General features: G+C 47.7%; 4 protein-coding genes across 6 annotated transcripts; 2 read left to right on the plus strand and 2 right to left on the minus strand.

The window, feature by feature from the left end:
* Window positions 1-50,861: 50,861 nt before the first annotated feature.
* Window positions 50,862-81,065, minus strand: poldip2 (polymerase (DNA-directed), delta interacting protein 2). The gene is made up of 12 exons (XM_055657782.1): window positions 80,867-81,065; window positions 78,401-78,482; window positions 75,272-75,369; window positions 73,696-73,795; window positions 72,512-72,587; window positions 69,614-69,721; window positions 67,988-68,124; window positions 67,100-67,126; window positions 65,488-65,613; window positions 62,946-63,025; window positions 54,115-54,251; window positions 50,862-51,748 (listed from the first exon to the last, which is right to left on the minus strand). The coding sequence occupies exons 1-11, from the start codon at window positions 80,998-81,000 to the stop codon at window positions 54,122-54,124; spliced, it is 1,098 nt and encodes a 365-aa protein (XP_055513757.1). The 5' UTR covers window positions 81,001-81,065; the 3' UTR covers window positions 50,862-51,748; window positions 54,115-54,121.
* Window positions 81,027-94,108, plus strand: tmem199 (transmembrane protein 199). Of its 3 annotated transcripts, none has more exons than XM_055657785.1 (7): window positions 81,027-81,226; window positions 86,490-86,725; window positions 88,412-88,485; window positions 89,482-89,571; window positions 89,705-89,747; window positions 91,157-91,269; window positions 92,428-94,108. In XM_055657785.1, exons 2-7 carry the CDS (start codon window positions 86,542-86,544, stop codon window positions 92,521-92,523), a joined length of 600 nt encoding a protein of 199 aa, XP_055513760.1. In that variant the 5' UTR covers window positions 81,027-81,226; window positions 86,490-86,541; the 3' UTR covers window positions 92,524-94,108. The 3 variants fall into 3 exon arrangements, with proteins under 3 accessions (XP_055513760.1, XP_055513759.1, XP_055513758.1); XM_055657784.1 differs by lacking the exon at window positions 81,027-81,226 and adding an exon at window positions 82,107-82,482 and having other exon boundaries at window positions 89,708-89,747; XM_055657783.1 differs by lacking the exon at window positions 81,027-81,226 and adding an exon at window positions 82,119-82,482.
* A 3,615-nt stretch (window positions 94,109-97,723) lies between these two features.
* LOC129710458 (homeobox protein SEBOX-like) lies at window positions 97,724-101,182 on the minus strand. Its single transcript, XM_055657414.1, has 3 exons — window positions 101,122-101,182; window positions 99,309-99,505; window positions 97,724-98,182 (listed from the first exon to the last, which is right to left on the minus strand). The coding sequence occupies exons 1-3, from the start codon at window positions 101,180-101,182 to the stop codon at window positions 97,724-97,726; spliced, it is 717 nt and encodes a 238-aa protein (XP_055513389.1).
* A 4,060-nt stretch (window positions 101,183-105,242) lies between these two features.
* LOC129710640 (myosin regulatory light chain 2, ventricular/cardiac muscle isoform-like) lies at window positions 105,243-110,180 on the plus strand. The gene is made up of 7 exons (XM_055657786.1): window positions 105,243-105,357; window positions 105,470-105,559; window positions 105,829-105,904; window positions 105,991-106,095; window positions 106,657-106,735; window positions 107,658-107,706; window positions 109,821-110,180. The coding sequence occupies exons 1-7, from the start codon at window positions 105,355-105,357 to the stop codon at window positions 109,917-109,919; spliced, it is 501 nt and encodes a 166-aa protein (XP_055513761.1). The 5' UTR covers window positions 105,243-105,354; the 3' UTR covers window positions 109,920-110,180.
* Window positions 110,181-116,841: the final 6,661 nt, after the last annotated feature.

Genomic DNA, 116,841 nt, shown 5'->3' on the forward strand with positions numbered 1-116,841 from the left:
GTGACGTTTCGTGTCGGGACCCTTCTTCAGATTGTACAAGAGCAGAATGGGCTTTTTAATCAGTTATAGTTCAGAGTGAGATCTTACACTGGTCTCAGTACCTGGTGGGATCATCGTCATGGTGACACTGCAAGGTCTTTCCTTGGCTTACATGCTCCGGCTGTTGTATGGTCTCAGATGGGACTTTGCATCAATCACAGTGTTTAGGTTTAACTGTATTATTGTCACATGTACTAAGGCACAGTGAAACACTTATGATTATGTGCTATGCAAACAAATCAAATAATATATGAATACACTCGTCAAATTCTAGCACAATAGGCAGAGTGAGGAGGAAAGTACAATACAAGCTGAATATAATTCTCAGCATTGTAATGTAACAGTTACAGAATAAAACTCCAATGTCCACATTGAGGTAGAGGAGAACCGGGACTGTAGCATATGGAATAACTTTTCGGAAGTCTAACAACAAAGAGGATGAAACCGTTTCCAAATCTGCTGATGTACACTTTCAAGCTTCTGTACCTTCTGCCCAACAGGAGCGGGGGGGGGGGGGGGGGGGGGGGGGTGGAAGAAAGTAGAGATTCCGGTTGTTGCTTCAATGTGGTTGGGTATAGAGTCGTTGGTTTACCTGCCATGGAAACAGGGCCCTCAGCCCAAAGTCCATGGTGACCAAGATGCCCCATCAAACCTAATTCCATTTGCCCACATTTGCACCATGCCCCTCTAAGCTTTTCCTGTCCATATAGCTGTCCAAGTATCTTTTAAATGACAGAGTGTTGGGAACATTTACATCTAGGAACTTGAAGCTCTCAATCATTTCCACTTCGGCACCATTGATGTTGATTAGGACATGCACTCCCCCACACCTCCTGAAGTTGATGGCATCCATGTCAGTGTGGTATTATTCACTGCTTACAGTGTTCCTTGCTTTCCAACAAGATGCCACATTGCTTGCAGTGTAGAGTGTCTGGCGAGATGTTTCATTGATGAAACTGCCAGGATTAGATATCTCACTTGGTCATCTGTCAAGGTGAGATCTTTGAGTGGTGAGAGTGAGAAGCAACATTGGCTGCAGTGTCAGTGTGAGCATGTCTATTGGCTGTGGAGCCAGGCTGGTCCTACACTGGCAGGGAGGGTTTTTTTCTCTCACAGTGTTTGGGTTGCAATCAACCTCTAGTGACTGTGCATGACGAGATCCTTCATTCCACTGTTATTGGTTCATCCAACATGGAAACAGATCTTTCGATCCATCTAGTCCATGCTGACCATCAAGCATCTATTTACACTAATCATAACTATTCCCATTTTAGTAGAGTCAGAGAGTCATAGAGTCGTATAACATGGATGCTGTAGATGGGCACTTCAGCCCATGTTGACTGTACCAACCAAGTTGGTGTCCTAGACGTCCCATTTGCTGTACTTGGCTCATAGCCCTTTAAACCATCTCCATCCCCTGGAAGAGATGAGATTCCTCTTAGCAGGTAAAGCAGACCAATTCCAAAGAGACGTGGTCTATGTTTCTGGACCTATTACAAGTATGAGGTGCAATAGTAATTTTTAAAAATAAAGAAATAAATAGATGGTATCAGGACCTGGTAACGGGAGGTAAAACAACAAAAACAGACTTGGTTGGTAGTCCCCTTTCTGCAGAGTTTAATGTTATAATAGAGCGATTGTTCCTATTTTCTTTTTCTTTCTTTTCTAGGGTCTACTTTCTCACTTTACTTCCTTCTCTAACTTCTTTTCTAAGGGGCTTTCTTTTCCCAACACTCTTGCACTTCACAACTCTCGCGCACTTTCTTTACTTTCTTTACTTCTATCTTTTTCTTAAAGCTCAAAAAAAAATGAAGCGGTACAAAAAATGTATTAAGATATATGTGTTGTGTAGTATTGTAATTTACTGTACTTCTAATAAAAATAAAATTTAAAAAAAAACAAAAAACATCTCCATCCCTTCCCTGTTCCTCCCACCAGTCTTACTGTCTCTGACTACATTTTATCTCTGTACCATCCACTCCCCTGACATCAGTCTTAAGAAGGGTCTCGACCCGAAACGTCACCCATTCCTTCTCTCCAGAAGATGCTGCCTGCCCCGCTGAGTTACTCCACCTATTTTGTGCCCACCTATACATATATCTGTCCAAATGTGTTTTTTGTAATGTAATTATATTCACTTCTATAGCTTCCTCAGACAGATCATTCCAGATATGGACTTGCCTTGAAAATTGGAGTAAAAATTGTATCCTTCAGGTCCTTCTTAAACATCTTCTCACTCTCCTTAACCCTATACCCTCCAGTTTTAGATCCCTCTACTCTGGGAGAAAGGCTGACCATTCACTTCATTCTCTCCCCTCATGATATTGTACAGCTCAGTACGGTCACCTCTCTGCCTCCTACACTTGCAAAGAAAAAAGTCCCAACCTGTCCAATCTCTCCCTATCCCTCAAGCCCACATAACATCCGGGTGAATCTGTTGGTCCATAGCGCATCATGAATATCCTGATCTGTTCTACTCCAGTTGGCATGGTTGCTGTGCCACTCAATAATACAATGACCTAAGTGTGAAGATGGGGCTTTGTCTCTGCAAGTCAGTGTGTTTGAGGTACCTCTGCTGATATGATCATGGACAGGCAGGTTAAAAGGGTGACATTTCATGGCAATAACCTTTCACAGGTTCAGGATTAATGGAGGAATGATGAGGGGGGTAGTGGGAAAAGGTACTTTCAATCAATGCATTGGGGGTCTGGAACTTGGGGTTGTTCCCGTCCCCATGTTTACAAAGTGGATGGACACACAGATCTGTGACATGTGGGGAATCTGTCCAGCAGATGGGACACGGGATCCATCCAAACCCATTCGCAGCATCCTAGACACATCGACCTAATGGCCACTTTGCGTGTACATCAGCCCACAGTGAGATGTGGGCCCGGAGCCAGGCAGGAACCAGAGGCTGGGTCTATGGGGAGGGTTAGGTCAGGCACAGCCAAGCGGATGAGGATTGGGGAGCTTAATCTTGGATCTGCGGATTGCTGGATCAGGGAATCAGGGAATCAGGGAATCAGGGAATCAGCCTCAGACAGCAACTGAGGATCCAGGCCAAGGTGTAGGGATTGGAGATGATTGACTCAGAGGGTCATAGTCGGAGACTGGGAGGCTCTAAATGGGATTCAGATCGGGCTGGCGGGGTTGGGGGCTTGGAAAGCTTTGAGGAGAAAGATTGGGTCTGGGAGCAGGGATTTGACCGGGTGCCTGTAAATGGTCAGCACATCAGCCAGACAGCTAACATCGAGGACATACAGTCCATTTACCATATTGTTCAATTGCAGCGAATTGGGGATGCAGCCTAGACCATCACACAAACCAACCTCCTTTCCAATCACACTATTTACAACTCTCGCTGCCTCGGTGACTACCAGTATAACCAAGGACGTCACACCCTGGCCATTCCCTCTTCTCTCCTCTCCCATCAGGCAAAAGGTATAGTAGTTTGAAAACGGACACCACCAGATTCAGGGACAGTTTCTTCGTAAGCAACTGAACCATCCTACCAACAACTAGATCGCAGTCCTGAACTACTATCTACATCATTGGAGACCCTCGCATTATCTTTGATCGGACTTTACTGGCTTTATCTTGCATTAAACATCATTCACGTTATTCCCTTTATCATATATCTCGGTACATGTAAAAAGAAACTATACTATATGAGAAAACTCGAACTCAAACCCTTTGCCCAGTCTGTGTATTGCTGATTTACCTTTCTTCAGCCTATTGCAAAGAAAATAAAAATGCATGAGTCACATGGTGAACAATGTATTCGCCCCCGCCCCTCAACTCTCCCCCCCCCCCCCCCCCCCCCCCCCCCGCACCCACCCCCACCTGCAGACCTAGTACAGAACGTCTTGAATTCCCAGGAAGCTGCAGGAGCCCCGTGCAGCAGGTCTGCTTCGGATATGAGTAGCGCTGCAGGGTGAGTGTGTTCAGAGCTGCAGTACCAAGGCTGAGTCACACTGCCAGTAATTACCCACACCACTCACTTCATCACAGCAGCATCACCAGCCAGCACAACCTGCAACCTTACCTCCTCCTGTAATCCTCCATCTTATACCAACCTTTCAACAGATGACTATTCAACAGAACAGGAACACTTCAAATACCACTGTAAGTATCACATATACAGCATTGGGACAGGAGGGTTAAATATGGAGTTAATCTCCCTCTACACTGTCCCACCACACACTCCCGGGGTCAGGGACAGAGTGAGGCTCCCTCCACACTGCGCTCATGATGTGGGAACAGGTACATCCCTGAGCTGATTCATTGGTTTAGTGCACCAGACTCTGCAGTCAGTCGGCTCCAGGCCTAACCTCAGTGAGCTGGAGGAGGAAGAGAGGTGGTTCCAACATCTTGAGCTGGGGGAAAAGATAAGGAGTAAGAGCCCAGAAGGTTGTTGTGGAGGATCCACCACTCCACACAGTGGAAGGAGCTGTGCCTTTGCACATGCAGACTCCCACTCTGCCCCTCCCCAGCCCCAGTTGCCACGTCAAGGTTTAGTACAGCATGGAGGAGCCATGGGTCAGGCACATTAATGGGGAGTCAGGCACAGTGGGGAGAAGCCCCACTCCCTGCAAAGAGAGGACATCTCAAAGTCCAGGGCTGGAAAGCCTCACCTCCAGAACTGAGTGGAGAAGCTGAGAGCTAGGGATAGAGTGGGATACAAGAGGCAGAGTGGGGGGAGGTGATGACTAGGTAACTGTGGAAGTCAGTGGGTTTGTAGTAAATGTCAGTGGATAGTGTCCCCACAGTTGGAGACTGAGTGATCCAAAGGAGAGAGAGGTATCAGAAAGGGTCCATGTGAATTTGTGAGCAGGGTTGAAGTTAGTGGGAAAGTCGATAAAACTGATGAGCCCCTGCACGGGTGCAGGAGGCAGCACCGATGCAGTCGAGGCAGTGATGTAGTGGTGAAAGAATTCAATAGTGGTGCCAAGTTCGCACTGCATGTGAGCAATCTTTACAGTTACATTTTTTTGCGGGCTTGAAGGTTGTTGTTCAAGTTTCAGGCAAAGAGGTAAACGAGATGTGCTGAGACAGGATCTCCCTTGGAACGGGAACTGTGAGCTTTTCAACTGAGGCTGATCAGTTCCAGCAGCCAGGACCAGGGGTGTCTGAGAGGAGGGAGAGGATACACAGGGAGATTTGCACATTGGGTCTCAGAATGTGTGCATGGGTGAGTGGGATCTAGGGTTGGGCCTGATCTCCCATTGCACTTATTGCACTTCTGAAAATCTGCACTTACTGAAAAACCACAATGCGATAACACTGTGACACTATACTCTGCATTCTGGTATTTTTCTCTTTGCACTACCTATTGTACTTGTGTACGGGTTGATTGCACTCATACCTAGTACGATTTGACTGGATAGCAAGTAAACAAAGCTTTTCACTGCATCTCAATACAGGTGATAATAATAAACCTATATCAATACCGTATGATGTTGGTACAGTCAGATCATGGTCGGTGACTACCTTATCTTTTTGTCATTCATATTTCCATTTCCATTTCCATGGGCCTTTTCTAAATTGAAAGTACTGCAAGTGGCCTCAATCCCATGTGTTGTACCCTTGCAGCATGTGGGAATGTATTTTAGGAGAATTAACAATGCTAGGACCAACACAATGAATGGTAGGGCCATTGGGAGTGTTAGTGAACAGATGGACCTTGGTGTCAAGTCCAAGGAGGTTAGGTAGGGGAAGGATAGAAGGTGGTGAAGAAAGCATCATGGATTATTAGCCATCATTAGTCAGGGCATGGAATATAAGAGCACCAAGGCTATGGTTCAGCAGTCTTGGTTGGGCCACAGCTGAAGTGGTGTTCAGTTCTGGTCACCATGTTGAATGAAGAAAGTGGTTGCATTGGAGAGGGTGCAGAGGAGATTCACCAGGATGTTGCCTGGAAGTGAAGTATTTAAGCTATGAGGAGACACTGGACAGGTGAGTTTATTTCCTTGGAGTGGAGGAGGTTGAGGGGAGAGCTGGACAAGTGTACAATATTATCTGAAGCCACGTCTGAAACCAGGAGCAACTGAAACGAGAAGACATAATTCAGAGTAAGGGGTAAAAGTTTCATGGGACCCTGAAGAAGAACATTTCATCCCAGAGGGTGATTGGAATCTGGAATGCTCTGCCTGAGAGGGTGTGGAGGCAGAGACTCACAACATTCATGTATTTTCTACTCGCTTGAATCACTGAGGCAGAAAAGGCCTCGGATCCAGGGCTGGGAAATGGGATTAGCGTTGATGAGTACATGATGGTCAGTGTGGACATGCTGGGCCAATTTTGCCGTACGACCCTGTATAATTCAGTTTACCGTAGTTCTTTTTGTACGATATAATTCCATTAATTTATAATATTCCCGCAGATTGGAAGTGGAAATGTATAGGGTACAGGGAACATGGAACACAGAACAGTACAGCACAGGAACAGTAAAGCAGCAGTGTCATGGTCCACTGATACCATCTGTGTCAAATATGATACAACCACTTCTTTTTAGAAAGGAGTGAGTGAGAAAACAGGGAACATAGAGCAGATATAGAACATAAAACATAGAACATAGAACAGTAAAACACAGGAACAGGCCTTTCAGCCTACAATGTCTGTGCCAAACATAGTGCCAAGACCCGCCCTTATTTGTCTGCACATAATCCATATCCCTCCATTCCCTATATATCCATGTGCTAGCTAAAAGTCTCTTAAATGTCACTATCATATCTGCCTCCACCACCACCCCAGCAGTGGGTTTCGCCTTCAAACCATGCCATCTAGTGTTTGATATTTCCATCCTAGGAAATAGATTCTGACAGACAACACTATCAATACCCATCATTGTATAAACTACTACCAGGTCTCCTCACCATCTCCTTCCTTTCAGAGAAAACAATCCAAGTCTGTCTATCTTGTACCTGTGGCGAATTCCCTCAAATCCAGGCATCATTCTGGTAAATCTCCGCTGCACTCTTTCCATAGCCGTAACATTCTTCCTGTAATGGGTTGACCAGGAATGCACACAATACTCCAAATGCGGCCTAGCCAAAGTCCCATAAAGCTAGATCATGACTTCCTGACTCTTTTTGCTCAATGTCCTGATCAATGAAGGCAAGCATACCATTTGCCTTCTCCATCACTCTATCTATTTGCAGTGAGTTATGAACTTGAACCCCAAGATCCCTCTGTACATCAGTCATCCTAATGTCAGGATGACACGGAGAATATTAACGGGACTGGGCTGAGTGGGCGAGGATTCATCGATAGGAAACCGTGTTTTGTAACAAACAGAATAGAAAAGGGCTACCTCAGTGAATATACAAAGGATTATGACCCGAAATAGCACCTATCCATGTTCTCCAGGGATCATGCTTGACCCACTGTGTTACTCCAGCTCTTTGTGTCTGTTTTTCACCCAATGAATGTGGCGTGTGTGGTGTAGGAGATCTCCAATCAGGTGGCACACAAGGTGGCACTCAGGGTGATGTGGGCTGATGGAGAATCAGGAAGAGAATGGAGAGTAGGATTAGTGGGTCACGTTGGCAGGCAGCGGCTAGTGTGGCCATTGCTGGGATCCAACTACTCAACAGTTTGCCTCGGGCACCAAGAGCCGTATTTCTAACTTTACTGATGAGAGATGCAACTGTGAGCGGGGAGGAGGATGTGGAGAGACTGCATGGAGGCATGGTCAGCCTGTGTGAAAGGGGAGAACATGGCAGATGGAATATAATGATGGACAACGTGAGGCCGTCTGGTGAACAATACAGAAAAACTGAGTGATTGTGAGGTGATTGTGCAGCACAGTGGTGCAGTGGGTACTACTGCTGCCTCCCAGCTCCAGAGACCCGGGTTCACTCCTGGCCACAGATGCTGTCTGTGTGGAGTTTGCATGTTTACCCTATATCCACTAGGGCTTCCCCTGAGTGCCCCAGTTAGCTGCCCCTCACCCAGGTGAATGGTACGTCAACTGGAAGAGTTGATGGGCGTGTAGGAGAAGATGGTGGAAGCAGGTCAAGAATGAGATTGACGGCATTACTCTGGGGACTGGCATGAACTGAATGGGAAGAACAGCCTCGCATGTCACAGGGTAATACAACATGAAATGTCAGCCGTGGTTTTAATGAGTGAGACCAGGCTTGTGGATCTATTTCTACAACTTTGAAAATACCTTATGGGTCAGGCAGCATTTTAGTTTAGTTTAGTTTGGTTTAGTTTAGTTTAGTTTAGTTTAGTTTAGTTTAGATACAATGCGGAAATAGGCCCTTCGGCATATTGAGCCCATGCTGACCAGCTATCACTGCACACTAACACTATCCTGCACATATTAGGAACCATTTACAATTTCTACTGAAGCCAATTAAACTGCAAACCTGTACGTCTTTGTAGTGTGGGATAAAACCGGAAAATCCAGAAAAAAACCACGGGTCACAGAGAAAATCCATACAGACAGCACCTGTAGTCAGGATTGAACCCGTGTCTCTGGCGCTGTAAGGCAGCAACCCTAACGCTGCGCCACCATGCCATCTGTGGAGAGGGCTAAGTTGAGTTAACATACACAAAATGTGGTTGATATCAGGTTTAGTGAGTTGCTCACAAACCAGGCACAGTCAATGAGGAGATGGGTGAACAGCAGGAAGAGCGGTCGGAGAAGGCAGCCAGTGCAGGGATCCCCTGTGGGCATTCCCCTCTCGAATAGTCAAGAGAGTTTATTGTCATATGTTCCAGATAGGACAATGAAATTCTTGCTTTGCCTAGGTTCACCATGTTGGGCACTGTTGGGGGGATGCTCAGTAGACACAACCCAGTTTAAGCCACCATGGAGGCTGTAGATTGATGCACTGAAGGGGAGGGACAGTACTGGGAGAGCATCAGTGATATGGGACTATTCTAAAGAGAACAGATAGGTATTTATGATGGTTGGAAACAGACCCAGGATAGATACAAAGTGCTGGAGTAGCGGGTCAGGCAACATCTCTGGAGAACAATGGTCAGGACCCTTCTTCAGATTCTTATATTGCCTCACTGGTGCTAAGGTTAAGGATATCTCAGAGCTTCCCCTGTAAAGGGAAGAACAGTCGGAGTTGGACATGTAGGTACCAATAATGTAGGTCCGAGAAAGGATGAGGTGCTGCAACATAAGTTAAGGGAGCTAGGTAACTGTTTAAAGACAAGGGCATCAAAAGATTGTCATCTCTGGACTGCATCTGGTGGCACGGTGGTGCTGGTGAGAAGAATGGATCAAGATGAATGTGTGGCTGAAGAGATGGTGTGGGAGGTGGGCTTTGGATTCCTGGATCCTTTGGACAATTTCTGGGGAAGGTGAGAAAGGTACAAGAGGGACGGGACCAGAATTCTTATGGGACTGTTGTCAGTGCTGTTGGGGAACATTGAAATTGAAACTGAGAGCAAACTTTACTTTGGCTCCAGTTACCAGCAGCTGCAGTTTCCCGTGTGTCCTCAATGTCTAAACTGAGTTGGTGGGAGAAAGGACTTGGAGGAAATGTTTAGATGAAAATGTATAGCAGAAAAAATATCACTGAGTTCAAGGAGTAGAGCATTGGCAAACAAGGGAAGCCAAAGCTAAATTGCTTATGATCATAGAGTCATAGAGTCATACAGAGTGGAAACAGGCCCTTCAGCCCAACTTGCCCACACCAGCCAACATGACCCAGCTACACATGTCCGTGTTTGGTCCCTATCTCTCCAAACCTGTCTTATCCATGTATCTTATCCAGCTATTTCTTAAATGTTGGGATAGTCTCTGCCTCAACTACCATCTCTGGCAGTTTGTTCCATACACCCACCATCCTTTGTATGAAAAATTATCCCTCAGGCTCCTATTAAATCTTTTCCCCTTCAGCTTAAACCTATGTCCTCTGGTCCTCGATTCACCTCCTCTGGGAAGAGACTGCGCATCTACCCAATCTATTCCTCTCATGATTGTATACACCTCTATTTTAATGTAAGGAGGAAAGAAGGTACAAGTTATTTTCCTTCCATCACAGTGAGGAATGTCAGGTCGCTGAAAAAAACAAGATGGATGTGCTGCTTGCACTGGTGAGGACTCGGAGGGAGTTCCATGAGTGCAGTGTTCTCAGTGTTTGCGGGGACATCACTCCATGAGGACATCCTGTAGTCCAGTGCAAGTGTGGACGGTTTTCTGACTGTTTAGGCGAGCGGGGACTGTAGAGAGAGTGACATTGAACTGAGGGCTGTGGGTCTCCGCTTATGCTGTGTGCCCTGGGGATTCTCACAGGCCACTGTGGTGGCGTTTACAAAGCTCCCAGTGCCAACAGTGAGACAGAGCTGAAACATGGGCTGGACTAGTGACTCAGTATCCCGAGGGACAAGCTTTTCAAGTAGGCAAAAAAGGTTGAATAGCATTGTTACTTAAAGAATTACCAATATTGAGGGATAATTACTTACGTTTCTGAAATTAGTCCATATGGGTAGAGATCAGTAACAAAAAGTCCGTTCTCACTTTGCTGGGGTGTATTACAGAGATTCCACCAACACACAGGAGATAAAAGAATAGACAAGCAGGCAAATAATAGGGAGGTGGTTATAACACTGGGAGTTCCAATTTCATAAATATTAACTGAGATTGCCTCAGTGTAAAAGACACAGAGGAGGCAGAATGTTTGAAATATGCACAGGAGAGGATTTTGACTGTCTTTAGATAGATTTGTCAGGGAAAGAGCATTACATGACCTTGATGAATCTACCAAGTGATCAATGGAGAGCATTTTTACAGATGGTGAGCACACCAGATATTGCATTTCAAAGTGGTTCTTGATAAAGCCAGGTATAGATGAGAAATAAATATCTTATGGAGAACCTGGAAAAGTTAGATTGGGAGCATCCACAATCTACAAGTCTATATCACAGTGGGGATCATTCAAAGGAGAAATAGTGAGAGTTCAGGGGCTACGTGTTCCAGGAGTGCCAAATACATGGATCCCTGGCTGTCAACAGACAGAGGGTTGGATTAAGAGCAAAAATAAGCATATGGCAGGTGTTGGGAACCAATGATGAGGGAAGCCCATCATAAGGGTCATGTGATAGAAGCAGAATTATGCCATTCGGCCCATATGTCTACTCTGCCATTCAATCATGGCTGTTTTACCTCTCCCTCCAAACCCCATTCTCCTGCCTTCTCCCCATAACTGCTGACACCCATACTAATCAAGAATCTATCTGTCTCTGCCTTAAAAATATCCTTGGCCTCCATAGAATTCTGTGGCAATAAATTCCACGGATTCACCAACCTCTGACTAAAGAAATTCCTCCTAATCTCCTTCCTAAAGGATTGAACATTAATTCTGAGGCTATGACCTCTGGTCCTAGACTCTCTGACTAGTGGAAACATCTTCTCCACATCCACTCTGTCCATTCTGTAACTTTGAACGAGCCGGGAACGAGGGGAACTGAGGGCTGTCCCGGGTGAGTCTCGGGTGTGGGAGACGGGAATGTGCGGCGGTGCTGGAGTCTGAAGGCGGACCGGGAGTCTCCCAACTCTCTCGGGAACGACCTCGCCCTGTGATATTTCGCCGTTCCCTTCGTTGCTTTTCATACATTTATTTTGTAACCACCCCCCTGGAGACGTACAGTAAAGTTGTTCGGTGCACTCGATATATTTCTCCCGGGAACATTGCCAATCGCTGCCGGGGCCGGGACCGAGTTGTCTCGCCGTGGGAGGGACAGCCGCACAGTCACCTTGCGTTGCACTAGCGCCGGAGATGGGCACCAGAAGCCGGCGGCTGTGTCGGTGAAGCTGAGGGTGATGACCCGAGATTCTGGTGGAGAGGAGCCGGGAGACTCTGATCGGAGCCCTTCGGCCCAGCGGTGCTAACCCAGGTCTCCTACCCCCCGGAGCCGGTTCAGCCACTGCAGAGCGCGGGGGCAGCGCAGGCTGCAATATTGCACCTCAAACTCGCCGAACTTGGGCTGGTGATTTGAGGAGAGTTTAACATCTCCACGGGACCATCAGGGTTCCGATTGTCACCTCGGGAAGATAAATGAAGAGGACGTCAGCGCTCGGGGACTGAACCCAAACCCACGGCCGGACACCGGACATCCCCTACCGAGGGGCTGGTGTGTCGGGGCTCGGGGCTGGGCCCGCGAAGGGGGGCTCTGGTGGGTAGCGTCCTCCTGCGGTCGTGGTGCCGGGGGGGGGGGGGGGGTGTCGGGCTATGAGGGTCCGCCGGCTGCCCGGCACATACGCTCCTCTTCCAGAAGCCTAATCAACAACTTCTTCACGTCTTCTTGCACCAATCACCATGGCAACCAGCGCAGCCCCTCTGTGCGTGTGAGCGGGTGTGTGTGCGAGTGAGAGCCGGGGTGTGAGACTCCCCAATGAAGAAATGCCGGCCCCTGTCCGCCTCCGGTGTGGAGGTGGGACCAGGGCTCTCTCCCACCCAGGGACCTCACTCGCCCTGTGGTTGGACCTCTGTGGGAATGGGGGGGAACTCAATCGAGGGTTCTGGTGCCGGGGTTATCAGGATCAGGTGATGAGAGAGGAGTGGGAGAATCAGTGAGCGGGTGAGGTGTGTGTGATCATCGACAACTGAGTGCGAACACGGGCTCTCGCCGGCTGCTCGTCTACCCTGGGAATTCCGTTCAGCGGTGACTGGCTTTAGGTTGTGGTGGGATTTCCAAAGCGCTACGAACTGACTTGGCAACAGTTCAGAGAGTCAAGAGTGGTTTATTGTCATATGTCCCAGACAGAAACAAAACAATTCTTACATGCAGCAGCACAACACAATCTGTAATTAATATAATAAACAAAAAAAAGTTATATACATATATATCTATATCTATATATATATATATATATATGTTTAGAGATGCAGCGCGGAAACAGCACCGAGCAACGGTCCCCGCACATTTTACCTCAATGTCAGAGAGCCGAAAGATCATATTATTGACGTCAGGTCAGGCATGCCTCGATCAGCATTAGTGGTGCTAAAGTGGAGATGGTTGGGAGCTTTAAGTTCCTGGGCTTAACACCAGCAATTTGTCCTGGTCCAACCACAATAACACAACGGCCTAGAAAGCACCCCCGATGCCCCTCCTTCTTCTCTAGACTCAGGAGGTTTGGCATATCTCCAATAACTCTTACCAGCTTCTACGGATGTGCCAGAGAAACCATTCTGCCAGATGCATCACGACTTGGTTTGACAACTGCCAATGACCACAATAAATTGCAGCGAGTTGACGCAGCCCAGTCCATCACTGAACCCCCCCCCCCCCCCCCCCCCCTTCCCCATCCCCATCCCCATCCCCCTTCCCATCCCCCCCCGCTACCCATAACCCCCCATTCTACACTTAACATTGGTCTGGGGGGGGGGACTAATCAAGGACTACTCACACCACGGTTATTTCATCTTCTCCATTCTCCTATCTGGCAGAAAATACAAAAGCTTGTAAGCACATGGCACCAGATTCAGGGACAGCTTCTTCCCCGCTGTTATCAGACGACTGAATAGTACCTTGTTTTGTCTGGTACTCTATTTTGGATAGTACTCTCTGCATTTGAGCTAAGGATTTATCCCTGACTGGTTGTTGCACGTTTTTAACTGTCGGAACTTTCTCTGTAACTCTATCCGTAATTGAACCGCTATAACGCGGTAACTACATTCTGCATTCCGTTAGCACTACCTGACATACGCATGATTTGATGGGCATTTATTTTTCACTGTACCTCGGTACACATGACAATAATAAGCCAATAGGACACAGCCCCCCCCCCCCCCCCCCCCCCCCCCCCATGGAGGAGCATTCGCGGCTATGCCCCTCCCTCGGCGTGGGGCTCCCTCACTCACCCCCCCCCCTCCAACAGCATGGAGCATCTGTGTGGCAGCACTTATCTGATTCGGCAGCACCTTCTATTTGATGACCAAAAGTCTGAAAAGACAGCAGTTGCCGGAATCCCAAGCAAAAGACGAACTGGAGGCATGAGTCTAGATGTTGGATTATTGAACGGATGACAAACTGGACGCATGAGAATGCAGATGCGTGAATCCTGAGCAAAAGAGAAATTTGAGACTTGAAGAGTTGATCCAAGTCCCGGGACTCAGATATTGTCCCAGACACAACACCGTCTAAACCACGAATCACTGATACTTTAACCATCTCAAACACCTAACACTGAACGCGTGTTATCATTGGGCAAGTTGTTCCGAATCGAGTAGACCACTCAGAGGGGCGATCCCCCGCTCTGATTTTTTTACAAACTTGACTTGATCCAAACAGGACATGTTAGAGATCTGAGAATGGTTGGAAACTGAAGGCACATAGAGACTATCTCAACACTAAATACGTATCTAGTTGAACACTGGAATCGCCAAGGCTATGGTGGTAATTGGGACAAGTACAGAATCATAGGCATGGAGGTGCATCTCTCGGTCCAACTCTTCCATGCTAACTAAGTTGGCTACCTGAGCTAGTCCCACTGGCTTGTAGACACAAAGTGTTAGAGTAACACGGCGGGTCTCTGGAGAATATGGATACTTGACGTTTTGGGTCAGGACATCTTCCTCAGATTGAATGTGTAGGAAGTAACTGCTGGTTTTTACCAACGATAGACACGACATTCTGGAGTATTTCAGTGGATCAGGCAGCATCTCTGGAGAAAAGGATTACCTTTCGGGTTGGAACCCTGAAGACGGCTGAAGAAAGGTTCTGACCCAGAATGTCACATATTTCTTCACTCCAGTGATGCTGCCTGACCCACTGAGTTACTCCAGCACTTTGTGTCTTTCTTAAAATTAAAGAAGCATTTCAACCCAAAAATGTCACCCAACCCATGTTCTTCACCGATGCTGCCTGACCTGCTGAGTTACTCCTGCACTTTGTATCTTATTTTGTAAACCAGTATCTGCAGTTCCTTTTATTCCCACTTGCTGTGTTTGGTTCGTATTCCCCAATTATTCCTATCTATACATGCCTTTTAAACCACACAAGTGCATCCACCTCTACCACTTTATCTGGCAGCTACATCCACATATCCACCACCCCGTTTGTGAAAAATGATGACCCTCTGGCCCACATTTAAATTCTTTCCCCTCCCACCTTAAACCTATGCCCTCTAGTTTTATATTCTCCTATCATTTGGATAAACATTGTAACTATTTTCCTAATCTATGTCCCCTCATGATTTTACATAGCTTTATGAGGTCAGATGAGTCAGTGTAACGGTCAGCATGGGCGTAATGGGCCGAAGGGCATGTCTCTGTGCAGTACAACGCTATGCCTCGAACATCAAGCTTGAGTCAGACTCAGTCAGGTAGCGAACAGACAAACTCTTCTCACTTCATTATCTGCAAAACGGTCTTTAACAACATCCAAGACCACAAGAAATTGCAGAGAATTGAAGATGCAGCCCAGACCATCCCACCATCCAGCCTCCCTTTCATTGACTCCGTTTACACCTCACACCACCTTGGCAAGGCCACCGCCATAATCAAGGATGAGTCGCTCCACGGCCACTCCATCTTCTCCCCTCTCTCATCAGGCAAAGGGTGTAGGCCACTCCATCTTCTCCCCTCTCTCATCAGGCAAATTCAAGGACAGTTTCTTCCGAGCTGTTATCAGGAAACTGAACCACCCTGCCAACAAATAGAGAGCAGTCCTGAGCTAATATCTACTCATGGGAGACCCTCGGACTATCTTCGATTGGACTTTCCTGGACTTAATCTCGCACTAAACTTTATTCAAGTTATTCCTTTTATTATGTGTCTGTACACTGTGGATGGTTCGATTGTAATCATATATTGTCTTTCCACTGACACAAAGGTTCTCCACAGTACCTCGGTACAAGTGACAATAAACTAAAGTAAACTAACAAATGTTTTATTGATTGTTGTTGTACAGGGAACAACAGCCTCACAATTTGGACACTCGCCCATCCTAGCTGCCCCAGGTAAGAATGGACAACTCATTATGTTCTCCTTGTTTTTGGTGCAACATTATTGGGCAAAAACTCGAGTACGAGTGTTAGTGGGTGGAAATTGTTGATCGCTAAATTAATATTCCTGTGTGTTCGTGATATACTAAGCTGATGTATTTTTATATATATTTAACAAATCAGCCGAGATTAAAGGGCTTCTAGTTATTTTACAAGTTTACAAGCCAAGTATGCAAAAGGACACAAAGTGCTGGAGTAACTCAGCGGGTCAGGCAGCATAAATGGAGAATGTGGTTTGGTAACGTATTGGGTCCTTCTTTTGAAGAATGTCTGAAGAAGGATATCGACACGAAACGTCACCGATCCACATTCTCCAAAGATGCTGCCTGACTCGCTGAGTTACTCCAGCACTTTGTGCCCTTTTGTGTTTTAACCAGCATCTGCAGTTCTTTGTGTAGAAAGGAACTGCAGATGCTGGTTTATACCGAAGATAGACACAACTTGGTGGATTTACGCAGCATCTCTGAAGCAAAATGGTGGTGACGTTTCAGGTCAGGATCCTCCAGACTGAAAGTAAAGGGTCCCTCCAGTTCCCTCCTCTCCACCTTCGGCCTGAAGAAAGGTCCCGACCCGAAACGTCACCCATCCTTTTTCTCCAGAGATGCTGCCTAACCTGCTGAGTTACTGCAGCACTTTATCTCTATCAGTTCTTTGTTTCTACAAGCCGAGCGTGAGTGTGAACCTGAGTGTGAGCGTGAGTGTATATATATATATATATATATACTAGATGAAGTGGGACCCATTGGGTCCCAGCATCACACGGGAGGGCTGGTACCCCAACGCAATATTCCACCTCTCCACCAATTCCAATATTGGTAGCTAGTGGGGGGGAGGCTTTCTGGAGCGCTAGTCGGGGTGTTGTGGCTGAAGGGACTGGTTTCCAGAGGGCTAGTATGGACATTGTAGGCCGAATGGGTTATTGGGCTGGCGACTCAGTCACTCAAGCCTGTTGTGCTGGCAACTCACTCACACACGGATGGTGGGCTGGCAGTTGACTCACGCCTATTCCTTGAAATTCCATTTCAAGCAGGGTGCAAGGCCACCAAATTCAAGTGCAGTTTCTTACCACTTCAAGCAGGGTGCAAGGCCACTGAAGACAGCAAGTCGTGACCTCTCCCTCCTCCATCTTGCAGAGACTGAACCACGCCCACACTCCTGGGTTTTATAGTCCCTCCCCCCCTCCCACCAGAAGGGGCGTAGCCTTCATGGCGTGATTGACAGGAGAGAATCGCAACATTTTTTAAACACTAATAACTCTTTTATATTTCATCGATGGGAAAAATCCTCGGCACCTGATGAGCGGAGGGGGACTCTGAGTAAGATAGCCAAAAATCAGAGCAGTACGTGGTAGCGTTTTTCTAAAATCAATGTAAAGGGCAAACAGGAAGTGGTCAAGATTAGACTTTAAATTATATAGAAGGCAAGGCAACTTTAAATGGGCAAGGCAACTTTAATTGGGAAAGGCAACTTTAATTAGGAAAGGCAACTTTAATTAGGCAAGACAACTTTAATTAGGCAAGGTAACTTTAATTAGGCAACACAGCGTTAGCATTTCCAAACCAAAGGCAACACAGCTTTAGCATTTCCAAACTATATTTTCAAACCACATTAAGGGCACTGACAGGTCAGTAAAACCACTCACAGTTTAGTTGACATGTGTTCAGTGTTATTCACAGCTCAGACTCTCGCTCCCCCATCTTGCAGAGACTGACTGAGGCACTGAACACTTCCGGGTTTTAAAGTCCCTCCGGAAGGGGCGTGGCCTTCAGGAGAGAGAACCTTAACATTTTTTACACATTAATAACTATTTTATTTTTTATCGATGGGAAAAATCCTCTTGTCCTGCGCAGCGGAGGGGGACTCTGAGTAAGATGGCCAAAAATCACAGCCATAAGTGGCAGCGTTTTTTCTAAAATCAATATACAGAACACCAGGAAGTGGTCAAGATCAGACTTTTAGTAATATAGACACTGTATCTCGCTTGCCACAGTCTTAGAATACATGGGAGGTCATTTAAGACTGTGAGAAAAAACTTTTTCATCCAGGGAGTTATGAATTTATGGAATTCCCTGCCACAGAGGGCAGTGGAGGCCAAGTCACTGGATGGATTTAAGAGAGGTTAGATAGAGCTCTAGGGGTTTGTGGAGTCAAAGGATATGGGGAGAAGGCAGGCACGGGTTATTGATAGGGGGCGATCAGCCATGATCACAATGAATGGCGGTGCGGGCTCGAAGGGCCGAATGGCCTCCTCCTGCAACTATTTTCTATGTTTCTATGTATATATAATGCGCGAAGTATACGAAATAAAGTGGACGAGCTTGAGGCTCAGTTAGAAATTGGCAAGTATGATGTTGTCGGAATTACAGAGACATGGCTGCAAGAGGGCCAGAGCTGGGAACTGAATATTCAAGGGTATGCCTTCTATCGAAAAGACAGACAGGTGCGCAGAGGGGGTGGGGTAGCTCTGTTGGTGAGGAATGTAATTCAGTCCCTTGCAAGGGGTGACATTCAAACAGGAGATGTGGAGTCAGTGTACAGTATATACAGAGGAGATTTACTAGAATGTTGCCTGGGTTTCAGCAACTAAGTTACAGAGAAAGGTTGAACAAGTTAGGGCTTTATTCTTTGGAGCCCAGAAGGTTAAGGGGGGCTTGATAGAGGTCTTTAAAATGATGAGAGGGATAGACAGAGTTGACGTGGATAAGCTTTTCCCACTGAGAGTAGGGAAGATTCAAACAAGGGGACATGACTTGAGAAATAGGGGACAGAAGTTTAGGGGTAAAATGAGAGGGGAACCTCTTTACTCAGAGAGAGTGGTGGCTGTGTGGAATGAGCTTCCAGTGAAGGTGGTGGAGGCAGGTTCGTTTTTATCATTTAAAAATAAATTGGATAGTTATATGGACGGGAAAGGAATGGATGGTTATGGTCTGAGCGCAGGTATATGGGACTAGGGGAGAATACGTGTTCGGCACGGACTAGAAGGGTCGAGATGGCCTGTTTCCGTGCTCTAATTGTTATATGGTTATATGGTTATATAGTATGGATAGAACTAAGGAATTGTAAGGGTAAAAAGACCCTGATGGGACTTATCTACCGGCCCCCAAACAGTAGCCTGGACATAGGATGCAAGTTGAATCAGGAGTTAAAATTGGCATGTAGCAAAGGTAATGCTGTGGTTGTTATGGGAGATTTCAACATGCAGGTAGACTGGGAAAATCAGGTTGGTACTGGACCCCAAGAAAGGAACTTTGTAGAGTGCCATCGTGATGGATTCTTCGAGCAGCTTGTATTGGAGCCTACCAGGGAGAAGGCAATTCTGGATTTAGTGTTATGTAATGAACCGGATTTGATAAAGGAACTTGAGGTTAATGAGCCATTAGGAGGTAGTGACCACAATATGGTCAGGCTTAATCTACAATTGGCGAGGGAGAAGATAGATCGGAGGTGTCAGTGTTACAGTTGAACAAAGGAGACTATGGGGCCATGAGGGACGAGCTGGCCAAAGTTGACTGGAAAGATACACATAGCAGGGATGACAGTGGAACAACAATGGCAGGTATTTCTAGGAATAATACAGAAGGTGCAGGATCAGTTCATTCCTAGGAGGAGGAAAGATTCCAAGGGGAGTAAGGAGCAACCGTGGCTGACAAGGGACGTCATGGACAGTATAAAAATAAAACAGAAGCAGTACAGCGTAGCAAAGATGAGCGCATCCCGATAAAATGCGCATTCTGTACAGGTTGGTAAGAGTTTATCGGGGACATGCCGAACTTCCTAAGTCTTCGCAGGTAAGTAGAGGCATTGGTGTACTTTCTTGGCGATTCCTTTTGCATAGCATTTGGAGAAGTATAGTGGTAAAGGGGAAGAACCTTTCTCTTTCTGTGCTGTGGGCCTGCCTGCCAAAGGTGTGACCTTCTGTAAAATGAATCTGGCTCTCTCTAGATGAAAAGGTCCCTCTTGCATCCTCTCAAAATCTCTTGCCCATTGCCCAAAATCCCTGTGATTCAGTTTTAGCTAGCTCTAATACAGAGAAAGTGTCTGCAGTCTAATCTATATATCCACCTCCTTTATATATATATATATATATATATATATATATACCTTAGTCATAGTCGTAGAAGTCCTATAGCATGGATATAGGTCTTTCAGCCCAACTTGCCCACGCCGACCTACATGCCCCATCTACACTAGTCCCACGTGCCTGCATTTGGCCCATATCCCTCAAAAGTTGCACTATCACTGTACCGGTCAAAATGTTTCTTAAACGTTGCGATAGTAGAAGCTTCAACTACCCACTGTGGCAGCTTGTTCCATCCACCCACTACCCTTTGTGTGAAAAGGTTACCCCTCAAATTCCTATTAAGTCTTTCCCTCCTCACCCAAAAACCTCTGTCCTCTGGTACTCGATTCTCCTACTCTGGGTAAAAGACTGTGAATTACCCGAGCTATTCTTCTTATGATCTTGTGCACCTCAAGTCCGTAGATATTTTTAAGACAGAGATAGACCAATTACAACGGGTGTCAATGGTTATGGGGAGAAGGCTGAAAATAGGATTAGGAGGCGGAGATCGACCATGATTGAATGGCGCAGTAGACGCGATGGGCCGAATGGCCTAATTCTACTCAAATAACTTGTGAACGTGCATTCGTGAAATGAAACACCAAAAAAACACAGATAGAACAACCAATGGTTCAAATCTTTTGAAATCTGGCTGTTTCCAAAACGTTGAGAAACTTTTCAAAACTTAAAAGAAAGTATAAACAATAAATATTTAATAAACGTCTTCAAGCATCGTTTTAAACAATCAAACAACGAAGATAGACACAAAGTGCTGGAGTAACTCAGAGCGGGTCAGGCAACATCTCTGGGTAGAATGAATGGGTGACGTTTCGGGTCGAGACCCTTCTTCAGTCGAAATCAAAGCACGAAGTTTTAGAAAGTAATGGTTTGAGTATTTTGCAGTAAATATCTGAATGTTTCAGTTCGCAGTCCCTTGCGGTTTCCCTGTTTCACAAATCGCGAGAGAGACTCCCGTCTCCTGGCATCGGGTGAGTGATTCAATGCTCCGCCTGGACCTCTCCACACAGTTGATCCCAGCTCGGCGGCTCAGTCCCGGTCCGGCAGCGCAGACCCGGCCCAGCATCTCAGTCACGGCCCAGCGGCACATCACTGGACTGCCCGGTACCCCAGATTCTCACAGGTCGCCACACAGCCCCCCAGATCCCCTATCATTCCACTAAGGGAGGCACAGTGGCGCAGCCGCGAAGCGATAAAGTTGCTGCCTTCCAGCGCCAGAGACCCGGGTTCGATGTCTGGGTGGAGCTTGTACGTTCTCTCTGACTGCGTGGGTTTTCCCCGGGTGCTCCGATTTCCCCACACTCCAAAAAAGACTCCATGAGGAGCTGAGCTCAACAGCGCTCAAAGCCCGAGGATAACAGCAAGCTGGCTGGTAGATTCAGAGAAACCCGGTGTTATTTTTAGTGTATAAAGGGCAAATGGATTAAAGAGGAATAGAAGTGACCAGCAGAGCAAAGCGCAACCCGGGTATGGAGGCAAGACATGGGTGTGATCCTCAATACATTATTTGGGTCTGCTTTCTCAGCCCGTCCCGCATTCGCCCCCTGGTCCGCCGGTGTCCCCCGCCATCGCGGGGATCGATGTTGAGATAGAACCCCGCCACGTCCCGCAGATTCACGGAGTCAATGGGGAGGCGCTGCGGTCAAATCTCACACAGTGATAGTTCGGCGGGAAGCGCCGAACGGCTTACTCACCACGCTGGGCAGCGTCCGTAGAGAGAGAAACAGGAGCCACCGTGCGAAATGTCCTTGGAAATATCGGCCGTGGGTTTTCAAAAGTGAGTAAATCGCCAGACCCAGATAAAATGCAGCTCAAGCTGCCCAGAGGAGCAGGCGAGGACACGGCGCCAGCTCCGACCAACACTTCATTGTCATTTGACAACGGGACCGCAGGTTGGAGGTGGAGAGGAGGGTGAAGAGCTCACTACAGACTGGGAGAGAGAGGACTGTCTGTAGCCGGGAAGCGGGACTGTGCGTCTGACGAACGAACGGATCACTAACAGGGAACATTCATAGGGAATACCTCCTCTTCTCCTCAACATTTACTCTGTCAAACCTAAAACGCGCATGTTACAAGATCAGTCTGTTCCTTCTCAACCCGTGTGAGTGCAGGGACAATCCAATCCACCTTCTCCTCGCCAGCAACCAACGCAGCCCAACCTTCTCCCCATCAGCGCCCTGATATCAGCCCCACGTCGCACCTGTCCTTACCACCCAGAAGGAAGTCTGCTACAAGTCCCACCGGCTTTGAAAGGAGACGGGGAGCAGGGGCCTCACCAGGTGAGAGCGGGGCGGGCGGGGGTAGGGGCAGGGACTGAAGTCCAGCTCCCTGTGAACATGGTTTCAACGCATCCACGGAAGGCGGCGGATTGCCCGCCCGCCGGCCCGCACCCCAAACAAGACACCTGCAGCTGCCGATTTACAAAAAAATGACACAGAATGCGTGAGTAACTTAATGTGTCAGGCGACATCACGGGGGAATATAGATAGGCGACGTTTCGGGTCAGGACCTGCGGTTCAAGTCAATCTCTGAATATGTCCAACCTCGGATGCGGGAATGGCGATTCTGGAGAGATGAACGCATGGGGTGTTGCCGTCAGCTCCATGGCCCCAGGCCCGGGCGCGGGGAAACCGCGGGGCACCGTGTGTACTATGGCCGGGGTCGGGCTCGCGTGGTACAACACAGACCATTCTGACAACAGGGGAGGGGTGGAGTGGGGATTGATTCGGTCTGCGGCTGAATGACGCTGTTTCTCGCCTCACTTTCCTTTCCTTACGGAAGCAACCCTCGCCCCTACATGTCCTCTTCGATGCTCCAGAGCCCAGCTGAGAGCAGGGCGAGGCGCGGCTTCATGGGGACAAGATGCCCAGTGCCGGAGGCGAGGCTGCCGCAACCTTAGCGCTGGCTGCTCTACCCCGCCCCGCTATCGGCTCCTGGCCCGCCGGTTCCCATCCCGATCACATAGGTTTTATTCAATAATAGTCTGGCGAGAAGGGCCGAATAGTCTACTCACCATGTTAGGCAACATCTATGGACGGAGAAGCAGGGCGCCATTCCAAGTCGTATATCTGAAACAGTTCAGCTTGAATACCTCTTATTGGGTGGGCCTAGAGGCAAGTTATTGATGGAGTTAGTTGAATGGAGTCTCTGTGAGAGAGAACAAAACAAATGGGAATGCCAGAACTGGGAAATGCAGGGCTGCCGGAAATGCCCTACATGTCAGGCCCTGTTACTGGAACAATGGACAGTACAGCTCAGGGACAGGCCATTCATCCCACCATGTCCATGCTGACCATGATGTAAAGTGAAACTGCATGAGTAGCTACACTTGGTCTATTCCCTGTCTGCTCGTGTGTCTGCCTAAAAACATCTTAAACCATGCTATCGTATCTCCTTCCACCAGCTCGTCTGGTAGGATATTCCAGGCATCCGCCACTCTCTGTTAAATGCCTTATAAAATATTCTTTAAACTTTCGCCTTAAACCTACATCTTATAATAATTGTCATTTACACTCTGAGAAAAAAATGTTCGATCTTCCTTATCAATTCCTCTATTAATTGCACTGTATATGCTTCGACTAGATCATCCCTCAACTTCCGACTCGGCCTCCCAAGGAAACCATTAAAGTTTGTCCAGTCTCTCCTTATAGATAATACCCTCTAATCCAGGCAGCATTCTTGTAAACATCTTCCACGTCCTCTTCAAAGCCTCCACACAGTTCCTGTAATGGGACGACCAGAACTGATAGTGTTACAACATGACGTCCTTATACACTATACCTTCACCGATGGTCAAGCATGCCAAACGCATTCTTTAACACTCTATCTACTTGTGTCGCCATTTTCGGCGTGTAATGGACTTGCACCCAAGTCCTCTCTGTGGGACAGTGTCCCCACGTTGCTGTAATTTACTGCATACTTTCCTCTTACATTTGCATTCCAAAGTGCAACATCTCACACTTGTCCACACTCCAACTGTTGTTTCACTGTCTATATTTCCTAACTGCCTGGATGAGGTGGTCTGGTTGGGGTCGGTCTTGGTGGGCTTGTCTAGGTGGTGTTGGTTCCAGTGGGTTTGTAACACCTTTGGGTTGTCTAGGTGGGATTGGCTGGTTGATGTCCGTGTGCGGTTGTCTATGAGGGGTTATCAGTGTGAGGTGTCTGAGCGGGGTGGGTTCGGGTGGGTGGTCTGGATAGGGGTATTTGTGTAGGGTTGTTTCGGCGGTATCGTGAGGGGCTCGTCTAGCTGGGTGTGCCTGTGTGTGAGTGGTTGGCTGTGTGAGGTTGTCTAGGTGGGGGTATCTGTGTGGGGTTGACTGGGCGGGGTTGGAGTTTGGACTGGGCTGGGGTGGTCTGGGAGGGTGGGTTGGTCTGTGGTGGTCAGGGTTGGATATGTGTGTGTGTATGTGAAGTGGTCTTGGAGGGTTTGGCCGGGTGGGGTTGGCTCGGTGGATTTGGCTGGGTTGGGTGGCTGTGTGAGGTGATCAGTGTGGGGTGGTTTGGGTGGGGTTGGTTCAGGTGAGGTCGGTTCGGGTGGGCTACCTAGGTGGGGATATCTGTGTGGGGTTGTGTGTGTAACGTGATTTGGGTGGGTTGGTCGTGGCGGGCTGTCTGGGTGGGGATAGCTATGTTTGTCTGGACGGGGTTGGTGTCGCGAATGATGAGATGGTTGGTTTGGTGACGCGGGGAGGGGTGGTCGTCAGACAGGGGCGGTCTGGGTCGTGTTGGATTGGGTGGGATTGGTCCGGGTGTGGATCGGATTGGTTTGAAAAGAGATTGGTCCAGGTGGGATGTCATGGGAGGGGTGGTCCTGGTCCGGTTGGTTTGGGTTTGTTTGGTCCGGGTGGGATTGGTCTGGGTGGGTGATCCGGGTGGGATTGGTTTGGGTTGGTTTGGTCCGGGTGGGATGGGCCGGTCCGGATTGGACCGGGTTGGTTTGGGTGGGACTGATATAGGTGGGATAGGCCCGGGTGGGGTGGTCCGGATTGGTCCGGGTGTGGTGGTGTGGGTCGGGTTAGTTTTAAATGGGATTGGTCCAGGTGGGATACGTCGGGGGGGGGGGGGGGGGGGGGGTGGTGGTCTTGGTCCGGGTCCGGTTGGTTAGGTTGGTTTGGTCTTTGGTCCGGGTGGGATTGGCCCGGGTGGGGTGGGGTGGTCTGGGTCGGGTCGGTGGGATTGTACCGGGTGGGTTTGGTCCGGATTGGTCCGGGTTGGTTTTGGGTGGGACTGATATAGGTGGGATAGGCCCGGGTGGGGTTGGTCCGGATTGGTCCGGGTTGGTTTGGGTGGGATAGGCCCGGGTGGGGTTGGTCCGGATTGGGGTGAGGGGAGACGAGGCGCCCTATCGAGCGGATCTGTTTTGCGCGTTGCTGACGTATCTGGCCTTGGACAATTCAGTTTCGCAAAGATTAAAAACTTTCAAATTCAGTAGTTGGCCATCACGGCAAGACGGTTGCTCGTGGCAACAGATTTCCGAGGCTTCCTTCTTCTTGAGTTTGGCCTTGAGTGAACAACAGACCTCTGGATGAAAGTGACTGAGGATTTCACCGCTAACCCGCGACGCCGGCGTAGGCGGGCCCCTTTGTGAGAGGATAGTCCGCCTCCTCTCGCCGGTCCCGCCGCGCAAGGCCGCCCACTGTTCGCCCACCGTTCGCCCACCACAGCCCCTTGTGTTCCCGGCACGACCCCCATAGTTGGGCTGACTGTGCAGTGGAGACCGCCGCCCCCATCCCTGCACATAACGCGCTCCCAGCGCCCTCCCCTCGCTCGCTTTTCATTTACAATGAAGGTGTATTTACAGATTTACAATATCTATATACCAGAGTAAAATTCAAATTAAAACGTGACCATATCTGCCCTGGACCCACTCCAGTGCGTGCGGCGGCCACCCGTCCAGCGAGGCCTCCGGAGGGAGGTACGCACGCCGTGCTCCCTCTCTCGGGCCGCCCGGGCACGAACAAGTGGGCTCAGGGGGACAGCTCGGTTTTAATTTGCCAATGGCCTCCTTGGCCAGGCCCAGGAGCAGCCTGACCAAGCACCATGAGTTTCCCCCACCAATGACTGAACGGCTTCCTCGCTTGGGATACCTCCAACCCCACATGTACTCCGTGCCTCCTCTTGCCCCAGAAGAAGTACAGCAGCAAAAGCAAGGAGAGGGCCCGAATTGCCCAGCCAGACCACAGCATGGAGTCTCGGCTCCTGTTGCAGAGACTCACAACAGTCCTGTCTAACCCCTTGCTAAGGTGACCTGTGTCTCCAGGGCTGGCCAGTGAACGAAACCTGGCATGTGGTCTCCCAGCTGCCCATTTCTGAAGTCAATGATTAGTTCCTGAGACTTGTTAGAGTGTAGTGAAAGGCAGTCCTTGCAGCACTGAAACAAATGCCCCTCATATCTCCTGTATGCTGAACCAGCACCACCATAGTGAGTGAATGTATAGATGGCATTGGAGCAGCGCTGATTGAGGTCTGTCGATGAATTGGTCAAGGATTCGGTTGCAGAGGTACAGAGGCTCACGTCTCTTGGTGATGGATGTGCGTGTGCGTGTGTGTGCGTGTGTGCGCGTGTGCGTGTGCGCGTGTGCGTGCGTGTGCGCGCGCGTGTGTATGTCCAAGTGTATTTTAATAGTTCTAATTATATATATATAATGAAACTAGAAATAATATAGAAATAAAATTGAAAGTTCTAATATCTATATTATATATAAATATATATATTAGAACTTTATATTGTGTGTGTATGACGGGTTTAGAGAGCTCCGGGCCAGATCTAGACAATGGGAAGAATGCCAACTTGGGCGCCATGGACATGTTGACCGAAGAGCCTGTATCCATGCTGTGCAGCTCCGTGACTCTACGTCTCCATTAATGAGGGTAGCGAGAAAGAAATCAACAAATAACATTGTTTTTGTTTCCTCCCGTATCTAACTGTGCAGTAGGTGTGAAGTAAAGGTCAGAATTGTGGGGAATGTCCAGCAGATCGGGCAATGGCAGCCTGCAGACTGACTTCATGTCATAGATGGATGACCACAGCAGAGGCGGATGCTTCTAATATAAAAGAGATTCCCTGAAGTTCCCTGAATTGCCAAGTCTGGTCGGCTGCAACGTGCAAGGCCGAGAGATGAGGTGTTGTTCCACCCGCTGGTGTTACACCTCGTTGTACCAGTACAGGAGGTTACAGACTGAGATCAGGGTGGCGGTGAGGTGGGGAGATTAATGTACCGGGAGCTCCGTAAACGTAGTCACCAGATCTGACTTTAGACTCACCAATTCAGAAGAGACCACAGGTGAACACCGAATGGAGTCAAGGGACTGGAGGGCGGCGCAAGTGAATGCTACTCCACCAGATGTTGGCGTTTCGGGGATATACTGTAAGTGGTCGGCATTCATCGGGAGGAGGTGTCCTTCCCCGGGTCAACTGAATACTGCCCATGTCATTTGGGCAGCTCTCCAGTGGACCTGGGCCAAGCGATGGGCTGGGAGGCCGAACAACACCTGTGGTACTGGCAACTTCCCACCCCATAACCCTCCACCGTGAGTCTCATCTGCTTCTCCCGACACCATCCTTATAATCAGCACCAGACCTTTCAAGCAAACATTTTGTTCTTATTTTCCAAGAGTAAATGTCGTCCACCCCTCATTCCACCAGCAAAACCTGTTGGATAAACAACCTCAGTTTCTTCCTCTCACCTCAACCTGTAACACACCGACTGCAGCAGCTCGTCACTGCTCTATGAATCTGCGACGGGGCAGTATAGAGGAGACTTCCACCTGTTCCCCTGGGAGTGTGTGATGGGAGAGTATAGCGAGGACTTCATTCTGCTTCCGATCCTGGGATTGGGCGATAGAATGGTGTAGAGGGAGCTTCACTCAGTTTCTGACTCAGGGAGTATGTGATGGGACAAGTAGAGGGAGTTTCACTCTGTGTCTGAAGCGAAGTCCCTGCAGACGAGCCGAAAGAAGGGAGGGAGGGGGGGGGGGGGGGGGGTGATCGGGAGGGCTGTGGAAACAGGTTCATTGGGGCTTTTGGACTGGAATAATCAAAGTTGATGAGGTTCGATGCAAAAAGCATCCAAGGGTTCGAGGAGCTGTTTGGCTTGATTTCGCATCACCTTGAGGGACTGCCACACCAAGTCACATATCTCTCTCCCTTCCCTTTCTCCCCATCCTTTCACTCCATTACTTCACCCCGTCTCCCTCTACAGTGTGCACTGGGACTACTCTCACAGTGTGCACTGCAATCATTCTCACACCTGCCTTCCTACAATGGATACCAGCGCCAGACTTGCCCTGTGTGTGGTGTCAGTATCGTGCGCTTGGTATATGTGCCACGCACGCTGAGTATCCGTGCTGCCGACAGAGTCAGCGCTTAGATCGCTCCCTCTGGGACACTGAGACTCCCCTCGTGTACGTTGTGTCATTCTCGGTGGATATGTCACTGTCTCACGTGGCGGAACAACTCACGACGGGATCTGGCGCCGTCTTTTACCCGGGTATTTCCCAAACTCCACCGTTACTATCCAGCTCCCTGTCCGTCCGACCCACGCTGGCGGCCACAGTCTGTGTTCCTGACAGCACACACCCTACCCCCCCCCCCCATCCCCTTCACCCACACCCCACCCACCATTTCATCTCCCCGCACCCCGAGATTTCTGCTATATTTAATCCTGTCCCTCCCGCATTCCCCTCGCCCTCTCCATCCCGCCACTGGGACGGCGAATATCCCGGGTCCCCTTAGCCCACCCTCTCCGCCGCCCGAATGTAGAGAAGCGAGCCCGGCTGCGGCTCGACCGCCCGCCGCCCGCAGCTGAGGGGAGGGGGGTGGTTGTCAACACTATTTGCCGGCGTCTCGGTGCGATTGTGTTGGGCTCAGTGCCGTCAGTGATGCTGAGTGAGGCGGCGGGTCGGCGGGCGGCTGGTGTGGCTCCGAGCCGCTCTCCCACCCAGCGCAGCCTGTTTATTAATAACCCGCTAGCATTGCGGAGTGCGGTCGTGACGTAGAGCGTGCGCAGTGTGTCGGTGCTCGGGATTCGCTCGCCCGGGGATCTCACTCTCACCCCTCCGTATAAAAGCAGCCGCGGCAGCAACTCAGCCGCCTATGTAGCCACCAGCCACACCGGAGCGACCCGAACCACCGATGCACCGGCCCGCCTATCCACTGTCATCCCGTCTGTTTCGTGTTCCCTTCGGATGTAAGCGGTGTTGCAGCTCGGTGGACTACGGTAAGACTGCGGTTTGTTCTCCGCATCTCCCCCCCCCCCCCCCGAAAAAAAAAAACCCCGAGCTGGAGTCGCGGCATCACTACGTGGGCACCGCGGTGGGCACCACCGGACGGGCCGACCCCAATAGCTGTGCCCGAGGTGGAGCGAGGACTGAGGTGGGATTCGCTCAGAGTTGGGATGATTTGAACTGGGCTGAGATGTCAGCGAGTGGGCACGGATCTAGAGTCTGGGTTCAAGCCGGATGTGTCTGGGTCGAGACGTGGAATTCGGATTGGGTTGGTATTGGAACTCAACGTGTCGGCAGTGCCTTGGGTTGGGATGGCCAAGTGTGGATGGGGTTGAGGAATGGCATGGTTTAGTTTAGTCTGGGTTGGGTTGGGGTGAGTTGGGATTGCTCTGGTGTGGTTGGGGCTGAGCGAGACTGAGTGGGGATGAACCGCGTGAGTATCTCCCGGGCACGTTCTGCGGTCTCTGGTCTTCACTGTCTAAGGTTTGGGTCGGGTAACCGCGTGTTCCCACAGTGTCGGCACTTGCCTCGGGACTAAGCCTCCAACTCACCGACACACCCACCCGCCCGTACCCGCGCCGGGCTGTAACTCCACTCCGGTTTCAACTATTCCAACGGCGCCGTTATTTCCGGGAAGGGAACCCCGTGTACATGTGGGCTGCTGAGGTCCACGTACGTCCAGAGTTTGCAGAGACGGCCCGAATGATTGAAGGGGTGAGTGGAGAGCTGGGACTGCGGGTGGGAAGGGGATGTGGAGACGTCCCAAACTGGATAGCCATTGCGATGCACGGCGATTATCCGGGAAGCGAGCAGCGGATGTGAAGGTGCTTTTTCAGCGTGATGTTGTTGGACTAAGATAGCGGGGGGGGGTCGCTATGGGAGACCTCGGGGGGAGTGCAGCGCGCCCCCCGGACACCTCGCACACACCCACCCCGGGACAGAGCGGCGCGTCTCTGTGTGTTCCTCCGCACCTCAATGCCATACACCGACCGTCAAACTGTGAGACTCTTCCGGGCTAGGGGCACGACCACAGCCCGAGGACCCTGAAACCACGCGGACCTTTCAGCGAGCCTCCTCACACTCACATGGGCTGTGAAAACCTGTGGAAACACAGTCCCTGATAACGCACCCCCTTCCCACGGGACACCCCGTCCCTGCAACCTGCCCTCCCGCCCCGGACAGTGAGGACACCCACTCCGTGTGCAATCCCCGGGGGCCTGCAGTACAGCGCTCCCTCCCTCGGCGCTGCCTCGGTCTCCGGCGGTGTTTCGCGCTACCCCGGTGGGGACTGTGAGCGGCGGTGGGTACAGGGTTAATGCGGAGTCCGGGCGGGCAGGGCTGTGGGAAGCGAGGGGTTAAGCGGGGACTGACGGAGGCAGCGAGGCGCCGGTTGGCCGAGAGTCGCTGCGTCAGGCCGCGGATGTGCGAGCGGTTCACCCCCCGCCCCCGCCTGCGTCAGAGGGAGCGCGTCAGCCGCCGGGACCTTGGCTGTGGACTGATTACTGTGCGCTACCGGGTAACAGTCTACAGTCATGGCTACTGGAGCCTGACACAAGCCGCAGTAGGAGCCGCCGTGGGCACACCGACCCTGCAGAGCAGCGCCGGGAGCAGTCAAACACCCCTTCGGTCTGCCGCCCCCATCCCCACACGTGGGCGGCTAGACCGGCAGCTGAATGCAACGGGGGTGGGACGACTCGACCCGGCATCACCAAGACCCTCATACAGCTCCCGGGCCGTTCGCCCACCCGCCTCAGCGGGCCAGTTAGATGGAGGTTTAATACAGATAAACCCGCCTCCAGCGGTTACTGGGTAACGGGTCCCACACACACACTGGCCCCCACTGGGGGACGGGTCCCACACACACACTGGCCCCCAATGGGGGACGGGTCCCACACACACACTGGCCCCCACTGGGGAACGGGTCCCACACACACACTGGCCCTCACTAGGGGACGGGTCACACACACACACTGGCCCTCACTGGGGGACGGGTCCACACACACTGGCCCCCACTGGGGGACGGGTCCCACACACACACTGGCCCCCAATGGGGGACGGGTCCCACACACACACTGGCCCCCACTGGGGGACGGGTCCCACACACACACTAGGGGACGGGTCACACACACACACTGGCCCCCACTGGGGGACGGGTCACACACACACACAAACACACACTGAGATTTGGGACATTTGAGATGGATTGGTTATAGAGCGGTGAGATGAAAAGATAGCGCTGATCGAGCGACTGAGCCTCTGTGTGGCGGAGTCTTGCTGAATCGCAGATGGACCCGGTTTGCATGGCTTCACTCCACGGTGTCTCCGGCTGTGTAGTTCGGACCGAGGACTCGGCGGCCGTGAAACCTGGATCGATCTCCCGACCCGCAGCAACCTATATGGCTGTTTTAACACCATCGTTGCTCCCTGCCCTCCCGGCGTAGTAGTGCCTGACGCACTAGGGTTATTGCAATTCAAGTCGCATTCCCCCAGTGAGGGTCAGTGTGTGTGGGACCCGTCCCCCAGTGAGGGTCAGAGAGTCAGAGGGTCACAGACGAGTCCCGACCCCCTCCACCCACAACACAGCAGGTCCGGGGCCGCCGACGTTAGGGACCCGGGGAAGGGATGCGGCGACACCGTGAGCTGCCACTACCTTGGTTACCGTGTACTGTTGCCGTGGTTACCCCGGATGTTGCCATGGGTACGCCATGTTGTTTGGATGCGCCGTTCTGTCCATCGCTCAGTGCTACGGGAAGCATCAGCACCCACTGCCACCACCCTCACCTCTCCACCCCACCGCGTCCTCCACCCACCGTGCTCCCACCCCCTGTCCGCCCACCCTCCCCCCTCCCCCCTCCCCACCACGTCCACACATACACACCCTCATCATCCCCACGCCATCCCACTCTCACCTCCCCACCCCGTCGACACCTCGCGTCCCCCACCGACCCTGCTCCCTCACCAACCCTCATCCCACCCCTTGCACCGAACCCCCCTCTCACCATCCACACCCCATCCCACTCTCACATAGCCACTCCCAAGCTCACCACCTCTCTCCCTCACCCTTATCCCGGCCCATCTACCCAACCCCTCAGCACACACACACACCCTCACCATTCCCACCCTGTGCCATTCTCACCTAGTCAGTCTTATCCTCACCAGCCCTCTCCCTCATCCCGTCTTCCCCAACCTACCCCTGCCCACACCGCACCCATACACCCTCCCTCAATTTCTCCATCCACTCAATTCCTCCCCTCAACCTGCATCATCTCATCATTCACCCCTTCCCTGTTCCTGGCCCATTCCCACAACCCCTTACCTTGTTTGGAGGGGGTGTGTACGTGGCGAGAGGTTCGGTTGGTGAAATGGTGATGTGGGAGGTGCAGTCACTGTGCGGTTCAGGTGACCCGCCCTGGGCCAGGCAGTGGGAGACTTGACCAGCCCTGCCCACGGAGACCGTGGCTTTAGATCGTTACTGTGAGTCCGGGGTGGTAACAGTCTACAGCCATGGTCGCTGAGCCAGGGAGTCCATCCCGACCCCACCGGGCCTGGCCACGGAAACACAGCCTCCATTCTTGGGGAGAGTAAGTGGATGGGGTGGGAGGGGGGGATATGAAAGTGGAAGCATAGGAGCGATGGGTGAAGAGGGCGAGGAAAGGAGGGATGGCTGGAGGGGAGGGGAGAGGTAGGATGGATAGAGGGGGGAGAGGGGATAAGATTTACGCAGGAGGGGGGCTTGACGGAGATGGGGGGAAGAGGAGAGGAGGGACAAATGGAGGGGAAGGGGGGGGGAAACAGATTGATGGAGTGGGAGAGGAAAAGGGAAGGATGCAGGGGAGGGGAGAGAAGGTTTGGATGGAGGGGAAAAGAAAGGGAGGGGGGGATGGAACATAGAACGCTGAACAGTATTGCACAGGGACGGGTCCTTTGGCCCACAATGTCTATACCGAACACGATACCAATCTAATCTAAGACCATCTTCCAACGTTTGCATTATATCCCTCTATTCCCTTATGTATTTGTTCGTCTAGTTGCTTCTTAAACGTCACTTTCATATCTGCCTCCAATAGCAGCGCATTCCAGGCACCCACCACTCTGTCTGTCTGTGTGTAAAAACAAAACGTTGCCCCGCAGATCTTTAACCTATCTCTCTCACCCTAAAGCAGTGGCCTCTAGCTTTTGTGTAGGAAGGAATTGCAGATGCTGGTTTGAATGGAAGATAGACACAAAAAGCTGGAGTAACTCAGCGAGACAGGCAGCATTTCTGGAGGGAAGGAATGGGTGACGTTTCAGGTCGAGACATTTCTCAGTCAGAAGAAGGGTCTCGACCCGGAACGTCACCTATTCCTTCCCCCCAGAGATGCTGCCTGTCTCGCTGAGTTACTCCAGCGTTTTGTGTCTTTGGCTTCTGGCTTTTCAAGTTTTAGTCATGGGATAAAGGTTGTGAATGTTTGTGATGCCCTGATAATGTTATAAACTTCTATCAGCTCTCCCCTCAACCTCCAACGCTCCACAGGAAACAATCCATGTTTTTCCAACCTCCCATTATGGCTAATACCCTCTAATACAGGTAACATCCTGGCGAACTTCTTCTGCGACTTTTCCAAAGCCTTCACATCCTTCCTGTAATAGAGCAAGCAGTACTGCACACAATACTCCAAAAGTGGCCTAATCAAAATTGTATTCAACAATTCAACAACATTATGCCAAATGATTTGCTAACATTTCAACTCAATGACCCAACCGATGAAGGCAAGCATGCTGTAGTTTGTTCAAGTACAAGTTCAAATGAGTTTAATGTCATGTGTCCCTGTATAGCACAATTAAATTCTTGCTTTGCTTCAGCACACAGAACATAGTAGGCATTTACTACAAAACAGATAAGTGTGTCCATATACCATAATATAAATATATACACACATGAATAAATAAACTGATAAAGTGCAAATAACAGAAAATGGGTTATTAATAATCAGAGCCAGGTTTAATAGCCTGATGGCTGTGGGGGAGTAGCTATTGTATACCTTCTGTACCCCGGCCAACTGTGTTGCCACATTCAGGAACCCCAAGATCCCCCTGCACATCCCCCTGCTTCAGAGGGTCCTGTCATTAACTGTATTATTTCATCTCTTTGATCCTTGAATGAATCTGCTCTCTCCCTAGCTACCCTTTCACTTATAATATATGTATAAGATGCCTTGAGATATTGCTTAATTCCACTTGCCAAGCACATTTCATGTTCCATCCAGCTCTCATGATACCTTACTTCTTTCCTGCTTCCTTTATACACCTCAAGGGCCTTGTTCGATTTCAACTGCTCAACCTTATATACATTTCTCATTCCTTTTTGACTAAACATACAACGTCTTTTGTCATCCAAGCTTACTATCTCTATCTTTTATCTTCTCAGGAAAATGCTGGTCCTGAATGCCACCCACCTGATCTTTATGAGGATCCCACATGTCAAATGTGGATTTACACAATGGAAGTCTTCCGAACAACTTTCTCAGTAACTGTCTAATACCGTTGTAATTATCCTCCCACAATTTAGAACTTCCTCTGAGGTCCTCATCCGTAACCGTCATGCGGGGTTATGATCCCTGGGGATATGTTCCCCCATTGAATATCCGGTGGCTTGGCCAGCCTTATTGCCCAATATCAGGTACAGTATGAAGATATACACATAAGGCTGGAGTAACTCAGACAGGGTCAGACAGCTTCTCTGGAGAAAACGAAAATTTGCCATTTCTGGTCGAGACCCTTCTTCAGACAATGTATGTATCCAGACCATAGTATGGCCCCTTCCCCTTCCCCGCTTGGACGATCCACATATCGTTTCAACTACTCGACGCTCACTGCCGAGAACTGTGCAGTGGACCCGTCCTCCGTCACTGGCCACCAACCACACTGTCGGGTGAGAGCCCCTGTCGAGCCCAGCCGCCGCCACCACCGCCGGAATGAAGACAGGGGAATCCTCCCTGAGCTCCTCCAGGAACTCGGGCCCGCAGGAGTCTTGGCCGCTCCCACCCAGAGGCAGACCGAGGGGTGGTTCCACCACGAGAGGTAATCCTATCATACCGAGAGGGGGAAATTGATACAACGTGCGAGAGTACCTCAAGTAGCATCTCTGGAGAACATGGATATGTAACGTTTAGGGTCGGGACCTTTCTTCAGACACTTCTTCCGAGAGGTGGTCTCACCAAACCTAGAGGAGAGGTGGTCCCCTACACCTAGAGATGGTCCCATCACAGAATAGAGGTGGTTCCATCACTCGGAGAGGTGCCCCCACCCCCTTCCACCACACCGAGAGGCGGTTCTACCACACCCAGAGATGGCCTCACCACAAGGAGGGTGGTCCCTCCCACGATGAGGTGGTCTCCCCACACGAAGAGGAGGTCCCACCACATGGAGAGATGGTCTCACCGCACGGGGGAGTGGTCTCGCCACACTGAAAGGCGGTCACACGAAATCTAGATGTGGTCCCACCGAGGAGACCGCACCAGCTCTGATCATCGGGCGGGGATCGGGGGACGCGCGGGCAGGGGGGGGTGGCGGGGGGGGGGGGGGGGGGGGGGGCGGTCCGTATCATGATTCCGGCTGACTCTTTCAATCCGTCCGAAGAACGGTACCGAATGTCCGTGACCACCACAGATGCCGCCTGACCCGCTGAGTTGCTCCAGCACTTTGTATTCTGCTCTAGATCGCAGCCTCTGCAAACGCACAGCTCTCGCAGTCCCGCCCTGTGACCTCACAGCCTGTAATTCAAGAAAAATGTCCATAACGTTTCGAAAAGTAAAATCTCTTCCTCTCCCCGATCTCACCATTAGCGGAGGTTGAGGAGGAGGTGAGGGGACGGACCGTGTGGAGGGAGCTTCACCCTGCCCGACCCTGGGGCGTGGGATAGGACGGTGTAGAGGGGTCTTCGCCCTGTGTCCGCCCCTGGGGGGTGTGCGATGGTATCTCCTACCTGTGCCGTCGAACTGCGATCGTTTCCGGTGTCCGGAGCTGCAGCCGGGTCAGTGTCCAGGCTTCGGCCACACCCGTTGTCTGGGCAGCGGCCGTTTTTGGTGTCCGAGCCGGGTCCTCGCCTGTTGTCCGGCTCAGTGACTGTGTGACTTGCCTCTCTCAACTGTAAAAGTTTACGTGCTGACCCCATCTCACAGCACTTAAACTCTTACTGTTCTGTGAATCAAGTCTTTCCACCGGAGCAACGCGTGGACGGGCCCCGGCCCCTCCTCCTCGCTCCTCATGTACATGAAATCACCCAGAACCCTGCCCAGCAGAGACCCTCCTCCTTCCCACCAGAGACCACCCGCCCCATAGAGAGACCCCTCTCCCCCATGGGGAGATCCCTCTCCCCCGTGCAGAGACCCCTCTTCACCGTAGAGAGGGGGTGGAAGATTGCAACCTTCACCTGGTCCGCCCTGTTTCGACTAATGCAATCAACTCGACGTGCACAAACGGAAGATCAAATAGAACAAGTTGTCCAACAACTTTAGCCTGTGCACGCCACACGAAAGAAGAAGAAGACCGTAGAGAGACCTCCCTTCCCCTGTGGAGACCCCTCCCCTGTAAAAACCCCTTCCCACCAGAGACCCCCCTTCCCCCCTACAGGGACTCCCATCTCCACAAAATACAACAGCTGAATAAACACTGCCCACCCCCACCCTGCACTGTGAGCACCCAGACTACCAGTTGGGCCCAATCTCTCCTCAGATGCTACTCCCTCCAAGCTCAGCGATCATTGCTCATCCACCCTCACCTTACCCCACCAGAAAACTGACCCTACTCACTTTCCACTGAAATTGCCTACATCCCCACCCCTTGCCTCCAACACTGCCCCCCACAACCCCTTTCAAACTTGGTCACTATCCCATCCCCCCCCCCCCCCCCCCCCCCCAATCACTGGACTCATCTGCCAATCTAACCCCTCTTACTTTTACCCACCTGTTACTTGCCAAGTTTGTCACAGCCTTCACTCAGTGTGGAGCCCTGACCTGAAATACCATCTGTCCATTTCCTCCACAGATGCTGCCTGACCTGCTGAGTGCCTCCAGCACTTTGTTTTGTTCTAGATTCCAGCATCTGCAGACTCTGTGTCTCATTTGATGGAAGAGGTCAGAGTGATCCAGTTGACTCCGGGCTGATGACCTTAGGATGGTGATTCCGGAACATTGACCTCAGAAATGATGACGTCCAACTAGTGACCTCAGGCCGGTGACCCTGGGACATTGGGGGCCGAGCTGATGTCAGAGAGGGAGAACTCCCACCAACTGAGGAGGAGCAGATGATGAGGGGTCAGCCAGCAGCAGTAAACCGTTGGGCAAAGAATAAGGGGCTGATGGAATCATGACCGTAGGGCAAAGGTCAGAGTAGGGACATGCCTGTGCACTTTGGATACAGTTGGCACAATCACACGGCAAGTGTGACAGAGCCTGGTGCAAACACAGAGACACATCATGAAAGAGGAGGAGAGTGAACAAGGTGTGTACCGGGACACCACACATAGGCCAGTCTAGTGAACAGGGATCAGTATCAACACAGTCAGATTACACCAGCATAGAATCACATAACTGTACAGCACAGAAACAGGCTATTCGGCCCACCTTGTCTATGCTTGCTGCGATGCCTGTTTATGCTAGTCACATTTTGCTGCGCTTGGCCCATTTAGCTCTAAACATTTCATACCCGTGCATGTCCAAATGTCTTTTAAATGCTGTTTTTCTACCTGCTTCAACTACTTCCTCTGGCAGTGTTATATAAACGTAGAAAATAGAAGCAGGAGTAAGTCATTCGGTCCTTTGAGCCAGCAATATGATCATTGCTGATCTTCCAGAATCAGTTCCCCATTCCTGCTTTCTCCTCACATCCGTTATGATAACCACCACTATCTTTGTGAAAATGTTGCCCCTCGGATCTCCTTTAAAATTCTTCACTCTCACTTTCAACTTGTGCCCTCCAATTCTAGACTCACCTGCCCTTGGAAAATAATGAAATACACTCCAAAAAGTAATGGAACCAGGCAATTCAGCGCAACTAGTCCATGCTGACCAAGGTGTCTTATCTAAGCTAGTACCATGTGTATACGTTTGGCCCATATCCCTTTAAATCTTTCTAGCACACAGTGCACAGATCTGGTACCACATACCCACCAGCTAGTGTGACTGCATTCTCTATAATCGTCTTTTGAGTGTGTACAAGATCTATTGCAAACTCATCACAGACTTATCATAAAGAGTGAACAGGCACCTGTAGAAGCACAATGTGGATAGAGGCTGAAGGGAACAAGTGTTGCTGCTGGCTGACAAGACCTGTTCAAATACCCCCACAGACCCACTAGTGAGGGCAATCTAGTGGAAACAACCAGCACAGACAGCCATGTAGGCCTTGCATGAACACACGCCAAAATTCACTACCTAAAAGGAGAAATAGTGAGAGTTCAGGGCCAAAGTGTTCTGAGACTGAAAGTGTTCTGAGACATGTACACGGGAATCTGGATATCAAGGGATATTGTGGGTTAGATATAGAGAGAAGATGGAAGCATGTGCCAAGTGTTGGGAACTAGTCAGAAGAGCCCATTATAAAATAGTGTAGTGGGGCACTTAAAGACACACTTAGCGAAACAATGGGCACAAAAAAATTAGATATGTACAGGATTCATGTAAATTCAAAGGTGCGTTATCAGAATATTAAGAATAAAAGAATTACCAAGGAAAGAGTTAGGCCCATCATGGACACCAGTAACAATCGTGTACGTGGAGCCACATGGTAGAGGCAGGGTCGTAAATTAATACTTTTCAATTGTATTCATAAATGATTCAGCGCAGGTGAAATTCTTATGGAACTAATAAAAGAGGAGGTGCTCAACGCCTCAGTGGGCTTAAATCCCATGGCCAGATGAGATTTATCCTTAGCTGCTATGGGAGACAACAACGTGATTGCTGTGGCTATGGCTGAGATTTTCACAACTTGGCTGGACACACATGGGGTACCAGATTATAAGAGGATGATAAATGTGGTCCTTCTTGTCACGAAAAACACAGGAAAATGGTGAACCTAATATGATAGGAGGGATTTGGGAGGGAGGGACAGGATTAATGATTACATGGAAACAGGGAAAGCAGACCTAGCCAGATGTTGTCAGGCCAAGTTAATTGCATTTCCTGATGGGGGTAACAACGTGTATTGATGAGGATGGGGCATTAAATGTTATTGATATGGACCATGGCAAGGCTGGTCCATAATGTCAGGGATCTAGGATCCAGGGAAAGTTGGTAAATTAGATCCAGAATTGATTTGTTTGCATTAGGAAATGTAGGGTGATGTTAGAGGATTCTCCATGCGATTGCATGTTTATAACTAGTGGTCTTCTATTAGGATCAGTGCTGGAATCCTTGCAGTTTGTAATATATATATAAATGATGTGGATGGCATGATCAGCCAGTTCACAAACCTGCCGTGGTGCATTTTCTGGGAGCACTAGTGAGGCCAGGGCAGACTCCGTGGATGACAGGGTCTCAGGGCGTGGAGAGGAACAAGTTCAAGTGCAAAGGTCCTTAAAGGGGGCAGTGCAGGTTGATAACATGGTTAGGAAGGCATATGAGATGCTTGTCTTCGTTAGTTGAGGGTTGAATGCAAGAGCAGGGAGTTTATGCTCCAACTTTATAAAACTGACCAATGTTCCATTTCAGCTGACCAATGTTTCATCACACAACAGGAAAGATGAGATAGTGACAGAGAGGGCACAGAGGAGATTGACCAGGACGTTGCCAGGATGGAATGTTTCCATCATGGGGAGCCTGGAGAGGTTGGGTCTGTTCTCCCTGGAGCAGGGGTGGTTAGGAGGGGCATGACTATTCCATATAAAATATGAGAGATATAAATAGGGCAGAAGGCAGCAAACATTCCCATGTCAGAGACAGATAAAACTAGGGGATATAGATTTGGGGTAAAGGGTCAAAATTCAGAGGGGGTGTGAGGGGGACCTTCTTCGTCTAGAGAATGATGAGTACTTGGAACACACTGCTCGAGAGAGTCGCAAACATATCTGTGGAATTCTCTGCCTCAGAAGGCAGTGGAGACCGATTTACTGGATGCTTTCAAAAGAGAGTTCGAGCTCTTAGTGCCGAATCAAGGGGTATGGAGAGAAGGCAGAAACGGGGTACTGATTGTGGATGTTCAGCCATGGTCACATTGAATGGCTGTGCTGGCTCGAAGGGCCGAATAGCCTACTCCTGCACCTATTGTCTATGTATCTATGTAAAATGCCGGAGTAACTCAGCGGGACAGGTAGCATCTCTGGAGAGAATGAATGGGTGACGTTTCGGGTCGAGACGCTTCTTCAGACTGCTAGAGAGAGTGCTGGAAGCAGAGTCACTGACAGCATTTAGGTACATGGATACCAACTGAATCGCCCATGCATTCAAGGCGACGGGTCAAGTGCTGGGAGATTTCGGAGCCCACTGCTTGGCATTGACGTGGTGGGCCGAATGGTCTGTTTCCATACAGCTTAACTCGATAACAACACCATTGACACGTCAGCTGGCAAGGAGAGGATCAGGAACAAACACATCACACGCCTTAGAGTTGGTACGTACGGCTTGACACAAACACACCAGCTAATCTGAACAGGATTTTCTGCAAGCACTAACTATCCTGATGCACTGTTGGTGTAAACACGACAGAGGAGCAAGAGTGGTGCGTGTGTAGCAGAGGGTGTAACCAGTGACTGCAAACAGACAGCTGAAATCTCTCTGGAATGTGAAGTGGATTCGTCCAGCCAGAGACCTGATTTGCCAACAAGTCTTGAGCTAAAAGAACAGAGTGTTCTGCACAACAGGAAGTGTGAGAGTCATTCCAAACCTCAAGCCCACCGGAATACGAGTCAACACCCCAGGACTGGCTCCTCTTTGACTTTTCCAGCCTGTGCCAATGCTGGATAGACTAGACACACACACACACACACACACACAGGCTCCTGCAGGAGCATTCATCACCAACATCACATCTCAACCAACACTTCGCCCTGCAACTCAGCACCATAAAACATTCCTCGGGAGACATCCGAGAATGCAAGCCACCAGCTCCACACACATCCCAATACAAAACATAGACATGTCCCCCTCCCAGAGCCAGTATGTTGGGCTGCCTGCCCAGACGTGGTGGTGTTGGGGCAGAGAGCATCACGCAACTGGGGCCCGCCAGCCCGGGCTCTGTGTCCGTGGCCGGAGGCTGGTGGTGGAGTTAGATCATCACCTGCAACACTGTCTAGCACTAGTGCTGGGCACAACCTCGTGCCCAGCTGCACCCACCCCTCTCCGTTCGTTCAGGGCGAGGGTCACTGTGTAACTGTACAGATACATTGTTTGTTCAGGGTCAGGGTCATTGTCAGCGGGGAGGTTCCCTCGGTTGCAGCAACCTCGCTGCTATTGTTCCTGTTGTGATGGATGAGTGGGTGCAAATGTTGTGAAGATGGAGCATCGCCACCGCAGAGCGTGTCCCTGGGCGATCAATACCTGGTGTAAATCAGCAGCAGCACCGACTGTGAGCCGTCTGCTCCCCGCCGCCTTCTCGACATCACCTCTTGTCACATCTGCCAACCGCTTCCCATTGTCCCGCCTGAGATTAAACACTCTGCTTCCTCGTCTCACCCACCGCCCTGACCTGCACCGGGCTGGTCGCCGAGGCTATGCCAACACATTGAACCCCCCGCCCTCTCACGTTCCCACTGACCTCCGGCACCAGAGCCGCTGTTTCAGCTGCCCCTGCCCGCGGACTCCACGGCAGGTGCGGCCTTCCCGGGGCTGGGCGAACCGAGACCGCCGCTCTCACCCTCGCCGGGGCCGTTGCTCTGCCCACACCCCAGCCTCGCCGTAGGGTCTTGCGGATCAAACGCTGGGGTACACACCGCCCCGCCCAAAATAAAGGCACCTCGCCGGCTGTACACCATCTTTGGTGCCTTGTAGAGGACGTGAAAGTCGGGAGCCTCCCCCATGTCCCACTCCCACCGCCCTCCCTCCCCCCCCCCCCCCCCCCCCCCCCCCATACAAACACAGCCACTCCCCACTGAGCTGATTCACCCGCCTGAAACACGCTGGCGTCCGAAACAGGCTGAGACCCTTTGAAACCCAGCTTCGCACTAAATCCCATCGATTCAGCCCATCCACAACACATCGCACCAGTCATGCCTAAACCCCACGAGAGAAAAAAATCAGAGGTGGATAGAGAGAGAGACTAAGATAGAGGGAGAGAGAGAGACGGAGATAGAGAGAGAGAGAGAGAGAGAGAGAGAGAGAGAGAGAGAGAGAGATAGAGATAGAAATGCAGAGAGAAACAAACAGAGAGAGAGAGAGAGAGGCATAGAGACAGACAAACAGAGAGCGAAATAGTGAAGACAGAAAGACCGGGAGAGATGGAGAGAGAGATGGAGCAAGAGAGAGGGAGAAACACGGCGAGCCAGACAGACAGAGATGACTGGCAAGAAGAGGGCGAGACTGTTTGGGAAGTGGAGACAAAAACCTACCGAGATCCTGCTCCGGTCCCGCCGCGCTCTCACAGGCGGGAGTCTCTTTATATTAAGCCGCTATAAATAGCTGGGCTGTGGCTGAGAGGGAGAAGGGTTCCCGCCCACACGCTCCGGGCCAGGGGCGCCGCGCATCCCCCGGACACCGAACGGGAGGCGACGCCTCGGAGCGCGGCACCGGCCCGCTCCCCTCGTTCACCGGGGTTTGTGTGCAGGAGCAGTAGCTGATAACCGCCGATTTGTTTGAGTCAAAATCTGGGTACCGCCGAATTTAATTAGATCACAGTCAGGAGGCCGTTCAGCCCTTCGTACCGGGACAGCAGGAGGCCCTTCAGCCCTTTCACCCTGTTACACAGGGGCAGCAGGAGGCCGTTCAGCCCTTTCACCCTGTTACACAGGGACAGGCCGTTCAGCCCTTCTACCCTGGTAAACGGGATACAGCAGATAGACACAGAATGCTGAAGTATCACAACGGGACAGGCAGCATCTCTGGAGAGAAGGAATGGGTGACGTTTCGAGTCGAGACCCTACTTCACAGTTACTCCAGCATTTTGTGCCTATCTTCGGTTTAAATCAACATCTGCAGTTCCTTCCTAAACGAGGCCGCTCGGCCCACCGAGATCGGGCGGAGAGCTAACTGGGTTTTGCCAAAGATGAGCCGGCGCCTGTCTCCCCCGCACAGCAGCTGCCGTTTTGAACTCGGGTGGGGAAGGAGTGGGAGCTCGGGGTACCCGTCTTAGGACAGACCCCGGTACCTCACCCCCACCGGGCTGGCCAACCGCGGCCCGTCCCACCAGCTGCCTGGGATTCGCTCGGGCTCATGGACATCTGGCCGGGTTGAGGGAACATCTGGCCGGGTTGAGGGAACATCTGGCCGGGTTGAGGGAACATCTGGCCGGGTTGAGGGAACACCTGGCCGGGTTGAGGGAACACCTGGCCGGGTTGAGGGAACACCTGGCCGGGTTGAGGGAACACCTGGCCGGGTTGAGGGAACACCTGGCCGGGTTGAGGGAACATCTGGCCGGGTTGAGGGAACACCTGGCCGGGTTTGAGGAACATCTGCCCAGGTTTGATGCTTTGAAACGAGGGAACGTGATGCCATTTTGGTCAAAGTCAAAGAACCCTCCGGCTGGGCTGGATTTATAGGGGTTTAGGTCCGAGCTCGGGTTTCGGTGTGCGGTTCAGACCAGCGAGCGAAGCCGTGACTGAGGCCCGAGTCGAGAGCCTGCTTTGGTTTGTGGGCGGCGCGGGCTCGGAAGCTGGTACCCGAGTGAAGTGGGAAGCGGAGCGCCACAGTCGCACAGGCCCGGGTCATCGACCTACCTCACCAAAGCCGGGTCACCTGGTAAAAGGCCAGTCCGCTTCACGTAACCACAAAAAGCTTGAGTAACAGCGGGACAGGCAGCATCTCTGGAGAGAAGGAGTGGGTGACGTTTCTTCATAACCCCGGCATGGGCAGCCGCCACCCCATCATACGAGGCAGGTTCCCAGCAAAGTCTCGCCACTAGAGGACAGTGGGTGTAATTAATCCCTGGTTGGTTGGAGGGCGATCGAGTGTAGTTAGCCCCTGAGATAGACACAAAGGTTTGGCCAAAGGTAGACACAAAATGCTGGAGTAACTCAGAGATGGAGAGATCTCTGGAGCAGCATCTCCGGAGAGAAGGAATGGGTGACGTTTCGGGTCGAGACCCTTCTTCAGACTTCAGACTCTTCTTCAGTCAAACATTGGTTAGTTAGGGCGCTCGCGGGTGTAATTAGTCCCTGGTTAGTCGGAGAGCGGTTAGTTGTAGAGCGTTGGGATATAGTTAGCCCCTGGTTAGTTAGAGAGCACTCGGTGTAGTTCGTCGCTGGTTCGATTGGTTATGATCGGTTTGAATGTTAGAATCAGTTATTTATTCCCGGAGTTGTGTTAACAGCAGAAAATTCTTAAAACATGCAACAGGCCGGACAGCATCTGTGGAGAGCGAAATGTTTTAGTTGAAGACTTTTCATCGGAACGGGAAGATTTCTCTCCTCACAGGCGCTGCCCGGCCGGTTGAGAATTGAAGGCAGTTAGTTTCCATTTCAGATTTCCAGCGGTGTTATTTTTGCCCCGTGCTCCCTGGGATTGGTTCTTTAAAATGCGACAGGGTGTCGTTGTGAATGAGGAGTCTGGGTTGAGATCGTGTTGTGTTGTTCGGCTGGGCTGGGGCTGGGCTGGGGGAAGACGTCAGGCTCAGCTGCAGATGACTTTGTTTGTTGACGCTGTGAGCCGCCCCTCTCGGCTCGGCTCCGGGAACAACTGACAGTGAGTCAGAGGGAACACAGCCCAGAGGCATAATTCGCAGATGGAGGGTGTGGGCAGGAGGCCCAGGCAGTTAGGCAGGAGAGGGCTCTGCAGCTGAGAGGGCCCAAAATGAGGTGTTCCATACCAGGACATCCGAGATGTTCCTCATTCCTCGTAGGACGAGGCCCTCACAGGTGCCTTCTCGGTACCCCGCAGTTCCGCTCTTGCTCTCCCTCTCCCTAGTCGCAACTGGGTAGTTCTAACTTTTCACCCCATCAGCCATCGCATGCAACCACATTTTCTTCATTTCCAACGGGATCCCACCACGAGTCACAACTTCCCATCTTCTCCTCCGCAACTCCCTGGTTAACTTATCCCTTCCCACCCAAACCACCCCTTCCCCAGGTATCTTCCCCTGCAACCGCAGGAGATGCAACACACCTTACAGGTTAGGCAGATGTTCATTTGCACCTCCTCCAACCTCATCCACTGTATCAGTCGTTCAAGGTGTGGACTCTTGTACATCTGCTAGACCAAAACTAGGCGAGGCGATCATTTCGCTGAACCCCTTTGCCCAGACTGCCTGGGCCTGCCTTCCCATTCCCACGCTGACGTTTGTGTCCTGGGTCTCCCCCATTGTCAGAGTGAGGCCTAACACAGATTGGAGGAACAACACCTCATATTTTGCTTGGGCAGCTAACAACCTAATGGTGTGAATAGGGATTTCTCTAACTTCAGGTAACCCATGTATCCCTCTCTCCGTCCCTCCCCCACCCAAGTCGTTGTCCTAGTGTCAATTCTTATTGAGTTTTCACATAGGCCACAGCCAACAATGGCCTGTTCACTTTCTCATTGTTACTTTTATGCACATTTCATTCATTTGCTCTATATCTCTTTATAACTATCTATATCTCTCACTTTCCCCTGACTCGGTCTGAAGAAACGTTGCAACCCAAAACGTCACCAATTCATTTTCTCCAGAGATGCTATCTGACCCCCTAAGTTACTCCAGCTTTGCGTCTAAGGTTTTGAAGGATATGGGCCAAATGCGAGCAAATGGGACTAAGTAGGTGGGGTATCTTGGCCGTCATGGATGCGTTAGGCAGAAGAGCTGGTTTCAGTGCTGTAAATGGGTTAGTAAGATCCTACATTATCGCAGCAAGACATCTCTACTCATGTACTCCAAACCTTTCCAAATGTACCAGTTGCCTTCATCGCTTGCAGAAAATGCTGAAAAAAATCAGAAAATAAGGCAGCGCTTGTGAGAAAAATACACACCATTGTAGGTCTGACACTTCGTCCAGTTCTGAAGAAGGGGCAAAGCCTGGAATTTTGTTTGACTAATTCCCCGAGGGGACTTTATTGAAAAGCTTTCTAAAAATCCAATACACCCGATTCCTCCTCAACTATTCTACCAATCACATCCTCAAAGATTTCCATTGGAAAGGTCAAACATAATTTCAATGTCATCAAACCATGTTGACTCTGTTCAAACCTATTTTTCTTTGAGGTTTTCTACCCATTATAGAGTTCAGCATTTCCTGCACCTCTGTCATTATGGAACAGGTTGGTCATTCCCTGTATCTCTCCTTCCTTTCTTACAGTGGGATTACATTTGCTGCCTTCCAATCCACAAGAACAATCAGGGTGCTGGATGCTAATAACCAATTGTCCATCAATGCTGTAGCCACCTCCCTCAGCCTCAGTTTCACGAGTAACATTTTAAAATATTACATTTTCTTCAGTTGTTGAATCCCACTCAATCCTTCGTGTTTCGGCATTTCTGGCTGGTTTGCAGTAAGTACCTGCCCAGGTAAGCTAACAGCTGGGTAGATTCCCAGCTTTCTGGGCATTAAGAGGACATAAGGGATCCTACAGCACTAACAGAAAGTGAAAAACTAAACCCCATCCTGGCCAATATTTATCGATTTATATCATTTAACATACTTATGGAATTGTAGAGTTGTACAGCACAGACACAGGCCCCTCGGCCCGTCAGTTCTATGATGACTGTTATTTGCAGGAGAATCCTGTGTGCATACTGACTGAAAGATATCCTTATTTTATAGGATTGGCTGCCCGACACGGTCTTTGACCGTGGAAGTCTTCACAGGTCTCCCAGATATGTGATCAGGATTTTCTTAAGGACAGGGCCTTCACACTTACTGGAAGCCATTGTGCCCACAGACATGGTGCTGACCAGATACATGGTGGGTGTTCAGGTGTTGTGCAGACAGGGCAAGCTCTGGGCCAGCAGTCACTGGTGCAGCTCGCTCTGGCACTGGGGGAGGGAAGGAAAGAATGCCCTGCATGGGATCATTGTCCAGGCACCAGGCAGTCTCTGCCCCATAGCTCTGAAATGTCCCATCTTGTCCCACAAGCCTACACGTTGGAGTTGTCATCTGTCAGCCACCGGGACCACAGCGCATAAACCTGCAGACTGGGGTGGAGGTTGCTGAGGGGTTAAGTATAGACAGACTGAAACACTGTGGAACGAACCTCGCCCTGCACCATCTGGGAATGATTTTAAAGCAGATTAATAACAGAGTCAGTGCAGGAGTTGGGTGCCACATTCTCCGTGTGCAGCCCATTGGCTCATTGCAAGGACAGGGCTAAATTCCAGTTCCGGCGCTCCACAGTCGCTGAAGGGGAAGGCAGCACATTCCCCAGTGCTGGTCTCCTGCCAGGATCAGTGGAGCACATTCCTGCCATTCCCAGCAGGAAATTATTTATCCCAGTGAAATCCTACAACCTCCCCACAACCACTGGTCACTGAGTGGCACAGCCCTCTCAGGACAGGACAGGGACAGCACATCCATTGGAGCATTCAAACGGGCACTGCATACCATAGGAAGCAAATACATGGGTCGGGGGATCAGCTCGATGGGCTGAACGGCCTTGCCTCTGTTGGTACTAAAAATATTTTTAAGATTTCCCTCTTTAAATGCCTTCCCAGTTTCATATTTAAAGGGAAGCAGGAAGCACAAGGGAGAAAGCAGTATTCTCAGTTAAGGGATGGGAAGGGCAGCTGAATCTATCGTCTGTCCAAGGGCTGCTCAGGGACTTCAGCCATCCCCACCGCCCACTGTGTCAGACGTGCTCCTTTGCTCCTTAAGCTAATAGTGTGCATTTGGCTCCAGTCTGAGAAAGCAGGAATCAGACCTGGCCATACTGACAGCTCTCTGTCGATCTACCGACAGTGCACCCAACCAGGGCAGCACCCGGCGTGGAGCAGAAACCAACCGGCATTGTGGCCAAGAGTGGCAACAGCATACATACCAACAGCCTGCCAACCTGAGGCAAGGCCAGCCAAGGAGACATGCACTGGAGTCGGTGATGTAGCCCGCAGCCATGGGCTGCACCCATGCCCCTTACCTCCAATTGGCCCTCTCCAGACACCAGCTGGCTGACACACATTAAAGGAACCGCAGATGCTCATTTATACCAAAGATAGCTGGAGTAACTCAGTGGGTCATGCAGCATCTCTGGAGAAAAGGGATGAGTGGTGTTACAGGTCAGAATTCTTCTTCAGACTGGAAGTGGGGAGGTGGAGGGGAAGGGGAGCACTGGAGGCAGGAAAAGGCCAGAACAAACCAGGGCCGGCAACATTCATCCTGTGAACACACAGTATCAGCCACGGATTATCTGGAAATTCAGCCACCATGTGCAGGATGATGACAAGGACTCAGTGGAAGAATAGAGACACAGCAGACAGAAGATGCTGGAAATTCACCTTTGCTGCAGGTGGTGTTTCAATGTCTCCAGTGGGGACACTTTCAGCAGGTGAGACACCAATCAGACTGGGTTAGCTGGCTGGGGTCTGGCCACTGAGAGCCGCACTGCTCATGGACACCTCTTCCTGCGTTTATGCTGCTTTTTTCAAATATGCACGGGTAGGGTTGGGAGGGAAAGGGGTTGGATAGTTACTTGACAGGAAGGGCAGATGAGCAGAGAAACCCAACTCCATTCCACCTTCCAAGACTGACTACATCTGAATATGTGCAGCAAAGAATTTCCAGCTCCCATTCCACCTTTCCTTCATCCCAATCGCTCCCCGCCTTAACCCCTACAACCCATAACAATAATACATCAGTCCCAGAGTCCAATTTCAAAGGAGCTTTACAACAACGTGATCATGTTTTACACAGCAAACCCAGGACGTTTGCAACAGGCTGACTCGAAGACATTCTCCTTCGCTTCTCCCTAATCGTATCAGTTCCAGGCGGCAGCAGCAGCAGCAGCCCCTGTGAGGTCAGGGTTCAGCAGATGGCCATCTACCAGCTGTAGCCAGCAGGGGGAGCCTTGTCATCCTTATTGCTCTCCAAGGAGAAGGGTGGGATCCGCACATCGAGCTGTGAACCCTCGGGCCTCTCAAAGCGAAACGTCCCCCTGTAGACAGGATGAAAGGAGCAGATTAAATGATACAACTCTACTGCGCCTGAGGCCGCAGTCCCTGGCACAGGAACAAAGCGACTAGGGTCTGAGCTCTCCACTCAGATAGGTTGTGTCAGCTCTCCCAGTCACCCAGGTGGTTCCCCGAGGTGCAGCCTTTAATGATGCGCCCTATCATCGTGTAATAGATACTCCACAGGCTGCACCATCAGGTGCCTCCTCTTGGGCCACAAGCACTTGTTGGCCCACTTACTGCTCAGTCAATGCTGGAAACCTGTTCTAGTTCCTATTCACTCTTGTACCTCTCTCCACACACAATACCCAATCTCCCAAGTATCTCCAGCATTTGCATTGTTTTGCTTTGATTCATGAACGACTGAACGCCCCCAGTCAGGGGCGAGATGTTTATGGGTGAAGAGGTCCAATGCTGCAGGAAATGCAGCTGGTTTCTCTCCTTCACTGGGCCCTGCCACTATGTGCTAGGCTTTCCGTGGGGGTAGAAGATTTCACACTGGGATAACATATACTGACATTGAATAAGGGGGAAAACAGATAATCCAAACAAAAATCTTTATTTAAACTAGTCAAAAAACATCAGCAGCAGGAGCACACAGATATAGGCACAGCAAATAATGAAGCACAGTATGCACCATGGAACCAGGGACACCAGCAGTAACACACTACACCTGGTACATCCATTCCAAATGTAGATCTCCAAGGCAAGCGGAGGTTACAATCTGTGGCAAATTTCACTCAGGTGCTCTTTGGGTAGGTTTTCATACAGTGATCGCTGGTAACTGTGTGTGGCCTCACAACAAGGGTAGCCCTGGCCTTACCAAACTGCTGAAGAGCAGCACTCCTGACTCCTGGGTCCAGAACTGTCTAAATCCCAACTGTTTGCTAAACCCAGGCACTAAGGACCCACCTGGCAGATCATCTGCTGCATCCAATTGCTCTGTAGCTGAGCAAGACAACAGCAGCAATCACCAGGGTTGGATCCGAATCAGTATGGACGTTCAGACACAAGTAATGCCCGCTCCAGGGTATTTAATAATTCCATACTGCCAGTAAACAGTGGCAGAACCAATTAGAGTCACTGCTAAGCACAGAAATCAAACATTTCTGTGCTTGTTAATCCACCTGAATTATACCTATCACTTTCTGGTGTAGAGACAAGCCCAATATTGCCCCTGGTGCTACATAGGGAGACATGTACCAATCAAATTTAGACAGTAATAGACCAGCATCTACCACGACTGGACCCAGACTAAACAGACAATAGCCTAATGTTACTCAATGACAGAAGTCTCCACCAGTACTGTACCCCAGTGTTATACAGTGACAGACAGACCCCCCACCCCCTGTGACAGACTGCCCCCCCCCCCCACCAGTACTGCACCCCAGTGTTATACAGTGACAGACATGTCTCCACCAGTACTGTACCCCAGTGTTATAAGTGACAATGTCCTCACCAGTACTGTACCCGTGTTATAGTGACAGAGCCGTCCCTATCAGTACAGTACCCCAGTGCTTCACACAAAATGTTGCCATGGCAACAAGTTTGAAAGACAGAATCTGGAACTGTTTTGTAGCATTGGCAGAGGTCATCCATACCGTTAGACATATTGGGCTCCCAAGTACCGGGTGTACACTATTGCCCTGTCTCCAGTGAAGTTTGATTCCTATATAACTTCACAACACAGCACACTTCATAAAACCAAGTAACACGGAGAAAGCACACAGCACTGTTTCTCCAAAAAAGTGCTCCTGGACTACAAGACAATTAGCAAGAAGTAATCAATCTCCTAATAAATATGTTATTAATTAACCCCAACCTAAATTCAACACCAGCAAACTCCACATTTACCCTGCTTCCATGCACCTCATCCATCTCCATCCAAATCTACCTGCTTCCACTCACCTCATACAACTCCATCCAAATCTAACCCCCAACAGAAGCCTGAGTGAGTGCGAATATTATAGCGGAACTGGCCACATGTCCCTGTGCGTAGGCTGGTGATGTATGTGCCACATCTTTGTCCAGGCAGCACCACCCCTGGAGTTGGGTCCACTGGTGCTCTGGTTCGAGGAAAGATCCTGAGTGCAGACTGTGTTTAGTTACTCCATCATTTGCTGGAGGCAAATATTCAGACCGGGGAGAAGGGCCCGCCGTCCTCACTACTGCTCTCGAGAGAAAAGGATGGGATGGAAACATCGAAGGTGCTGCTGCCTGGCCTTCGGAAAGTGAACGAGCCCCTGTGGAAGGTGCAAACAGTAATAAGCAGCAGCAATCTGCTTTAGCACAGCTCCACAACACACCCAAAACACCAAGCAACCCTGCCCCTCCTAACACTTCTTCACATTTCCTTACAAGGTAACCTCTATAACCTCTTACCCCATCTCCCAAGCCAATCACATTTAACACAGGACATGAATCATATCAACACCCCCTTGTTTATTGAGAATTCACCCATGACTGTCGTAAATATATACAAACTCTGTTTTCACAAACCTTTGAGGTAGAAAGTTGCCGAGTCACAACCTTTTAAGAGAAAAAATTCTCCTTGCTTTTTAACAGTAGCCTCCAGTTCTATATTTTTCAACAAAAGGAAATATTTTATTTTTTTACCACATCCATCCTGTTGCGTCCACTGAAGATCTTTTCAGTCAAATTGCTTCACATTTCCAAATTCCAGGAAATACAAGTCCAACCTGTCCAACTATTCCTCTTTGCGTAACCAGCCTATTTCTGTACCAGCCCAGAACTGCTTTCAACTCATTAATATCCTTCCTTAAATAAGGTTGGTACTGTGCACAATATTCCAAGTGGTCTCAGCAACATCAATATAACACCTCCACTAATGTAAACAATTCCCAAAGCAATTAACAATAACATTGTTAGTTTACAGTGTTATTTGCCAAACCCCATTAATCCTCTAGCTTGTTGTTCAGAAATCCTGATACTTCGGCCACTGACTCACTACAGCCCGATTCCCACATTCCCTTTGACTCACAGGACCCAATTCCCTCACTTCCTTTGACTTACTGGGGCCCTGTTACACATTCCTTTGATTCACCGGGGCCCAATCCCTCACTCCCTTTATCGCAGCAAAGCCTCGATTCCCATGTTCCCTTGAAACTCACCTGGGCCCGATTTCCATGCTCCCTTGAAACACACTAGGGCCCCATTTTCCAGGTTCCCTTTAAACCTACCCGGTACACTAGAATCTTTATATTACTCTAACACCTTAACAAAGAAGTGAAATTGCCAATAGAAATAATGTCCAATAGTCCAGAAAAATTGCCAGTCTGACACCAAAGTCCTGAGAATGCTGGATTAATGGAGTTTTACGATACATTTGTAAATCATGCATTGGGAATCCTAAATCTCTCACCATTTGGAGATGGGAGGGAAATACTAATATTCTGGAGCATGTCCGTATCAGAAAGACAGAAGAAATATTGGAGCTGCATCAGAGTGGAAAATTCCCTAGAACATGATAAAATCTATCTCAGGATACAAAGGGAAGAAAAGGGGGGATGCGGGGGAAAGTGAGGTTGCTTGGGAACTGATGGAGAATTTTGAAACTTCATTTGCCATGGATCAAGTACCAGAGCAGTGCAGGGAAGCTCATGTTGTCTCTATTCAAGAGAGGCAGTGGAAATAAGCCTGGAAATTACAGGCTGGGAGTGATTATGAATTAGAATGACTTTCTGCAGAGAATATTGTCTCACAAATCCGTGATTTTGAGGAGGTAACTAAAAAAAAATCAAGAAAGGGAGAGCAATAGACATGTTTAAGGCTTTTGACAAAATCCTGCATAGTAGGCTCTCAGAAGGTTATGGCACAAGAGATCCAAGGTGTGTTGATGAAATTGATATATAATTGGTTTGGTGATATAACGCAGAGGGCAGTGCTGGATGGATGTCTTTCTGACTGGAAGCCCTTAATAAGAGGCCAACCCAACAGAACTGGCAGAATTTTCACCAGAAGAACAGCAACAGTTCGAGAAGGTGCTCACCATCACTTTCCTAAAGGTGACTAGGGATGAACATTAAATGGTGGGCTTGCTGGTGACATCTACATTGGGGAATAATTAAAGAAACAGTACCACTGCTTACAATATTCCTTCGAAGTAATAAGGCGACAACATTTTAATTCAGAGATCACCTACAACAATCCTAGATAATAGGCTGACATACTGCTTAGTACATTCAATATTGGTGGGAGGCAGTAAATGAGGCATGGTAATCGGTGCGATTATTTAAAATACGGACAAAGGAGAACAGAAAAAAAATCACACTCTTGCACTAACAAACTATATGGTATGCCCTTGTCCAATCATGTAATACATGTCCACAAACTGCTGCAGCAATGCCATAAATGTACCTATCATTACAGCATCATAGTATGAATTGGTGAAAGTCTCATCATTCTGCAGTGATAGTCAGTTCTATCCAACAGGAACAGATACCTCTCCTCCTGGTTATTGTGGAGCCTAACTGAACTTCTTTACCATGGAAGGCAGACCACAGAATGGGGGCAGCACAAACCTATTTCCCCAACGTCTATTGCTACCTTTACACTTGTTATCATTGTAGTGAGAGACTGCAGTAACTACCTCATACTTAGGTTAAGGAGGAGAATGGGCCTGGCAAGAACCCATTGGGAGAGTCGCCGTTCTTGCTTTCGAGGGAGAATGGTGGAATACGAACATCGAGGAGACTCCGGTTGGTGCTCTCAAAGCGATAGGAACCCCTGTGGAATGCAGAGACAAGATCAGTCTCCGGAAATGGCCCCCAACAACTGATTATATTATCTATGGAAGCAAGGCTAGTGAAGTGGGAAGGGAGGGGATTAGCTGGGATATAATCTAAAGGGAAGGTTTATTCATAGACTCTTGTGAGTACAGTACCCATGGACATGCTCTTATTAACACATTCCCATCCAAATCAGTCTTTCTCAGAACTAATGCACTGTTTGAAATAAAATACCCCAAGACAACTCTCAGAAGTTTGAGCAAACATGATTAGGACACTGATCCTAAGGAGATACCAGAGAACCACTAAATGTTTGTAGTCCCCACATATTGCACTTGAGACTCAAGAGAGGGTTCCCTGTCTGTCCTGAGCTCAGCCACGCTGGAAAGTGTGGGGCTGGAAGGGAAAGTCTAACACAGACCTCCAACTGCAGCAAGCCTCCTGGAAAGGAGAATCAAACTGAATGGGTGACCCTAGCACACACGAAGTATGTTTTTTTGACTTAGTAAAGCATAAGCAGGCAATCAGAGACCTAGACAACTCCCTACATGGGCTCCAGGAGTTGGGTAATGGGGGTGGGGGGGAGAGAAATCCAAAGGGCAGAAATTGCTGAGTCCCAAGACATAGGTCTCTAAAGCAATCCCCAGTGGACATCATAATTACTGAAGTGTACAGCTCTGGCAGAGGTCATTCAGCCCATTGTACCCACTGGATTTTGTGATGCATTTCCTAACTCTCGGTCAGTAACCCAGCAGGTTGTGACTATCATCAAGGAGTGTGGTCCCCCTCACCATTTCAGCAACTCACAACACTTCAATCAATAAACAAATCTCTGCCTGCAAAACACAAATTGCTGAAGTAACTCAGTAGGTCAGGCAGCATCTCTGGAGGGAATGGATAGGTAACATTTCCGGTCGGGAGCCCTTCTTCAGACTTTGCATGCCATTCTCCCTCCTCCAACTCCTCTCATGAACGTTGTCACTTACCTCCTGTAAAGGGACATGGGTAACTGCTACCTTTACTACCAAGAAAAACAAACAGTTTCTCATCAATCATAATTTCCATCTTGGTACCATCTTCTGCGCCCCTCTGGTGCCGTCACATCCTTCCCACTGACGCTGTTGGCCAATTGATGACAGTGCCAGTGAGATCGAGCTGCTCCAGCGTGCAGTATCTTGCACTGAATCCCATCTGCTAATCTGCACACCAGTCCCACTGATCTCCTCTACAGCCCAAAACGTTCCTCCTCAGCACCACTCATTCTGGTGCCTGAAGCGAACATCTTGATTATAGACCACTGTATCCAAGTCCAATGCACTACAAAAATACAAATGAGTGAACTCTATGGAAGCCCATTACATACAGCCCTCTGATCACTAAAACCCTTTATCATCTATTATCTTTGTTTTTGGCCACCAAATTCATTATTCAACCGACAATTTTTCAACCAGATCCCATCGACCTTCTCTTTGATGATCTCTGTCAACTCTGTGTCAACTCTACCAAACATCACGCTAAGATCCACACAAATGCAACCGTATCAATATTCAATTTATGCCATCCCTTGGAATTTTATCCATCTTTTACCCACCGCCATTGGCACCCAGTTACACAGATGCCCCGTCTCTTGTTAAACAATGGTATAGCATAACTACATTCCAGCCATTCAGTAAATCCTCTCCCTGCTCTTAATCCTCGTGCACATTCACCAGATTAATTTTGAGCAAGAGTTGGCGGAATCCCATGGACAGCTGGGAATAAATCCACCAGAGAGCACTGAAGTGGTTAGGAATAATTGGGTTGTGAAAGTTAGGCTGGATTATATGGGAAGCCTAATTCGCATATTGAAGATTACAAGGTCATGGGGGGAAATGCCAGAACATAACTAATATCTCATACATCTTGTATTCAAAGACTGAGCATGAAAATCTCAAATGAAATTTAGAGAGCAGAATTTTAAGAAATGCACAAAATCAGTCGAACAATTGAGAAAAAATAGATCTCATGAACTGAGAAAGATACCTAAAATGAGTAGGAGCCAGTCATGTACTGCAGAGGAAGCATCATCACTGCAAACATAAGCTCCTTATCACCTGGACAGGATATGTCCAGCAGCCTGTGGGCATGGTAGATTCATTCACTATCTGTGCATCTGCTTCCAATGCATTTGCATCATTGAAACCAGTGGCCACCACCCTCAACAGAAGACTCTACTAGGGGAAGGAAGGGTTGGATTTAGCAATATAACAAATGGCATGCTAGCCTGTGACCTAGCATAAAACTGGCATCAGCTCCATGGGAAGCCCATTAGAGCCATGAAGCAGGAACAATTTAGATTCACCATGGACTTGTAAGGCCAACACCAGCAGCAAGCTGAGCTTTGTAGTTTACTTCCGAGACACCAACTATGGACGGGTCTCCATTATGCTTTTGGTCTATTCCTATTGAGGAAAGTCTCCCTCGGGCTCAAACCCAAGGCTGCCAAAAAGTAGGGCAGAGAAATAGCACCAGCTAATGACATACCAGGCAATCTTCCAACTTCTAAACCAATTTGTTTCTATTTTTAAAAAGTCCTGCATATTAGCTTATGACAACACCAGTGTACCTTTTTAGTTTAGAGATACAGTGCGGAAACAGGCCCTTCGGCCAACCGGGTCTGCGCCGACCAGTGATCTCCGCATATTAACACTATTATTAACACTATCCAACACACACAAGGGATAATTTTTACATTTCCCAAGCCAATTAACCTACATACCTGTACGTCTGGAGTGTGAGAGGAAACCGAAGATCTCGGAGAAAACCTACGCAGGTCACGGGGAGAACGTACAAACTCCCTACAGACAGCACCTGTAAGCGGGATCGAACCCCGGGTCTCCGGCGTTGCAAGCGCTGTAAGGCAGCAACTCTACCGCTGCGCCAGCGTGCTGCCCTTCATGGAGCTTCTCAGCTCAACCTTCCAAGCTATCTTTATTTCCAGTCATCCAAAGCCTCCTGAGCATCCTCATCTTACACCACTCCACTGTTAGTGGCTGTCAATGTCTAAGTGAAGAGCCACCCATCAAATCTTTATATATCCTTTAAGATGCTTCATACAACTTTTTTTGTGAAGCTTTGTTCACTGGCTCATATCTGTCCCAATGACCAATATTATAATTCCCTGGTGAAATGTCACGATTTAAAAAAAATTAAGCTGAAGGATAAATAGAGAAATTATCAGATTGCCTGGTGTGGTGTGCTTAATCTCTCAAAGGAATGTCCTCTCAAACCGAGTACTCCATGTGAACCTTTGTTGCACCCCACTTGTCCCAAGGTAATGTGAAAAATGGGAAGTAATTTGCTTTAGTTAAAAAAATTGAAATGGAGGATATTCCAAACGTAGAGGAAATGAAATGCATGGGTGTTGTGAGGAGCCAGATGTCACTGAATATTAGTCACAGTCAACAAGTAGGTTCATCAAGCAATTACAAAGGCAAAATAAATGTTGGCCTTAATTGCTGGAGGATATGAATATGCTTTGCTTCAAGTATATAAAGCCCTGATGAGAGTGCACCTGGAATAATGTTTGGTCTCCCTAACCAAGGAAAGATATTTGCGAGAGACTGTAACAAAGGTTCCTGGGATCTCTCGACGACGTCAAACAAACGACATATATTCAGGACCAGGGCTCTTGGACTCAAGGAAATGAAGCGGATCAGTGGTTGTGTATATTCAAGCTGAGAGCTCAATAGATGTTCAGATATTTAGGGGTTCCAGGGATGAGAGGATATTGAGGGAAAAGATTAAGAGGGCTTTGGTGTCAGGACCTGTGTAATTTTCTAGTCATTGGCCCTTAGCTGGACATTGGTGCCAGTCTGGTAGGTAGTTGGTGAGTATTTTGTAGTTTATATGAAACTAGGTACATATTAGGCTACATTTTAAGGGGTCCTTTCTACACTAAAAACTATGGCAGCACCGTGTGTTGCATGACTTGAAACACATGGGAATTCCATGGCACTCCTTGTGGGCTGGATGACCACATCTGTGGGAAGTACCTCCCGTTGGGCCAGTTTAAGCACAGGGTTTTACGAAATGAATGACCATTGCAAAAACTACAGTGCATCTATACGGCTGATAGGTATTAGGAGGTAGCCACTCGGCAACTTAAGGAAAGACAGCCAAAAAATGAATGGGTGAGCACCAGGCAAAGGGAGAGAGGCAGGCCTGTAGTCAGGCAAACATCAGAGTGAATATAACTCCAAAACATTTCTGTGTTGGACAATGATGCTGATAGTAGTGGATGGAGTGGGGGAGGGGGGGGGGGGGGGGGGGGGGGGGGGGGGGGGGGGGGGGGGGGGGGGGGGGGGGGGGGGGGGGGGGGGGGGGGGGGGGGGGGGGGGGGGGGGGGGGGGGGGGGGGGGGGGATGGTCTCCGAAAAGTCCAACCTGGCACATGGGCAACTAAACTGCCGAGGAAGGAGCAAGCTGCAAGGGCAAAGGTGGTAGGATACTTGATAATAATGGAAGTTCAGGTATCTCTAAAGCCATAAACATGAATCTCGGATTGTATGTTGTCATTCTAGTGCCCCAGGGTCAAAGGTGTCAAAAGACTGTTGTGTGGAAATCTTAGGGGAGAGGGTGAACAAACAGAAGTTGTAGGCAACTTTTGTACCAACAACTTTAGAAAAATGTGATCATTCTTGCAACATAAATTTAAAAAGCTAGATCACAGATAAAAGAGCAGGACCTTAAGGTATTCAGGGATGGGGAAACAGAATATATGTACATGTTGGGAGGAAGAGGTGAGTGGTGCGGTGGGATGCAGTCAAAGGTACGAAAGTCAAGAATGCAGATCAGACATGGATGGATCAGGCATATGAGAGTTTAAATTGCATCTATGTTAAAGCATGGAGTCTGACTGGTAAAGAAGTTAAACTTAAGGAGCATTGCCCAACAACCGGAAGTATGATAGTTGCTATTACAGAGGCATGCATGGTTGAAATACAGGCAGGACTGGTAGCTCAACATTCCAAGCTGTAAAATCCTCACGCATGAAAGGGCAGCATGCAATGGAGGTAGTCGTGCAATGTTGATTAGGGAGTCCATTATTGAAAAAAAAAAAAAGAGGTAGGATATCTCAAGGCCAGGTAGATGGACCTTGTTGTGTGTTGTGATCATTGGCAGACCAATTTCCCTCCGGGGTTGAATAAAAATGGGAATGAATAATCCGCTGGGAGTAGACAACAGGCCTTGTAATAGACCCAGAAGATAGAGGAGTAGACATGTTGACAAATAAAATAGAACTGCAAGAGTAACAGTGCCATAATAATAGGGGATTTCAATATGCCCCAAATTAAATAGAATGGCTTTAGTGTGAAAGAAGTAGCAGGGGTGGAATTTTTAAGTGCATCCATGCAAGCTGTTTGAGGCAGTACTTAGATGGGAAAAGGGCAAAACCTGACCTAATATCAGTGTCTGTCGATGGCAGATGGTCAAAGTGTCAGTAAGAGAGCATTTTGGAGGTTGAGTCAATGTGTCTTTAAGTTTCAAAGTAGTTATGGAAAGGATCTTGGAAGAGGCTGGTTTGGGGGAAAAAAGGGGTCCTGAAATGGAAGAGTTCAATTTCAATAGCACACCACCTGACAAAAGTAGCTTGGGAACTGTTACATAAAGGCAGTTTTATATCTGACAAGTAGTTATTCAAAAGGGAAATTGTAGGAGAGTTCAGGGCCAGCATGTTGCTATCAGGGAAGTCATGGAACTCTGGATGGCTGGACAAAAAAACCCCATAAGGCAGGCACAGAGAACTGAAAATAGGGGCCGACATTCAGGAGTACAGAATTGTAGGGAGGTATTTAAAAGAGAAATTCGGAAAGAAAAGAGAGGGTGTGAATTATCACTGATGGACATGATAACAGAAGATCCCAAGGTTGATTTTAAGTAATATTTGGGGGGAACGAATCATCATAAATTTAGATATCAAAACAGCAATCTGTATGTGTTGAGCCAGAGAATGGAAGCAAGGAGTTAAATTAATGCTTCCCATGTATATTACCAATTGTAGCTGTGGGAGTCAGCAAGAGGGATGGTAACATTCTGGAAAATGTTATCATTAAAGAAGACAAGATGTGCCCCAGGTTGCTATGGGAGGTAGGGAGGAAGGGCCCAAACAGATATTTACATTCTTCATTGACCACAGGGGAGGTAACAAGATGCCTGGAGGTCAGGAAACTTGGTACCTATACACAAGAAGAGCAACAGGGATATATCTGGTAAATATAGATCTGCAAGTCCAATGGCAGGTTATTGGAAATAATTCAAATGAACATGATTAATCTGCAGTTAAATAGGCAGGGATCAATGATAGGTAGTAAGTATGGCTTTAGCAAAGGGAAAATCCCATCTGAACAATTTGACAGCAATTTTCAGAAATAACAAAATATATTGGTGGGCAATAACAAATGGAACTTCAGCAAGACCTTTTACAAGATCAAACATGGGAAACTGTCCCTAATGGTTAAAGCCCGTGGGATCCAAGATAAAATTGATCAAAACATTGGCTTTATAATATTAGGCAGAGGGTGGTAGAGACGGTCTGTGTCTGTATTTGGAAGCTTGAGACCCGTGGGATACCAAAAGGATCAGCACTGGGAACCTTACTGTATGTTGTATACATTTAATAATTTGAACGCAAATGCTGGAGTTAGCAAGTTTGCAGATGACAGGAAAATTAGCAAAGATTTTTATAATGAGAGGATGGTCATACAATACACGATAATACTGATCAACTGTTAAACTGTGCAAAACAATGGTATATGGAATTTTATTTGATTGATATAAACATTCATTCAGAATGGCACAGGCTCCTCACTCACTGAGACCAAGCTGATCATTGATTCCTCAATCACACTTGATTCGCGTTATTCCACTTTCACACCATTCCCTACACACCAGGGTCAATTTAGAGGCCAATTAACCTTCAACTCTCCAAGTCTTTGGGATGTGGGAGGAAACCCCAATGATCTCAGGGAAAACATGTAAACTCCAGGCAACACCCGAGGTCAGGATCGAACCACGTCTCTGGTGCTGTGACATGGATGCTCCAAACTGCTTTCTGAAATGGCCACAGCGGAAGGGCAAAAAGTGCCAGCTATGCAAGCTACACTCACATCCTGCAGAAGAATAAGGATTAAAAAACATACATCAGCCTGTACAATCACTGCAAGAGACAGAAGCCAGAACGGAAAAGCAGCAGTGAAGCAAGTCAGGCAGCAGACAAAAGTCCGCAAGTAACTTTAGTCAAAAAGCAACGAGTCAGCAGTCACGTAAACACCTCAAAACTAATGACCTCGTCCAGCCTGCAAGCATAGTTGAATTTGTGATCAGTGAATTAGACCACTAAATAAAAGACCGGCCTCCTTTGTGAGCAGTGCATGAATGTCCTTATACTTCAGTTAGTTTTGGCCTTCAAGCAACAAATTTATAATCAGCACATATGAACACATGAATAAAGAGCACAAGTAAGACGCTATCCCCCTCAGGCCAGCTCCATCATTCAACACGACAATGCTGTGATAGTAACCTCAGTACCACATTCCTGTCTACACTTGGCAACCTCTCACCCTCTTGCTTATTATCTATCTATCCACTTGGTCACAAAACGTGACCACATAATTAACAACTACAACAAATGCATACTAATTTTGCCCACTGAATATGTCTCTGGGATAGTTCCGTTTTGACACTGGGGCCCCCATGCCTTCCTGGCTGGACCTCTACTTCAGTAGTGACTAACGGTAAACCCTGGTGACAGATAGTGGGAGGAAGTTTGAAAATCTATTAAAAAAAAAAAGAAAAAAATAACAAAACAGAAAATGCTGAGGATCTTCAACCTGAAACATTACCTCTATTTTTCTAACCATAGATCAAAGCTGTATTGTTAAAGCAGAGATTTGAACCTCAAACTTTGGTTCACAGTAAACAAGCTTCAGCAGCTTTAAACAAAAGCACATGGCTTTCCATGCTGGTATGGGGTGGGTAGGGGAAGTAAAAATGCCTGACAAGATTGTCAATTATTACAATGTTAGATGTTGGTTGGTTTGAGCAGTAAGTAGTGGCGAAGAAACAACAGCATGACACCTGGTCAGGAAGCGATAAACATTTGTTTCAGGCTTCAGGATGCTAGCAGGCAGCAGGAAGCTAAAAATGGATATCTCTAAAGTCAAGTCAAAGCATTCCACTGCTGTTACAAACACCCAGAGCAATAGTATCCCTTATGTGTTTCTCTTGTGCCGAAAGTACACAGAAAAACATGAAATCAATCATGGGACAGGCCATAACCCTCTGATGGTGCTCCCTGGATATGCACAAATTTACACACAAATTTACACTTACACAAAAACACACACACACATGGCAATACCCCTTCAGTGATTAGTACAAGAACCTTGGCTGATTTTGCTGCTAGATAATCCGGCAATTGTATCAACCTTGCTCCAATCATCCTGGCAAATACAAGTGCTAGATAAAGCAGGGACCTTTGCATTTGTATGTCTGTAACACACAGATTACCTGCTGTGCCACACAGAGGGTCTATATTTGTGCAGATAGACCAACTCCATTCCAAATGGTTTCATTTCATAGAAACCAGGCAATGCAGCAAACAGTGAGGCAATCACAAAGCTGGATCTAACTGCAGCACCGGGCTTACTCACCACATGTGACCACTGGGTGCCTGCAGTGAGACGTGGCTGCTGTACTGAAATGCAGGCTGCTCCTTCGATAGAACCGGCTCCTAAACAGAGAGCAGAAAAGAAAATACATTTACCTTTTAATCAGAAAATACAAAGAAGAGGGAATAGAGTGGAGTATGTGTTTTATGAGCTGAAGTTAATGGACATGAATATTCAGCGTTCTGTTAGCACTTGCTCTCAGTTTAAATTAAGTTCTCAGTGCCTGAGGCCTAATAGCAGAGCAGTCAAGGTCACCCTAGGTACAATGTCATTGAGCTGGAAAGGGTGTAAAAGGGATTCACGTGATTGGGACTGGAGGGTATGAGTTATAAGGATAGGCTAGTGCTTTTCCCCCATGTGCATTGAAGCCAAGGGGTGACCTTATGGAGATACATAAAGTCACAAGAAGCATAGATGAGGTGAATAACAGCATTCTTGTTCCTAGGGTAGAGGACATTTTAAGGTGAGTGGTGAAAGATTTAAAGGGGATCTGAGTGACAACTTTTTCCACACAGAGGGTGGAGGGTATGGAGAATGAGCTACCAGAGGTAGTGGTAGAGGCGGGTACAATTACAAAGTTTGGACAGGTACATGGATGGTAAAGGTTGAGAGGGATATGAACCAAACATGGGCAAATGGGACTAGCTCAGGTAGACAACTTGGGCTGCATGGATTTCAACATACAGCAACACTGTCATCCGCATTAGAATTAACATGGAGAAAGCAAGATTGATCTCATCACAGGCAATGTGTCCTTGTCCATATTGGGGACATGAATCCCAATTTCCTGTAACAGTGAGATTACAATAATGAACTCTGTTCACCATTTGTTACCTCCGTCAGCCTGCTGTAAAGTAGGTCCTTGAGAAATGATTTGGGTTATTAAGCGTCAGCAAACATTTGTGAATGAAAGTATTTCATCTCATCTTCCCTTTGTGATTACCTTCCAATATAGTCATCAACACATCAATAACATTTCCTTATTTAACTTTTCCATTCATTTTTGAATTGGAAACTGATCAGATCTCCCTTTCAACTTCACTCCCGAGTGTTCTCCATCTTACAGCACAGCTCTAATATACTCTGGCAAGAGTTCCACTGAATCTGACCAGCAGTGTTTCTCCAGTCCTCAAGGCCATGCTTCGGGAGCACATACAGGAGCCCTGTATTAGCGGTAGAATAATTACACCATCTTACAAACTAAAATCCACCCACCCCTTCAGTCACCTACTGCCCCATCTTGAATGAGTTTGCCACCCCAGAATGCACAAAAGCACAGTGAAAATAAGTCATCCTTGATCCTAAAAATGATACCTTTATACAGATTATAATAAACTAATCAAAATTTTAGGAAGCCTCTTAAATCTCTCAAGAACAAATTAATTGCGTTATATCACATCAACTATTTGTATATTTTAATTTACTCATTTGCAGAAAGTTTGCGTACTGCTCATCTGCAATTGCCTCTGTAAAAGGTTATGGTGGGAGTTTGATGAGTTGATTTCCTGAACTGCTGCAGTATTTCTCCTGAAGGTGGAGGAAAAGGTATTCTGAACTGAACAAGCCACACCAGCAGATGCCTCCAAGCACAGCATGCCTGGGAGCAGATACACGGGAGCATTAGAGGTTAGCAAGATTTCATTTACTATACCATGCCAAATTTCTTGAAACTAGTCTGCATTATCCTTGCTGATGAAAATCTGGCAAATAAATAGCTGCACTATGAGGCCAAAAACACTAATTTGAAAGCAGATTTCAAATCCTCATCATCACCATATAGACATAGTAACTTTACCCAAGGCTTTACTTAAGACACTTTGCAATGATCTCCCCTGCAGGTAAAAATAAGTCCATGTCTTTGTTAGCAAATCAATTCACAACTTAGTTTGACTTGCTCATTTAAAAAAATAAATGGTTCCCTGTAAACATAGTTCTTGCAATACACATCTGTCAAGAGGATCATCAAGAACTGGGTTTAGGAGCTCTGATAGCTGAATCCTGACTGTACACCTGTGTACTGAGCACTATGTGATAACAATGCCACTGTCACTAGGCAGACAGTATATCTGCAATCTGCAACCATTGTCCAGTGATAGACTTGCTAAGTGTCACCCATTAACACATTAATTCCATTAATAAGTGCCCTAGACACTTTGTTTACATATTTACATTCCTCGGGATGCAGCAACATCAGATACACATTTCAAACTGCTAATTGCTCAAACCGAGCCCTTCTATTTTACCAGTCTTAACAAAATCCTTGGGCACACCTTGGTTAAATGGAATAGGGAGCTTAATATAATCAAATATTGTAAAGGTTGCTTAAAGAGTAAATCAAGCATGATTTTAAAGAACATCAGTCTGAAGAAGGCTCACAACATGAAATATTACCAATTCACATTCTCCGGAGATGCTGCCTGAAACACCGAGTTATTCTTGCACTTTATTTTTAAAGAGTAAATTCTTGGGAATACTGGGGTGGTGGGGAGTGAGATGGCATCAATCAGCATCACATGGTACTCACCCTGCCCACGACGCCTCTTCCTCGCACTGTCTCCAGCGTCCCAGACAGGCTAAAGATCCGCCAGTGCCTCTCCCGAAGCTGTACCACTTCAGTCCCAAGGTTCTCTAGTCGGATACAGTATCGCCACTGAGGAAGGAAACAGTGAGATACAGTCTGAGCCTCAAAATGAATCAGCACGTCTTCCTTGGAAAGAGCAAGACCTTTGTGTGCTCCTGTGTCAGCTGCGCTTTAAACATCTTGCATGTTATTCCTACACTGGTGCTCAGGATGTTTTCCCAGGCACAAAGTTAAGACTGGAATCAGCGCTAATGGGGGGGGGGGGGGGGTTTGTAGCATTGGCTGTCGAGTGTTTCAACAGAAAAATCTTCACCTGGGGGCAGCAATGCAATGAGAAATAAATTGAATTGAATTGAACTGAATGAGATGGGAAGCAGCAGCATCAATCACTTCCAACAGATGGGAGACCATAGGATTCAGCAACCCATGAAAAGTTACAGCATTGCTGCCCTTTCCAGGCTCACAGTCATTACATTGGTTTTGTGCAGTCTTGAGCCATGGATCTCAGGGCTGAGAAGCTACATCTTTTGTCCTGACTGCCCTACACCAGCCCTCATAGATGGCCTTCACGGCAACTCTGTGGATCAGCCACACAAAGAAGAACATGGATGAGATCAGTATTCCTGTGCTACCACCAGATTCAGGAACTGCTTCTTCCCCAGGATCATCAGACTACTGAAATGACTTCTCACAATATAAGGTGTAGCCCTGATCTCCCACCCTACCACCATGTGACCCTTGCACTTTTTATTTCTTTGTCTGCACTTCTCAGTAGCTATAACATTGTATTTTGTACTCGGTTTATTTCTTCTCTTTGCACTACCTATTGTACTTGTATAATTTTATTGTACTTGGGTACAGTATGATTTATTTGGATAGCACACAAAACAGTTTTTCACTGTATCTCAGTTCACATGACAATGAACGTATACCTACAAGAGCACAGGGCAGGAATTTGCACAAGCTTAGCACAGGATCAGATCTCCCTAACGTATAGGACCAATGTAGCAATCTACAGGATAGTGCCAGTCATGGTACCAGGACATTGAATTGCTGGATTCACCAAAGTACGAAAGTTTAGACTCAGGCTAGGTGACGGTAAAGCGGCAATATCAAATGTCAGCAATGTGGATAGGAACATTTGACAATTGAATTTTGAATGTGCACTTAACCACATGGACCTCCAACAATCCCTCCCTCGACGCTACTCCATGTCAGACCTCCCACCCCCTCCCAGCTCCAAAACCTCTCCTCAGTTAAATCCATCACCCTCTTCCAACCTGAAAACCTCTCTTCCACTACTCTTACTCAAGACTATCCCCATTAATCCCCCCCCCCCCCCCCCCCCCCCCCCCCCCCCCCCCCCCCCCCCCCCCCCCCCCCCCCCCCCCCCCCCCCCCCCCCCCCCTACCCCCTCATCAGATAGTACTGTTTCATTCATATTTCTTACTATGGCCGTGTTTGCAGCATTTAGCATGTGAATAGAATCTCTATCATGTGATCAGTAATACACATATTAATCAGAGAAATCAAGTGAAAACTGAGCAATACTTACCCAGTACACATGCGAATTCTGAGCTTCCTGCAATTAAATCAAACATCAGAAAATGAATGAAAAAATTTTAAAGCCAGTTTGTAACTTTTATTCAGGTAGCCCTGACCAGGAAAAATGCCTTTCACCCTGACAACCAGCCCCATTTCATGCTTCACCTCACACTCAAAGAACATTTGAGACACTTATCCAGGCCCTGTTACAATTTAGTAACACGCGTCACAAAGTTTTTAACTCATCTGTGAAAGCAGGTGGAGGTAGAGGTGGATGAAGGCCAGGCCACCAAGTCAGAGAAAACATTTTCACCATTTTTGTTTGAAGTAAACATACAGCCAACCCTCCTCCATAGTTCAGTTCACCCAATCCAACTCCTTAGTAAATAGACGGGAAGTTCCCCCTTCACACTACTGCCAGTCCCAGGGCAAGAGAGAAGCCAGTGGTACTGCTGGCCTCATCCACCCTCATCTCTTTCAATGGAAGAAATGCTCAATCTCAAATTCACTGGGAAAATGCAACCAGCAAAATAATACAACCAGATATTCTCCATTTAGAATATTTCTACATCGATATTCAATTGGCAAAGTGAGAAAAGCTATAAAAAGAGCTGGTATGATGGGCCTTCTATTCAATACCATCCTGATTTCAGAATAACTGAGCAGGCAGTGAACAAAGACACAGACCAATATTACAGTCAATGTCACATGAAGCAGTTGTTGAGATCAGTCACTTAATGCAATTACAGTGAAGCCCCTAGCTCACACTTCCAGCTACAAAATTTACATCAAAACTATGTACTGGAGCTATAGCAAAGCATAAACTGCAAAATTAAAGAACCAGTTTCACCAAACTTTGTGGGTGCCGGCTTAAGTAAACATCACATATCACCCTTACCCGCATGCCCATGTAGAAGGGTATTACTGTGACCCGAATATTCTCAGTTGTTTCCCGGTGCACATCAGACAGTTCTAACCAGGGATGGTTCTTCTCCTGCCAAGCACGCAAAGTGTCCCTGGCTACAAAAGGCAAAGCTAGGGGATGAAACAATGCAGTGTTTTAATCATGGATCTGTCTTCAGCAGGACAGACGAACTGCAAAAAGAAGCAATCAATACCATTTCAGCCAGAAGGTTTGCTCTCACCATTGTTCCTATAGAGTCAGAGGGATAGAATTATATAACACGGAAACGGGCCCTTCCACCCAACTCATCAAGATGCCTTCCTGAGCTCATCCCATTTGCCTGTGTTTGGCCCATATCACTTTAGACCTTCGCACCCACGTACCTGCCCAAAATATCTTTAAGATGTTGTAATAGTACATGCCTCAATCACTTTCTATATGGTAAGCCATTAGCATCCTATGCTCTAGGAAAAAAACAAATCAGCATAACCAATCTCTTCTTATAACTCAACTCTTCCCTCCCCCCCCCCCCCCCACCACCACCAGTCCTGGTAACATCTTGTGAATCTTTTCTGTACCCCTTCCAACTTGTGATATTCTTCCTATAACTAGGTGACCCCGACTACACAGAATTCTCCCAATGTAGTCACCAATGCCTTGCAGAGTTGTAAAATTTGATGTCTTACCTCTTGTGCTCTGTAAGAACTGCGTTCCCCAGAGCAGAGCTTCACATGTGCAACAACCTCCTGTCCTTCACACAAGTACCACCTTCACAAAAACCTTAACCAGCAATTCAAGGCTTCTTGGCTTTAGGAAACATCACAGCAAAGCCCTATCCACACCTACAACATTGTAAAAGCAACGAATAGTGTCCCGGTCTGTTTTTATCCCACTAGCTCACACTGCTGTTGCTAATTTGGGAAACATCTGTGATTGGAGCTTGCCCAAGAACAAATCCAAGGCCTTCTCACCAGTACCGGCTACAGTTAAATGCATCTGGGTGACGATTCCAAGGTTTGCACACATCCCAAAAACATACATCTGAATAAATCGTTCATAGAGTTTGGATGGCATGTGTGTGGGCTGTGGTGCTGAAGCTTGAGCCGAGCAGATATGGATCAATTACACTTTGCTACTCTTCCATTTTGTGCTGGACGGCGGTCAGTAACGTGCCGGTAGTGGGTGCCGAAGGTGGTCCGAGGACACACCACCAAGAATAAAGAGGGACTTGGGGACTACTTTGTTGGCATCCTTTTCATGGCAACTCTTTGCATATTTTGTGTATAATATGCAAAATAAATAATTTCACCGCGGCATGTCACATGTGATAATAAACTATCAATCATCTGAAGTCTGAAGAAGGGTCTCGACCCGAAACATTGCCTATTTCCTTCGCTCCATAGATGCTGCCTCACCCGCTGAGTTTCTCCAGCATTTTTGTCTACCACAAACTATCAATCAATCACTCATTATACAGCTCTTACTTTCTTCAATCCTTTGCTCACAGTATCACACGGTGAGTACAAATAAAACTCAGTCATCTTGAAAACATAAGAAACATGCTGCTTCAAACTAGAAGATAACATTGTAAATCTGCACACAGCACAAACTATAACAAACCTTTTGCTGAGTCATACGAGAGAAATCTATCAAACAGTTCATGCTGGATAGGACTCCTGTCTGATGAACTGTAAGGCAGGATATCTTCATGGCTCACGTAGTCCAAACCTAAGACAAGGCAAAAGATCATATCAAAAAGATCTAACAGCAAGCGATATTGCACTCAGTTGTCGGGAAAATTGATTCCATAGCTCTGGCCAGAATCATCCAACTGCCCCCCCCCACCCCCAAAGCATATCATATTCATGTACTTGTCCAGCTGTCCTTTCAATGTTATAATCTACCACTTCCTCTGGGAGTTCATTCCACATATTCACCACCCTCTGTGTGGAAAAGGTTGCCCATCAGGTCTCCATAGATTTCCTCTCACCTTAAGCTTGTACTCTCTATTTTCAGACTTCCCCATGTGACCATCCATCTTATCTACATCGTTATGCAAATTAATTGAATCAAGCACACACTCAGATATAATAAGTCAATTTACATGTCGCAGGGCTACCTTTTATTCATTATCGTTGCACTATTAGGTCTTTAGTATATTATATGTCCATCACGATTTTGAATTACCAGTCCTAGACACACTTATCCCCTTCTGCTGGAAAAACTGGTCACCATCTTTGATGTTTGGCACGGTGCAAGGTCTTGCTTGAATATCTCTTATCCATCTGGAAAAGTGTTTGCCATTTCTGGCTCACTCTTCTCTTCAATACATTGATAGATTGTGACATTCTCATCTTTCTGTCAACAGGATGCAGCAAACCAATACCATAGTAACTATAACAACCCAGAACATCATCTTTTCGGGATGCTTGACAAACTCGTCAATGTTGCATTTTCTCACCGGCTCTCCAACTGATCTCCAAACATGTTAACTCCTGAATCAGTAAATGGCTTTCTTCACTGAATAATACCTTTCTCCAGTCCTCATATGGCCACTCTTTTTTAAATATCAAATAATTATTTCTCCTTCTTATCATTTCTTTCTCATAGCAGGAAGAAGTTGTTTTTTTTCACATATCTTCTGGCTATACAGCCGACTAACTTATGCATGCTTATGGGACTTTATAAAGAAGTTTGCAAAGCATATGTAGGATAGTTATGTAGTCGACAGGGAGAAAGGAAGTTAGACTGCAGGAGTGCAGATGGTCTGGTCAGTTGGGCAGAAAGATGACAAAAGGAGCAGAGTCTGGAGATGTGAGAGTTAGGCATTGGAGAGGTGCTTCAAAGCAATATAGACTATAAATAAAAGCTACCGAGGGCTTGCAAAAACAGATTGTCTTGGACAATATATCCACAAGTCCTTAAAAGGAGCAGACGTGGCCAAAAAAAAAGCACGAAAATGATTTGGACGAGGCACAGAATATAGGAGCTAGGAGACCATGCAACAAGTATACATAATACAATATACACAATACTAGTTATGCCAGCTCAAACTGTGGTCACCACATTAGAAGTGAGATATAAATGCAGTTCAAGAGGTGCAGAGGAAGTTCAAAAATTTTGCCACGATTAGAATAATTGTGGCTGGGTGGGTAGATTATCAAGGTTTGGGGTTAAAGTCTTTGGAGCAGAAGGTGGTGAATGAAGATTCAGCTGAGGAACACAACATTATGAAGGATCTATACAGAGAAAAGCCCACTTCCATTAGCAGAAGAATCAAAAACTGGAGTGAAAACACAGATATGACATACAACAAATCAGAACATGCTCTTCAGCCTACAAATAGAACACAGAATATTCATAGTACAGCACAGGTATCAGTTCAGTTTTTGTCACGAGTACCGAGGTCAGTGAAAACATTTGTTAAAGTAAAAACCAATCAGCAGAAAGACAATACATAATTACAATCAAGACATTCACCGTGTGTAGATGTATGATAAGGGCATAGTTAAAGTAAGAAATCTTGCTGTAGGAGTAGAGATTTAAAAGTGTGGAGTGATTATAATGTGCGAATACAGATCAGCTTCTGTGATTAGCACACAAATAGTTGCCTCGGTTTGGCGCCATTTGGAAACTGCATAAACCCAGATTTAAAGTAATTAGTGAAAGGATTAGAAGGGAGACAATGTTAGGGGATCTGGAATACACCGACTGAAAGAGTAAGGGAGGTGTAAACCCTCATCACATTTAAATACTTGTATAATCAGTCAATTTACATATGGACTTGTTGGGTGGGATGATTAGGGTGGATAATTCTTTCCAAACATTACAGTCAAGATGGCCACCTTTGCTGTAAATTTTTGACTACTCAATGAAGTATTCAATTGCACGCCTGAAGTAGGAGGGCTGAGGCTCTGAGGAGTTATGAGGGAGTAATGCACCACAGAATAAACACCTGCAGATACAGCATTAAACAGTTGCTCCCGATAAGTTTTAGATGTTGAACTGATGCTACTTGTTGTTGATGTAACCCTTGATGTTGGCTTTTCAGGTCGAGCTGCATGCAAGCATGTATTCTTTCAATTCTAAGTGGAAGTGAATGGAACAACAACCATCATCCTCACTTTTTGACCTTGAGATGGAAAGATACTGATAAAGCAGCTGGAGGTGGTTGGGCTGCAGACACTGCCCTGATGTAATCCCACAACAATATCCTGGGGCTCAAACAACCAACTCCAACAAACACTGAATGGTGTTTCGTGGGTACTGCTCACCACCAGGACTCAATAATGGCCAGTGCTCAGGTAGAATCCTGGACAGCATGCACTGCCAGGGCTTTCAACTTGAAGACACCTCACAACCAACACAATACTCTCCTCGCATAATGTACATATGCACACATGGTCCACCTTTTAATTCCCCCACCCTTTCAGTACCCTGGGTATTTCAACCAATCACAGAATCTTGACTGACTGGCTGACGTCAACTAACAAAGAACGCAGCAATTAAACCGTTTACCTGGAATAGCATAAAGGGCTCTGCTGTCATCATGGTTAGCAAGGAAAGTCACGGCCTCTGTCTGTGACCGCTGAGACTGAAACAAAAACGCTACAGTTACATACAATAATACGTTGGGAAGTTACATTAAAAGGCATGACAGCAAACAAGCAATGGTCAACTTCTACAGAATTGATACGTGTTTGCAAGATTTAAACCACAAAACCCCTGCAAGAGAAGTGGTTCAGGTGTGACTATGAGGATAAAGGACCGTACTAAGCTAAAGGGAAAGTATAAGACTATGCCAATGATAAAGATAAAATCCAGACTGTATGAATTTCTACATACAAGTAATAAGGAAAAGATTACAAAAGTTAATGCGAAACACTTAAGACTGAGATGGGAGTGTTTCTATTGGGCATAACCCCAAAGACTGGGCAAAATTCAGATTCCAACAGAGAAATAAGCAATAAAGAAATAGCAGAAAAATTAACATATATTTTGTGCTTATCTTCGGAGGAGGAAACTTCCTGGAAATAACAGAACAGGCGAGCATGAATGAGGAAGAGATGTTAGCACAGTGAGACAGTTAGAAGACTGAAGTAATTACCAAAGTAAATTAATCACTGGTACCTTCAATGCCTTCAATAAGATATCCAACAAGCGTTTATTAAACAATATTACAGCATGTGATGTAGGCGCAGATTGGTTATTTGACAGAAAACAAAATCAGAATAAATGAGCCGTTTAAGTTGGGAGGCTATTTGGATCCTTGTGGAGTTTGTCTCAGTCCCTTCATCCACTTTGAAACTAATCAGCACACCATATTGAAGAGTTCAAGAAGGAACTGCAGATGCTGGAATATCGAAGGTACTTCGATCAGTCTGAAGAAGGGTTTCGGCCCGAAACGTCGCCTATTTCCTTCGCTCCATAGATGCTGCTGCACCCGCTGAGTTTCTCCAGCATTTTTGTGTACCACCATATTGAAGAAATGGTTTTGAAACCACATAGTTCTGCTCCACTAAATACAGGTGAAGCCCAGAGATCACCAGTGGACCTTTCTCCCACTTAAATCATTCTAGAAGCTTTGTGCGAGTCCATAGCATTGATCAGAAGGGGCAAAATGTTGCTGATATGGCTTTACACAAGTGGCCAAGAAATGCCAGCCAGAAGCACAATCCCATCCGTGCATTACTCACACTTACTATATGAGGGCAGTCCCTGGTGTCAATCAGCACTTGATAGTAGGTGTGTGTTTTGCCTTTCACCTCTTTGGAACCTTGAATGCCTGAACTTTCTGGTTTACTGTGAGCAAGAGAAAAAAAAAAGTGTTTATTAATTCATTGACTGCAGCCAGTGATGTATGTTTAAACAAAAAAGATGGTGGAAATCTGAAATAAAAATAGCAAATGCCAGAAATCCAAAGTTTAGATGAAGTAACTGATTAATTAACTCTTTCTCTCTCCACAGATAATGTGACCAACTGTAGATTGCCAGCACTTTCCATTTTTATTAAGGGCGACAGGTAACCCCTGCGTTTCTGGCCACATGTGCAAGTGACATGGCTTCAGGCTATGAAATTTGCGATCTGGGCCTTTCTAGGAACACAACCCCACTCACCCACCTCAGTAACACCACGATTGTCTGTACTAAATTCCAAGTACCATATTCACACCACAGAGATGCAGCAAACAACCCCACAGCCCTTGGTCGAGACTGGGAAAAGCCAAAAGCATTTTGATTTAATAAACAAGGCAAGGATAAAGAGAAATATGCTCCTTGAAGTTGCTGAATCAACTTTTCAAATTCACTGCAACTGGCAGGCATCGGGACTCCAATAGTGCAGTTCAGCTAGTAGAGGTGTGGCCTCAGTCCAGCAACCCAGGTTCAATCCCAGTTTGTAGTGCTGTCTGTATGGAGTTTGTGCATTCTCCGTCACTGCGCGAGTTCCCCTGGATAAACAATTGCCTCTCACATGCTAAAGACATGGGTTGGTACATTAATTGGCTGCCATAAATAGCCCTAAGTAAGCAGTAGAATCTCCAGGGAGAAGCTGATAGGAATGTGGGGAAGAAAAATTGCGATTACTGTAAAGTTAGAGTGGTGGCCCTTTGCTTAGGGTTGGCAGACTCCGTAGGGTGTAGGTTTTGTGTCTGCTGTGTGACTCAATGAAGGGACTCAACCATCAGACAGTATAGTTCTAGCAAGAACCTGGTGACACCATTCCAGACACTGGATCACACTGGCCACCTACAAGGGGGATACACAGTAATTGTTTATACTTTGATTATTACAACTTGAATTTAAGCATTTCAAGTCCCTGCTCCCAGCACATCAATCCCAAGAGTCCCTTTCCCTCCCTCCTTATTTATCACAATTAATTCTCCCTCACATCCTCAGCAACTCCCCTTCAATGCTTTTGCTATCTTATTCCAATAAGTGGTATTCTACAATAGCCAACTAAGCTACCCACACATCATTGGGATGTGGGTGGAAACCAGAGCACTGGGAAGAATCTCAGACGGTCCCAGGGAGAATAAGCAAAATCTGTATAGACAGAACCCGAGGTCAGGGTCAAGCGTGGGTTAGCACAGGTTCACACTGCATACCTTCCCAAGGGAAGAGTGCACATTGTGCTTCCCTCGATTGCCACGCTGCAATTTCAACCTATGCGCCTCACGCAACCAAAACATGTTCCCCACTAACTTCAATATTCTACCTTCACAAGCACCACGGGAAATTAGCTGGAGCAACGAGTGGCTTGCAAACAATCACTTGTACCTGTCAGGGGTGGATGAAGCCACATCACGATCGTAGAGCCTGGCATGCCAAGGGAACAGGACAATTCCTCGGTATCCAAACACACTGTGCAGAAATAGCTGCAGACAAAGCACATGAGAAGATCATTGTGTCTGATGAATCATGACCCAAAATGTCAGCTGTCCATTTCCACTCCAGATGCTGCCTGACCTACTGAGTACAGGTGCACAACCTTTTATCCGGTGTTCCAGAAACCGAAAAGCTCCGAAAACCGGCCATTTTTTCCAGATGTCGTCTGCGCACCAAAGCTCGCGTTTGGCGCCAAATTTGACCCAAAACGACCCACGGTCAACCCAGGTCTGTACTACTGTAGCGGCTGCCTCCTCCCTGGAGACGCTTAAACATCTGTAAATCATTGCTTAAATGTTAGTCAGTTAGTTTGGAGGGCTTTTATGTGAAGGGGGGTGAAGGGGTAAACTTTAATTCTTAGTCCCCTACCTGGTCGGAGAGGCGGGGAGCGGTCAATGCCTTACCGGGTCGCTGTGCAGTAAGCTCCGCAGCGCTGTGGCCGGTGGGGCCGCAGCGGCACCGGTTGTAGCTCCGACCCCGGCAACTCTACCCCTGGCTGCGAGGCGCTCCAAATCCAGCGGCCCGCGGCCGGACGCCCCAGCTCCGCGAATGTCGGGAGTCGGCGACGTCGCAGCGCTGGGATACCAGCGGGGTGCGGGCAATGCCTTACCGGGTCGCCGTGCGGCAAGCTCCGGAGCGCTGTGGCCGCCGACACACAACATCGCGGAGCGTCGCTGGATTTGGAGCCGCGCAGCCAGGGGTAGAGTTGCCGGGGTCGGAGCTCCAACCGGCGCCGCCCGCGGCCGGACGGAGCCCTCAGCTCCGCGGCTCCAAATCCAGCGACGCTCCGCGAATGTTGGAAGAAGGCGGCCACAGCGCTCCGGAGCTTGCCGCACGGCGACCCGGTAAGGCATTGCCCGCTCCCCGCTGGTATCCCAGCGCTGCGACGCTGCCGACTCCCGACATTCTCGGAGCTGGGACGTCCGGCCGCGGGCCGCGCTGGATTTGGAGCGCCTCGCAGCCAGGGGTAGAGTTGCCGGGGTCGGAGTTCCAACCGGCGCCGCCCGCGGCCGGACGGAGCCCTCAGCTCCGCGAGGTTGGGAGTCGCCGACCAGGTAGGTAGGGGACTAAGAATTAAAGTTTCCCCCTTCACCCCTACACCACCACCACCACATAAAATCCCTCCAAACTAACTGACTAACATTTATGCAATGATTCTCCCCGGTCTCCGGGGAGGAGGCAGCTGCTCCAGACTTTTCAAGCCGCCTGCGCTACCTACCTAATCTACGCTAAAAATCTTCCATTCTGAAATCCGAAAATGTCCGAAATCCGACAAGTGTCTGGTCCCAAGGCTTTCGGATAAAAGGTTGTGCACCTGTATCTGCAGCACATTTTATTTTGCTCAAGATTTACAAGTTACCGGGTTTCCGAGCTAGCACTCTGGCACTGCAGCCCGCCCAGGGTTTGCTCCAGAATTATTCAATCCTAAGTTTTCTAGCATATGGAATAAGTAGTAATCAGGACAATGGGAAGCTTTTGAGTTTAGTTTAGAAATACAGCATGGAAACAGGCCTTTTGTCCCACAGAGTCCATGCTGACCATTGGGCATTCGTACAGAAGTTCAATTCAATCCAATCCAATTCAATTCAATTCAATTCAACTTTAATGTAATTGCACAAATACAAGTATGGGTACAACGAAATGCAGTTTAGCGTCAGTCCGTAGTAATAGTGCAATATAGAAATAAAAATACAGAATAAGCAAACAATGTGGACGGAGAGACTGGAGAAATCTATCGGCGGGACTCCGAGTTCAGCAATGTGATAGTGTTGTTGTAGAAGCTGTTCCTCATCCTACTAGTACGAGACCCGAGGCTCCTGTACGGCCTCCCTGATGGGAGGAGGGCAAACAGTCCACGGTTGGGGTGGAGGGGTCTTTGATGATCTTCCCGGCCCGTCTCAGACACCGTTTTCGGTGGAGGGCATCCATCGAAAAGTTCTATGTTATGTCACTTTTGCATCCTACACACTCAGGGGAATTTACAGAAGCCAATTAACCTTCAAACCTGCACATCTTCGAATGTGGGAGGAGATTGGAACACCCCGAGAAACGGTTGCACGGTGTTGCAGCTGTAGAGTGCGGCCTTACAGCACTAGAGACCCAGGTTCGATCCTGAATACTGGGGCTGTCTGGACGGAGTTTGTATGTTCTCCTCCTGACCTGTGTTCGATTTCTCTGGGATCTCCAGTTTCCCCCCACACTCCAAAGATGTACATGTTTGTAGGCTAATTGGCTTTGTATAATTGTAAATTGTCCCTAGTGTGTGAAGGAGAGTGTTAGTGTGCGGGGATCGCTGGTCGGTATAGACTCAATGGGCCGAAAGGCCAGTTTTCACACTGTATTTCTAAACTAAACTAAAACCCACACAGTCACAGGGAGAATGTACAAACTCTGCACACAACACATGTAATTAGGACAAACCCAGGTCTCTGGCACTGTGATCTCTATCACAGTGCCACTGTATTCTCCTTGCAGTAGAAAGTAAGGCAAGCCATTCTACCTCATAGGTGATTAGGAAAGCTACCCACATATTAGCTTTTACTGTAAGAGGATTGATCTTAGAAAAGGGAGACTTGTTACAATTGAACAGGACATTTGTCTGGTTTGTAAAGTACGTCGCTCAGTTTTAGTCCCCTTTTGGAAATGATATATTGACATTGGGGGCAGTCCGAAAGAGATTCAATATGTTAATCCCAGGGATACGAGAGGTGACCTTTCACATGGCTTTACAAATCAGATGCATATTCTTTGGCGTTTAGAAGAATCAAGGGCGATCTTATTGAAACATAAGATTAGGTGTGGGGACAGAGAGGCACAGCAGCATAGATGAGATGTTTCTATGAGGGGGAGAATCTTGAACAAGGGGATATAGTTTCAAGATTAGGGAGTAGTCATTTAAATCAAGGTGCTGATAAATTTGTCTTTAGACAGAGAATGGTTGATTCCTGAAGGGAATTCTTGAGGGATATTTAAAGACAGGTCTGGTATTCCAGTTTTCAGGTCGAACCAGAGATCTCTTACCTGTCCTGTTTCGTATTTTCCCTGCAGTTTAGGTGCCTCAAACACTCCAACCGTCTCCAACACTTTGCCTTCAGGGCGATTTCTGGGGAGACAGAGATAACCATTGTAGACAAGACTGAATTCAATGGGGATGCAGGGGGCAGTGCAGTTGTCAGAGAGAAACAACTGGGTGTGGGGATGTAAGGTAAAGGGAAGGAAAAAGGAGCAGGGATAAGTGAGATAGTGGGAGTGGGTGGCGAGAAACGAGGATAAAGTTGGTCATTTTACACAAGTGAGGAGCGGGACCGGGTAGTGGGATGGGAAGCTGGAAGATCAGGTGGACAGTATGGCAGAGTAGGATGGATGGAGGAGTACCATCAGGGGTAAAGTCAAGTCAAGTCACATTTATTTATATAGCACATTTAAAATACAACTCTCGTTGGCCAAAGTGCTTTACATTTGTTATAAGAATAGCACAACAAAACAAACTACATACATATATACATGTAGCCCACACTCAGAGGACATCAGGAAAGGCTTGGGAGTATAGATAAGTCTTTAGTCTTGACTTAAAAGAGTCGATGGAGGGGGCAGTTCTGATGGGAAAGGGGATGCTGTTCCACAGTCTAGGGGCTGCAACCGCAAAGGCGCGGTCGCCCCTGAGCTTAGGCCTAGACCGTGGGATATTCAGCAACCCCAAGTCGGCCGATCTGAGGGGCCTGAAGGTGGAGTGGTGGGTGAGAAGACTTTTTATGTAGGTGGGGGCAAGCCCATTGAGGGCTTTGTAGACATGGAGGAGGATCTTGAAGTTTATACGGAACTGCACAGGGAGCCAGTGGAGAGAGGCCAGGATCGGGGTGATGTGGTCCTTTTTTCGGGTCCCGGTCAGGCGTCTCGATGCGGCGTTTTGGACCAGTTGCAGGCGGGACAGCGAAGATTGGCTGATGCCAGTGTAAAGGGAGTTGCAGTAATCTAGGCGGGAGGAGATGAATGTGTGGATGATCTTTTCCAGGTCATCAAACTGGAGGAATTGTTTTATTTTAGCTATCGTCCGAAGCTGAAAGAGGCTAGCTTTTACCACGGCATTGACTTGTTTGTCAAATTTCAGTGCCGAGTCAAATATCACGCCAAGGTTTTTGAAGTGAGGTTTGAGTAGTGGGGTAAGGCTTCCAAGGCTGCCTGCTATCATTTTGATTGAGTTCGAGGAGCCGAGAAGGATGACCTCAGACTTACTCTCGTTTGGTTGGAGGAAGTTTTGGGCCATCCAACACTTTATATCCTCGAGGCAGTGGGTAAGGTTAAACAGATTTGATTGGTTTTTGGGCTTCAGGGGGATAGAGTTGGGTATCGTCTGCGTAGCAATGGAAGGAAATGCCGTGCCTTTCAATGACTTGGCCTAAGGGGAGCATATACAGGGAGAAGAGAATGGGGCCAAGGATGGAACCTTGTGGAACCCCACAGCAGAGATTAGCTGGGGAGGAGAATGAGTTGCTTATGTTAGTCGAGAAACTCCTACCTTTGAGGTAGGAGATGAACCAGCTCAGGGCAGTGCCATCAATACCAACCCCATACCGGAGACGGTCAATTAGGATACTGTGGTCGACAGTATCAAATGCTGCACTGAGGTCAAGAAGGAGCAGAATTGCACAGTCGCCGGAGTCAACGGTGAGCAGTAGGTCATTGTGTACCTTCAACAAGGCAGACTCTGTGCTATGGTGAGCCCTGAAATCTGATTGGAAAGTTTCCAAGATAGTGTTTTGGTGAAGGTAAGGTATAAGTTGACTTAAAATTACCTTTTCAAAGGCTTTTGAGAGGAAAGGCAGTTTAGAAATGGGTCTGTAGTTGCTTGGCAAGGTGGGGTCGAGGTTAGGTTTTTTCAGGAGTGGTTGGACAACCGCATGCTTGAAGCAGGTAGGTACAATGTCAGTGGCCAGAGAGCTGTTGAAGATGGCGAGGATGCTGGGACCAGCTGTTGTAATGACGTCCTTTAGGACGCAGAGGGGACAGTGTCGAGAGGGCAGGTAGTAGGTTTCATGGTGGTGATCAGTTTTACAGAAGCATGGGGAGTGAGCTAGGACTGAAGGAGTGATGGGGATTGAGGAGGTAACTCAGGGTGGGAGGGGGCGCTAGGCTAAGGCCATGTTTAGTGGGGGGTGGGGGGTGGGGGGGGGGCACCGGGCCGGGATTGTGCCCAGGGCGGGGGACATCGAGCCAGAAGCATGCCTGGAGTGTGGGGCACTGGGCCTGAACCGTGCTCGCTGTGGGAGACACCGGGCCGGGGCCGGGACCGTGCCCGGGGTGGGGGGTCACCGAGTCGGGACGGTAGCCGGGGTGGGGAGGCGAGGGGAAGAGAGCGGACATTGGCTGAGCAGTGAGACACGAGTAATTCCAGCAAAAAATATTCCGCACTTGTACAGCCTGTTATCGGACTTCTCTCTGGCCGAGCCCGAGGCTTACGGCAGCGCTAACGCCGAACCGGGGCCTTACCTGGATGATAGGAGCCGGACTTGCTGATGGCGCTGGCCGATGCTGCAGGCGCGGCACACGGCGATAACCCGAAGTGCGGCGACGGAATGCCTGGCCAAGGCCGAAACGCAAAATCCTAGGGCCGGAGCCGCCATGACAGTGCGGGGCGGGGCCTGTGCGCCGTGCTGCGCGGCGAGACCAGGCCGGAACCGGCTCCCAGTTACCCCAACGCCAGGCCGTACCCGCGCTGCCCACAACCAAGATGGCGCAGGTTGTCATGCCGACGGGCCTTGCGAGGCTTGAAGCCTGAGTCTGAAGTAAGAGCAAGGTCAGAGCTCGTTGCGGAATTACCTCAGGTCGTGGCCGTTTCCATTCGCGCAGGTGAGATTTAACGTTGAAATCGGACCGAGGGCGGCGAATCTGCCAGTGGGATTTTACAAATTCCGTGCCGGGCCTTGAGATCCGCCGGGCCTGAAGTCAAAGTCCTGCTGTCTGGGACGATGAGTGGTGCATGATAGACGGTGGGAGTGCGATCATGTCATGGTGCAGCGGACGGCCTTGATGTGAATGTTTTACAGATTTCCTCCCTCTCCACAGATGTTGCCTGATTTGTTGAGTATTCAAAGGTTTCAAAGGTCTTTTATTAGTACAGTGATATGAGAATTATCAAACAGCCATAGAAAAAAAAGCAACAAGACACAAAACTACATAAAAGTTAACATAAACATCCACCACAGGGGATTCCCCACATTCCTCAATGTGATGGTAGGCAAAACAGACCAGGTTTTTCCTCTATTCTCCCGCAGTCGGGGCAGTCATATGTTGATAGAATGGAGTGGCTGGGCTTGTATACTCTGGAATTTAGAAGGATGAGAGGATATCTTATTGAAGCATATACGATTATTAAGGGATTGGACACGCTAGAGGCAGGAACATGTTCTTGATGTTGGGGGAGTCCAGAACCAGGGACCACAGTTTAAGAATAAGGGATAGGCCATTTAGAATGGAGATGAGGAAAAACTTTTTCACCCAGAGAGTTGTGAATCTGTGGAATTCTCTGCCTCAGAAGGCAGTGGAGGCCAATTCTCTGGATGTTTTCAAGAGAGAGTTAGATAGAGCTCTTAAAGGTAGTGGAGTCAGGAGATATGGTATGGTGAGAAGGCAGGAAATGGGGTACAGAATGTGGATGATCAGCCATGATCACAGTGAATGGCGGTGCTGGTTCGAAGGGCAAAATCAAAGATTATAGAGGAGCTCCTCTATAATCTGGGCAAAATGGCCGAATGGCCTACTCCTGCACCTATTGTCTATTGTCAGTCGAACCATTGTCGCTGCGATCAAAGCTCCCGCGTCGGGGTGATCGAAACTCACGGGGCTTGGAGTTCCCGAAGTTGGTCTCTCACCGGAGACCTCGGGCTCCATGATGTTAAAGTCTGCAGGCACCCACGGTTGGAGCTCCGAGGTCGATCCCTGGCGGGCTTTAACAAAGGGATTGCGGGCTCCGCGATCTTAAAGTCCCGTAGGCACCCGCAGTGGAGCTCTCGAAATCGGTCTCCAGCAAAGGCCGCCAACTTCTCGATGTTAGGCCGCAGTGCGGACAGAGATATGATACGGGAAATAACCGCATCTCCATCGAGGTAAGAGATTAGAAAATGTTTCCCACATTTCCCCCCCCCCCCCCCCATCCCCTTTCCTTCCCTCCCTTCCCTTCCACCTACCCCACCCCCACCCCCACATAAAACAAGCTGAAGAACACTAAAAACATACGTTTAACACATACTATTAGAACACAAAGAAGGAAAGGACAGACAGACTGTTGGCAAGGCAGCCATTGCTGGCGCCGCCCAGTGGTTAGTCGTGGTATTTCCTATGTTTACTGAAAAAAGGATTTTATTGTCATGTTTCCCAGATAGGACAATGATAGCAAGAATTTAATTGTCCTATCTGGGACACATGATGATAAACTCTGACTTCACTTGACAAAGTATTTCTATAATTCCTCTACAGTTCTTTATTTACTCATCTGTCCCTAATGGGGACCACATTCACCCTTGCCAGTCTTTTTCCATTTACATATTTGTAGTAGTTCTTGCAACCCAATTTGTCGTCTTCATGCCTGATATCTGCCAGTGCCCAGCTTCCTCTCCCTGCCCTTTTCACTCCCTCATTACCTTTTCCCATTGCCCTCTTACCCCCCCCAGCAACTGTTCCCCACTGTCTGTTGACAACCAACAATTGCAACTTGCCACTGTCCCTCCTAACCCCACTGTTTCTGCCCCCACCTGCCTCTATCATCCCTCACTTCCTGTCCTAACAATACAGTTCATGCCCTCCTTCACAGCCCTCTTCTACAAACCAATCCTCCACACCTCTCATGCCTCAGTGTCAGCCTGACTCCCAACCCACCCTACTGCCAATCCATCACTGCTCCTCTCATTCTTCACTCTGCCCCCTTTACCGGAGATGTAATGCTGAGGCTCTATAAGATGCTGGTCAGGTCGCATTTGTAGTATAGTGAACAAATTGGGGCCCAGAGGAGGTTTATAAGAATGATTCCAGGATTGAGCGGGTTAGCATATAATGAGTGCTTGACAGCACTGGCCTGAACTTGCTGGAGTTTAGTAAGTTGAGGGGGGACCTCATTGAAGTGGATGTGGAAAAGATGTTTCCTCTGGTGGGAGAGACTAGGACCAGAGGTCATAGTACTTACTTACTTACTGCCTATTATGCCTTCTGGCATGTAGGGCAGCAACAAAGGTCCTCCACTCCTGTCTGTTCTGGGCTAGCTTCTGGACACTACCCCAGGTCAGGTTCATTGTTTTCATTTCCTCCTCTACAGTTCGACGCCAGGTAGTTTTGGGTCTCCCTCTTTCCCTTTTCCCTACCGGTGTCCAGTGCAGGGCTATTCTTAGGATGCTGTCTGGTTCTCTTCTCAGTATATGGCCAATCCAGTTCCAGCGCCTTCTCATGATGCCTAGTCTTATGTTTGGCATTTAGAATTTCCACCTTCCTGCCAGTGGCTTCAATTCGGCTTTCACCATTGACATTCATCCTAGCATCTGTCGATAGCCCTGGAAGTCCATCACGCCCAGTAGTGTTGATTCCTTCAGTTGCTGTTTCTGCAACATATTTGTTTTACAAGACAGGGTTGTTAGCCCTATGCTCAACCTCCAACCTGGAGGACCAGTGGATCGCTCTTCGTCTCGCCTCTACCCTTTGACCTGTCCAGTATGGGAGACCCTAACAGGAGGCAAATCTCCCGCTGGCTTAGCTCTAGGGGTCACTTCGACACACAAGCTCCCCGACCACGACAAGGTTGCAATCCAACGGGGAGCAGAGGTCATAGCCTCAGCATTAAAGGGCGCTCTTTTAGAAAGGAGGTGAGGAACTTCTTAAGTCAGAGGGTAGTTAATCTGTGGAACTCATTGCCACAGAGGGCAGTCAAGGCCAAGCCATGGATATTTTTAAGGCAGATTCTTGATTAAAACGGGTGGCAAAGGTTATGGAGAGAAGGCAGGAAAATGGGATTAGGAGGTAGAGATCAGCCATGATTGAATGGCGGAGTAGACTCAAAGGGCCGAATTGCCTAATTCTACTCCTATAACTTGTGAACCCCACACCCCTTCCTGTCCCTTACTGCCTGTCATAATTGTTTAAGCATCACTACTCAAGCCCCCATGACTCACCTACTATGGATGTTTATGTAAAATGTACTATTTTCTATTTCCCCCAACCATCCTTGTATTGCTCCTACCACCCTATCAGTCCCTCATATCTCTACTATATGCTGGCCTTGCTTGCTTGTGAGCTAGTATCGAGACTTGCTAGTATCCAGACTTGCTAGTATCTAGACTTTCAGAAAGCCTTTGATAAGGTCCCGCACGGAAGACTGGTGACTAAAATTAGAGCACATGGAATTGGGGGTAAGGTGTTGACGTGGATAGTAAATTGGTTGGCAGACAGGAAGCAAAGAGTAGGAGTGAACGGGTCCTTTTCAGAATGTCAGGCAGTGGCGAGTGGAGTGCCGCAAGGCTCGGTGTTGGGGCCGCAACTGTTTACCATATATATTAATGATTTGGAAGAGGGAACTAGGAGTAATATTAACACGTTTGCGGATGACACAAAGCTGGGTGGCAGTGTAAACTGTGAAGAGGATGTTAGGAGGTTGCAGGGTGACCTGGACAGGTTGAGTGAGTGGGCAGATGAATGGCAGATGCAGTATAACATAGATAAATGTGAGGTTATCCACTTTGGTGGCAAAAACAAAGGGACAGACTATTATCTCAAACGGGGTTAGGTTAGGTAAGGGGGAGGTGCAGCGAGACCTGGGCATCCTTGTACAGCGGTCATTGAAAGTTGTCGTACAGGTACAGCAGGCAGTGAAGAAAGCTAATGGAATGTTGGCCTTCATAACAAGAGGATTTCAGTATAGGAGTAAAGAGGTTCTTCTGCAGTTTTATAGGGCTCTGGTGAGACCACATCTGGAGTATTGTGTACAGTTTTGATCTCTTAATTTGAGGATCGACATCCTTGTGATTGAGGCCGTGCAGCGTAGGTTCACGAGAGTGACCCCTGGGATGGCGGGACTGTCATATGAGGAAAGATTGAAAAGACTAGGCTTGTATTCACTGGAGTTTAGAAGGATGAGGGGAACATCTTATAGAAACATATAAAATTATAAAAGGACTGGACAAGCTAGATGCAGGAAAAATGTTTTCAATGTGTGGCAAGTCCAGAACCAGGGCCCACATTCTTAGAATAAAGGGGAGGCCATTTAAGACTGAGGTGAGAAAAACTTTTTCACCCAGAGAGTTGTGAATTTGTGGAATTCCCTGCCTAGGGGCTAGTGGAGTCAAGGGATATGGGGAGAAGGCAGGAGTGGGTTATTGATAGGGGACAATCAGCCATGATCACAATGAATGGCGGTGCTGGCTTGAAGAGCCGAATGGCCTCCTCCTGCACCTATTTTCTATGTTTCTATGAGCTCATATACTAAAAATGAATTAAAAGATCAGGCCAGATTGATAAGGGATGGTGGAATTCCTTCCCTTATAGAACAAGTGAACCCATGAGTTTCATGATTAATGTTACTGTTGTTGACTTGTTAGTTCAGATGTATTAAATAAATTGAATAACTTTCCAATTGTCACAGTGGAGCCTCTGGATTGCCAGTACAATAACATTGTTATTGTGTTATGTATTCTAAACATACTTTCACTTCATGCTGTTTAATGCCATGTGTATTAGAAATTTACCTATTCTTCCTGTAAAAGCAGATTAAAGAATAAAGAGTGAAGAAGATTAGACTTTATTACCTTCTATCACAGTGAGGAATGTGGGGAATCCGCTGCAGTGGATGTTTATATTAACTTTTATGTAGTTGTGTGTCTTGTTGCTTTTTCGAGTATGACTGTATAGTAAATCGAGTTTCACTGGACCTTAATTGGCACACGTGACAATAAAATACCTTTGAACCTTTGAAATTAATTGTATATTGATTTCTTTAACTCAAGGACTCTTGGCAATTATAGATTCTAGGGAGATTATAGGTAGGAATTTTATTTAAAATCTTCTGTTTTTATACTGGTCCGACTATCTGTTTTGTTTGGTGGTAATATGTTTGTTGTGACCCCCCCTCCCCCAGACTGCTACTTTGGAGCCCTGCTGCTCCATTTGGGGTTTCTAACAGTTCACCGATGGCACATTCCCTACGAGTGAGTGATGGCTTCCTACAACAGCTTGACCTTGTACTCAAAGATGATCATTCTTTGCCCATGGATCTGCATGCTGAACTCAAATCCTGCTTCACAGGAACGAAACCCACCCCCACGATTCCTTTCACCCTCCTGAGAAAACTCCACATATTCTTGGAAACAAAAGGTGAGTAAATCAGACAAAAATGGCTGGTTTTTAATCTCATTATTCTTTATGAATTTATGCTGGGACGTAGGATTTAACAACCACAAAAAACCCTTGCGTCATTTATCTATATTAAAAGCAACAGGGTAACTAGAGAAAGCATATGTCCCCTTAAGGATCAGTGCAGTTGTCTATGTGTGGAGCCACAGGAGGTGGACAATGTCTTAAATGAATATTTCTAATTTGTATTTATTGTGGAGGAGGTTATGGAAGCTAGGCACAAAATGCTGGAATAACTCAGTGGGACTGGGAACATCTCTGGAGAGAAGGAATGGGTCACGTTTCGGGTCAAGACCGTTCATCAGACAGTCTCGACCAGAAACGTCTCTCCAGAGATGCTGCCTGTCCCACTGAGATACTCCACCATTTTATGTCTACCTTCGATTTAAACCAGCATCTGCAGTTATTTCCTACACAGGTTATGGAAGCTATGGAAATCATGGGAGGAAAATAGAGATGTTTTGAAAAATATTCACGTAAGAGGATAGAGATACAAGGAATTGCAGATGTTGGTTTAAATAAAAGGACACAATGTGGTGGAGTGAGTCAGCTGGTCAGGCAGCATCTCTGGAGAACACAATGACGATTTGGGTCGGGATTTGGACCTGACCCGAAACTTCACCAATGCATGTTCTCCAAAGATGCTGCTGACCCCCTGAAATCAACTGGAAAAGTGGGACAAAGAATAGCAGATGGAATTTAACTTGGACAAGTGAAAACACAGAACTGTACAGCACAAGAGGCTGCCATTCTGAAGAAGGTCCCAACTTTAAACATTGTTTATTCATTTCTTCCTTACATGCTGCCTGGCCCACAGAATTCTTCCAGCATTTTGATTTTTGTTCAGCCATTTAAAAGGGACCTAACTGTCAACTTTTTCACACAGTGGGTAGTGGATATGTGGTAAAGGTGGGTACAAATACAACATTTAAATTATATATGGATAGATACACCGGCAGGAAATGATGAGAGAAATATGGGCCAAACGCAGACAAATAGGACTACCCCAGGAAGATGTCTTGGTCACCATGACTAGTTGGGCTGAAGGCCCTGTTTCTGTGCTGCAGAAATCTATCACTCTATGATTATAATTCTGCAGGCAGTAGACTGTTCGGTGAACTTATGTAACTTTGTGGCCCCAAACCATGGCGAGGCTTGTGTATTGTCTAGGTGAGGTCTGCTACATGCAAAAACAAAGCATTTCACTGTACTTTCAAATGTATCTATTTGACAATAAAGTATAATTGAATCATTCTTTACATCCTGCCAAGCAGAAGCAGCTCATGTGTGCTGTTAACAGGGTGCAGGCTCCCCTTCCTTCCCCTCCCCAGCATCATCCATTCCGCCTCAGCTGCCCCCTGTCCCCTCTTGACTGTCCCCCTCCCTACCAAGCTGCCCCTTCCGTCGTGGATGAGATGTCACTCCTACAGGTGTGAAATAGAGGAGCTCCTCCTGTCGTTCTCCCACCTGGAGTGCTGGCTTAGTAAAGCTGGAATAAATTAAGTGACCTGATAACCATTTAAAGATGGGTAGCGAGTCAATTGAGTGGGGCCCTCACCTGTCGTTCTGGGCCCCTGTATAATCTTGGCTGAGATGTGATGGTTTGTGTGATTTTACTTACTGTAGTTCGATGTTCTTTGTTTGCAGGGTTCCCTGTGTATCTTCACGAACTTCTGGAGGGTGCAGAAATATTTACACCAGAAGTGAAGCTGCCTGAGAGGGTCAGTATAGAAGATGGGAGGAGGTGACTGAGGTGGGGGGTGGTATGGAATACTGCCCTTAATCTGGCACTGGCTCTGCACTGGACTCTGCTGGTTTCTGGTTTCTCCTAGACACTGGTTTCTCCTGGACATTGGACTCTGCTGGGCACTGATCTCCATTGGAAAGTGATCTCCACCAGACACTGGTCTCCACAGGACACTGGTCTCCACTTGATACAGGACACTGGTTCTCACTGGGTGCACCACCATTCATTCTGGCTGATCTTTTAACCCCAATACTACTTCCCCCACCCATAATCCCTCGATTCCATTAATATCCAAACGTTCGGGATCTTTCCGTGAATATAGTCAGTGACTGAGCCACTGCCCTCCTGTGCAGAGAGTTTCAAAGATTTGGTATGTTCTGGGAACGTAAATTACTTAACTCCGCCCTGAATGTCTGATTCCTTATTTCGAGACTGTACTGGCTGGTTCCAGGCACGCTGGCCAGGAGAAAAGGCATCCCTGTATCTGCCCATCAAACCCAGCAAGAATTTATACTTCCTTTCTTACTCATTAGGATTCAGAATGCTCATTGAGTCAATACCAGTTCCAGCACTCCTGCAACTTAGTCTATCTCCTGTGCCCATCAAATCATTGATTCTATTGTCACATATCTACATTAGGGAGTAAATTACAGCAGTAGTTGGGATGTGGGAGGAAATCAGATCACAAGGGGGAAAGCCACACAGTCACAGGGAAAATGTGCAAGACAGTGCACGGATTGAGCCTGTGTTACTGGAACTGTGAAGCGGCAGCTCTACCAATGAGGCGATGTATTTTAGGAAGTCAAAAGTGCAAATATCTCCGTTGGTGTCTGTGGTGGGTCACCATCTCTGATCCTTGTGAGTGTGTGTGCTGAGGACAGGAGATCAGACTTAATCTGGTAAATCTGTTACTGGTTATCAGTTATGAAATGTTAATGACCTTCTCATGTCACGTCCCTGTCCCTTTCAGAACCCGCAGCTGGTGGCCAGATTGGACAAGATCAAAGCAAAGATGGCAAATGAAGAGTACAGACGGATCACCAAAAATGTCAACTGCCAGGTGGTGTGATCTTCTCCAGGGGTTCTGGCGTGCTTGCTCTATATTGGTGTAGCCCTGTGTCCAGGAGCAGGACAGCCTGGCTGGGGATAAAGCCACAGCTTGGTGCTAACTTCCCTTTATCTTTTGTTCCTAGCAGATAAACCGATACGGCACAATTGGAGATGTGGGAAAGCAAGGTGAGTGGCTGAAGATTTTCCATTGGATTTGTTTCAAATCATATCTATTCAAAATGAAGTTCAAGACGAGCAGGACCGAATGTAGAATTAAATGACTAGGGAAATGATGGAGGATTTCAGCCAGTCAGGCAGTCACTTGTGGAAAAAATATTTATTTAACATTTCTGGCCAGGGAGCCTTCCTGAGAACCTCTTTCCACAGGACCTGCGTTCTGGCTGAGTTCTTCCAGCAGTTGGTTTTGATTCAGATTCTGGTCTCTGCAGTTTTAGTTGATTCCACTGTAGAATGAGTTGGTCACTCTGGCAACAATCTGGCATTTGTGTACCAAAGTCTCAGAGTGACTTTGTCATCTGAGAGATTCTGTTCAGCTGGGAAGTGTTAAAAAATAATGTTGAGACTGCAGCAGGTATTATTGAGGTTGGGGTAGTGGAAGGGGAGCCTGCATAACCATCTGTTTATGAAAGAACTGCAGATGCTGGAAAAATCAACGGTAGACAAAAATGCCGGAGAAACTCAGCGGGTGAGGCAGCATCTATGGAGAGAAGAAATAGGTGACGTTTCAGGTTGAGACCCTTATTTAGACGCTGCTCGACCCGAAATGTCACCTATTCCTTCGCTCCATAGATGCTGCCTCACCCGCTGAGTTTCTCCGGCATTTTGTCTACCTTCATGACCACCTCGTCATCTCCACCTCGCCCAGGAACTCCGGATGGAACATCCTGTCAAGTCAGGCGAAGCACGTCTGAAGAAGGGTTCCAACCCAAAATGTCATCTGGCCATTCTCTCCAAAGATGTTACCCACTGAGTTCCTCTCACACTTTTGCTCAAGGTTCCAGCATCTGCAGTCTCTTGTGTCTCCATTAAACAGGTAAGGTATATATTCTTTAGAGTTCAGAGGATGAGAGGTGATCTGATGGAAATATAGAGCATCCCAATGGGGCACAGTAGATAGATGATTGAGATGTTTCCATATGGACTGTTAGCTAGGAACACACCCACATGAGGATTCTGGTACATCACTCTGCAACTCGCCTGTGTTTTTCCCAATCTCCAAGTGTTCTGGTATGAACCTGGAAGGTTCCATCTCCTTGATGTAGAAAACCTGAAACACAATGTTAAAGCAAAGTCTCTGCGCCTCACAGCAGGGATGTGGTAACCACAGTGTCTGTGGGTGATCAGGAGAGCTCCTGGTTGCTGCATCCAGTGGGCAAGGCTGGTCTAAATTAACTTCTGCTCTTCGTTTTGCATCAGCATCGCTTTAGAAATGCTGCTCCTATTTCCAGAACACAGAGCAGTTTCCTCTGGTTCTGGGATTTTGGTTGCCTAGCTGCGACCAGCACTGTCAATCTCCTGTGTCAGATCGGCTTTTAACCCTTGCTGATGTCTACCTCTTTCTGTCGGTGTTGCAGTGCGATCCGCTAAGGCCGTGGTGGTAACCATCTTTAACTTCATGGTGACGGTGGTGGCAGCGTTTGCCTGCGCCTACCTCGGTAGTCAGTACTTGTTCACGGAGCCGGCTGCGGTGAGTGTGGGTATCGCATGGGACGAAGATAATTGATGGGAGGTGTTTAACAGAACATAGATCAATACAGCATGGTAACAGGCCCCTTCAGACAACAATGTTTGTGCCAAACATGATGCCAAGTAAAACCAATCTCTGCCTGCACATTACCAATATCCCACATACCCTGCATATCCATGTGCCCATTTAAAAGCCTCTTAAATGCCACCATAGTATTTGTCTCCACCATCACTCCTGCAGCAAGTTCCAGGAACCCACAACCCACTTTGTAAAACAAAACACACCTTGCACATCTCCTTTAAACTTTGCCCCTTCTCACCTTAAAGCCACGACTTCTGGTGTCTGACGTTTCCACTCTGGAAAATGCGTCTGACTGTCCACCCTATCTATGCCTTTCAGAATTTTATCTACTTCTATCAGGCCTCTCCTCAACCTCTGATGTTCCAGGGAAATTCAAGTTTGTTCAACCTCTCTTTATATGTAATACCCTCTAATCCAGGCAGCATTCTGGTAAACCTCTTCTGCACCACGTTCAAAACCTCCACATCATTGCTGTGACCAGAACTACACACAGTACTTCAATTGCTGCCTAAGCAAAGTGTTACAAAGCCACAACATGACCCTTATACTCAATGCCCTGACCAATGAAGGCAAGCATACCATATGCCTTCTTTACCACTCATGTACTTGCGTTGCCACTTTCAGGAGCTATGGATTGATGAAGAATAGAGATGGGAGGGAGAGCTTTGATGAAGAGGGATTTGTGAGGGAGTGTTTGGGCTTGGGAAGGTCCGATGCCGGGGTTTGGGATTTGATGGGGGATGTTTGTCAGCTGGGGTAATGTTAATGAGGAACTTGGCCAGTGTATATGGGCCAACACTTCATTATTGGAGTGAATGGAATGTGGGGCCTGTACTCCTGTGAGATGTGGTTTCTGGCATGTGGTCAGGGGTCAGACTGAACAATGAACATCTGTAGTGGCCCTGGGCGACATGCTGTTGGCTTCCTTCAGTCTCCCTGCGCTGGAGAACGCTGGAGTACGCTGGTCTGCTCTGGATGTCTGGCAGGAATGAATACACAAGAATGGATGATGTGATTGCACAAGCCTATGGCAGACCTTGTTCTCTGACATTGCCTCTGCCTTTCCTTCTGCTGCAGTGTGTTCTCAGTGGACTCATTGTTGCCTCAGTGGTGGGGTTGGCTGAGCTGTACGTGCTCGTGCGCACCATGGAAGGAGAACTGGGGGAGATGTAGCGGGCACGGATCCCCCGGCTATGGTCTCGTCGGACCAGCTACATGTTTCACCACAAGGTCTGGCTGGAATCTGCTTTGTGCGGCTCTCACCCTGCGGGAATGCTGGAAGCTCTCTACCTACAAATATTGACTCTGCAAACACCTTTGTTGTACATTATCTGTACATGTTCTTGTGCTGTGACCAAGGTTTATTTGTTGTTCATGTGTTACTTTATGAGTATGTAAGGAATAATTAAGTTGATGTGTGCCTGTCCAGTCCAGGTATGAACCACTCTCCCACAAAGAACATTGATGAGCAAGTTGTGTCTTCTGACAATCGGCTTGCTTTGTTCTCAATATCCTTCAGCTGAATTTAATTTCACAATGTGTATAACCCTCTATCTGTTGATTACATAACTAGTGCCACAATCATGACAAAATGCCCCAAAGCACTGCTCAGATCTGAAACAAAACCAGAGAATGCAGGAGATACTCAGCAGGTCAGTCAGCATCTGTGGAAAGAGGCTTATTATGATTTCACTTCAAAGTCTTTTTGACTGACTGATGGGAAAGCGCGGGTATATCTGTGAAGGGAGTGCGCAATCTGTTGGCGTAAGGGGGAGGCAAGTGGGGTGCTGGTAATTATCTCCTCTTTGTATCTTTCCTGGAGAAGCAATGATCAGGAACCCAGGAGAAACTAGAGTCGCCAAATCTTCCTGCCCTCTCTCAGCGCACCCAAAGACCTATTGTCTATAGATACCTTGAGTTAGTCACAGTGTTTCATTCTTGCGAAGCAACCCGTGTGTGATGGAGTGTGGTGATTCTGACTGAGATTGTATACCTGTAACTGAGTTTGCTGTTGCGTATGTGTCCACTTATGTTAAAGAACATCTCGTGCTTGGTTGGGAAGCTGGCTTCGTGAGAGGAAGGTGTCTCCCAGTGTGAACAACTCCATTCACTGCACCCTGAGAAGGGTGATGCAGAGTTACTGGCCTTGGGAACCTCAGCCTGAAGTACACACTGGTGGTTGACAGGTTCCAGCTGAAGCAATAACTTTACACATCGCACTTTACACACAGCTAAACATTCAAAGGTTATTCACAGGAGCAAATGTAAGCTGACATAGGGAGGATGACCAAAAGCTTGGTAAGAGAAACATCTTGAAGGGGGAAGAGGGATAGAAACTGAGAGGTTTAGGAAGGAAATCCCAGAGTTTAGGGCCTTGGCAACAGAACATTGAAGGATGGAATTAGTGAAGGCTGCAGGGCCAGAGGGGGCTGGAGGGTGTATGGACTTTGAAAATGGAGACATTGCTTCATTGGGAGCAAGTGATCTCAGAGCTAAGCAGTGTCCACCATACATTTGTATGCAGAGTCGAATGTGAGAATGCCACTCCCCTGAGAGGGAACACCTTGCATGAAATGGGCCCTGCAAAAAGAGTTGTCCCACTTCCTGGTTAGATTGGTCTCATGCTAAGATCTGGCCCTGGAGTTAGAGTGGACACCAGATAAGGCTTCCCTGTCAACTTGAATATTTGGAATTGAATATTTCAGTCCAAAGACTTTATTAAAAACGAAATAAATCTCAGTCAAACTTTGTAACTTGTGCCTTGTGTTGAGTGGAGTGATTGACATGCAAAACGCATTGCCTGACACTCCCACAGATGCATGTATGAGGAGTCTTGCGTCTGCGCAGTAAAACGCTCAGTCCACTTCTCCATGAGAATGGAGTTCCTGTAATTGTTTCACTTGAACAATGTTGGCATTTGATGGGACCCAGCAATGTAACATTGACCTCTGTCAGTCCTGCATTTTAATAATGACCACACTTAAACATTTGGAATGAAGTTCATTGAATTTGCTTGAACAGATGCAACCTGTATCCTGGGAGTGTGTGATGGAATGGTGTAGAGGGAGCTTCACTGTATCTGATCCTTTTTCTGGCCTTTGTACTCCTTTGTACATGTGTTCTTTTTGTTGATATATTTTTTAGTTTTTAAATATCTTTACCATGATTTCAAACATTACTAAAAAAAACGTAATATAGCAATGCACACAAGTCCCAGACATTCCAGCATTCACCACCCTTGCCCTCTCCAGGAGCACTCTAGAACCAAGTCACCGTGGCAGGGGCAAGCCAACGGTTACATGGAAACAAAATACGCCGTTAAAGTTATTACTGAGTAAAGCTGTTCCTTGATCTGTCCCAGTGCAGGGAGAGCAGGGTGGATTTTTCATACGCAAGGAAAACACAGCTCTCAGCTCGGAGGGAGTTGCCTGTCCTTCATTGGAGTCTGGTTAGTAATTAGGGAGTAGGGAGCCTGCACGCAGAGGGGGGGGGGGGTCTCTGTCAGAGTGGCAGCCCGTGAGGCAGGCTCAGCACCGGTGGATCTGAACACCACCAAGGCTCTTGGCCCAAACTCCCCGCAGACCTATCGAGGAGTGGCTCAAGTGGGACCGTTCTGACTGAGCTGATTCCCTCAGCTGCATTCGCCCATTGGATCTCCTTGGGAGCTTTGATCAATTGTTTTTGATCAACTCTTAAAAAAGCTCGACAGCATAGCACAATGGTCTTTCTGTAGGCATTGCTCTTGAACTATCTCTCAGCTTCTTCACCTATTGCAGGGCGAGTCCCCAGTGGTGGTCACTCAACACAAGGGTCTTCCCCCCTTCATATCAGGGACCTGAGCTGGAAAGTGTGCACTGAGCAGTAACACAGGTTTCTCAGCTGGTTCACTAACTCCCAGGCTGCCTGCAGTTGCTGCGTCCTGGAGTGTTGCCCTTGAGTGTAAGGTTGCAGCCCCAATTTGAATGTTTGACGATGCTGCTCCTCAAGTTCTGGTTGAACTTCAGCCTGTGGAGGAGGTTGAGGGTATGTGGGTTGGGGAACCTCTCATTGACCTGCTCCTGAGCCTGGCTAATGTAGCCATTCACAGGTCCACACAGCGGGTTTTACATTAACAATTATGTGAATATTGTAACAATTGCAAATAAATATTTTCTTTTTTTTTTTAAATGGCCCCCTCTATTCTATTTTCTCTCTCATGTCCAGGGAATGAACAGCACAGAACTGATTGCTAATTGACAGCATCTGAATGTAATTGGTGTGAGCTGTTGCAGCCTAGAGAAGTATGTGGAGAGGGGAGGGGAGGGGGAGAGAAAGAGAGAGACTGATGAGAGAGAGATACAAAAAGTTAAGGGGAGATACTGGCAAATGAGGGGAAATAGAAGGGCAGTGAGGTAGACAGCCCCTCTATCACCCGATCCTGAAGCTCACTGACATCCACTTTTGCTGGGACTCGGTATCCTCTCCCCAAGGAAACCTGTGGCAATGTGCTGACAATACCCCAGTCCCACAGGCAGCTTTCTAATCAGTGGGTGCACTGATGCTGCTGTCGGGTCTGCAGTTTCCAGAGATGTAGTAATAATGTCCTTGCCTTGAGTAAATATTATCTGCCAACCAATTCACCAGAATCTCTGCTCTGCAGAGTGCACAGGGAATTGATGGAATTGTGCCTTGTCCAGGCTGACAGTGCGCTGTGCGGCACAACATGTAACCAGCAGACTAATTCCACATGGGGGGTGTGGATTAATCTGATTGCCAACCAAAATGCGGATGTGGTATTGTCACTCAGCAAAGGGTGGGACTCTGTGTTTACCTCGCATTTAATTTGAGATTGAAATCAGGATTAAGAGATTGTTAGAGATCACTGTCTCTGAGGGATCCCACTCAAAGGGCAGGTGGGGAGCAGGTTTGTAACTGGAACGACGATGAGGCTTTGAAGCAGAGTAATAGTCGATGATATTCAGATATAGAAAAATCCTCCTGTAATTAAAAGATCATCTGAGAGGCTCATCAGTATAGAACAATCTGATTGTTGTAAATCGAAGGGTTTTAGATATAAAATAATGAAAAAAGTTATCATTGCCTTGTCCTTTGCTATACAATTGTGTTACAGTCTGGATTAGTAAAAGGATCAGAAGGTCTTGCAGCAAAAGGTTCAGGAGCCAGAGCTTAGGCAATCTTTATTTCATTTAATCTGCACAGGTTTAGTCACTACAGGGGGTGGGGGTGGGAAGAGCGATAGAGAGGGAAAACTTTGCATCTGGACACTGCACAGGAACAGAATGGTGACACAGAGGCTCTCTTTACTTAAAGGAACCGCGCTGTTTCTATTGCATCCATTTTATAAATGTGTTTCTGTCTTTTTGCTTTACCAAAAATGTTCCTGCCACCCAACACTGCCCCCATCTGCCTTCCTTGTGCCATCGGAACATGGGCCATTCCACTGGGCTATCCGCTCCCTGTCCATATAAGTGAGCAGGAAACCACCACATACTGTGGGCGGTGGGCAGATACAGGAGGAGCACTAGCGACACAAGCCTGCTCCCTTGCTTCTCGTTAGACCTGCATGGAATTTCCACCACCCAAGGAAAACATTTTTTTCTGTCTGAAGATGGGTCTCGACCCGAAACGTCACCCATTCCTTGTCTCCAGAGATGCTGCCTGTCCCATTGAGTTACTCCAGCTTTTTGTGTCTATCTGTGGTTTAAACCAGCATCTGCAGTTCCTTCCTAAACATTTTCTGTAACACATAAACAAGTAGTAACTCCCCAAAGCAGAATATTAGACCCCTGCCACCCTCCCCAATTTATGTACCAAAATGTTGTTGCTATCAGGCAGAGGTTGATCACACTCTCATCATTGATCACCCAAGTACCACAAAGTGACGCTCATCACACTAGATTAGTCTCTATGCCCATTGGTCTCATGGCTGCACCCATCTCTAATCCCCAGCCTTTCCCCAATACCCATCCCTTCACCTACAGCCACAGGGTGTAATGGGAGAGGCTGGCTCCAGCAGAACAAAGCTCCCCACCTTGTTACAGTTATAGCACAATCACCTCTGGAGATGGGCAAGCTTAGGTCAACAGTTGCCGAGAACCAGTTGGAAAAAGAGCTCAAGTATGGTTGGTGTGAGATTGGCTCACGGTCACAACATTCTCAGACACTGTCAACTCTGCAACCCACTCTGCTGTTAAGAGGGCTTTTCAGTATCTACCTGATTTCAGTTAAGGCAGGTGCTCCTGGCTGGCATTTGAGGAGGAGTGCAGTGATCTCTGGAAGGGACAAGAGACTCCAGGCTGACAGAGGAGTTTGCTTTTGGTATGAGCTGCTCCAGGGAAAAGATCCATCCAGGTCCAATACTGAGGTGGAAATGCTACTCGTTGGTGACGATGGCGGCGTTGTAGATGAGGTATGAGGTGTGGCGGAGGGATGTGTGTGCTTCAGGTGTGGCCTGGTCCTCAGGCAGTGGTTCCAGATGTGGCACGACCTGGTCACTGTGCTTCATACAGGGAGTCATCCTGGCCCCTTTACTCCCAGATCCGAGTGTGTCTCTCTCTCCAGGAACCGTGCGAGCCGGGAAACCAAAGGCCAAGGGCTTGTCCCTGGTGACCTGCTGCACGCAGTGGGGAGCATGGTGATACTGCGTTAGGGGTCCATGCCCCGCTGCCGGGGTGCTGCAGAAACCGGCCGTACAGTACATACACCTTCTGCCCACTCCGCTATTTGACGGAGCCTGGGCTGAGCGGGATGCAGGGGGGCTCCATCCCCGCGGGCACCTCTTCACCATCCTGCCCTGTCTAGTGCATCGCGCCCGGCGGTTCTGGAACCAAACCTGGAAAACCACAAAGGAGAAGTAAGTGGATATCAGAGTACAGACACTGGCATCTGGAGCGAAATACACAGTGCTGGAGGAACTCAGCAGCAAAGATCATAGATTGCTCAGCAGGTCTGGGAGCATCTGCGGAAGGAATGGACGGGGAACGTTTCAGCTCGGGACTCTTCAGACTGAATCTTCAGTTTCAACATTTAGTCTGAAAAAGGGCATTATTAATACACTTCTGGACCCTGACCCGAAACGTCGCCTGTCCATTCCCCAAAACCAAGATGCTCCTTGACCTGCTGAGTTCCTCCATCGCCAAGATTCCAGCATCTCAAGTTTGCTGTGTCTCCATCTCATCTCTTGAGCTGGAGGAGAATGGAAAACCTCTAAATGCAATCTGATTTTAACCAGGGGTCACATTGCAATTAAGAAGAACGATAAAATGTTTATTCGTACGATAATATATTAAAACATTTGAAATACGTAGTGGATAGCGGATCCCACAGCTAAGCCAACATTCAGTTCCTCGACCAGCAAAGGAGATAATTTAGCCATGATCACATTGCTTTTGTTGAATCAAGCCGTGTACAAGTTGGCCGCTCCCGCTCCCGCTTTACAACAGCAAGTTTATTTGAAGAGTGGGACATGTCCGCCATCCCAGGACCTCCTCACTTGCACTTTCACTGCACTCCTTCTGTGGCAATCACGGCCTTTGCTTGGATAGGGAGATCGAACTGTACACTGTGAAGGTTATGAGAGATTTGCTCTTGTATTCAAATCAGGGAATGAAGTCCAGGATGTTTCTCGCCCTCCTGACTCTTGCCACTTGATCCCTCATGCCTGCCCTACCATTCAATGCTATCACGACTGGTCTGCCCCAGGCCCCGTCTCCTGTCTTCCCCACTTGCCCCTTGTCCCTAATTCCTCAATGAATACCCCCCAAACATCCCATGGATTCGCCGCGGGTGCAGGAAGTGCCTCAGTTTAAAGTAACTGCCCCTTAACGTGGGATTGTCTCCTCTCCAAGACTCTCTCGCCGGCAGAAACATCACCACGTCTCCCCGTCACGTCCCCTTGGGACCCCCCTCATTCCGCGGGACTCAGAGCCGATGGAGAGCCTCGGACAGCGGGAACCCACCTGGATCTTGGCCTCGGCAATTCCGGTGATCTCGGCCAGCCTCTCCCTCAGGCTGATGCCCGGGTAGGGAGTCACCACGAAGGCCTCCTCCAACTCTCCCAGTTGCCACTTGCTGAAGATGGTTCTTTTCCTCTTGCGCTGCCCCCCACTCCCGCATCCCAGGCCCACCGCCCGGGGCAAACATAGGGGTCTGGTGTCTAGAGGAGTGAGATGAGGGCGAAGGGGGAGTCAGGCGGAATCATCTATCACCCTGGTCTGACCCACCACCATCCACAGATTCCCCCCACTCAGACCAACATCCCACCCACACCTCCCTGCACCCTCTCGCACAACTCTAGCTCACCATCATCCTTCCCACGCCCTCCCCCCACCCTCTGCCCCCCGCCCTCCTTCCACCGTTTCTCTTGATCACTCCTCTTCGACCATGTCTGACCTAGACTCGCACCCCCGACTCCCATCTCTCTTTCCGCACTCAATACTCTTGCAGGTCACCACCCGGAATATGGACTATATCCCTCTGCCTCCACAGACGCTGCTTGACCGCGGGCTCCTGCAGCGAGCGGATCAATGTGTGTTCCTCTAGATTCCAGCCTCTGCCGTCTTTTGAGTCTCCCTCAGCCAAAGGTTTCACATCCTCCTCTCACCCTCCCCTCCTCACCCTGCCCCCTATTCTCCCCATCACCCTCGACCACATTCACACCCCTCCTTCCCTTTCTTCGCCCCCTGCTCTCACATTTCTCAATTCCTTCCCCCTCCACCCTCGCACGACAACCTCACCATCGTCCATCGGGTACTGCTAGTCGGCCCCTCCGGTGGATTGCTCCAGTTCGAGTGTCTGCCCGCTCTCCAGTCCGCTTTGAAGCGGCCGCCGGGACCTCCCCCACCCGCCCCGCCCGGGGGACGTCCCCGAGACGCCAGACAAATTCACACCTCCCGGGCTCAGGGCAATAAACAGTCCCGGGACAAGAACTGACTCCACACACACAATGGGACACACGCACACAGTCAGTGGCACCCAGCGTCAGATAGACACACACACACACACACTGTCACACACATAGAGAGGCAGTCACACTCACTGTCAGAGACTCACAGAGTCAGGCATAGACACAGTCAGAGACAAACACAGTCCAATACATTTTGTTTAAGAAGGAACTGCAGATGTTGGAAAATCGAATGTTGCCTATTTCCTTCGCTCCATAGATGCTGCTGCACCCGCTGAGTTGATCCAGCATTTCTGTCTACCTTCGATTTTCCAGCATCTGCAGTTCCTTCTTAAACACACACACGCCGAGTCAGTCACACATAGACGCGGGATCTTACACACAGAGTCATTGAGAAACAAGAGCATTCAGGCGTCCTGAGCAAAAAAATAACTTTCTGCTGGAGGAACTCTGCAGGTCAGGCAGCACCCGTGGCGGGAATTGGACGATTGACATTTGCGGTTGGGCTGCAATTGTGGGTTGCAGCAGTCAGGGGGGGAGGGGGGGGGGGGGGGGGGGGGGAGCTGAATACAGAGGTGTGTCAACTACTTTGTTGAGTGGTGTGGGCTGAATCCCCTACAGCTCCACAGTCGATAGGTGTTCAGGTGCTTATAATAGGACTCAGGTTTGTCCGTAATTGCCTCTTGGCATTCCTGATGACCCGCAAGATTTATTTGACCACTCGGGATCGTTTCTTCGGCATTCGAGAAGATTTGACAAGTCCACGAGGAATATCTCAAACTTCTATAGATGCGCTACAGAAATGAATCTTGCGGGAACATCTCGATTTGGTAATGGAAACTGCTCTGCTCTTAACTGCCTGAACCTACAGTGAGTGGTGAACACAGTCCAGTCTATCACAGGCTCGTCACTTACTTCGATCCAGTCCATCTTCGTGGTGCGTTGCATCGGGAAGGACAGAAGTATTGTCGAGGTGCCTGCTGCTCTGGCCATTCCTTTTTCTCTCTTCGATAAGTAGGTACAGCAGATTGAAAGTTCTGGCATCCAGACTGAAGCACAGCTTCTTCCTCGCTGTTATCAGTCACCCAAAACATCTATTTTACACCCCCCCCCCCCCCCCCCGTTCCTGGGTGTGATGCCACGTATTCCTGCTCTTTACCTCATTCAGTTATTGTACCTTTTTTTTGCACTACCTCAGAGTGCACCTGTTCAGCTGTTTTGCGCTTGTCATTGTATTAAACGTGTATTTTTCATTACTGTGTGTATACTGTTTACTCTGTGAACTTCGTGTGAACAAGGAATTTTATTGCACCCTGATGCATCTGACAATCGGGTAATCTGAACCTGGATCTGAGGGAACTAACAAATCCAGACTTCCCTCAATAATGAATGAGATGCAGCAGACAATTAAAGAACAATAACCTGCTTACAACCAAGTAGTTGGCTGCAAATACCAACGAAGACCATGGCTGATTACATCAGCATCAGAGAGGAAGTGAAAACTAAAATAAGAGAACAAAGAGAGTGAGGGAAGATGTGTTGGCAATGTGAAGAAAAGGGCAGGACAAGGCGAATTGTGTCTTCAACCGGAACTTGCACAGAGACGGCATTAGTGAAGAGTTAACATCCAACTTCACCAAGAGGGCGCTCACACACTAAAGTACTAACATACAACAGTGCTGCATAGGAACAAACTCTTCGGCCCACAATGTCCATGTCAAACATGATGGCAAGATAAACTAATTTCATCTGCTTGCACATGATCCACATCCCTTCTTACTCTACATATTCACGTGGTTATCTAAAGCCTCTGTAGGGCAACTATCTTATGTACTTCCACCACCGCTCCTGGTAGTGTGTTCCAGACATCCACCACTCTCTATGTAAAAAACCTGCCCCGCATATCTATATTACTAAAAGTCTGATCTTGACCGCTTTTGGCCCACTGTGCTTCGATTTCCGACAGAATGCCGCCACCTACGGCCGTCATTTTTGGCCACCTCGCTCAGAGTCCCCCTCCGCCTTTCGGGACCGGAGGATTTTTCCCATCAATGAAAAATCAGAGAGATATTAATGGGTTTTTTTAAATTGCCATTCTCTCTGCTGCCCCTTCTGGATGGAGGGGGAGGGACTATAAAACCCGGAAGTGGTGTTCCTCACTCAGTCTCTGCAAGATGGAGAAAGCCTGAGGGTCATGTCTGTCTGAGCTGTGAATAACACTGAACACATGTCTACTTAAATGTGAGTACCCTTAATGTGGTTCTAAAATGCTTGCAAAAAGTGTCTACTGTTTCTAAAATGGTTGCAAAAGGTGTATCTATTGGTTTGAAAATGCTTGCAAAAAGTGTCTCTATTGGTTCTAAAATGCTTTCAAAAAGTGTCTCTACTGGTTCTAAAATGGTTGCAAAAAGTGCTATATTTGGTTCTAAAATGGTTGCAAAATGTGTCTCTATTTGGTTCTAAAATGCTTGCAAAAAGTGTATTGGTTCTAAAATGCTTGCAAAGCGTGTCTATTGCCTGTTGTGAGTGAGAGAGAGAGAGAGAGAGAGAGAGAGAGAAAAAGAGAGAGAGAGAGAGAGAGATCACGACTGTCTGAGCTGTGAATCAACTAAACACACTGAATGTCTACTGAACTGTGAGTGTGGTGTTTTGTGTGGTTTTATGGTGGTTTCACCCTGATTGAAATGGTATGCATTTGGTGGTGGCCTTGCACCCTGCTTGAAATGGCAGGAAACAGCACGAGTTTGGTGGCCCTGCACCCTGCTTGAAGTGATATGAAACTGCACTTGAATCGGTGGCCTTGCAGCCTGCTTGAAGTGGCAAGAAACTGGACTTGAATTTGGTGGCTTGGTACCCTGCTTGAAATGGTAGGAAACTGCATTTGAATTTGGTTGCCTTACACCCTGCTTGAAGTGGAATTTCAAAGAATGGCCATGAGTCAACTGTTAGTCCACCAGCCGTTAGTGAGCTGCCAGCACATCAGGCTTGAGTGACTGAGCTGCCACCTCAAGAATCCATTTGGCCCACAATGTCCATACTAACCAGTCCCTTCAGCCCACTGCATCGGAGGACCAGCCCTCCCGTGTGAACATGGGACCCAACGGGTCCCACTTAGTCTAGTTTATTTTCAATTTTGCCCCTTTCACCTTAAAGCAATGTCCTCTTGTCTTTGACAATTTCCACCCTGGTAAACCTCCCGCACCCTCTCCAAAGCCTTCACACCACATCCTTCCTATAGTGGGGCATCCTGTACTGCGCACAAAACTCCACATGCAGCTTAACCAATGTTTAATAAAGTTGCAACATGATTTCCTGACCCTTGTTCTCTATGCCTTGACCAAAGAAGACAAGTACATCAAAAGCCATCATTACGATTCCATCTACTTGTGTTGCCATTTTATTAAACTGTTCTGTGTTCGTTGTATGAGGCATTGAAAAAGGGAAGGAATCCCCATGACAGAGATGTGGCAAACTCTTTTCTCTCAGAGGGAACTGCGTTCTCTCAGAGGTATCATGCAAAAGCCAGGGTGGGAGGAGATGCAGTCGCTGCAGCTATGTGAGTCAGTGAGTTTATAATAGATAGACACAAAAAGCTGGAGTAACGCAATGGGACAGGCAGCATCCCTGGAGAGAAGGAATGGGTGCCGTCATCCATTCCTTCTCGCAAGAGATGCTGCCTGTCCTGCTAAGTTACTCCAGCTTTCTGTGTCTATCTTTTGTTTAAACCAGCATCTGCAGTTTTTTCCCTAAACAGTTTATAATAGACGTCTGTCCTGTGTGATGGAGGGAGAGAGATCAAGAAAAGGGAGAGTGTTGTCGGAGATGGTGTTCAACGTAAAGGGCCTGTCCCACTATGAGGACCTAATTTGCGAAGTGTTTGCGCTCGCCACAAACTCGCAGCATGGTCTACACGTGACCAACAAGAAGACAGGCATAGTTGGAGGCCCTGCGGGTACCCATGGCTACACCTTAGACGAACGCGTTGAGAGAAGTCTAAAGCAAAAATGTTAATAGTTCAGGAAGAGAGTTGGTTGAGGGGGACGGACGAGTTCTCTGTTCAAGGAAGAACCAGAGGGCCCAGAGATGTTCCTGGTGGGAAATGGAGGTGTAAAGGGCCTGGACATCTATGGTAAAGATTAAGTGAAGGAGACCTATAATTTGGATGTTGATGAGGTGGAATAGAATTGGGGTATTTAGAGATGGGGCAGAAACAGCACGTTTGTCAAGGCAGACCTGCTTGTAGATTTCGGAAACGAATAAAAAATGGGCAGCGCAGGGTTGGCGAACCAAAAGGTTGGAAGCTGTCGAGGGAAGATTGCAAGAGACGATAAGATCAGTGATGGTTCATTGGACGTAGAAACAAGGAACCGCAGATGTTAGTTTACAAAAAATATATACAAATTGCTGGAGTAACTCCAGAAGATGGGTCCGACCGGAAATGTCACGTATCCATGTTCTCCAGAGATGCTGCCTGACTCGCTGAGTTACTCCAGCACTTCGTGCCTGATGTTCATGATGTGTATGGGTTGTGGGCAATGGTGGTCAAGGTATGATATGTCCGAGACCTGACGCCTGGCCACTGCAAGGGAAAGGTCAGCCTGCCAGACTACAATAGCACCTCCCTGGCCAACGGGTTCGGTGACAATATTGGGAGAGGTCCCTTCCTCTCCCCACCCTCCCCGGCCAGCTCTCTCCCCATAGAAACCCCACGCCCACCTCGCGGTAGAGCCTTTCCCTCTCATTGTACCTGGTCTCTCCGCGTTTCCCCCCCCCCCCCCAGAACCGGACTTGACCCTCACCACGATCTCCCTCCCTGTTGCCCTCTCCCCTGCTCTCCTCCCTACCTCCTCCCCGTGGAATACCGGTCCCCGGGAACCTGGATCCCCCACCCCCCCCCCCACCCCCCCCTCCCCCTCCCTCCCTCCCTCGTTCTCTGCAGAAGATCCGGCTCGTTCGGGTGAAGGTCGCTGAGCTCCCGGTGGGCGCCGACCACTTAGCTGGAGGAACGGCGGCTCCAAACTTGGAGCGCGGTATTTTTACCCTCGGCGCAGCCTATATAAGCTAGGGTCTGCCCACAATCTGCCCGACACAGGATCAGAGTCATGGTGAGCGGCGGACGCCCCATGGACTTTCGTTTGCCCGCTCTCTCCCTCTCCCTCTCCCACCACCTTCACCTTCTCCCAGGTTTGATGCTGATTGTCACCTCATCTGTTTCAGGCCCCGAAAAAGGCGAAGAAGAGGACGGAGAAGGGAAGTTCCAATGTCTTCTCCAATTTCGACCAGATTCAGATCCAGGAGTTCAAGGAGGTGAGTGGGGGGGAGTGAGATCAGGAGAGGTCCAGCCCCACACGCCAGCCAGGTTAACCCAGCAGAACCATTCCAGTGCCTAGCCCTGGCGGCTTGAGCGCGCACGGTTCTGCCGTTGGAAACCAGGTGGAACACCTGAGCTGGGAGTTGGTTTGATAAAAACCGGCAGTGGGAGACCTGTCCAGAGTATAACATTAAGTTGTAAATTGTTGGCTGGGGGCGGTCACCCACTGAAAGCTCGCGTTGCATTTCAATCCTCTCTCCCGCAGGCTTTCACTATTATGGACCAAAACAGAGATGGTGTCATCAATAGGGAAGATTTGAGAGGCACCTTCGCTGCTCTGGGTAGGGTCACTCTTTACAAAATCTTCAGAGATTTCACAAAGTGTAGGAGACACACGATGTGAACGTATGCGCTTCTCTTCCACCAGGGCGCGTGAATGTTAAGAACGAGGAGCTGGATGCGATGTTGAAGGAGGCCGCGGCACCGATCAACTTCACCATCTTCCTCACAATGTTCGGGGAGAAGCTGAAAGGTAAAGTGAACAAGAAATGATGTGAGATGACGAAGGTTACATTAGGTGATTGCCATCACCTTCCCTGGCCTTCCCACGGCATATAATGATGCCCCTGTCCCACTTAGGAAACCTGAACGGAAACCTCTGGAGACTTTGCGCCCCACCAAAGGTTTCGGTGCGGTTGCCGGAGGTTGCAGGTAGTTGCCGGAGGTTGCAGGTGGTTGCCGGAGGTTGCAGGTAATGGAAGCAGGTAGGGAGACTGACAAAAAAAAACCTCCGGTAACCGCATGGAAACCTTGGGTGGGGCGCAAAGTCTCGAGAGGTTTCTGTTCAGGTTTCCTAAGTGGGACAGGGGCATAATTGTATCCAGCCTCCTCAGCCCACCAATGCGAACTCAGTGTCTCAAGCAGCATCTCAGTCTGAAGAAGGATCCCGACCCAAAATATCACCCATCCGTTTTCTCTAGAGATGCTGCTTGACCCGCCGAGTTCTCCAGCACTTTGTGTCTTTTTACCAAAAAATAACGATTGGATTATAAGTGTGTGTTAATGATCTTTTTCTTCCTGTGCATTTGAACAGGTGCTGATCCAGAAGAAACAATTCTCAATGCTTTTAAGATTTTTGACCCAGAAGGCAAAGGACATATCAAAGCAGATTAGTAAGTGTAAAACAGTCAGAAACCGTCCACACTTGAATCCACTGTAGATTGTTGAAAAAACATCTTCCAGGGCATGCAATCAATGTGTACAGACATTTATATTCCTCCTGTCTTCACACGCACCTCAGTGAAAATTATATTTCACAATGAAGAACAATATAACTGTATGAGGAAGTTTTAATCCATGAATGCCCCAATTCGTTGGGAGCTTCTTTTTCCTTTTTGTATGCCTGTGCCTTTATTGAACGCTTATGCCTCTATGGCATCAATAGCAACACCTGTGTCCCTCTGTTAAACCAACATTCCTCTATTAATGTATATTCCTCTTACAGCAAATGGTTACCTTTAAAGTCCAGTGTTTCACTGAACGAAGTTCCTTCTTGAAGTTTTGTTTAACTCTGTCTTCCTGTTAAGTCCACTTTGAAATTCTGTGTCTCCCTGTGAAATATTAGCACTTCCTTATCGTCCTTATTTCTGAAGTCCATTACTCGTCTGTAAGATCCTGCAGGGCTCAGGTGTGTTACAGCTGCACAAGAAGCAGGAGAGATCTGGACAGGAACTGATGCAGTATACTTGTTTCCTCTCTCAGCCCTTGGGCATGCTGGCACTTTACTCCTAATTACACATAGTGTAAGTAGGTGGCAAATTAATCAAATGAAAAAGGTGAGAGGAAAAAGTAAATTGCAGGGCTGCAGGGAATAAAACAAAGCGGAATGAGACCACAGGGTTTGCTCTGGAGTGAAGCCGGCATTGGATTTTCTGGCCATGTGGGCTCTTCTGTCATATGTATGTGATGATGGTTCTTGTTCTTTGTTAATAACGAACACTTCTAACATTACTGCAATAGATATTGCAATTCTATACTCGCTTATCTAACCAGTTGGCGAACTGTGCACTGTAAATTTTCTTCTCTCTATTGCAGCTTCAAACAAATGCTGCAGACCCAAGCAGACCGATTTAATGATGAGGAGGTAATGAATGAAAGCTGCTAATATTAGATATCAGATTTTCACTTGATGATAGTATTAACATTAAAATTCTCCAGAGATCCAGCCAATTCATGTTCCGAGTTACAATCGGGTATGATTTCTCTGGGAATGGTTTACTGACATTAATAGTTATTAATTTGGCCAGAATTTTTCCCACAAACTCTATGACCTAGTTGCCCTTCACTAGCAGATGTATGAGATTTGAAATTCCAATTGCCTGTTAAAGCAGTTTAATGACTAATGCGATAGGCAGGTGGTGAATCTTTAAGCATCTCTGGGCAACAATTGTGCATTCCTCATCCAGCTGGAACGTTGACTACTCCCCTCTCGTGCCCAGAGCCTGTGTGATACTTGATTATACCCCTTCTGTGTGACTTCTCCAAGGGGAATCAATTCGGAGAATTATAACAAATCTAGAGCACTGGTTTTGGCCACACTATAGTTTCATGATGACCACGCTTAGGGGCTCTGCTTGTCACCCTTTGAGCGAATACACTTGTCATCCCAGTCACCTACCTTTATTCTCAAAATGTGCCTTCTGGCACTGAACTCCTCAGCCAGTTTGACAAAGGGTCCTGAACCAAAATGTCACCTGTCCACGTCCTCCTAAAGATGCTGCCTGATCCTCTGAGTTACTCCAGCACTGTGTGTTTTTTGTAAACAAGCATCTGAGGTTCCTTGTTTACCTGAAACCTACTACATGCCCTTGCCTGAAAGTCTTGTAAGTTTCAGTCACATTTCCTGTCACTCTTATTAACTCTAGAGGGTCTGGTACCATTTTGGGTACTGGGCTTTGGCAATTTCAGTCCATGAGGACCATAATAATATTTAAATAGTGGGTGCTGGTGCCATCTGCTGGACTATGACAGGACTGCAGAGATAACATCCAGCGCCAGGGTAGGTTGGCCTGTGAATCGGAGCCAGTTCAGCATTTTAAATAATACTCACCCAGATTTTCTTGTGGGGTCCTTTCACATTCCCAGACTGAAACTACAGACAAACCTCCCTCCACCATCCCCACACTACTATACTTTTAGTTACAGTCACCTCCAGGTCCTGCCTCATCATGATATATTTCAGGCCAGAGATTCCCTGGGGTTCTTGCAGGTACATTATTTCCAAGGTCATAGACTCGGTTCCATTGCTGGTTTTAGACAAGCACCTGAGAAAGTACACTGACGAGCTCTGCCGCCTCTTCCTTTGAATCCTGCAAACCCATCTTATCACCCAATGCAGCAAAAACATTGTCGAGGGAAATGGACAGATGACATTTCAGGTTGGGACCTTTCCTCAGACCAGACTGACCTGCTGAGTTCTTCCAGCATAGTCTGAAGAAGGGTCTCGACCCGAAACGTCACCCATTCCTTCTATCCAGAGATGCTGCTTGTCCCACTGAGTTACTCTAGCATTTTGTGTCTATCTTCGGTTTAAACCAGCATCTGCAGTTCCTTCCTACAGAGTTCTTCCAGCACTTTGTTTTCTGCTCAAGATGACAGTATCTGCAGTCTCTTGTGTCTTCATGGCACATTCTGGTCACTACTGCTCACCATTTGAACTTGCAACTGATCCTTTCCTTTCCCAGACCTTTAATTAAATGGAAAAGTGAGATTGTTTTACCTGAACCATGGTACAAAATGAGTATGTGCACAAAAATGCATACACAGTCATAGACGCAGACATTCAGTCTTACATGTAGGTATACACACTCATGTATGTACATACACACCCATTCATACAGATTGTGTATTCATTGAAGATTTAGAGACACAATTATGACAATTTTTGTGTTGTTCCTGAGCTGCCATGATCCTGCTTTGTGTCAACTGTTATAAAACCACTTGCGATCTCATGAGAAATGAATGAACTGATATGTAATGAGCCCATTTGCTGCCACAACCTGCTGTTACGTCTGAAGTATCCCAGACAAAAAGGTACAGCATTTCCTGACTGGGGCTCCATTGTTACAAGTCAGGGCCAGTGTTAGGGAAACTCTCCGTGAAGTTCCACATCTGGAACTGAAAAAGTTAAAGTTACTTCAGTCAGCTGAGCCGTGCTTCTGTGACCAGCATCTTTTCTTTTTCACTCTCTCCCTCCAGTGTAAGCAGATGTTTGGTGCCTTCCCTCCTGATGTTTTGGGGAATCTTGACTACAAAAGTCTCTGCTATGTCATCACTCATGGTGAAGAGAAGGACTAAGAGCAAAGGAACTCTCCTTGCAAGATGAAGAATGGAGTTGGGGACCAAATAACTTTCCTTCCTAGCAATTAATGATTAGAAACTATCTCATTAAACCCTGGAATTCACCAATGACTTGTGGAACCATTGTGTTTTATATGTTGACTTCCAATATTCTGATGTTGACTTGTGGTTCTGGCTATGTAATTTTTTTGTAACTTGGTTTACACTTTGGTCATAACTCCAGCTCCATTGTAATAAATTTCTTCTGCTTGCACCATTCTTACCGTTGATTTATTCATGCTGGTGTCCTAACTACTTTAGGCTCATGTGTACATGTATTACGTGCTAATTTACTGTAAGGAGTAATCTGCATGATCTATGGATAGGGTTGGTGTAGACCAGGTGCCAGAACACACTTAGGATCCCAAGGCTGAAATTGAGGTACAATGGGCAGTGCGAAGGCTGTTGAACTGGGCTACAAACCAGATAGAGCTATAAAGCGTGAAAACAGGCTGTTTGGCCCAACCTTGTCCATGTCTACCAAGTTGTCATTCTGAGCTGGTCCCATTTACCTGCATTTGGCCCATCTATAGAATAATAGATGCTATGTTTAAATTCCACCAGGTCAGGTTATAAAGTTGAGGGCGAATAAATTTGGAAATTTGGAGTTTAGCATCAGGAAGGTAAATCATAATCAGTGGAAAATTGGGAAGAGTGCTGGCAAAGGGAACTTAGCTTTGGCAAGTGGGAAGTAATGTTTCCTTGAAGGTCAAACATGGGTAGGACATACAGAGTCAATGGAAGGGGCACGGGGAGTATACAAGCCCATGGAATTCCTGACAGTGACAACACAAGTAAATAGAGTGATGAAGAATCTTTTATCATCCAAGGCATCAGATGTAAGAGCAGGAATTTCTTGGTATAGCGTGTTAAAAACATTGGATAGGGCATGCTTGGAGAATTGTGTGCAGTTCTGTTTACCACGCAGAATGTAGGGAGGATATGATTACACTAGGCAGGGTGTGGAGGAGATTCCCATGATGTTGCTTAGGATGGAGTATTAAATTCTACGGAGAGACTGGATAGGCCGGGCTTGTTTTCCCTGGAGTAGAGGCTATCACCTGATAGAGGTGTGCAAAATTAAGAGGATAATTGACATGGTAGATTATAAGAATCTTTTTCCATTGGTGGGGGTGTCTAAACCAAAATAGCATAGAAATAAGGTGAGAGAGAAGAGATTTAGAGGGTTCTGAGGAGAATCTTTTCACACAGAGTGGTTGGAGTCTGGAACTCGTTGCCTGAGGAGATGGTAAAGGCAGATATTCTCATGACATTTAAGAAGCATCTAAACAAGCGCTTGAGGGCTGCAGACCAAATGTGGGTAAATAGGATCAGTATGTTTAAGTACAATGGTCAACATGGGCAGGTGGAAACACCTGTTTGTTGGTGCTGTACAACCCTAGGACAAACATACCCAGTAGACAAAATTTATCTGAGACACTCAGCTATTCCACAGTATTCCTTGGATGAGTGGGATGTATCCAAGAGCGAGGATAGTTCCCAGAGAGTGCGGTGCGAGGCAGCCCCCTCCTCCATCCTGCACTTACCCATCTATCATCCTGCACTTACCCATCCTCCATTAGTGGTCCAGTGCCTCCCAACTGCCAAATTTAAGACTGAAGTCCCACCGTATACTATGTGTCACATGTTTACTGAGACATTAGCTGGGTTCCAGTTAGCTCTGTGAAATTGTTGAGTGCCATGCTAACAGCAATTTAAAACATCACTAAATATTTGCTAGATTGGGTGGAAAATTATTTGTAAGCGTGTGATTGTACTTCCTACTCTAAAAGGATCAGCGAGTTTCAGTACAGTTCCCAACATTCCTTTGCACCAGCTTGAACAATCCCTGCTGTGTAGAGCTTGCTGATCCAGCATCAAGCATTGCTCTTGTCCACAAGCTGTATAAATGTTGTACCTGTCTGTCATTCTGTTCCATGTAGGACAATTGGGGAAAAATAAAGTTTGGGGCGCATAACCTGTTCTTTACAGCTGTGAGCACGAGGTTGTGTGGCTTGTATAATGACAGAGTTCTGGACCTTTCTGTGGATAACAAGGAACTTGGAGAAGGTGAGGGAAGATCTGGACATTGTCCACCAATATCCATCAATAAAGACAGAACAAAGATGGAGATTTGTTGAAAGATAGTAGTAGAAAGGGTTCAAATTAAAAAGCTGAAACACAAAGGTAATAATTTACCACTGAGCCACGTGACACAGAATTAATAAGAATTGAGGTAAATGCATGGTTCGTAGGTTGGTGTAGGCGAACTAGATTTCAATATCTGGCCCACTGGGACTTGTACAGGGCACAGTTTGGTGGCGGTGGGCTTTAGTTAGATCCCAGTGAGAGCACTGTTTAGGCAAATTCAATCTCTGAGGCTGTAGTTAAGCCTTTAAAATAAATAGCTGGAGTTGGGACGGACAGTTAATTAAAGAAAAAGCTCAAGTCTACAGAGAGGTTTAGTGAAATGATTCATGATAACCAGTGTGGCCGGATGGCACAGAGCAAACAAATATATGAAAATACCTTCAGTTAGAGGTAAAAGTGAATCAAAGCGTAAATATGGAAAGAAACACCATTTCCCATAAACAAGAGCCATTGCTCGATGACGGTTGGCACTTATTCTTTTCAATTACTATGCCAAAATTTCTAAACACCTGTTTTCGCTTCTTCATTCTGGAGTATTGTGTGTAGATTGATGATTTAAAAAAATGAATTTAAACCATTTAAAAATAAGACTGTAACGTAACAAAATGTAGAAAAACTGAAGGGGTCTGAATACTTCCTGAAAGCACTGTATTTGGTCACACAGGCATAGCATTTCCTTGGAGACCCTCTCAGTAGAATCTCTTTGAAGCCTTTCTTCAGTCAGAAGGTGGTGAATCTGTGAAATTCTGTGGAGGCCAAGTCAGTGGATATACAGTATTTAATGCAGAGATAGATAGATTCTTGATTAGTAAACATGTCAGAGGTTATAGGGAGAAGGCTGGAAAAAGGGGTTGGGAGGGAGAGATAGATCATCCATGATGAATAGCGGATTACATTTTGTGGGCCAAATGGCCTAATTCTTCTCCTATCACTTCTGATCTTATGAAGTCAAAGGATATCAAGTTTGATGTTCTCAAGAACAAAATAACAGCAAGTAATTCAATAAAATTACAGTGGCCACAATAACATCAATTACTTCAATATTTTAAGTCTGACAAATGGTTCTATTGAATTTAATGTTTCCATTGGGAGTGCACTGTAACTGATATGACACCTCTGAATGTTTAAACACCTTTGTTGGGCCAAAAGTAATTCATGTGGATAGTTGGAAAACATTTGAGGACAGTGAATCTAGAGTGTTGTGATGGCTGACTCTCTTGAATCTTAATAATCACAATTATTGATAGACAGCGCAAAGATGCTCTGGGCATATTTGATGTGCCAATAACAAAATAAATCTGGTTCTCACTTTATGTAATGCCTGCTATTCACATAATTCCGGAAAGATGTCCCATCTTTAATAATCCCTGTCAAACCTATGGAATTCTCTACCCAAGAGGACAGCAAAAGCCCAGTCTATGAGCATATTGAAGGCATAGATCGATCGATTTTATGACAATGTAATATGGGATTATAATTTAGTAAAGGAATCTGGCATTGAAGTAAAAGTTCAGCCAGGATCTTCCTGAATGGCAAAGCAGATGAAAAGGACAAATGGGCTTCTCCTGCTTCTGTACCTTCTGTTGATAAGCTGGTTTTAACGGAAGACAACGGTGAGGCCACAGTGCTGACTTGCAATGTAATTGAATGCAGTCTTATGTTGGCTGCCTGTCCAAATGAATGACATTTGCCATTTCACACAGAAATGAGCACAGTCTACTCTGGGCAAATTTCTATTTTGCACATGATCTACCTAGAACATAGATACTTTTTCTAGGCTTCTGATCATCCGGACCAGCCGCCAAAGGAGCCATGGACACATTCCTCTGCCTCCACCGCACATTTCTATGAACAGCAACCAGAGCAATGAGTCTAAGTCTCAGGAATTCTGGCCGGATGAGTAAGAGTCATATTTCTTTACTAACACCTGACTGAAAATAAATCACATCAGTCACCCCAGCTTTATTGTATTGCAATGGCCATAAACAGTGGGTTTGAATTGGCTCTCCCTGGGAGTAGACCTCTCCCAGTACCAGAAGGCATTATTTTTGGAAGACTAAATGCAAATAGAAGGATTGTTAGGATTTCAGTTGCCAGCAGTCTCATATCTCAAGAGATCATTGGGAACCAACAATTCGGCCTGTTGAAATGCAGCCTAGATCAAGATTTTCAAGATCTGTTGCACATGATTAGGTCCCAGATCTTGCTCAGACTGATTCCCAACTGGAATTTCTCATGGGGCTGCCAAGAGACAACAAGGGCATGGACTTGCCAGTTGGCAACAAAACAAATGGAACCATCACTGAGAGCAATCTAAATGCAGAACGAGACAAGTCGTGGGTTGGGGATTGATTAACAGATGGACATGGAGAGTAGGAATAGTTGGGGTATGTTTGGATTGGGAAGCTGTCATAGTGAGCAGTTCACATCAAAGATTTGGGTTACTGTGATCTGTGGGGTGCCGGGTCCCACCGATCACTATATCTGATCGAGGCAGAATGTGTGAAGTTTGGTATCTTACAGGGCAAGCCCATCCTGACTTTTCTCTCCACCAACCTTTATGGGTATTGTGGTGTTTTGCCTGGCAGATTCATGGATCCATAGAAAATAGGTGCGGTAGGAGGACATTTGGCCCTTCGAGCCTGCACCGCCATTCATTGTGATCATGGCTGCTCATTCACAATCAGTAACACTGTGCCGGCCTCCCCATATCCATTGATGTGACTGCAGCAGTGTGCTGTCAGAGCAACATCTTGTGTGCCAATCCAGTCCCCCCTGGAACTCACTATTCCCGACCAGTGGTGGATTGCAGCAGTGTACAATCCCAAATGTTCTGCCGAGGAAGAGGACCGAGAGAACGCTCCCATTCTCCCCAACATCTTGTGTGTAAGTACCATGCAGCCAGGTATGTTCAGTAACTCCTGCCACTCCCTTGCCTCAACAGAGAGATTTCTGAGTTGGAGCAAAGGTAGACACAAAATGCTGGAGTAACTCAGCGGATCAGGCAGCATCTCTGGAGAAAAGGAGTGGGTGGCGTTTCAGGTCAAGACCCTTCTTCAGGCTGATATCAGGGGAGTGGGCAGGCCAAAGATAGAATGTAGTCAGAATAAGATTGGTGGGAGAACTGCGGAGGGGGAGAGAGGGAAAACTAGGGCTATTTGAAGTTAGAGAAGCCAATATTCATACTGCTGGGGTGTAAGCTCTCCAAACAAAATATGAGGTGCGGTTCCTCCAATTTGCGCTCTGCCTCAATCTGACAATGGAGGAGGCCCAGAACAGAAAGGTCAGATTGGGAATGGGAGGGGGAGTTGAAGTGCTGAGCAACTGGGAGATCAGGTAGGTTAAGGCGAACTGAGCGGAGGTATTCCGCGAAACGATCGCCGAGCCTGCTCTTGGTCTCGCTGATGTACAGAAGTTGACACCCGGAACAGCAGATACAGTAAATGAGGTTGGAGGAGGTGCAAGTGAACCTCTGCCTCACCTGGAAAGACTGTACATCGGCGATACCAAGCGCAGGCTCGGCGAACATTTCGCTGAACACCTCCACTCAGTCCGCCTTAACCTTTTGCAAACAAACGGCTGCATTTCTTACATTCTACCAGCCTGAGTCAGAGACCAAAAACTGCCAGCTGGGCAGGGAATCCAATGGGTACATTGGCAGATAATCCACCAATGGCTGCTGGGTGCATGGTACAAAGACAACAGCCAAAATATGTGAAATAACTTCCAGGAAATGTACAACACATTGTTTGGACATTTAATTCATGTTGACACTCTGCTCAATAATGTCCATCTAAAAGGGGAACAATTAGTTCGAAGCTCATCCAATAGTGCTCCACTCCACCTTTTCCCAAACCGATGTTTTAAAATTAACGTGAGTTTTTGTTTCCCACACAGTGACATGTCTGACTGTATGAGGAGTGGGTCAGCTGCTGTGGAGAATCCCCCACTGATCCCTGGTTTAACTAAAAAAAGCTGTTGAAGTCAGTGCAGAGTGCTGAAAACCACACTGGTCTAAATACAATGCAGTTGACCCAGTTGCTAGACAAAAGCAATATTGTTAGTACATTACTCATAACAGCTGCATTAAACTATTGTCTCCATCAAAGATCAACAGGTTTAGATGAGATCGCCGACTGGAAACAATACAAAGGAATGCGATTCTGCTTCCATCCCCATCAATCATGTATGATGTCTTCCACACGTCCCCTCTGCAAAAGACTCTGAATGCTGTTAATACTGCTCTCAGGCTGATGAATTATACCATTGTGTAACAGAAGGGTGTTTGGCCCTGAGGGCCTATGCTGTCAGAAAGGCACTACCCAACCTAATCCTATGTCTCAGTGTGAGACACATAGCTCTACAGCATCCACGTGAGGAAGATATCTACCTCCACCTTGTCAGACCCTGAGTTCTAGACCCCACCACCCTTTGATTGGCTTTTCTTCATCTCTCCAACCATTCTTCCACTAAAAGTCCATAATAAAACAAAATATTCTACATACTCTTATACTCAGCAGTTCATACAACTTCTGTATAAAAGGCTGAGGGAAGATCATCCACTTTAATAATATTATATCTGTTTATCCTTCTACAGTTGCTGCCCGATCTGTTGAGCTTTTCCAGAATTTTTGTTTATATTTCAGTGTGCGCAGGTATCATCACTATACTGGGGTGATCATGTACGCATCCCCAGTGTTCTGGGTGAATGTGTGAGTATGTATCATGA

This window comes from Leucoraja erinacea, chromosome 28, assembly GCF_028641065.1.
Source record: "Leucoraja erinacea ecotype New England chromosome 28, Leri_hhj_1, whole genome shotgun sequence".
NCBI classification, from domain to species: Eukaryota; Metazoa; Chordata; class Chondrichthyes; order Rajiformes; family Rajidae; genus Leucoraja; species Leucoraja erinaceus.

What these genes read in the sequence shown, in the direction of transcription:
- poldip2 (XM_055657782.1), bottom strand. Translation starts at nt 81,000, where the DNA reads ATGGCGGCTCCGGCCCTAGGATTTTGCGTTTCGGCCTTGGCCAGGCAT. An exon ending in CCAGGGACTGCCCTCATATA is followed by an intron (nt 72,588 to 73,695) that starts GTAAGTGTGAGT and finishes TTTTTGTTTCAG; the next exon opens with TCTCAGCGGTCACAGACAGA. An exon ending in AGAATTCGCATGTGTACTGG is followed by an intron (nt 65,614 to 67,099) that starts GTAAGTATTGCT and finishes TTCCTTCCTCAG; the next exon opens with TGGCGATACTGTATCCGACT.
- LOC129710458 (XM_055657414.1), bottom strand. Translation starts at nt 101,182, where the DNA reads ATGGACTGGATCGAAGTAAGTGACGAGCCTGTGATAGACTGGACTGTG. An exon ending in GACTGTGTTCACCACTCACT is followed by an intron (nt 99,506 to 101,121) that starts GTAGGTTCAGGC and finishes TCACTCCTCTAG; the next exon opens with ACACCAGACCCCTATGTTTG. An exon ending in TTGCCGAGGCCAAGATCCAG is followed by an intron (nt 98,183 to 99,308) that starts GTGGGTTCCCGC and finishes GTGGTTTTCCAG; the next exon opens with GTTTGGTTCCAGAACCGCCG.
- tmem199 (XM_055657783.1), top strand. Translation starts at nt 82,121, where the DNA reads ATGGCCGAATGGCCTACTCCTGCACCTATTGTCTATTGTCAGTCGAAC. An exon ending in CATATTCTTGGAAACAAAAG is followed by an intron (nt 86,726 to 88,411) that starts GTGAGTAAATCA and finishes CTTTGTTTGCAG; the next exon opens with GGTTCCCTGTGTATCTTCAC. An exon ending in TGGAGATGTGGGAAAGCAAG is followed by an intron (nt 89,748 to 91,156) that starts GTGAGTGGCTGA and finishes TCGGTGTTGCAG; the next exon opens with TGCGATCCGCTAAGGCCGTG.
- LOC129710640 (XM_055657786.1), top strand. An exon ending in AGGCACCTTCGCTGCTCTGG is followed by an intron (nt 105,905 to 105,990) that starts GTAGGGTCACTC and finishes CTCTTCCACCAG; the next exon opens with GGCGCGTGAATGTTAAGAAC. An exon ending in GGACATATCAAAGCAGATTA is followed by an intron (nt 106,736 to 107,657) that starts GTAAGTGTAAAA and finishes TCTCTATTGCAG; the next exon opens with CTTCAAACAAATGCTGCAGA.